The sequence below is a fragment of the Bubalus kerabau genome, chromosome 4 (genome assembly GCF_029407905.1).
Source record: "Bubalus kerabau isolate K-KA32 ecotype Philippines breed swamp buffalo chromosome 4, PCC_UOA_SB_1v2, whole genome shotgun sequence".
Classification (NCBI taxonomy): Eukaryota; Metazoa; Chordata; class Mammalia; order Artiodactyla; family Bovidae; genus Bubalus; species Bubalus kerabau.
In genome coordinates, this window is record NC_073627.1 from 172353487 (window position 1) to 172474191 (window position 120705).

At 46.1% G+C, this 120705-nt stretch overlaps 6 protein-coding genes, 1 long non-coding RNA gene and 1 pseudogene across 22 annotated transcripts; 3 read left to right on the top strand and 5 right to left on the bottom strand.

Annotated features, from left to right (window-relative positions):
• Positions 1 to 730: 730 nt before the first annotated feature.
• On the bottom strand, positions 731 to 38279 carry WDR31 (WD repeat domain 31). Of its 11 annotated transcripts, none has more exons than XM_055579385.1 (13): positions 38168 to 38279; positions 31377 to 31493; positions 27004 to 27131; positions 21833 to 21976; positions 21276 to 21408; positions 18052 to 18126; positions 16995 to 17139; positions 16788 to 16888; positions 15581 to 15648; positions 14486 to 14627; positions 12943 to 13105; positions 8379 to 8458; positions 5156 to 6406 (listed from the first exon to the last, which is right to left on the bottom strand). In XM_055579385.1, the coding sequence occupies exons 4-13, from the start codon at positions 21946 to 21948 to the stop codon at positions 6272 to 6274; spliced, it is 1158 nt and encodes a 385-aa protein (XP_055435360.1). In that variant the 5' UTR covers positions 21949 to 21976; positions 27004 to 27131; positions 31377 to 31493; positions 38168 to 38279; the 3' UTR covers positions 5156 to 6271. The 11 variants fall into 11 exon arrangements, with proteins under 11 accessions (XP_055435368.1, XP_055435367.1, XP_055435360.1 ...); XM_055579384.1 differs by lacking the exon at positions 38168 to 38279 and adding an exon at positions 32959 to 33424; XM_055579392.1 differs by lacking the exons at positions 5156 to 6406; positions 31377 to 31493; positions 38168 to 38279 and adding exons at positions 734 to 2948; positions 31190 to 31345.
• Positions 15308 to 25781, top strand: LOC129650675 (uncharacterized). Its single transcript, XR_008713924.1, has 3 exons — positions 15308 to 15519; positions 21871 to 22033; positions 24748 to 25781. It is a non-coding gene; the product is annotated as an uncharacterized LOC129650675 (long non-coding RNA).
• Positions 38280 to 41400: 3121 nt separating the features above from the next.
• On the top strand, positions 41401 to 67576 carry BSPRY (B-box and SPRY domain containing). Of its 2 annotated transcripts, XM_055579395.1 has the most exons (7): positions 41401 to 41618; positions 45272 to 45370; positions 53614 to 53844; positions 55204 to 55229; positions 62859 to 62983; positions 64492 to 64706; positions 67455 to 67576. In XM_055579395.1, the coding sequence occupies exons 1-7, from the start codon at positions 41412 to 41414 to the stop codon at positions 67524 to 67526; spliced, it is 975 nt and encodes a 324-aa protein (XP_055435370.1). In that variant the 5' UTR covers positions 41401 to 41411; the 3' UTR covers positions 67527 to 67576. The 2 variants fall into 2 exon arrangements, with proteins under 2 accessions (XP_055435370.1, XP_055435369.1); XM_055579394.1 differs by lacking the exon at positions 67455 to 67576 and having other exon boundaries at positions 64492 to 65073.
• A 190-nt stretch (positions 67577 to 67766) lies between these two features.
• Positions 67767 to 70466, bottom strand: HDHD3 (haloacid dehalogenase like hydrolase domain containing 3). Its single transcript, XM_055579396.1, has 2 exons — positions 70312 to 70466; positions 67767 to 68799 (listed from the first exon to the last, which is right to left on the bottom strand). Exon 2 carries the CDS (start codon positions 68635 to 68637, stop codon positions 67882 to 67884), a length of 756 nt encoding a protein of 251 aa, XP_055435371.1. The 5' UTR covers positions 68638 to 68799; positions 70312 to 70466; the 3' UTR covers positions 67767 to 67881.
• Positions 70467 to 78440: 7974 nt separating this feature from the next.
• ALAD (aminolevulinate dehydratase) lies at positions 78441 to 88369 on the bottom strand. Its single transcript, XM_055579397.1, has 12 exons — positions 88236 to 88369; positions 82989 to 83176; positions 81866 to 81916; positions 81319 to 81415; positions 80770 to 80905; positions 80580 to 80663; positions 80389 to 80477; positions 80126 to 80181; positions 79952 to 80039; positions 79780 to 79866; positions 79240 to 79369; positions 78441 to 78593 (listed from the first exon to the last, which is right to left on the bottom strand). The coding sequence occupies exons 2-12, from the start codon at positions 83099 to 83101 to the stop codon at positions 78535 to 78537; spliced, it is 990 nt and encodes a 329-aa protein (XP_055435372.1). The 5' UTR covers positions 83102 to 83176; positions 88236 to 88369; the 3' UTR covers positions 78441 to 78534.
• A 2301-nt stretch (positions 88370 to 90670) lies between these two features.
• Positions 90671 to 91747, bottom strand: LOC129650682 (40S ribosomal protein S21-like; annotated as a pseudogene).
• A 142-nt stretch (positions 91748 to 91889) lies between these two features.
• POLE3 (DNA polymerase epsilon 3, accessory subunit) lies at positions 91890 to 94629 on the bottom strand. Its single transcript, XM_055579403.1, has 4 exons — positions 94390 to 94629; positions 94204 to 94289; positions 93748 to 93866; positions 91890 to 93464 (listed from the first exon to the last, which is right to left on the bottom strand). Exons 1-4 carry the CDS (start codon positions 94453 to 94455, stop codon positions 93292 to 93294), a joined length of 444 nt encoding a protein of 147 aa, XP_055435378.1. The 5' UTR covers positions 94456 to 94629; the 3' UTR covers positions 91890 to 93291.
• C4H9orf43 (chromosome 4 C9orf43 homolog) lies at positions 94548 to 112348 on the top strand. Of its 5 annotated transcripts, none has more exons than XM_055579402.1 (14): positions 94548 to 94643; positions 98691 to 98843; positions 98947 to 99094; positions 101265 to 101316; positions 102951 to 103042; positions 105041 to 105107; positions 106240 to 106370; positions 107051 to 107201; positions 107594 to 107654; positions 107924 to 107982; positions 108220 to 108307; positions 110376 to 110455; positions 111699 to 111765; positions 111980 to 112348. In XM_055579402.1, exons 2-14 carry the CDS (start codon positions 98693 to 98695, stop codon positions 112168 to 112170), a joined length of 1338 nt encoding a protein of 445 aa, XP_055435377.1. In that variant the 5' UTR covers positions 94548 to 94643; positions 98691 to 98692; the 3' UTR covers positions 112171 to 112348. The 5 variants fall into 5 exon arrangements, with proteins under 5 accessions (XP_055435377.1, XP_055435376.1, XP_055435373.1 ...); XM_055579401.1 differs by having other exon boundaries at positions 94634 to 94770; XM_055579398.1 differs by lacking the exon at positions 94548 to 94643 and adding an exon at positions 94894 to 95587.
• The last annotated feature ends 8357 nt before the right edge of the window (positions 112349 to 120705 follow it).

Sequence of the window (120705 nt, forward strand, 5' to 3'; positions counted from 1 at the left end):
CTATCCCCAGGCAGACACAGGACAACAGGTCTCCTGCCCATGCTGCCTGGATTGTATTCGGAAACTCAAAACTGTAATCGGACAGTTCTTCCTCCGGCTGGGCTGTGAAGCATCTCATTCTCCAAACCCCCAGACCTTCTGCCACATTGGGCTGGCAGTAATGGTCCCCCGAAGCTCCTTGGTATGAGGTGGGCCAGGCACAGCCAGGTAAGACCTCACACTTACTCTGGAGTCTTTCCTCATGTGACCCCTGCCAGGAAGGAAGACAGTGGCAGAGTTGCAAGAGGTTGTTTATAAAAGGAAGGGACAGGGGAGTTTCCAGGAAGGTCTCAAAAGCCTTCTCCAAATGCCCAGAGAGAGATGGCCAAAGTCCATCTCTGCTCTTGGAGTGCTCAGCGGGCAGCACCAGGCAAAGGGACCCTCTCACGGGGCTGTCAGTCAAAATCAGGAAGCCGGGCCCCACCCTCCGTGGTGGGTCCACAGGGCCTCATGGTCTGCACGCTTTTCTGTGACACTTTCTCATCGGCGCTTGCCTCTACATCTGTTTCCCTTCTCTCATGGGAATTTACTCTTTAACTTTTATTGTAATACATGTGCAATATGGAAAAATTAGGTGACTCAGATGAATAATAATACGATACTCAGGAGCGATGCTAGGCACTATTTGAGGGGCTCTACCTGAACCTGTGACATTTCTGATGACGCTCTGTGAGCAGGTGTTACCATCATATAATCTCCATTTCACAGGTGACGGCACGGAGACACAGGTAGGTCCCTGGCCCCAGGTCCGTGAGGCTAAGAGGGGGCTGACTGGGATCCGAATCAGGCATTGTGGTGCTGGGGTCCACACCCTAAACCCAGGCCACATCCCCAAATCCTACACACAGAAGTGACCACCAAGACATTTGGGTATATAGCCTTTTAGTATTTTAAATATACAATTTTTTTCATAAATTATTATAAAATAGGTGCTTACCTTGTAGCTCAGTTGGTAAAGAACCTGCCTGCAATGCAGAAGACCCAGGTTTGATTCCTGGGTCAGGAAGATCCCCTGGAGAAGTGGCAACCCACTCCAGTATTCTTGCCTGGAGAAACACAAACCCATGGACAGAGGAGCCTGGCAGGCCACAGTTGATGGGGTCACAAGAGTCAGACACGACTTAGCAACCACAGCACTACCATTATAAAATGTCTGCTCCATGCACTGCTGTGTAGTCTTTCTACTTATCTTTCCACATCACGACACGTTCTACAACGTTCTCTTCAAAATGAAAATAGTCTTTTTTTTATCATAAAAGTGTCAGAAGAATTAAATTTATGTGTTTGCTTGTAGTGTATGCATGAAACGTCTCTGGAAGGGTTCTGCAGATGCTGGAACACTGGTTACCTCTTGAGGCAGCCAGATGGAAGGCAGATGTGGATGAGGAGGAGACTGCTGTGTAACCTCTTGTACTCTTGATTATGACTATATAAATGTGTTATTGATTTCAAAAATAATTAAACTTTAAAAATGAAACCAATTCATCCTCATTATAAAAAAATACAGGCATAAAGTAGAAAATAAATTCATCTTTAAGCTCAATACGCAGAGATAACACCGTTAATATTTTTGCTCAATTTCTTCCAGACCTTCATCTATGAGTATAGACATATATGCAGATATGTTTTTACCAAAATAGGATGAGGCTGTATGGGGCTGTTTTGTCACCTGTGTTTTTCACTTAGGGTGAATCATGGACAATGTTCCATGCAGCCTCATTTTAAATGTCAGCAAGGTTATCAGTCATATAAAGGAGGCCAGTTTCCAAAGGAATATTTCTGGATAGACTGAGTTCAGCACCTAGATATGCAGTGCTAGTTGATACCAGGGTTATTTTATTAGGAGACTCAGGCGAAATTATGGTTGTGAAAGTGGTTTGTAAAGTATAGAGCATATAAGATTCTGTTTTAAATTCTGGCCTCTTAACTGGCCGTGTCAGGAAGAATGGTAGAATCAAAACCAGTTGGTCCAGCTTCTTTCTAATGTTGGCTCACAGAGCTGACACCTCCCTATTGCGGTCTTCATTTACACACTCATTTACTTATTTATATTTTGAGTCTTAGTTGTGGCATGTGGGATCTAGTTCCCTCATCAGGAATCAAACCTGCATTGGGAGTGCAGTCTTAGCCACTGGACCACCAGGTAAGTCCCTGCACTCATCTTTAAAGCTGAGAGTTTTAAGGAAAGTTTAAGAGCACAAAGTGTTAGCAAGGATATGGAACTGAAACTCTGCTAAATGTCTTACAGCTGGTGGGAATGTGAACTGGGACAAACTTTTTAGAAAAGAGGTGGTATCTACTAAAGCTGATCATGTAAGATAACCTATGGTTCAGAAAGGCCTCCCCTGCTTATACAGTGAACACAAATGCAAGCAGATTTCATCACATGACTTATTAATAGAATGTTCACAGCAGCACTATTTATAAGCATCCCAAACTAGAAACTTCCCATATGCCCATCAGTAGTTAAGTGGATAAATTATAATATTGTCACACAATACAATACTATCCAACAATATGAATCTATGTCGCAAACATGTTGAAACAAAGAAACTTGGCTCAAGATTAGAACACAAACTGTTTCACTTAGCTCTACTGCTATGTAACAAACTGTTCCCAAACTTAGCGTCTTAAAACAACTGGTTGTTCTTCATGATTGAGTGGCTAGTTGTCCAGTTTCTCTTCTGATGTCATCAGTGGCTGCATTCGGCTGTGGGTCTGGCAGGGCTGGAAGGTCCAAGGAGACCTTGTTCATCTGTGTAGTGGTTCTGGCTTCTTTTCCACAGGGCCTCAGTCACCTCTCCAGTGTGGAGGCCTCAGAGCAACAAGAGGGTTCCAAGAGGGTAAAAGTGAAGCTGCAAGCTCTAAGGCTGAACCTCAGACTTGCATAGCATTTGTTCCTCTGCATTCTGTCGGTCAGCCAAGTCAAAGGCCATCACAGATACAAGGGGTGGAAAAAACAGACTCCATCAATAGACTACCATTGATAATGATAATAGATTACCATTATTGCCAAATTCAGAATAGTATTGCCAAATTCAGACTTAAATTGAAGAAGGTAAGGAAAACCACTAGACCATTCAAGTATGACCTAAATCAAATCCCTTTTGATTATACAGAAGTGACAAACAGATTCAAGGGATTAGATCAGATGGACAGAGCGCCTGAAGAACTACGGACGGAGGTTCGTGACATTGTACAGGAGGCAGGGATCAAGACCATCCTCAAGGAAAAGAAATGAAAAAGGCAAAATGGTTGTCTGAGGAGGCCTTACAAATAGCTATGAAGAGAAGAGAAGTGAAAGGCAAAGGAGAAAAGGAAAGCTATACCCATTTGAATGAAGAGTTCCAAAGAATAGCAAGGAGAGATAAGAAAGCCTTCCTCAGTGATCAATGCAAAGAAATAGAGGAAAACAACAGAATGGGAAAGACTAGAGATCTCTTCAAGAAAATTAGAGATACCAAGGGAACATTTCATGCAAAGATGGGCTCGATAAAGGACAGAAATGGTATGGACCTAACAGAAGCAGAAGATATTAAGAAGAGGTGGCAAGAATACACAGAAGAACTATACAAAAAAGATCTTCATGACTCATATAACCATGATGGAATGATCACTGGACTAGAGTCAGACATCCTGCCATGCAAAGTCAAGTGGAGGTAATAGAATTCCAGTTATTTCAAATCCTAAAAGATGATGCTGTGAAAGTGTTGCACTCAATATGCCAGCAAATTTGGAAAACTCAGCAGTGGCCACAGGACTGGAAAAGGTCAGTTTTCATTCCAATCCCAAAGAAAGGCAATGCCAAAGAATGCTCAAACTACCGCACAATTGCACTCATCTCAAGCGCTAGCAAAATAATGCTCAAAATTCTCCAAGCCATGCTTCAACAGTATGTGAATCCAGATGTTCAAGCTGGATTTAGAAAAGGCAGAGGAACCAGATATCAAATTGCTAACATCCGTTGGATCATCAAAAAAGCAAGAGAGTTCCAGAAAAACACATACTTCTGCTTTATTGACTATGCCAAAGCCTTTAAGTGTGTGGATCACAACCAACTGGAAAATTCTTAAAGAGATGGGAATACCAGACCACCTGACCTGCCTCCTGAGAAATCTGTATGCAGGTCAGGAAGCAACAGTTAGAACTGGACATGGAACAACACACTAGTTCCAAATAGGGAAAGGAGTACATCAAGGCTGTATATTGTCATCCTGCTTATTTAACTTATATGCAGAGTACATCATGAGAAATGCTGGGCTGAATGAAGCACAAGCTGGAATCAAGATTGCTGGGAGAAATATCAATAACCTCAGATATACAGATGACATCACACTTAGGGAAGAAAGCAAAGAAGAATTAAAGAGCCTCTTGATGAAAGAGGACAGTGAAAAAGTTGGCTTAAAGCTCAACATTCAGAAAACTAAGATCATGGCATCTGGTCCCATCACTTCATGGCAAATAGATGGGGAAACAGTGGAAACAGTGTCAGACTTTATTTTTGGGGCTCCAAAATCACTGCAGATGGTGACTGCAGTCATGAAATTAAAAGACGCTTGCTCCTTGGAAGAAGTTATGACCAATCTAGACAGCATATTAAAAAGCAGAGACGTTACTTTGCCAACAAAGGTCCGTCTAGTCAAAGCTATGGTTTTTCCAGTAGTCATTTATGGATTTGAGAGTTGGACTATAAAGAAAGCTGAGTGCAGAAAAATTGATGCTTTTGGACTGTGGTGTTGGAGAAGATTCTTGAGAGTCTCTTGGACAGCAAGGAGATCCAACCAGTCCATCCTAAAGGAAATAATTCCTGAATATTCATTGGAAGGACTGATGCTGAAGCTGAAACTGCAGTACTTTGGCCACCTGATGTGAAGAACTGACTCATTTGAAAAGGCCCTGATGCTGGGAAAGACTAAAGGCGAGAAGGGAAGGGGAGTTCTATAGTCCCCTCTTCTTGAGTTCTATACTTGCAATCCCTGTATCAAAACAAAGGTCCTTATAGACTGAAAACAATCTCAATACCAATGTTGAAAACACACATCTGAAGGCACATTTCTGCTGCTGTCCTGAAAGATCAGATATTATTATTTCTGTTTCGGTGACTGTAAACTCAGAATTCTTCAGGAACCTTCTTTAATAATCATTGTTCAGGAAGTCAGTGATAATCAGGACTTGTCCGATACTGCGAGGATACCAAAGATGTTCACTGCATCACAATACTTGCAGGTAGAAATGCTGCTATTTTAAAGAAAACACCCTTTTCCAGGTTATTTTTAACCTTTTAGAAAAAATAAAGGTCCTCATAAGATAGTTTAAGCCACTAAAAAAAACCAAATAAATATTTTAAAAAGAAGGTCATAAATAATCACTATGCATTTTCCTTAAATATTAGTATATAAATATTTTCAACTTATATAAGTAAATATATGAATTAAAAAAAATTTGCAATATAATTAGCCAGATTCCAAGGGCTTAAATACTTTCATAGAAAAAGGCTGTACTTTTCTGGTGGTCCAGTGGTTAAGACTCCACAGTTCAACTGCAGGGGACATGGGTTTGATCCCTGGTGAGGGAACTAAGATCCCGAATGCCATGTGTGTGGTATGGCCAAAAAAGAAAAAAAAAGTCAACTGTCTTTGGAAGGTTCCCTTATGTGGTTTTAGAGGAATAGACTCTAAAATGAGATGTTCGATGAACAAATGAATGCATCAGGGCATATAAGACTGAAAAATCCTATAAAAACATGTGCATTTATGAATCTATTTTCTACTTAAAATGCACAGATAAAGAATTTTTACATCAAGCAGGTGTAGACTGTAGGGAAACGATTTAATTGGTAATAGAACTGGGCTTGTCAGAGCCCTTTAATTTTCTCACAGGCTGCTGCTGCTGCTGCTAAGTCACTTCAGTCGTGTCCAGCTCTGTGCAACCCCATGGACTGCAGCCTACCAGGGTCCTCCATCCATGGGATTTTCCAGGCAAGAGTACTGGAGTGGGGTGCCATTGCCTTCTCCGAATTTTCTCACATACATTCCCTCTAATTCGTCTTCCCTGAGACCCCCTCCCAACCCACTCCCTTAGACCCTCTGTCTTCTTCCTAGAAAAAAAGGCTCAGTTGTAGCACTACTAGTTTAAGACTCGCTAGGACTTTCCCCGGAGAAGGCAACGGCACCCCGCTCCAGTACTCTTGCCTGGAGAATCCCAGGGACGGGGGAGCCTGGTGGGCTGCCATCTATGGGGTCGCACAGAGTGGGACACGACTGAAGCGACTTAGCAGCAGCAGCAGCAGGACTTTCCCGGAGACACCTACTACTCCCAGGCCCTTTGTCAGGAGGATCTCCTTGGAGCCAAAAAGTTGATAACTGGTCTAGAAAAGATACAAACAATGTCACGGTCTAAGAATTTCTAAAGTGGACTTTGTGACATCATGCAGAGGCTAAGGGGTGAGGCAAAGGGCTCCTCCCCACGTGTGTAACCTCGGGCAGAGGACTGCATGTCCCCAGGCCTCAGTTTTCTCATCTGTGACAGGGGACTAGCAGAACCACAGTGGGAATATGTGTGTTCAGCCATCTGTTGGTGCTTGGTGAGGCCTCTTCCTCTCTCACCATGTCCTTCTAGGCTCAAAAATCTGTAACTTAAGGGATCACAGGGAAGCTGAACAATGACTGAAGGGTTAGAAATCACCATCTAAGGAGAATGGGTGAAGAAGTGGTGAATGTGTCATATGGGAAGGACAGCATTTAGTCTGGGCAAAGAGGGCAGTGAGGAGCTGGGGCGGCCAACTGTGAGCATCCAGCAGCTTGCTTGGCATTTAACATGGTCCAATTCTCAGAACAGCCCTGTGAGGAAAGTAGGGTTATGAACTCCATCTTCTAAGTGAGGAAACTGAGGTTTTTTAACTTTCCCAAGATCATCCAGTTGAATGGGGAAATGGAGAGTCCAACATGGGTCTGATGCTTTGCATCAGCTTAAGATACTCCTCTCCGATGGCTGGAGACAGCATGGGGGAGCTGGCCCCAAAGAGGAGCAAGAGGGGGACATGGAAGATGGCTGTCAGGGACAGGTATCAGGGTCAGGCAGGGGCCAGAGAGGACTCTTTGGGACTCGTCAGAAAGTGACTTTCCAAGCCTCAGCTGCCTTATGTGTGGGCTTGCCTGGAGGCAGGAGTGAGTCTACTTTCCCTGGAGGAAAGCAGGCTTGTGAGCACCAGGCTCAGGACTGATCTCCTGGGGACCACCCAGACAGACGGGAGCACTCTGCTCCTCTTCACCGAGGTGGGGCTCAGTGGCTGGCACAGTTGAGTCCATCTTTCTACTTCTTTCTACATGTTCCATTGTCATGGCAGGCACTCCCTTTGCCTCACTCTGGCCATCTCCCAGGAAGGGTTATATAAAACTAAGTAAAGATACTAAAATACACAAATGAAATTCTTCTTAGCCTTAATCTCTTGGTTCCCGTATCCGTGGAATGGGTCTGATGATCCGTCTAACTCCGGGCGGGCAGGGTGGCTGTCAGCCTCTTTGCCCGCCATCGCAGGCTTCCTGCTCATGCAGCGCTTGCCTGGGCGGCTTTTGCTTCCTGGCCCTAACTTTGACTCTTCACACTGGGAAGGGGCTGTGATTAGAGCTTAATCTCATGTCTGCAATCCATTTCTTCCATGGAGCTGCACTAACCTTTCCCATCTAGATAATTGTGAGGCAACCACAACAGTTTCTCTCTCCGCTACACTCTTTTCTTTCGTGGAGACATGGAAAAGGTCAGTTCAGTAGACTCAGACCTGTGTTCTGACTCTCACAGACAGAGGCCTATCACTCTTACACCCACAGGTCATCATTCTGAGCTATAAACCTTTTTCTTTTTTTAAGAGAGATACACATTCCATGAACATAATGCAGTCCATCTCAGAAGGTAAGATGGCCTTGGGAGAAACACTCCACAGATACAAGAGTGTGGGCCATCTCAAAAGGCGAGAGGCTCCTAAACTCACTTTTCTTAAAGAGTAGTCCCCAAAGCCCCCAAGTAAAAATTGTACTTGGATTTAATTTCAATTGAGAACCATATTTGAGTCCGTATTTCTAATCTCTGCACCTGATTTTGACTTAAATTGACTTCTAACACTGACATATCTTCCAAGGGAACCTAAGCAAAGAACATCAGCTCCACATCACCCTCCCCTCAAGAGAACATGAAAAAACACAAAGTCACACTGAGAAAGAAGGGGCCACAGTTTGCTCTTGTCCACTGAAGGTCTCTTGGCCTCAGAATGCTGCCACTTCCCGCAGTTCCAGCCCTTGGCTGCGGTCCACCCTGAGTAAGTGAATTCCTCTGCTGAAACTCACACACAATAAGGAGATGGTGTCGGCCACCGCCAGGGAAGTCAAAGGTCCTGATCCATCCAGAGACAAGGTGAAAAGGCAGGCTGGGGAGGAAGGGGGAGCCGGCATGTTAGACCAAGGGTGCCACATCATGAAAGGCGGCGTCTTTGTAAGAAACCTACAGAAATAAAACACGTGCTATGTATACGCATCTAATCCAGGTAAGAGAGGCATCCAGTGCCTCAGAGAAGCGTTCAGTGGGGAAGTCAACCCCAGGTTGTCAGCACAGGACGTATTCCACCTGGAAGTACACTGGACAACTGGGGCCTCACTGCAAGGCCATGTTAAAATGCTGCCCTCAGGTGCTTGCCCAGAGAACAAAGCGCAGAGCAAAAGGTAAGGATACCAATCTTCAGCTGCAGCGCCCCAGGGACTTGCTTTGTCCTTTCAGGACAAAGGCTGACAGGGCACCTGCAGGGCAGTTTGGGGCTGCTGACCCACTCTCCTCCGTCAGCATCTTGCAGGCTGCTCTTCTAAGAGCACAAGTGCACGCCTGGCGGGCAGAGCAGCGCTTTCACACCTGGTCCTCCCTGGTCTCGGTTTCGATCCCTGAATCCACAACAGCTGCTCCTCCCACACGCCCAGGGCCCAGGTCAGGGTACCTGATGCACTCACTGTGGAAGCTGCTAGACGTGACCCCACACGTCTGAGGGGGGCGACCCTATCCTCCCCTGCTAGGAGCTGAGTTTCTGGGAGATGATTGTCGAAGGGATTTGGCTTGAGGGTCTCTAAATGAACATTAGCCCTGTGTCTGCCAAAAGCCAGTGTCTAGGACAGAATAGTATGGAGACAGTGGGGTGCTGGTAAACTGGCTTTTTGGAAAGAAAAAAAAAACCTTCATTCACAGCATTTGCCAATTTTTATGATGTTAAATACTCCTGCCATGACCATATTAAATATTCCTGAATATTTAACAGTCAGTGAGTAGAAGCTGGCTCCGGCACACCAGCACATCGAGGAAACGGTGGCGAGCTGGCTCCCCAAAGCGTGTCTTTCTCTAGTGCTTTGCGTGACCTTACTACGATCCCAAACCTCAGCTGCAGAGTCAAGAGAGGCCAGAGTCTTTCTGAGACTATCCTGACCCCATACGTCACCCCCACCAAACTGAGGCTCTCGTTTTAGCCCTTGAAAATGAATCTTAAAGTGGAAATTCTTGTTCTCTTTTCCAGACATTTTGAGCATCACAACTTAAAACATGATGAGGAACTTCAGGTAGAAAGAATGAAGGAACCAAATATATTTGAGCTTTTAGGAAGGTGTCTGTACATGATACCAGGGGTTACGTGGTGACAGCTTCTAGCCAGTTGGACAGGGAGTCTGATCTCTTAATGTCATCTCTTAACCACTATGGTGGTGGACAGTGGCAGGACATGAGTGACTCTGTATATGCTGAGCAATGGAAGAAAGAGTTTTAAAGAAACCTGTAGGACATCATGTATCTTTGAGAAGCAGAAGGGAATGGCAAAACACTTCAGTATTCTTGCCTTGAGTACCCCATGAACAGTATGAAAAGGCAAAATGATAGGATACTGAAAGAGGAACTCCCCAGCTTGGTAGGTGCCCAATATGCTACTGGAGATGAGTGGGGAAATAACTCCAGAAGAATGAAGGCATGGAGCCAAAGCAAAAACAATACCCAGCTGTGGATGGGACTGGTGATAGAAGCAAGGTCCAATGCTGTAAAGAGCAATATTGCATAGGAACCTGGAATGTCAGGTCCATGAATCAAGGCAAATTGGAAGTGGTCAAACAAGAGATGGCAAGAGTGAATGTCGACATTCTAGGAATCAGCGAACTAAAATGGACTGGAATGGGTGAATTTAACTCAGATGACCATTATATCTACTACTGTGGGCAGGAATCCCTTAGAAGAAATGGAGCAGCCATCATGGTCAACAGAAGAGTCCAAAATGCAGTATTTGGATGCAATCTCAAAAACGACAGAATGATCTCTGTTCATTTCCAAGGCAAACCATTCACTATCACAGTAATCCAAGCCTACGCTCCAACCAGTAATGCTGAAGAAGCTGAAGTTGAACGGTTCTATGATGACCTACAAGATCTTTTAGAACTAACACCCAAAAAAGATGTCCTTTTCATTATAGGGGACTGGAATGCAAAAGTAGGAAGTCAAGAAACACCTGGAGTAACAGGCAAATTTGGCCTTGGAATATGGAATGAAGCAGGGCAAAGGCTAATAGAGTTTTGCCAAGAGAATGGTCATAGCAAACTCCCTCTTCCAACAACACAAGAAGACTCTACACATGGACATCACCAGATGGTCAATACCGAAATCACATTGATTATATTCTTTGCAGCCAAAGATGGAGAAGCTCTATACAGTCAGCAAAAACAAGACTGGGAGCTGACTGTGGCTCAGATCATGAACTCCTTGTTGCCAAATTCAGACTGAAATTGAAGAAAGTAGGGAAAACCACTAGACCATTCAGGTATGGCCTAAATCAAATCCCTTATGATTATACAGTGGAAGTGAGAAATAGATTTAAAGGGTCTAGATCTGATAGATAGAGTGCCTGATGAACTATGGACTGAGGTTCGTGACATTGTACAGGAGACAGGGATCAAGACCATCCCCATGGAAAAGAAATGCAAAAAAGCAAAATGGCTGTCTGGGGAGGCCTTACAAATAGCCGTGAAAAGAAGAGAAATGAAAAGCAAAGGAGAAAAAAAAAGATATAAGCATCTGAATGCAGAGTTCCAAAGAATAGCAAAGAGAGATAAGAAAGCCTTCCTCAGCGATCAATGCAAAGCAATAGAGGAAAACAACAGAATGGGAAAGACTAGAGATCTCTTCAAAAAAGTTAGAGATACCAAGGGAACATTTCATGCAAAGATGGGCTCGATAAAGGACAGAAATGATATGGACCTAACAGAGCAGAAGATATTAAGAAGAGGTGGCAAGAATACACAGAACTGTACAAAAAAGATCTTCACGATGAAGATAATCACGATGCTGTGATCACTGACCTAGAGCCAGACATCCTGGAATGTGAAGTCAAGTGGGCCTTAGAAAGCATTACTATGAACAAAGCTAGTGGAGTTGATGCAATTCCAGTTGAGCTATTTCAAATCCTGAAAGATGATGCTGTGAAAGTGCTGCACATTTGTGAAAGTGCCAGCAAATTTGGAAAACTCAGCAGTGGCCACAGGACTGGAAAAGGTCAATTTTCATTCCAATCCCAAAGAAAGATAATGCCAAAGAATGCTCAAACTACCGCACAATTGCACTCATCTCACACGCTAGTAAAGTAATGCTCAAAATTCCCCAAGCCAGGCTTCAGCAATACATGAACCGTGAACTTCCAGATGTTCAAGCTGGTTTTAGAAAAGGCAGAGGAACCACAGATCAAATTGCCAACATCCGCTGGATCATGGAAAAAGCAAGAGAGTTCCAGAAAAACATCTATTTCTGCTTTATTGACTATGCCAAAGCCTTTGACTATGTGGATCACAATAAACTGTGGACAGTAATTCTGAAAGAGATGGGAATACCAGACCACCTGACCTGCCTCTTGAGAAACCTATATGCAGGTCAGGAAGCAACAGTTAGAACTGGACATGGAACAACAGACTGGTTCCAAATAGGAAAAGGAGTACATCAAGGCTGTATATTGTCACCCTGTTTAACTTATATGCAGAGTACATCATGAGAAATGCTGGGCTGGAAGAAGCACAAGCTGGAATCAAGATTGTCGGGAGAAATATCAATAACCTCAGATATGCAGATGACACCACCCTTATGGCAGAATGTGAAGAGGAACTCAAAAGCCTCTTGATGAAAGTGAAAGAGGAGAGTGAAAAAGTTGGCTTAAAGCTCAACATTCAGAAAACGAAGATCATGGCAATCAGTCCCATCACTTCATGGAAAATAGATGGGGAAACAGTGTCAGACTTTATTTTTGGGGCTCCAAAATCACTGCAGGTGGTGACTACAACCATGAAATTAAAAGATGCTTACTCCTTGGAAGGAAAGTTATGACCAACCAACATGATAGCATATTCAAAAGTAGAGACATTACTTTACCAACAAAGGTCCATCTAGTCAAGGCTATGGTTTTCCAGTGGTCATGTATGGATGTGAGAGTTGGACTGTGAAGAAAGCTGAGTGCTGAAGAATTGATGCTTTTGAACTGTGGTGTTGGAGAAGACTCTTGAGAGTCCCTTGGACTGCAAGGAGATCCAACCAGTCCATGCTACAGGAGATCAGTCCTGGGTGTTCATTGGAAGGACTGATGCTAAAGCTGAAACTCCAGTACTTTGGCCACCTCATGCAAAGAGTTGACTCATTGGAAAAGACTCTGATGCTGGGAGGGGTTGGGGGCAGGAGGAGAAGGGGACGACAGAGGATGAGATGGCTTGATGGCATCACCGACTCGATGGACATGAGTTTGAGTGGACTCCAGGAGTTGGTGATGGACAGGGAGGCCTGGTGTGCTGCGATTCATGGGTCACAGAGCGACTGAGCGACTGAACTGAAGTGAACTGAGCTGAGAGGCAGGCTCCTTACCTCCAGTGTCTTGATTCCAGATCTTCACCTTGCAGTCATGTGATGAGGTAGCAATTGCAGGCATCGAGGCTAAAGCTCTGGGTAGAAAGATACAGGACGCAACAGTCTGGAAATGTCCCCTGTACTCACAGATTCTGCTCCGTGTCTGCCTTAGGTCCCACAGCTGCAAAGTAATGACAGGGGCTGGCTTGCATACATATTTCCCAGCTTCAGACATGCTTCATTCTCTAGTTTCCTCTCCCAAGCCTCTCATGATGCCCCTACTCCCTCAACCTACCTCCTCACAGACACCCTTATCTTCATCCCTCCCATCCATCCATCTAGTCAGGCAGTGACTATGTGTCAAACAAGCTAGGTTAAAGATGGTTTAACCTGAGGTTGTTGCCTTTTTCATTATCATCATGGCAGCACAGTGGAAGGACAGAAGGGGGTGGCCTATTTTCTACAACAGGTCAAGAGTGGCCTTATACCAGCCTCCTGGCATCTGTGGGTCCCATGGAGACACCACAGTTAGGGACAGCTTCTCATAAGTATATACAGGTTCAAACCTTCTGATTTAATACCAAGACACTGACTCTTGGTATAGGAAGACTAGAGTCTATAACAAGGGAGACGACAGTCCTGCCAGTCCACTCCTGTTGATACTAATCAGACTACACTTAATGTTCACAGACAAGAGCACATGGATTGTGTCCAAAAAAATAATGAAATCTCTGGACACTGAGTCGCTGTCCAAGGAATAATTGTAGGAGCTGGAAATGCAAATGCTTAGCTTGGAGAAGAAATGCTACATCAGAAGCCTGGGATTCAACACTTTAACCTACCACTTATGAGAAGTGTGGTCTTGTACAAGAGATTTCAACTTGCCATGCCTCTATTTCTCCATCTGTAAAATGGGAACTATAATAATACTGAACTAGCAAGATTGTTTTAAGGATTAAATGAGATAATGCACATGATATGCTCAGCCCAGTGCCTTGCACATAATAAATGTCCAATAAAATGGGAATTGTAGTTGTCCTGTTTGGATACTAGATAAATCTTTTAACTAATATTTTACTGTGAGAAATCCAAGGTACTCTGGAGGAGCCAAGGCAATCTATCCTGAAATTAACTGCAAGGAAAGGTACAGGGGTTCAGGATGCAGTGGGCCCTTGACCAACACTAGAGCCCCAAACTTCCTAAAGAACTTGAATTCCTTTACTGTGACCACATGTAAAATGGGAACACACTTGATTCTTCGATCAGTTCATCCCTTTTCTAAATTCTACTGGGATCAGGGACATTAGCAGGTGGTTCTGTGTCTAACGCCTTCCTGTCTTGACTCCCATCACATTTCTCTTTTCTATGACCGATGCAGAGAGCTTAGGCAATGGAGTTTTCTTGAAAGAAGCATGCAGAATGCCAAGGATTGTGTATAGTATGCACTTGGAATAGGCCTGAGACTGTAGTAGAGCCTGCCTGTATAGCTCAGGACAGGCAGGAGGCAAGAGGAAGTCATTTCTCATCAGCACCCCGACACCTGGACCCCGCAGTCTCTCACCGTCGCTTCACAGCCTTCCCCTTCAAAGCCGCTGCTGCAGGAGACACACTTGTGCCCATCCTCACTGACCTCGCAGTACGTCTGGATGTGCTGCTGGGTGGGAAATGTATGAGCTACCTGCAGCCCCCGACGGTCCCACAGTCTGAAAGAAATTACGGCAGCGAATGAGTTTGCAGTAAATGTGCTGAAGTGCACCTGTAATTGCCTGTAAACGCCGAAGTCTTGGCTCTTTGCGGGCTTTGGCAAGTCAGAACAGAGCGCTGGGATTTACCTAAAAACAGCAACAGGAACCAGATCAATCTCAGGGATGGTAAAGCTGTCAGGAAATAACCAAACTGAATGACATCTGAGTTCTTTCTATTTTGAGATCTAATTAATGGGAATATAGACCAAGCATCTTAATTGTTCAAGTTAATTTGTTAATTTGATCTCTTGGGGTACTACTTTCAACAGACGAGAGAGAATATTTCTGTGCCTGTGATTTAACAAAAATTTTCAAAGATACATATCATGATGGAGAGAAGCAGGCATCATTCCAGAGTCAGACACAGAAGATTTATAGGACTTGGCCAACTGATTCATGGGGTCAACTCGGGACCGTTTTGTTTTACCTCTTGTCTCAATTTTACTTCTTTATCTTCTTCCTACCATTTTCTAAGAAGAATCTCTTGAGATCCAATGTTTCTGGTCATGCTTTCTAGTCTAAGAAGGATTTACTTCATTTGACTTCCCTGATGGTGATTCTGAGGGCTGGGTGATTGAGAACACCTGGAGCCCAGTAAGGGCCACTTTAAGGGGTGGGACAAGCAAGCAACTGACCCTGAGTTTAATCTGAACACGTTCCCACAGTCAGGGCTGGCAGAATCAGCTGCTTCTAAAAACCAGCCAGAACAAGCTGACCTCCTGCCATTTAACCTCTATCCAGGTGATCCGCGGGGCCAGATCAGAGAGACACCAGCACTGGCAAAGTGCAGAGGAGGGGAAGGCCCTGGGCAAGGCACAGCAACGCGGAGAAGCAGAGCAGGACGAGCCAGGTAAGCGCGGGAGCCACAGACCTCCACCAGAAACACCTGCACTGCTGCTCAGTAAGCCCACCTGATGGTTTTATCCTCGGAGGTCTGGAGTATGTACGGTTCTCGGGGGACCCAGCACAAGTGAGTGACCTGGAAAAAGCAAAAGTTTCAAAACTTCTCCACACCATGCCATTTCTCCGCTGTAATTTCTGTAAATGTCACTAAAGAGCAGCCCTGTCATTACTTCTCAAGGATGCTGAGCCTAGCACATCTGACTTAAGAGGGATTTTATGTGGTGCAGAGGCCCACCGGTCATGCTCAAGCTGCAGCTCCTAAGTTATCAGCAGCAACAGAAGCACCTGGACCAGGCGTGAGCCTCGAAATGCACGCAGCACTCTCAGAGTGTCTGAAACCCAAACACCGCTGGCCGAGTGGCAGCTAAGGAGAGCGGCCTCTGCTTTCAAGTGGGACTGATGAAACCCTAACTTGAGGCCTCCTCGGGTTCAGGAAGCGTGTCCGTGTTTCCCTTTATCCCTGCAGCCCCCTGCTGGATAGGCATGAAACAGTTTTCAAAACAACCCGAGGTAACACGGTTTTCACTTCTTCCAGCAACCTGTACAAATGCGGAGGGCACAGGGCGAGCACATCTTGCCACTGGCAGTTGTCTTCAAAACTCGAAAAGATCACGTGACTAATGTCCGAAAACCACTAAAGGACACTGCCATGTCGGGTGATATAGTTCTCCCCATTTTATAAATGAAGACACCGAGACTTCTAGTAACTTTCTTGGGTTAATACAGCTAAAAAGTGATGTATCCATGCTTTAAACCCAGGTATGACTAACCTCATAGGCAGTAGAGTTGACATCAGTCTGCTACTGGCAAACACTGGTCTTCATAAGCAAATCAAATTATACAAATAGCAAAAGATCATGCTTATTTCTCTGCATAATGTTACATATACTGAACACATGATAAGCATAAACTGTGAGCTTCTGGAGGCCAGGAACCAAGCCCTGGGCCACTAATCCTGCTTCTAGCACAGTGCCTGGCCCACAGAAGATATGGAATAACTATGTTTTGAAGGCATAAGTGAAGACACCATTTAAAACTCCAATATAAACTAGTGGAGTTGTTCTCTGGAGCAGAAGACCTTAGTTAGGCGTGAGCAGTAATTAGGACCCAAGACTCTAAGGCCTGGTCATGCAGTCTCCATGTCTCTCTCCTAGGCTCTTCCTCACCCCAGGCTCCCTTCTGTTGCCCTCCTCTGGACCAAGTTTGAGTTCGTACCAGGTTCCTGGAGACTGAAGCTCTCTCTGCACACTGTCCAGTCCCCACATCCCACAAGAGCAGGGTGTTGTCACGGGAGCCGGTACACAGTTGTGATGAATCTTAGGGAACAATGGCAAGAAGATGGTCCATGAGACGGACTTGGGACAGGGCTTTTCAGAAAAGTACCACAGTATTGGTGTTGGGAAGACGTTGGTTTAACCTCACCTGGACTCACTGTCAGTCCAGTGACCACCATGGTGTGGCCAGAAAACTGCTGTCTCGGCTGTGAGGAGCTCTGCAAGTCCCACATCATGACCATCTTATCGCGAGAGGCGCTGAAGAACTGGCTTGATTTGTAAATACACGCTATCTGCTCAAAAAAAAAAAAAAAAAAAAAAAGACAGCTCTAGTGTGCTTGTTTGGACGTTAAAAATGGAAAAAGCCTGGAGATAAAAGTGCTAGAACCTGGTGTTTGCTCTCAGGCTGGTTCAAAATGCACTGTATCTGGCAGGTCTGTGCTCTGTGGCTGTCGCTGATACTGTCTCATTACGGTGGAGTTTGCTTCTCAATTTTTGGTTCATGTAGGTGGACCTCAGGGGAGTTACATAATCTGACATTCTCCATCATTTTTGCTGGAATCTCAGCCTACTCTGTCATGCTCTTTAACAATTAATTATTTAACTGTTTCTGGCTTTTAAAAAATTTCCCCAACTAGACTAAAAGTTTCCTCAGTATGGAGAGTTTGTCATTTTCTTACCTAAACACTTAGTAAGGCTTCGATACATGACCCTGGTGAGTTAGGACAGGGCAGGGGGAGTTAATCTCAGCTGTTCTCTATTTACTACTTGTGCTGTGCTATGTGCTAAATCGATCAGTCGTGTCCAACTCTTTGCAACACTATGGACCGTAGCCCACCAGGCTCCTCTGTCCCTGGGATTCTCCAGGCAAGAATACTGGAGTAGGTTGCCATGCCCTCTTCCAGGGGATCTTCCCAACCCAGGGATCAAACTCATGTCTCTTACATCTCCTGCACTGGCAGGTGGGTTAGCGCTAGCTGGGAAGGGCTTAATGATGAAACAAAAACTGTGTCTACTATACCTGTAACTATAGCTGAGTGAATGGTTTGCTCTGGTGTGAGTGGGGCTTCACACGGTGACGTCAAATGAAACCTCTGCATTTTTCCTTAACACTGAAATATTCAACCACTCTTACTACCGAGAGCTACAGGTGTTCCTTTATTCAATTCCAAATTTCCTCGTGATGCTAATCGTATGACAATTACCTTGGTGATTTCTCGCTCATGTCCTTTGAACCTTTTCACCACATTTCCAGTTCTCCAGTTATAGGCCACAGCTGTCTGCAGAGAGTCAGTAGAATATTTCAGTTTAATTGATTTTTTTTGTTTAGCTGAAACTACAAGCCTTTATCTTGTTCTCTACCTAATTTCTCCATTTCTACCAAGGTTTTATTGTAGTGTCGCTCCTCATGCTCCCCAAGTTTGAGCTCTCTGTCTCTTCCAGAGCCACTGGGCCACTCCACGGAAGCGTCTGGGCCTTAATTATGGGTTTGGGATAACACTCCCCAGGGGCATCTGGTTTAGGTTGAGGTTCTGGGTGTAGATGCTGAAGGAAAATCTACATGGGATTCGATTTTTTTTCCCTACTTAAAAAAAATTTACCATCTTAATCATTTTTAGATGTACAATTTAGTAGTGTTAAAAGTATATTCAGGGAATTCCCTGGTGGTCCAGGGGTTATGATTCTGCACTTCCAGTGCAGGGGGCATGGGTTTGATCCCTGGCTATTTCAAATCCTAAAAGATGATGCTGTGAAAGTGCTGCATTCAATATGCCAGCAAATTTGGAAAACTCAGCAGTGGCCACAGGACTGGAAAAGGTCAATTTTCATTCCAATCCCAAAGAAAGGCAATGCCAAGGAATGCTCAAACTACTGCACAATTGTACTCATGTCACACGCTAGCAAAGTAATGCTCAAAATTCTCCAAGCCAAGCTTCAACAGTATGTGAACTGTGAACTTCCAGATGTTCAAGCTGGTTTTAGAAAAGGCAGAGGAACTAGAGATCAAATTGCCAACATCCACTGGAACACTGAAAAATCAAGAAGAGTTCCAGAAAAACATCTACTTCTGCTTTATTGACTATGCCAAAGCCTTTGACTGTGTGGATCACAACAAACTGTAAAAATTCTTAAAGACATGGGAATACCAGACCACCTGACCAGCCTCCTGAGAAATCTGTATGCAGGTCAGGAAGCAACAGTTAGAACTGGACATGAACAACAAACTGGTTCCAAATCGGGAAAGGAGTATGTCAAGGCTATATATTGTCACCCTGCTTTTTTAACTTATATGCAGAGTACATCATGAGAAATGCTGGGCTGGAGGAAGCACAAGCTGGAATCAAGATTGCCAGGAGAAATATCAACAACCTCAGATATGCAGATGACACCACCCTTATGGCAGAAAGCAAAGAGGAACTGAAGAGCCTCTTGATGAAAGTGAAAGAGGAGAGTGAAAAAGTTGACTTAAAATTCAACATTCAGAAGACTAAGATCATGGCATCTGGTCCCATCACTTCATGGCAAATAGATGGGGAAACAGTGTCAGACTTTATTTTTGGGGCTCCAAAATCACTGCAGATGGTGACTGCAGCCATGAAATTCAAAGACACTTGCTCCTTGGAAGAAAAGTTATGACCAACCTAGATAGCATATTCAAAAGTAGAGACATTACTTTGCCAACAAAGGTCTGTATAGTCAAAGCTATGGTTTTTCTAGTAGTCATGTATGCATGTGAGAGTTGGACTATAAAGAAAGCTGAGCACCAAAGAACTGATGCTTTTGAACTGTGGTGTTGGAGAAGACTCTTGAGAGTCCCTTGGACTGCAGGGAGATCCACCCAGTCCATCCTAAAGGAGATCAGTCCTGAACACTCATTGGAAGTGCTGATGTTGAAGCTGAAACTCCAATACTTTGGCCACCTGATGCAAAGAACTGACTCATTTGAAAAGACCCTGATGCTGGGAAAGATTGAAGGTGGGAGAAGGGGACGACAGAAGATGAGATGGTTGGATGGCATCACCGACCCAATGGACATGAGTTTGGGTAACTCCAGGAGTTGGTGATGGACAGGGAGGCCTGGCGTGCTGCAGTCCATGGGGTTGCAAAGAGTCGGACACAACTGAGTGACTGGACTGAACTGAACTGGCGAACTAAGATCTCACACGCCATGTGGCATGGCCAAAAAAATAAAAGTATATTTACACTGTTGTGAAACAGATTGTGTACTTTTTTAATATTTATTTATTCATTTGGCTGCGACATGTCTTGGTCGAGGCGTGTGAGATCTTCAATCCTCACTGCAGCACACAGGAGCCTTAGTCGCAGCGCGTGGGGTCTAGTTCACAGGCCAGGGCTCGCACCCGGGCCCTGCGTTATGAGCATAGAGTCTTAGCCGCTGGGTCACTAGGGAAGTCCCCATACTTTGTTTTTTAATTTCAAAAAATCTCATCCATAATCCCATCTGCCAGAGAGAATCATTATGAAAATTGTCTTCCCATCCTTTTTCCAGGAATACATTTTAGTATTTTGTTGTATTTATCCCCTAAACAGGATTCAGAAGCATTCTCTGGCCTACTCTCTGTAGTTCAGTACTATGACCTAGTTAAATCCCAGTTTCCCAACCTGCAAAACAGAGAGGCTAATCCTTGCACTGTCTACCCCTCACAGGTGAGGATCATAGAAATATAATTTCATATGTCTAGATGTTAAAACAAAATGCTGCCAATTAAATGATATTATTATCAATTTCTAGATGCATCCTGATTTCAGAGGTGTTAAAATATGGAAACATGCACATCTTAGAATCAGTGAAATACGGTATGAAAATGGAATCTGAAGATTCTAAATGGCTATTGAAGATTAGAGGCATTATTTGTTATGAAAGAATCAGCATTTCTGCTACCAAGAGCCTAGGTCTGAGTGCTATGACAGATCCAAATACGAGGGAGATATAGCAACCAGATTTACACTGAAAATGGGAGCAGTCTCGAAGTATTGGTAGATATTTTGGCAAAAGAGATGCATAAAAGAGACTAGAACTTTCCTTTTGCTGATAAATAACTCCTGTGTGCATGCAGATGTAAAAATGGATAGGCTGGAGTAATACTTGTCATTTATAAAAAGCATGTGGGTGGTCTTACAGAGTGCTGAGGGTATTCCCATTTAATCCTCACAACTATCCTGGGTGGTTGGCATTACTACCCGCATTTAATAGGTAAGGAGCCTGAAGCTCAAGAAAATGAAAAGACTTGCCCAAAGTAACAGGAAGCGGCAGACTAGGAATTTAAACCCAGTCTTTTTAACTCTAAAGCGCATATTTTTACACTATTCAACCCTGCTGCCGGAAATGAAAAGCCAGCACTTCCTTTCCAAACATCTGCCTTTCTCTGCAATAAGCTGGTTCCCTGGGAAGCACTGCAAATCCCACCTTATCTTTTCCTCCGGAAACACAGAGGTCTGAGTTCAGAGCAGCAACAACAGAGACGGTATCCACATGAGCTGGGCTATACTCTTGAAAGGCTTTAGTTTGAATCTTCTCTTCGATAAATCCATCAGGCCTGCTAAAGAGAGGATGGAAAATGAGCCCCACAGTGTAGGGTGCACAGTGGAGCAAGGGGAAGAGAGTGTGGACCACAAGGCCAGGCTGAGGAGAAAGACAGAAAGGGAGTAGAGAAAGGAGACACACCGATGTCACCAGGATGGCATGATTAACTCTGTAAATGCTCAGGAGTGCATGACTGGGGTCTGATAAGGGAAGAAACCCAGAGTCTTTGCTTGCTCTAGAGATGATTCCCAAAGATGTGGGACCCCTCGCCATGGGGCTGTAGGCACTAGCAACTAAGATGTTTCTTATCCAAAAGGAAACAGACCAAACTGACTGTTCAGGGAGGGCATCAACGATGGCTCCGGGCCTTCTCTTTCTATAGGAAAGAATTGTCATGGGGCACAAAACGGGGGATCCCACCCGAGGGCAGACTGCTATACCTGTATTTGTAAGTGCTGTGTTTGAATTTGCTCTGCAGTTTCCCCATCACTGCACAGAACCTGCACGAGACCTTCTGGGGAAGAGCTCGTTTCAGATGGCACCTGAGTAGCAGCATCCCTTGGGGCTGCTGGAAGTTGTGTTCCCTGTTTGGTAAAAGGAAGAATACACACTGTTAACTCTGGGAGGCACAAGAACGACAGGTATTATGGTTATGCTAAAACCTTTTTTTTTTTTAAAAAAAAAAAAAGACTAACTGTAGGCATTTGGTTTTCCTCCTTTCCCTGCCTCACACTCTTATAGCCCTGGGAAGGCAACATCCCACCATACAGCATTTGCAGATAAACAAAAACAAAACTAACTTTAAAAATATTAAGATGCTCCCCAGTAAGTCAAATATAGAATCACTATGTGATCCAACAATTCTACTCCTGGGTATATAGTCCAAAGAATCAAAAACAGGTGTTCAATCCAAAATTTAAACATGTATGTTCAGAGCAGCACTGTTCACAACAGTCAAAAGCTAACAACAACCCAAGTGTCCATCAATGGATGAATAAACAAAATGTGGTTTATGCATACCGTGGAACATTTTTCAGCCATTAAAAGGAATGAAGTACTGGGAATTCCCTGGTGGTCCACTGGTTAGGATTTAGCGCTTTCACTTATTGAGATCCCATAAGTTTTGAGGCAAGGCCAAAAAAAAACCCAATCTATACCAGTAAGCTTCTTGCGAAACAGCTTTAGTTATTCTAAAAGTCCATAACCTTCCTAGCCTGTGGGACTGCTATTAAATACTTTCCAGGGTCATGAGGTTATTCTGTAATAAGAATGAGGCGTGGGAGACAGTGACACTAAATGAGACAGTACAGGTAATGACCTGACCGGCAGGTCTCACAGTGTGATCTCAGGACTGCTGGGGGTTCCTGAGACCCTTGCAGGGGGTCTGTGAAATCCTTCTCCCAACTACGTCTCCATGCGAGTCCTGACTTTCTGCTCACACTACAATGCAAACAACATACTGCAATAGACTGAATGCAGAAGCAGACATGAGAATCCAACTTTCTTCTGTTTAAGCCAAACAGTAAAGAGATTTGCAAAAATGTAAAACAATACCGTTCTCTTCCAATCAAACATTTTTGTGTGTTTTCAAAAGTATATTTATTTTTCATAAAATTATTTATGTTTACATGCAATAAGGTTTATTATTTTTAAAAGAGTTAATATGTAAATATTTTTTAATATCTCGGTTTTAATGTCAAGATCAGAATATGTGGCCAGTGTGGACGTCTGATGGGACTGAAGGCACATGACTAGGACATAGTCTCAGCTACTCTGGGTAACGTTCATCTGCTACTCAATTAGCTGTCCCCTGAGATGGCAGAGGGACAGAGGTGGGAGTGGGAGTGAGAGTGGCAGAGGTGGGAGTACCAAGTCGCCATCTCTTCCAGGGCTCTGCTTGAAGAAATTCTAGGAGATGAGTTTCTTATGGGAATGATGAGCCTACCTAGTTCTAGGAAGAATAGTCTATAATGAGAAATAGCAGCTAAAACTCACCAAGTATTCTCCATGCATGATCCTAGTTTCTGGACCAGGGATCAAACCCAGGCTCCCTGTAGTGGAAGCTTAGAGTCTTAACCATTGGACCACCAGGGAAGTCCCATATCATTCATTACCTTTAAAAAAACCCCACAGTTTTCCACTCTATGGAGGTCCCTCAAAAAAATAAAAATAGAGTTGCCATGTGATCCTGCAATTCCATTCCTGGGCATATATATGAAGAAAACCATAATTTGAAAATATAGGTGTACCCTAATGTTCATGGCAGCACTATTTATTTATAATGGCCAAGATAAAAACAACCTAAATGCCCACTGACATATGAATGCATAAAGAAGATGTAGTACATATACACACAATGGAATATTACTCAGCCATAAAAATGAATGAAATAATGCCATCTGCATCAGTGTGAATGCAACTAGAGATGATCACACTTAGTGAAGTAAGTCAGAAAGAGGAAGTGATCCCATATGTTGTCACTTATACACAGAATCTAAAATATGACACAAATGAGCCTACCTACAAAACAGAAATAGACTGACAGACACAGAGAACAGACTTGGGGCTGCCAAGGGGGCGAGGGGGAGCAATGGACTGGGAGTTCGGGACTAGCAGGTGCAAACGATGATATACAGAATGGATGAACAACAAGGTCCTGCTGTATCACACAGGGAACTACAGTCGACATTCTGTGATAAACCAGAATGAAAAAGAATACGTGCATATACATGTATAACAATCGATTTACTGTACAGCAGAAATAAACACAACATTGTAAATCAACTATACTTGAACAAAATAGATGAAAACAAAAACAAAACACTTAAAAACAACAAAAAACCCACCACAGCCTTCCAGAAGAATTTCAGCCTACATTTGAAAGCTGCCAGAACTGACATCCTGAAAAGAACAGGTAACCAGTGAGAAATAGACTATTTCCTGCCATATCAGGAAACAAAGGATGTCACAGTCATCAGGAGTTGCAGCCACAGACTACGGTGAGCTGGTGAATCCTGAGGAAATTCAGGATATGAAAAGTATCCTGCAGATCAAAGGCATGATTGCAGTGAGCCCAGACTCTTGCATCTTCCCATACATAGAAAAGTGCTAAACTCCCTAACTTGATGCATCTGGTTTTCTTTTTTTTGTTGTTTGTTTGTGTGTGCGGTTTTCTTTAATTAACAATAATTTTTTGATGTTCAGACTACCTGCCCTTTATTGCAAAACTCCTATATATCTGAGCTCACCCCCTCGCCTCCTTGGAATAGTTCTCTTGGGATTACTTGAGATGTCGCCTCCCGAGCATGAAGTCCTAAAAATTCCTACCGAATAAAACGTAACTCTCAACTTTTAGGTGGTGAATATTCTTTAAGTTGACAAGGGACAGAAGCAAATGCAGTGGAAAGAACACGGTGAGTGGCATCAAGAGCTCTGGGCCCTGGTGCCAGGCTTTCCTCGTCTCACGTGTGTCATGTGTCATAGAGCTCCTCCATCCTCCACACTGTGCCTCAGCCTCCCCTCTAATGCATAAACACGGACACCAGACTCCAAGATTACGAGCAGACTGTATGCTCCATAAGACGAGGGACTCTCATATCCTTCTCTGTACTTCAAGCGGCTTGCACGATGTGACAAACACATGTGTTGTGAAACCACAAACCTAAGGGCTCTGGATGTGAGAGTTGGACTGTGAAGAAAGCTGAGTGCCGAAGAATTGATGCTTTTGAACTGTGGTGTTGGAGAAGACTCTTGAGAGTCCCTTGGACTGCAAGGAGATCCAACCAGTCCATCCTAAAGGAGATCAGTCCTGGGTGTTCATTGGAAGGACTGATGTTGAAGCTGAAACTCCAATCCTTTGGCCACCTGATGTGAAGAGCTGACTCGTTTGAAAAGACCCTGATGCTGGGAAAGACTGAGGGCAGGAGGAGAAGGGGACGACAGAGGATGAGATGGTTGGATGGCATCATCGACTCAACGAACATGGGTTTGGGTAAACTCTGGGAGTTGGTGTTGGACAGGGAGGCCTGGTGTGCTGTGGTTAATGGGGTCACAAAGAGCTGGACACGACTGAGCGACTGAACTGAACTGAAGGGCTCTTCTAGTTCAGATGATGTAGGGTTCTCTGTAACAAGCACAAGTGTTGCCGGATAGACCAGAGGGTTCCCAGAGGAAGAGAACCAGATGGAACTTCTTTGACATAAGAGAACCATTATAGGCCTAGACATTTTGTGATCTAAGCCTGGCCAGAGGCTTGCTCTTGACCACATGAAGTGAAGTCACTCCGTCGTGTCCGATTCTTTGCAACCCCATGGACTGTAGCCTCCCAGACTCCTCGATCCATGGGATTTTCTAGGCAAGAATACTGGAGTGGGTTGCCATTTCCTTCTCCAGGGAGATGATAAATCAATTGTAAAAATTCCCAGTTCTTTGGCTTCCCTGGTGGCTCAGGTGTAAGGAATTCCCCTGCCAGTGCAGGGAACACAGGTTTGATCCTTGGTCCAGGAAGATCCCACATGCCACAAAGCAGCTAAGCCTGTGCATCACAACTACTGAGCCTGTGCTTTAGAGCCTGGGAGCCATGACTATTGAAGCCCGATAGAGCCTGTGCTCTGCAACAAGAGAAGCGACTGCAATGAGAAACCCACACACCACAAGCAGAGAAAGCCCGTGCAGCAACAAAGACCCATCAGAGCTGAAATACTAGATAATGTCTAAAATTTTTAAAAAAGGACTCCCAGTTCTGTTTCGAAGGTACAGGATAGCAAGAGGCACGTTCTTGAGCTATAGTGCAGGATCCAAACCCCCTCAAACACTCAATCACAAGACTGCTGCTGCTGCTAAGTCTCTTCAGTTGTGTCCGACTCTGTGCGACCCCATGGACTGTAGCCCACCAGGCTCCCCCATCCATGGGGTTTTCCAGGCAAGAGTACTGGAGTGGGGTGCCATTGCCTTCTCTGAACCACAAGACTATCTAGTACTTAAGGAATGATGATGCTGACCTCTGCTGACCCTGGTGACTTAATCAACTAAAGCTGTGACTCTGACAACCTGTGTCCCAAATTTATGCTGAACTCTCCTCTACTCAAGCCCCTTATGAATATGCATACACCACCTGAGCCCTTTCATATATATGCGTGCACTCTTATCTTAAAACTTCTCCAGTTTTGCTGTTCCGAGAGACACAGTTTAGGCAAGTATCCATGTTCTCCCAACTTGCTGCAAGTTGTAAATCCTTTCTTCTGCTCTTTGGCTTGGCTGTGTATTTTTGGTCTTGACACTCAGCAAGAGGGGAACCTAGTTTTTCAGTTACCACAAATTTGTCCCCAGGAAAAATTCCAGGATAGTTTTCAAAAAGCTTGCAGTGTTGTACTGCTGTAGTTAGATAAGAGATTGCAGGGCTTCCTATTTGCCAACCTAACCCATTTTTTAACACTGCCATCAAACTAAGGACAGATGCCACCCACAGATCTAGGTCACTGATGCTATAAATGGATTGACTCTGCTTAAAACTGATTGGATTTTTAGCTGGTATCTTCTGAGAGCCATACTTCCTATCTGAAGCATATTCATGGGACAATCTACGGAAAAGAAAATCTTTAGAATTACTTACGCCCAAACCAGTGGGATCTTCTTGGTGAACTGCCGTATTTGTAAAGTTGTAAACTTTGTAAACTTGGTAAGCTGCTGCTTTGTAAAGCTATCCTTTGGAAAATAGTTCAGGCAGCCACTTCTTAATCTCTGTAATTAGTGAAAAGACAATTAATCTCTTCTCTAACCATGTTTGTACTGAAAGGAGATTTACAAGGTAAATAAGAAACTGTTAAAGAGATTGTTAAGTGTCATTTCCCCTCACAAAGATTTATCTTGCAAAATTCAAAGATTTTATAACTTGCACATTTCCAATACTTAGGGAAACTATACCATAATGTTAATTATACAACTATTTTTAAATATGCAAAACAGGATATATTTAAACTCATCATTAAATATTTTTATTTTACTCATAGTAATATTTTCATTTATCAAAAATCTTCAGGAGTGACTGCTTACTTCCAAGCTTACTGTTTTTGTGAGAAAGTCAAATTCTCCTGTTTAAAATAATACTTTAAGTATGAATTTTTAAAATATTACTTTAAGTAGAAACAGTTTCTCAAAATCATCACATATAAACTCTTTATTTAAAGATCTTCAGAATATGAGCAGAAACATCATTTGCTCAAAATTCTAACTAGGTAGAGCTCTTGACTTCTAGCCCAGAATTTCCACTATAAACATCTACAAAGAAGAAACAGCTTTACAGCATTTTAACAACTAAATTTTAAGAATTCAGATAAACTCTAATTATTGATTGATCTTATTCTAATTACTAAGAGCAGCACAAAATAGTCAGAATAATATTTCATTAGGCGCATTAGCCTTGAAATGAGGCCTACGTCTGAATTATAGTTCTGCTTCGTTCAGTCTAGGGCAAGTTCCTGAACCTCTCTAAGTCTCAGTTTCCTATGTGTAAAATAGGATAATAACTCTATCATTCAGCTTCTGTGAAGATTAAAAATAGCACTTAGGGACATCTCTGGTGGTCCAATGACTAAGACTCCAAGCTCTCAATGCAGAGGGCCAGGATTCCACCCCTGGTCAGGGAACCAGATCTCACACACTGCAACTAAAGATCCCGTGTGCTAAAACTAAGACCCAGAGCAACCAAATAAATTTGCTGTTGCTCTTGGTTAGTAGCTAGGTTGGGTCCGACTCTTTGTGACCCCATGGACTTCAACCTGCTAGGCTCCTCTGTCCATGGGATTTTCCAGGCAAGAATACTAGAGTGGGTTGCCATCCTCCTCCAGGGGATCTTCCTGACCCAGGGACCAAACGCAAGTCTCCTGCATCACAGGGGGATTCTTTTCCACTGAGCCACCTGGGAAATCCAAACAAATATATAAATAAATATTTTTTAAAACAGCACAAAATATGCCAAGGACTTTTTTAAACGCTTTATATTTAACTCATTTAATCTATTCCACAAGCCTCTGAGATAGACGTTACTATCTTCATTTTGCAGATGAGAAAAGTCAGGCACAGAGATGTTAAATTACTTGCCCAAGTTTACACATAAGTTGCAAGTAAGTGTCCTAGCTGAAACCTGAGTATAGGCATTTGGGCTCCAGGGGCTTTGCTCCCTACCAGCTTACTACACTCCCTCTCTGCAAAAACTAGTGCATTTCAAACTCTTGGTTCGAGCTGCAGATTGTTAGTAACAAATGATGACTACCAGAATGGTTACTGGATTGACAGAGATAGCAATGCTAAAAGCGGCAATTTTCACTATTATTAATTCTACTCTTAATACACAGATATTAAACATACATTACAAATATACACAGAGAATATACACATGTGAAAGTGAGTCTGGAGTATATTAAACTGAAGCCAATTATGTCTCCTGACCAGAGTGACTGATCACACTAAGGCTAAGAATTCATTATGTTAGATATTATATGAAAGGAAAGGATGCTCCCACTCGCTCAGTTGTGTCTGACTCTTTGCATCCCCACTGACTGTAGCTCGCCAGGCTCCTCTGTCCATGGAATTTTCCAGTCAAGAATACTGGAGTGGGTTGCCATCCTTCTCTGGGGGAATCTTCCTGCCCCAGGGACTGAATCTGCGTCTCTTGTGCCTTCTGCATTGCAGGAGGATGCTTTACCACTGCACCACCCGGGAAGCCCAGATATGATATAGCAAGGCGATTTAAAACCTTGAGAACAAAATATATGTACTTGGATAATGTCCATGTTGCTGTAGACTAAGAAATGAAAACACTATTCAAGTTATCTGCCATAGTTTATATTGTGAACCTGCAGTATACTTGAGAGGAAGGAAAATGTCTTATTCATTTTTGTATTGGCGCTTTAAGCATGGCCTAGGAAAACAGATGCAAGGCAAATATCTCTTGAATGAATGAATGGAATACTAAGGTGGGAGAGTCTGCTTGGCAAGCTTTTTTTAAGGACCTAACAATATGTGCAGAGAAGGCAATGGCACCCCACTCCAGTACTCTTGCCTGGAAAATCCCATGCACAGAGGAGCCTGGTGGGCTGCAGTCCATGGGGTCGCTAAGAGTCGGACACGACTGAGTGACTTCACTTTCACTTTTCACTTTCATGCGTTGGAGAAGGAAATGGCAACCCACTCCAGTGTTCTTGCCTGGAGAATCCCAGGGACGGGGGAGTCTGGTGGGCCGCTGTCTCTGGGGTCGCGCAGAGTCAGACACGACTGAAGTGACTTAGCAGCAGCAGCAGCAGCAACAATATGTGCATACATGCTAAATTGCTTCAGGTGTGTTTGACTCTGCAACCCTGTGGACCATAGCCCACAAGGCTCCTCAATCCATGGGATTCTCCAGGCAAGAATACTGGAGTGGGTTGCTATGCCCTCCTCCAGAAGATCTTTCCAACCCAGGGATCAAAGGCATGTCTCTTATGTCTCCTGAATTGGCAAGCGGGTTCTTTACTACTAGTGCCACCTGGGAAGCCCCCAACAATATTCGGGTCGTTTACCACTGTCCAATAACAGATTTTCCAGGTAGCAGTTACTCTGACCCGTTCCACATAGAGGACTTGATTCCAGGTCAAATCAGGCCTAAATCTGAATCCTAGAACTCATTTCTGCCCCAAGCTACTCTCCAAAGGCCTTTAAGATCCTCAGTGGTCACTCTATTTTTAAATTTTTATCTTATTTAATTTTTTGGCCTCACTGTGGATCATGTGGGATCTTAGTACCCTCACCAGGGATCCAGCCTGTGCCCCCTGCAGTGGAAGCATGAAACCTTAACCACTGAATTGCCAGGAAAGCCCCTCAATGGTCACTCTAAGCATAATTCAGAGAATTCTCTTTTAACTTTCCAGTGCAACATTCCTTGGTACACTCCAGAATATTTCCACCTGTCACTTTCCATAAAGAAACTGGGACTGGAGACTCAGATGGTAAGGAATCTGCCTGCAATGCACAAGACCCGGGTTTGATCCCAGGGTCAGTTAGATCCCCTGGAGAAGGGAACGACAACACACTCCATCCAGTCTTCTTGCCTGGAGAATTCCACAGACAGAGGAGCTTGGGCGGCAGTCAACTGGGTCACAAAGAGTGACTAACACTTTCACTTTTTTCCATTTCCAAAGGTCACAAAGGGGTGAAGCTGGGGCACTGGATCTTATTCAGCTGGACTACTGGTCCACTGTTCATGTAAATGATGATTTCATATCCCCCTCCTTCTCCCCAAATCTCCTTCTGCACTTATCTAAACTACACTCTGGAAGACCAAGGAATCTAAAACCAAAGCTCAAACAGAAACAAAACCACAGGTAGAAGCAAGTAGGAAATGGTCCGATATGACCTTCTAATGGTACAGGTAGGGGAAAGAGCGTCTCAGAGAATAAGAGGGTCTTGCCCAAGATCATTTAGGGAATCAGCACTACGTCAGAACTCCCAAGGTTGCCCCAAATTGTGGGGACAAACTCTGTGCAGTTTTTCCTTTCAGATCACACAAATGCCCTGCGCCTCTTCTAAGCGTTTGGCCAAAGCTTATTTTTGATGAAGCTGAGGTGGGTGGGGGGTGGGGGGTGGGAATGGATGGAGGGGTGTTCACCCAAGACTGGATGTAAGGCCACCCAACCCAAGGCGGGCCCCGGGAACGCCCTCCCCGCTTTGGCCAGTCAGGCGGCTTCGGCTCGGAGAGCGCGAGGGTTCCCACTTCCCCTCCCATCAGCTGCGCCCTTTCCTCCCGCCTCGGGCTCCATACCCACCGGCGGGCCGGCCGGGCCGGGAGCTGAGGCCCAACTAGGACGCCGAACCCGACGGCGTCCACAGCCTCCAGGCTCCGCAGCCTCCGGCGCCTCCGCCCTTAGCAACGAAGTGCGCGTCGCTAGGTCTGGAGTCCTGCGAAAACCCTCCGGGCGCCCTCGCCAGCCACCGAACCCGGGTTCCGCTCACCTGACGTCTCTCGGGGGTTGAGCCGAGAACGCCCCGCCGCCTTCTTACTGCAACAGTGCATGGTCAAGGTTCCAGAAAATAGGATTAATGTGTTCAAGATCACCAATGCCAGAGAATCTGTATAAAACAAGGAAACCATGTATCACTGTAATAGCCACTGAGAAAGCACTTAATAAATGTCTTCTTTTTAACTATTCATTCAGATAGGGATGTTGCTTTATTTCTTAGGAGTTTTCCCTTATTCCGCTAAGGCAGAGATCCCTCCCTTGTACATTTCTCCAGGTCTCAGACACCCCCATTCCTTTCTTTCTTTCTTTCATCAAACCTTGACAGCCCAACACCATAGCAAGGAGACCCTGGAGTACTTCTTGAGATCCATTGGGAAGACGGTTCTAGAAACTAACAGCAGCTACAAGACAGTTTTTGTGGTTGCAGTTGAATTCCTTCTAGATTAGAGTCTTGTCATCTCTCTGTTCCTAGTACAGAGCACAGGATTTGCTAGCGGCTGGTTGAATGTGTGTTGAATGAATAAACAAATGAATAAACGGCAAGGACCCTAGTCAACATTTCTTTTGCACCCTAATAGGTGCCTCCTGCAGTGCTGATCTCCCAGCAAAACTGCCTTCAATGAAGACTCGTGGAGTTTCTGAAAGTTAGGTATCTGTAGGATCAGAAGTTGAGATGGTGAGGGAAATTTACCTTCATAGAGTGTCAGGGCTGGACATGGAGGTCTATCATTGGACCCAGAGAGGGAATCCCCTCCAAGCCTCTGCATCACAGTTTCTCTAGCCTCTGTTAATGCTCCCTCAGTGACGATACATTCATTACTTTATCAGTTAGTGGTCTGTTGTTAGGAGATTTCCTCCTGACAGGAGCTGGGATCTACCTTCTTGCCATTTACAACATTAATCTTAGTTCAGAGCCAAGGACTCTGCCTAGAAACTTCACCCCTGTTTCTCATAACAGCCTGGCAACTTTCAACCAGGAGAGACTGATTACTTTGCCTGGGATACTAGGTTAGGCTTAGCGCGGCTACAGAGTTGACTTACCAGGTCCCTCCCTGCCTGGTAATATGTTCCAGCTCTGAGTTTGCAGACCCCCTGGAAGCTGCCTTAGGCCGAAGGCACCAGAGATTCCCAAACTGGTATCTCTAGCCAGACTTCTCCTTCGATCTGCATATCCACCTGCTTCCTGCCTACTTCCACCTAGATGACATTTAATCCTTGACATGACTCACACTGGAAACTATCTTCCCCCCAAACCTGTTCTTCCTCTTTTCTGAGTACTGGGCACCACCATTCATCAATCACCTAAGCCAAAGGATCCAGGAGTCATTTGTAATTTCACCCTCTCCTCTGTGTTCCAGAACAATCCCCAAGACTTCTCAATTCTGACTCCTAAATATCCAAAAAATAAAAATCTCTCCGCTTCTCTATACCCACCACCCTGCTTTAGGCCAACATCATCCCAGTGTGATAGATTAAAAATGGCCACAAGTTCTTTGTAGCTTCTCCTATCAGAGCTGGCCTTGAACTTGTCTGGTGAGTTCATGCCTCAAATGCCAAGTAGTTTCTGCTCTCACCTTCTTGAAATATTGCCACCACAGGAAGAAGCCCAAGCTAGCCTGTTTAACACACACGGCCCAACCAATAGATAGCACCAAATGCCAGCTGTATGACTGAGACTATTTTAATTAAAAAAAATTTTTTTTCTGTGCACTGCACGGCATGTGGGATCTTAGTTATCTGACCAAGAACCGAACTTGTGCCCTCTACCTTGGCAATGCAAAGTCTTAGCCATTGAACCACCAGGGACATCCCTGAGTGAGGCTATTTTAGATCAACCAGAAAAACATCAGAAAAACAGCCCCGTTGGGCTCAGCCCAATTTGCCACCCCAAGAACTGTGAGCAAATAAACAGCTGTTTAAGCCACTAAGCTTTGGGATGGTTTATTATACACAAAAGATAACTAATATCCAAATTCCTTCATCAGGTTCTGTAAGGTTTGGAATATACTTTATCTTTGAATCTCAGCATCCACCTCTACCACCCATACTATATGCTTCAGTGGTTGAAGCCACTTGCAGCTCCCTGGCTTATTCAGCTGTCACTTGTGAATCCTTGCACAGGTGTTCCCTCTGTCCACAGTCCTTACATTGATCACCTGTCTCTGCCTCACTATCCTCAGCTTAAAGGCCATCTCCCTCTCTGCCCACAGTCTTCCCCACCATACCTCTCTTCCTCCAGCCTGAGTTAGCCATCTTTCCTTTGTGCTTGCAAAACCCCCACACTTTCCACCATCTAGCATGATTTTTCATTTTCTTGTCTTTCTCACTTGATTGGGAGTTCCATGTGGGCAGTGGCTGATAGATCCCACCTGGATCGATTGCTGTGTTAACACAGCGTCTAGCATAGTGCTGCAATAAAACATTCTACTATGATGGTAGTGTTCTGTATCTTCTCTCTACCATCTCCTAGTCCCCGGCCACTTGTGGTTATTGAGCACCTGAAATGTGGCTAGTTTAAGTGAAGAACTGATTTTTAAATTGTATTTAATTCTAACTGTGTGTGTGGTGGGGGTGCTTCTTCTGGGTGGGTCTGTTCATTAGAAAGCCAGACCCTGAGCTTTAAGATCTTGGTATTTAAGAGTAATTGTCAGGATTTTTTTCCTGCCCTGTTGTTTCTTAGAATCTGTTGGGCTGTGAAACACTTTTTTTTCTTTAGAGAAAAAGAAGGTATAGCGTTGACTATTTGCTGCTGCTACTGCTGCTAAGTCGTTTCAGTCGTGTCCGACTCTGTGCGACCCCATAGACGGCAGCCCACCAGGCTCCCCCGTCCCTGGGATTCTCCAGGCAAGAACACTGGAGTGGGTTGCCATTTCCTTCTCCAATGCATGAAAGTGAAAAGGGAAAGTGAAGTCGCTCAGTTGTGTCCGACCCTCAGGGACCTTCCAGGCTCCTCTGTCCATGGGACTTTCCAGGCAAGAGTACTGGAGTGGGGTGCCATTGCCTTCTCCGATGAGATAGGCACTAGACAAACTATTATTTTGAACCACTTTTTCTTTCCTGTGAATAACATTAAAATTTTTTTAAATTTTGTATTGAAGTAGAGTTGATTTTACAATTTAATTTTAACTTTAAATTTTAGTACCCATGGTACTATGTTTTTGTGGCTATAGTATTGGGGAGCTCAGTTATGCTCATGGAATATTTTTGCCTTGGTTGTATTTTTTTCCTTTTTTTCTTTTTAAACAGCCACTTCTGGTCATTATATTCACTTCTCACCTGCCAAATACTGATGCATTTAAGGATGGAGGTGATCCTTTATGGTGATTTTTCCCATGGTTGTATTTCTTTCTTTCTTTTTTTAATCACTGAGTATTTTTGAATAAAAAAATGAGAGTGGAAGTCAGTCATGGACAGCCAATTAGGACACAACATAGAATGCTGTGGGTGTAAGTAAGGCAAATTCACATACTGCCTTTTACCCCTGACCTTTTCGCCCCTTAGTGTAATGAAACCAGTGCCTCTAATTCTGCCTTATATACATATTGATATAAACCTAGTTCTTGGCTTTTTACTGCCTTAGCAGTATTCTCTCCTGCTTGTCTAGTTTGATACTGTCATTCCTCTGAAGTGGGCTGATCCTGAGAGCCTTCTGGAGACAAGCCCTGGTCTCACCCAGTCTCTTCTTGGATCTTGTCTGGCCAAAGTGGAGAAGACTCTCTCTGCTCAGCGGCCTAGGCTTCACCACACGGCAGCTATGTGGTCTGAGGCTGTCATTCAGCAGACGGCCTAGCCCCTCTTAAAGGTGACAGTTGAGACTGGTTATGCTGTGAATACATCACAGGAGAAAAGAAGCCACAGTGCTGAAAGACTTCTTGCCACTCCTGTAAACCATGCAAGCCCCAGTCAGATAATTTCCAGGCCTGACATCAGAGACAGGCAGGCAGACAAGGGCCACCACTAAAGAGCAGGCCTGAGGGGTAGTAAAGGCCGGGGATAGTCCTTTTCAACAGAATTTTCTCAAATGTTCACTACTAAAAAGTTAAAAAAAAAAAAAAGACCAAAACCAAACATCATAAACAAGTGAAAAGTCAGATTACAGAGCAGAATGTACAGATAATCCCAATTTTATAAAAATAAACACATTCCCACCTATGTCATATTGTAGGAGCTAATGAAAATTTTATCATGTGTGTGGGAATCTGTAAAATATACTTGTGGTGCCATTTCAGAATGTAAATTTGTTACAGGGAAGAACTGACTCCATATTGGATCTGTTTATTTTAGTTTAACCTTTGCTTCCTGTGGCTTTTGTTCACTAAAATTAAATTGTCCATACCTAATGGAAGGGCTTCCCTGGTGACTCAGATGGTAAAGAATCTGCCTGCAATGCAGGAGACCCAGGTTTGATCCCTGGGTTGGGAAGATCCCCTGGAGAAGGGAATGGCTACCCACTGCAGTATTCTTGCTTGGAGAATTCCATGGACAGAGGAGCCTGGTGGGTTACAGTCCATGGTGTCGAAAAGAGTTGGACACAACTGAGCGACTAACACATACACAATGGCCTGCTTCAGGAACCCTCCCCTCTGCCTGAATGTTAAACCAAAATGCCTTTGTTTAGGACCCTGTCCATTTGTGGATGGCTACAGGGAAGGAATACCAGACCACCTGACCTGCCTCTTGAGAAACCTGTATCCAGGTCAGGAAGCAACAGTTAGAACTGTACGTGGAACAACAGACTGGTTCCAAATAGGAAAAGGAGTACATCAAGGCTGTATATTGTCACCCTGCTTATTTAGCTTATATGCAGAGTACATCATGAGAAACGCTGGGCTGGAGGAAGCACAAGCTGGAATCAAGATTGCTGGGAGAAATATCAATAGCCTCAGATATGCAGATGACACTACCCTTATGGCAGAAAGTGAAGAAGAACTAAAGAGCATCTTGATGAAAGTGAAAGAAGAGAGTGAAAAAGTTGGCTTAAAGTTCAACATTCAGAAAACATGGCATCTGGTCTTATCATTTCATGGCAAATAGATGGGGAAACAGTGGAAACAGTGGCTGACTTTATTTTTCTGGGTTCCAAAATCACTGCAGATGGTGATTGCAGCCATGAAATTAAAAGACACTTGCTCCTTGGAAGAAAAGTTATGACCAACCTAGACAGCATATTAAAAAGCAGAGACATTACTTTGTCAACAAAGGTCCATCTAGTCAAGGCTATGGTTCTTCCAGTGGTCATGTATGGATGTGAGAGTTGGACTATAAAGAAAGCTGAGCGCTGAAGAATTGATGCTTTTGAACTGTGGTGTTGGAGAAGACTCTTGAGAGTCTGTTGGACTGCAAGGAGATCCAAACAGTCCATCCTAAAGGAGATCAGTCCTGGGTGTTCATTGGAAGGACTGATGTTGAAGCTGAACTCTAATACTTTGGCCACCTGATGCAAAGAGCTGACTCATTGGAAAAGACCCTGATGCTGGGAAAGATTGAGGGCAGGAGGAGAAGGGGACGACAGAGGATGAGATGGTTGGATGACATCACCGACTCGATGAATATGGGTTTGGGTGGATTCTGGGAGTTGGTGATGGACAGGCAGGCCTGGCGTGTTGCGGTTCATGGGGTCGCAAAGAGATGGACACGACTGAGCGACTGAACTGAACTGAACTGAACTGAACAGGAAGGAAGATATTAACACATCCCCTACCCTAGGCTAGCTATTCCAGGAGATATTTGTAAGACTAATGGTCTTTTTTTTACTTTACCTCCTCACCCTTACTCCCATCTGCAAAAGAACCTGGCATCCAGACCTCGAGATGATGGTTATTTTCATACATTATTCTGCCATCTTCTTGGTCTGCTGGCTTTCTGAATAAAGTCATATTCCTTGCTTCAACACCTCATCTGTAGACTTATTAGCCAGTCCTCCGTGAGCAGAGCGGTAATGTAGCCATGCGTTCCGGGAAACAAACTCACTCAGAAGGACAATGCAGTTTATTACACTGGCGGGCCCAAGGCAGAGTCTCCTTTTAGCCAAGGACCCCGACCAGTTTTTGTGAAAACCTTATATACTCTAAGTGTACATGTTCAAACCCACATCCCCAGATTCCCTGAAACTAGTCTGAACAAAGGAAAAGAAAGATACAATCAAAGTTAACCCATGATTCGTATGCCTTAAGCCTAGGTAGTTAACAGTGGACAATTATCAATAGGCCTGTGGTCATACCCCAATAAGCGTAATAGAATTTATGATTCTATTTGGTTACACAGATAATTGGTGTATTCTTTCAGGTGATGGAGAGTCTGGATACAAGCCCTGGGGCTCTTCCATCACGGGGTGGAGGGTGGAGGTGGTGTGGGGGGGTGGGGTCTGGTTTTCCAGTTGGTGTGTCGTTTCCATAAATACTGGGCATATAGCTCAAAGTCCACAATTCCGGCCCAAGATGGAGTCCTGCTTTCAAGATGGAGCCTGTTCTGTCTGTTTCCTCCTTCAGCAACAAGTTGTACAGTGTACAAGCAGTAACAAGTGTACAGTTCTTTGGCAAGGGCAGAGAGCAGAATTCATGGCATAAAAAGAAATTTTGCCCTTGCTCATCCCTCTGCCTGAAAAGTTTCTTCCCCAGATACTCTCACAGTTTGCTTGCTGTCTTTATCTAGGACACAGTTCCAGGTCTCCAAGAGACCTCCTCCTGCATCCTTTCTATATCAGCACCTCCATCAAGCCTTCTTTCCTGTGATCTGTGAGTCCTTTTCGTCCCTCTTACCACTTACCGACATTATATTACATACCCATTTGTTTTATTCGTCTGGGAGCGTAGACTTTGTTCTTCTTTACAGTCGTATCCTCTGTCTTAAGCACAGCCTGGCACATAGGAAGGTGCTCCATAAATCTGTTAAATGACTAAAATGTAACAAAGGTTACATTCTTCTCTGTCCCTAGCTCACCATGTCCTGCCTCTGCAAGCCCTAAAGTTCAAGTTCAGCACTCCCCTCCCCCATACTCCCACCAAGGCTCCAAATGTCACCTTAGAGGGGCAGCTTTCAAACTTTTTTGATCATGATTCTCAGAAAAATATATTCAATCTCCAGTGCTCACACCTGTACATGCATATGTCACTGAAACAACCTAAACACCCTTACTAGAAGCAATGTTTCCTACTTTCTCTCCCCCCTCTCTTCCTTTCTTTCTCTTCCTTTCTTTTTCACTTTCTTTCTTTGATGCTAGTCTCCGCCCCTTCTTGGTTGGAGACCACATACCAATAGGTCACCACAGCCTCAGGGTAGTGTTTCTAGGAGTGCTCAGAGGGCTCATTTGTATCTTAGTTTCAGACTTGTAAATGAGAATCTCCCTGGGAAGCCTGTCTGCTTAACCACTCCTCTTCCCTGACCACCTCAGGTGATTCTGTGGTCTGATAAAGCTTGAGAGCCACGACTTGGGGGATGAGTATCCTTAGGCTTCTTGGGAGAAGGCAATGGCACCCCACTCCAGTACTCTTGCCTGGAAAATCCCATGGACGGAGGAGCCTGGTGGGCTGCAGTCCATGGAGTCGTACAGAGTCGGACACGACTGAAGTGACTTAGCAGTCAGGCTTCTTGGGGACAAGTGTTGTTGGGCAGGGCCTCATATGCATTAAGGGAAGGGGTTGATCCTCCAGTTCCAGTCCAGCTTAGCCCCTGAGGGGTGGAACAGATGACCCCAATTTTATAAAAGTAAATCCATTCCCACCTAAGCCCCTTGCACTTTCTAGTCTCTCTGCCTGGGAGCTCTTCTGGGAAGTCTGTCTCTGTTTTCCCACCTACAGCCCTCCTAGGGCCACCATAGCTCTAGGGCCACACCCAACAAATGGGCCCCACTTTCCCTAAGGGCCTCAACCCCTTCTTCCTCCTGCTGTTCTCCCCAGTCTCTTTCCTTCAGACAAAATCACCTCCTTCTGTTTTCTTTGCTCTTACCATATGATTCAATAGTCCTCCCCTCCTTTAGCCCTTAGAATAACAACAAAAAATTCTAACCACCATGTCTATGGTAGCCCATTTCTGTCTCCGTCCCCAGAAGTATAATCCCAGAAATACTATGATGAGGCTTTCACCCTTCCACTGAGATGCACTACAAACTTCTTTTGATGCCAGCAATACTACACCCCTTTAGCCAAATAACCTCACAAAATTTACATTTTGAAAACTTGCTACAAGTGTATTTACAGATCCTCACATGCATAGTAAAACATTAACTCCTAGGGTATGCCATACACCCAAGCTAAGCACTCTGCAGATAATATCTCATTTAATTCTTGAAGCAGCCCTCAGGGATAGATAGTATTATCGCCCCCATTTTAGAGATGAGATAACTGAAGCACTAAATAATCTGACCAACTTTCCATAGCTGTAAACTGCAAGCTGTGCAGCTCTGGGGCTGGAGCCTCAGGGGCTGACAGAAAGGAAGGATTCTCTTTTCTTCATAAAGCTGTGGCTTAGAGGGGCCTCGGGGTCAAAGTGCCTGAGCCCCAGTGTGAAGCAGGATATAGTGATGTGCCTCTTTAGGATTTTGTTCTTACAAGTGTTCAGTTGCTGGACTCAGAATACCGTTTGTCACCCAAGGACTGCCCCTTCTGCCTTTGGCTGATTTCTCCCCCTCAGTCCCCTGACAGGACCTCCTAAAGTGGAATTTGGGGGTTGGGAAGTTGCCTGTACTCTGCCTGTGCGCCCAGGAAGATCGGTCTGTATCCCCTGCAGAGGGTTCAATTTGGCCTTAAATTCCTTTATCAAATCCTAAGGAAAAAAGCTCCAAGATAGCTCAGGTATTATTAGCAGTAGTTCCTTCTAGGGATGGATTTTTTCATCCAGGTGCTTATCTGCACATTCTATTTCCTTAAGTTAAGATGCATTACTTTTTTCAATACTAGTTAAACATTTTTTTTTTTCAAATTAAGAAAGCTTGGATATAACGACTTTGGGGAAATCAGCCTAACACAGATGGGCCTTGGTATGCAATTTAGAAAATATTAATCATATTGACCGCAAGTCCAACTGCTTGAGTTCCAGTCATATTGCTACCAAAATAATAACTGTGAGCCCTGGGCAAGATCCTTAACCTCCATAAAAATGGGGATCATAGTAGCACTTTGCTTGTACTATTAGCAGGCGCTTAGCAATTGCAACCACCGTCTGCACTTAAGATACTGTTTTGTGTTTTAACTCATTTAATCCTCAGCACAAGTCGGTGAGGTAGTTACCCACATAACCCCCGTTTTACAAGTGAGACCCTGGAAGGTCCTCAGCCAATAAACAGCTAAATGGGATTTGAGCTCAGACAGCCTGACACCAGAATCTAGTTTTAAGCTGCTGCTGCTGCTAAGTCGCTTCAGTCGTGTCCGACTCTGTGCGACCCCATAGACAGCAGCCCACCAGGCTCCCCCGTCCCTGGGATTCTCCAGGCACGAACACTGGAGTGGGTTGCCATTTCCTTCTCCAATGCATGAAAGTGAAAAGGGAAAGTGAAGTCCCTCAGTCGTGTCCGACTCCTGGTGACCCCATGGACTGCAGGGCACCAGGCTCCTCCATCCATGGGATTTTCCAGGCAAGAGTATTGGAGTGGGGTGCCATTGCCTTCTCCCAGCTTTAAGCTACTTGGTTAAAAGTAGCTTGCCTGTCAAAAAGAGTTGTTGGGGTATTACATGATGGGATGCTTGTAAAGCGCTCAGCAAAACTCTGGCACTTAGTAAGTGCTCAATTAACAGTACTGAACTTCCTACAGTCACGTTAATGTGTTTTATGTTTATTACAAAACAAACACGCGATAAAACACGATTCAGTAAAACATAAAGAAGATTGTTAAAGCGGGCGGGATCTGGTCCGGGTTGGGGCGGGGTGTGGGGCGGGCGCCCACCCGGCAACGGGAGCGGGGTGGGAGGAAGCGGCGCGGCCTGGGCGCGCCGGGTGCGCTGGGCGCTCTGCGGGGCCCGGGGGGCGGAGCCAGGGAAGCCCCGCCCAGCCGCCACCTGCGACAGGTGGAGCGCTCGGCACCCGGCGCTCGGCCATGTCCGCGGAGGGCGCTGGGCAGGGGCCGGGGCCGGGGCCGGAGCCGGGGTCCGAGCCAGGGCCGCTCTGCCCCGAACACGGCCAGGCTCTCAACTGGTTCTGCTGTTCCGAGCGACGGCTCGTGTGCGCCGCCTGCACGGGGCTGGGCGGCCGCTGCCGGGGGCACCGCATCCGCCGGGCCGAGAAGCGCGCGGAAGAGCTGCGGGTGAGCGGGCGTGGGCGCCGGCAGGCGGCGGGCTCCGGAAGAAGGGGGCGCCGTGTGGGGGGAGGCGCTGAGCCCCGGCAGGCGCCCGGCAGCGGGTCGGGGAGTCGTGGCTCCGCGAGAGGCACCGGCTGTAAAGCGAGGCGGTTGAGGGTGTGGCTTCTGGAGTCCAGCTGACCCGAGTTCGAGTCCCACCTCCATCAGGTCCTCCCTGTGAGTCTTGTAATCTCTGAGCCTCAGTGTCCTCATTTATAGTTTGGAGGCATTTGTTAAACGTGTTGCTCGGTGGGGCTGCCTTTGGGCAGTGAAGGGCTCCGCTGCTCTAGGTGCCCGGGACAAGGCGTTCCCCGGCCACCGCCCCTTTGGAAACTTGATAAAACTCGGTCTCTCCTTGTTTCCTAGCCCCTCGACTTAAAGCTCCTCCCCTCATCCTCCCTTCAGCCTTCCTGGTGAGGTGACTTCTCTTCCCTTTCAGGATTGGCCTGGACTGTACTTGAAGCCGGTTTCACTTAGGTAAACGGAGGGGGCGGGGAGGATGTCAGGAGGTTCCTACTGGAACCCTTCACTTAGGCTTTCTTTCTCACCTCCGCCTCCAGCTTGGCTTCCTGCCACCAACCTCCCCTGAGCTGCTGAGATTGGAGAGTCAAGTCACCATGGGGCTTACTATCTCCTTCCACCCCACCTTTGGTCCCTGGGGGTTTCTTTGCAATTTGATTAACCTGCTTGATTCTCCCAACCTCTCCCTGGAGGTCTGCGCAGCTGTGATGCCTGAGGACTCAGACTGGACTGTTACACACACACCTGACAGGGTGCTGGGCAGAGGGATTCAGTTATCCAACAGCACTTGAAAAGCTCCTGGTGGGTAACAAGTAGGACCACCAAGTTGGTGATGATGAAAATAAGCTTGGATAATGTGGTATAGTGAACTGGCACGATGGATAGAAACTTTGCAAGTTCCAAAGCGCTTAAATAGCCATCATCTCATCCCATCCAGACCTTTGAAGGTTTGGTCCTACCTATCTTTAATAGATGAGGGAGCTAGCTGAAGCCCAGAACAGGGGAATAACTTTCTCAGGGTTCCAAATGTTCAGGGGCTGGACCAGAGGAGTCGTTGACTAGGCCAGAGAAAAACCACCTCTTTGCGTCAGTGGTTGGAGGGAGGAAGTGATGCTAATGGGAGTGAGAACTTAATAAGACCTTTTTTAAAAAGTTGCCATCAGGGCTGAATCTGAGTGGTAGAAGGGGTTGAAGCCTGGACCAGAGGAGCAAGCCTGCTATTTGCTTTGGAATGGACTCTGCGCGGGGCAGGGGGCTTTCCCTGAGCCCTCCAAAGGCCCCTAGCATATTCATCTTATTTGCCTGGAGGGCATGTGTCTTGCCTTCTCTCCTTCCAATTTTTTAAAAAAAATTATTTTTAGCTGTGCTGGGTCTTTGTTGCTGCCCAGGTTTTTCTCTGTTGGTGGCAAGTGGGGGCTATTCTCTAGTTGTGGTGTGTGGGCCTCTCATGGCAGTGGCCGCCTCTGTTGCAAAGCACAGGCTTCAGGGCACATGGGCTCAGTAGTTGTGGCTTCTGGGCTCCAGAGCACAGGCTCAATGGCTGTGGCACACAGGCTTAGCTGCTCCGAGGCATGCAGGATCCTCTCGGACCAGGGATCAAACCGGAGTCTCTTGCACGGGCAGGCAGACTCTTCACCACTGAGCCACAGGGGAAGCCCCCTGCCTCCAATTTTGAGTAAACTGTGGGTTCTTTGCAGACTTTCCTGTCCCACTGGCCAATCAAAGAAATTTTGCCCCAGGGCAAGATTGTTACTAAACTGGACAAAAACAAGGCCAGCTCAGCAACCTCTCTGTTACCTTCTGGATACCTGCCCTGTAGCTTTTCAGAAGCTAGTCTCACTTCCCTCAGTCCTGTGGTGTGTGGTGGCCACAGCTTTCTTCCAGTCAAATCATTTCTTTAACTTGGTGTTTGGGCCAGTGAAGTGTAAGACTGAGTCCTGGTTGTGGAGGGAAGGATTTACAAGGACTGCCTGGAAAAGACAGTTGAGTGGCCCTTGGCAGATGGAACTGGGGCAAAGCTCTTAGGGGAAATGGTGGCAGAGCTGCTGCTTGGAAGTGCTCCAGCTGTTACCTGGAGAAGTGGAGTGGCAAAGCTGGGACCTGGCTGTCTCCACGGGCAAGTCACTTCTCTGTGGGCCTCCGTGTCTTCATTTCTAAAACTCTCTCCTGGTCTCAGGGCCAATGCTCACAGCTTTGGGAGCAGTGAACTGCTGAAACTCTTGTGGCCAAGGAAGTGGGTGTTCATTCATTCAACAAATACTGAATATTTATTCAGGGCCTTCTATGTATAGAAACTCTCTTCTAGGTAGTAGGACATAGAGAACAAGTTAAAGTCATGATGCTTATGTTCCTGTAGGGGACAACAGCTACCAAAGAAGTAAACAGACTCATGATATACAGTCAGGGAGTGATAAGTGCAAGGGAGAAAAAAAAGTAATGATATGAGGTGTGCGATGGTCAGGGAAGGCTTAAGGCTCCTTGGAGTCGAGGAACAAGACATAAATGGGAGACAGAAGGAGCAACAGGTGCAAAGGCACTGAGGTCGGGACAGGTTTAGTGTATTTATGGAACAGTAAGAAGGCCAGAGTAGGAGAAGAAATGGCAATCCACTCCAGTACTCTTGCCTTGAAAATCCCATGGACGGAGGAGCTTGGTGCAGGCTACTGTCCACAGGGTCGCAAAGAGTCGGGCACGACTGAGCGACTTCACTTCACTTCACTTTAAGAAGGCCGGACTAGTAGGAGGACATTGGACAGAAAGGCAGAGTCCCATCAGGTAGGGCCTTGTTGGTTACAGTCTCACTGTGGGTGCATTGGAAAGCCATGAGAGGGTTTTGAGCTGGGATGTGACTTGATCTGATTTCCTTACCAAAGGTGGCAATGGCTAACGAGGAAGCTGGGGAGGTGGTCAAGAATAAAGGCCCTGTTAGGAGACTCTATCAGCAGTTCCTGTGGGAGATCATGGTGATCTGGGTTGAACAGCAGAAGTAAAGGTGACCGTAAGTGGCCAGAAGAGAGAGAGAGAGACTTCAGAGAAGAGGCTGGTAGGACTCACTGATGGATTAGATGTGGGGTTGGAGAGTAACTCCTGGAGTTTTGGTCTGGGTAGCAAGATTGATGCTTGGAAGTACTGTTAATGAATGGGGATTCCTTGGGGAAGAGCAGCTTAGGAAGCCATGTTTTTGTGCTCAGTTGCAGGTGTGGACAGTTAGGGGGCTGGATATGAAGGAAGAGTGAGTGTATGTAAGAAAGTGCTTATGATGGGCCATGGGATTTGAGGATCAAGAGGGAAGCAAGGCCACAAAAAGGGATGATGGACAGTGAAAAGTGCTAAGACTAATGTACTGGTGACTCCATCTAAGCTGAAGGATTGTTGGAATGGAGATTCTAGAGTGTGTGATCTAGGATGGAGAGTGGTGGGGAGGATGTGGGATCCTTGAAGATTTTGGAAGTGGCATAGTTTTCAATAATGATGAGTTCCGAGATACGACCATGGGAATAGGTGGCTGAGGTGGGGTAAAAGGGAAAAAAAAAATCACTGGAATGGAGAGAATGGACCAACTGTGGATCCAAATACCATGGATGTCATCTGTGTTGCAGAACAAGATTGTGGACCAGTGTGAGAGGCTGCAGTTACAGAGTGCTACCATCACCAAATATGTGGCTGACGTCCTGCCAGGGAAGAACCAGAGAGCAGTGGTAGGTAATTTTCCCCCTTCCCCCTCTCCTCTGGCCCGCCTCCTAGGATAAGCTCTCAGCCTTAGGGGCTTGAACCAGTCTAGAGTTCCTTCCCAACCTCCTAGACCCATTGTGCTACTGACAAAGCTGGATGCTCAGGAAGGATGGTTTCCTCTTTCTTGGTTTTACGTCTGGGCAGAGTGGGTTGTTCCTAGAATGCATTTGATGCAAAGACTGATTTAAAAATAACTTTCTTCAGGTAAAAGATCAGATGAGTCTTCTATCATTTTAATTATTTTGTGCTCAGCCCCAGTATTATAAAATAACCAATGGCTTTTACATTGCACATTCTTTATGACAGTCTTAGGCAGTAGGTGGTAGTAACATCTCTGTTTACAGACGGAGAAATGGGTCCCGAAGAGGTTAACTGACTCACAGAGTCAGTTCTATAAGCTGGATCGTTTGACTCCCAGGTGATCCCTCTGCAGCACCTCACTAGTGCATGCCTGCCAAGTCGTGTCCAACTCGATGGACTGTAGCCCACCATGGTTCCTTTATCCATAAGACTCTCCAGGAAAGAATACTGGAGTGGATTGCCATGCCCCCCTCCAAGAGATCTTTCTGACCCAGGGATCGAACCTGTGTCTCTTGCATGTCCTGCATTGGCAGGTAAGTCCTTTACCTCTAGTGCCACCTGGGAGGCCCACAGCGCCTCACTGCCCACCCTTTATTCAGTTGATGCATTGCCGCTGCTGCCTCTTAGTCTCAAGTGTGCCCTTCAAGGGCAGGGGCTATGAGTTTCTTCCTGCACACCCCTGCCCTCCTTCCCCTAAAGTACATGGAGCAGACGTGGCACTATTTTAGTCAAAAAATAAATGATTTTGATCGCAAGGAATAGAGTCCAGTTGAACTACTGATAGCATAAGCAAAACAGAATTTCTTGGATTTTAGATACACGAGTCTTTCAGAACCTAAAGGGGATGAGAAGCAGGAACAAACAAGCCGCTAGAAGTCCAGGCAGCTCTTCTCTGTCCATCTCTGCTTCTCTTTGCATGATGTTTTCTCTTTTTCTTGTCTTAACTGCACTGGCTAGGACCTCAGCGCAGTGTCAAATAGAAGCTTTCATAGCAGGTGCTGATGTTGAGGGGAATACTTACAACATTTTTGCCATTTATTTGATTATTTAACAGACCTGTGTAAGCACCTGCCACACACCAAGCACAATTAGTCTATGTGCTAGACGTTCCACAGTGAACAAAACAGGAAAATTCTTGTTTTCGTGAAGCCTACATTCCAGTCAGGGGAGGGTGTGTGTGTGTGTGCGTGTGTGTGCATATTTAGTCATGTCTGACTCTTTGTGACCCTGTGGACTGTAGCCTGCTAGGTTCCTTTGTCCGTGGAATTTTCTAGGCAAGAATACTGGAATAGGTTGCCACTACCTACTCCAGAGGATCTTCCCGACCCAAGGACTGAACTCCTGCACTGGAAGGCAGGTTCTTTACCAGCTGAGCCACCAGTGGAGAGGGCTAATAACAAATAAAATATATGCTATGTCAAAAGGTGATAACCTCTATGGAGAAATAGAACGCAGGAAGGGGGTGGGTCATGTTGAGGATGGGGTTGTAATTACATATGCTGTGATCAGGAATCACCTCATTAAGGAGATTGATATTTGTACAAAATTTCCAAGAGGTAAGAGAATGGACTGTATATCCTGGGTAAGAGTGTTCCAAAAAGAGAAAAGGCAAGTGCAAAAACCCTGAGATGGGAGCGTACCTGACATGTTGGAGCAGAGTAAACAAGAAGACAAAAGAGATGAAGTCAGAGAGCAGTGCATGGAGCTAGGTAGAATCCTCACGGGTCACACAGAGACTTTGCTTTTTATCTGGGGAAGGCAGGAAGTTATCAGAAGTAAGATGATATGACTTAAGATTTAAAAGGAGTGGCTGCTGTGTTGAGAAGTGACCATAGGCAGCAAAGGTAAAAACAGGGAGACTGGTGAGGAAGTGTTGCATTAATCCAGGTGAGAGTTGAGAGGGGTTTGGACCTGAGTGAGTTGTGGTAGGAATGGTGAAATGCAGCATATATTAATATATACTTTCTGAGGGAAGAAAGAGCAGGATTTGCAGATGGATTGGATGTAGGCTTTGTGAGAGAAAGGGAGGAGGGATCAGGTTAACTTTTGTTTTTGATGTGAGCAACTGGAGGGATGGAGCAGCCATTTACTGAGGTGGGGAAGGATTGCGTGTAGAGTGATGGTTGGAGGAGACTAGAGTTCAGTTTTGTACGTGTTGGGTTGGAGATGACTATTAGGGATTCAAGTTAAGATGTTGAGTAGATGGCTGGGTACACAAGTTAGGAGAGGGCTGGGCCAGAGACATAAATGTATCAGTGTATAAGTGAGGGTGGGGCTTCCTGTGTAGCTCAGTTGGTAAAGAATCTGCCTGCAATGCTGGAGACCTGGTTCAATTCCTGGGTGGGGAAGATCCCCTGGAGAAGAAAATGGCAACCCACTCCAGTATTCTTGCCTGGAGAATCCCATGGACGGAGGAGCCTGGCGGGCTGCAGTCCATGGGGTCGCCAAGAGTCGGACACGACTTAGTGCACTGTCTTTTTTTTTTTTTTTTAAATAAGTGAGAGTATAAAGTGAAAGTCATGGGAAATGATGAGATCACTAAGTGAGTAAAATACAGATAGAAAAGAGCAGGGGTCTAAGGACTGAGCCCTAGAGCACTCTGACATCTAACCATTGAGTAGACGTCTGAGCCACCGGGGATTGAGTAGATAGGAACAAGCAAAGTAGACCAAGAAGGAAGCAATCGGTAAATAGGAATAAAACAGTTAATAAGAGTGTTGTGTCCCACAATAGGTTTCAAGGAGGTGGGTTCAGATTTTGCAGAGAGATCAAGTCAGGGGAGACATGAGAATGGACTCTTCAGTAACATGCTCCTCGGAGATCCTGACAAGAGGAGTTTGGTAGAGTATTGTGGTAAAAGTGTGATCAGAGTGAATTTCAGAGAGAGTAGAAAAAGAGCAGTTTGAGATAGTTGGCACAGATGACTCTTGAGAAATTTTGCTGTAGAAGGAAGCTGAGAAATGGGATGATAGTGGAGGGGGATATGCCATCAAGAGATGGATATGCTATCAACAAGCAAGCAAATGTTTGTTGCTTGGTTTTTAAGATGCGGGAAATGACTCTGTGTGTGTATGCTGATGGGAATTGCCCAGTAGAGAGGGGAAAATTAATGATGCAGGAAAAGGGGACAATTGGTTTAGCAGAGGGGGTGGGAGCTAGTAAATAAGTGGAAGTATTGGCCATAGGTAAAAGTACAGGCAGTTTATCCACAGAAATAGGGAAGACAGAGTGTATGAGCACAGGAGCAGGTAGATGGGTAGGTGATGTGCAGAGCTTGTTGCAGTTCTCTTCTGAGAGCTTCTGATTGCTTCTCTTTTCCCTTCTGATTGCATCTATTTTCCATTATTATTTCCTCTTTATGATTTTTTTCCTTCTGAATTTTTTTGGGGATTTACTCTGTAGTTTGTTAACTTCCCGAGTTGAACACAGCATATTGATTTTAGTCTTTTTTCATTTTCAAAGTGAGCATTTAAGCTATATATTTCCTTCTAGGTATTGATAGAGGGATATCCCACAATTTTGATGTAGTATTTTCAGTTTCATTCAGTTATAAGTATTTTTAAATCTTTACTATGACTTTTTTCTTGTGCTATGAGTTATTAGATTTTTAATTATTTTATTATTAATTATTTATACTTTAAAATGTTCAAATATATGTTTTTACCTTTTACATTAGTATCAGTATCTTAGTTCCCAGACTAGGGATCAAATTTGTGCCCCCTGCATTGGCATCTCAGAGCTTTAGCCACCAGACCTCCAGGGAAGTCCATAATTAAGCTTATTAATAAGTTCAGATCTTCTCTATATTTACTATTTTTTTGATTGCCAGATTTTTTTGATTACTGGCAAAGGGCATTTACATTTTCACACTATGCTGTGAATTTGCCTATTTTTCCTTATAATTTTGTCAATTCTTTTTATATTCTTGGTACTATTTATTAAGTGTATATATTTAAATTTGTTATATATTCCTGGTAAAACATCCCTTTTGTCACTTTTCAGTGACAGTACTCTTGCCTGGAAAATCCCATGGACAGAGGAGCCTGGTAGGCTGCAGTCCATGGGGTCGCTAAGAGTCGGACACGACTGAGCGACTTCACTTTCACTTTACACTTTCATGCATTGGAGAAGGAAATGGCAACCCACTCCAGTGTTCTTGCCTGGAGAATCCCAGGGACAGGGGAGCCCGGTGGGCTGCCGTCTCTGGAGTTGCACAGAGTTGGACACGACTGAAGTGACTTAGAAGCAGTAGCAGTGACATTTTATGAACAGGACTCCTTTTTGCCTTCAAGACTATTTTGTCTTTTACTCATTACTAGACCAACAAGTGTTTTCTGGATATATCAGTTTCTTTTCTTTTACTTTCAACTTCTTATGTTGTTTCAGGTGTGTTTTAGAAACTGGATTTTGTTTCCTTTTTTAAAAAGTCTAGGGCTTCCCTGGAGAAGGCAATGGCACCCCACTCCAGTACTCTTGCCTGGAAAGTCCCATGGACGGAGGCGCCTGGTAGGCTGCAGTCCATGGGGTCGCTAAGTCGGACACAACTGAGTGACTTCACTTTTACTTTTCGCTTTCATGCATTGGAGAAGGAAACGCAACCCACTCCAGTGTTCTTGCCTGGAGAATCCCAGGGATAGGGGAACCTGGTGGGCTGCCGTCTGTGGGGTCACACAGAGTCGGACACGACTGAAGTGACTTAGCAACAACAACAAGGGCTTCCCTGGTGGCTCAGTGGTAAAGAATTCTGCCTGTCAGTGCAGGAGACACAGGTTTGATCCCTTATCTGGGGAGATCCCACATGCCATGGGGCAATTAATCACCTGCGCTACACCTATTGCGCCTGTGCTCTAGAGCCCAGGAACTGCAACTATTGAGCCCATGCGCCACAGTTACTGAAGCCTGCGCCCCTAGAGCCCATGCTCTGCAGTGAAGGAAGCCCCTGCAATGAGAAGCGTGAACTGCACAGTGAGCCCTGCCTGCAGCATTGAGAGAAAAGCCCGCACAGCAACAAAGATGCAGCACAGTCATAAATAAATAAATAACATTTTAAAGAAAGGTTAAAAAAATACTTATAAAAAAAGTCCAACCTGATAATCCCTGCCTTTTAACTAGCGAGTTCAATCAGTTTATTGCTATTGAGATTACAGACATACTTAGATTTAGGGCTGTCATTTTATGTTTTCTGTGTATGCTTAGTCGTGTCTGACTCTTTGTGACCCGATGGACTGTAGCCTGCCAGGTTCCTCTGTCCATGGGATTCCCCAGGCAAGAATACTGGAGTTGGTTTCCATTTCCTACTCTGGGGATCTTCCTGACCCAGGGATTGAACCCACGTCTTTTGCATCTCCTGCATTGGCAGGTGGAGGTTACCACTAGCCACCTGGGAAGCCTGTTTTCTATGTAGTCCACTTTTACAATTTTTTTAAATTAATTTTTACTGGAGTATAGTTGATTTACAATGTTGTGTTAGTTTCTGCTATACAGCTAAGTGAATCAGTTGTACATATACATAAATCCACTCTTTTTAGATTCCATTCCCATACAGGTCATTATAGAGGACTGAGCAGAGTTCTCTGTGCTGTAGAGTAGGTTCTGATAGTTATCTGCTGTGTATACAGCAGTGTGTCTGTGTCAATGCCAGCCTCCCAGTTTATCCTTCCTCTGCTGTAGTCCACTTTTTCTGTGCTTTTTTCCCTTCCTTTCCTCCCTTCTTTTGAGTTAATCAACCCCTCCTCCCTTCTTTTTCCCTGTGCTAGCTTGAAAGTTGTATATTCTATTTATGGTCTCTTTTTGGTCCCCTTAAGAATTTTTTAATTAATTAGAAAAATTTTTTTTTTTTTTTTTACTATGCTGGGACTTTGTTGCTGCACACAGGTTTTCTCTAGTTGCTGTGTGCAGGGTTCATTTTAAAGCATATCTTTTAATAATTCCTATTCGTAAAAAGTTTTCCCTTTTTTTTTTTTTTAATCAGAGAGGTCTTTATTGTACTTTCGTTTTTGTGTGATGGTTTACATGAGTATACAATTCTAAAGTAAATCACAAGCCCCATTCAGAGCAGCCAGTTGAGTCCTCAGCTTTTGATTACGCTGGTCTTCAGTTTCCTTTCTACTTTTGGACTCCAAGGGATTTCCTTTTCTAAGCTGCCAGAAGTAGCTTCACTTTAAAAGGATGCTTTGGTCTATTTTTCCAGCATTTCAGTGTTTTGGTCTGTGTGTGTGTGTTAATCACCCAGTCATGTCTGACTCTTTTCAACCCTGTGGACTGTAGCCCACCAGGCTTCTCTGTCCATGGGAGTCTCCAGGCAAGATTGAATACTGGAGTGGGTTGCCATGCCCTCCTCTGGGGATCTTCCCAAGCCAGGGACCAAACCCAGGTTTCCCACATTGCAGGTTCTTTACCGTCTGAACCACCAGGGAAGCCCGTGTTTTGGTCTAGGAGGGATTTTAGTTTCTTCAGGCATATCTTTGGAAAGCAAATTTTTTCCCCCCCTGGGAATGACTCAAGAAGCATGTTGAAATTGACTGCAGCCTTCTTGTCAGGGAATATCTAGTGCATCTTGGGTCTGTTCTTAATCCTGTTCATACAGTACAAACGGGACTGCAGAGACCCACCCATGGGAAAGGCATTGAGGTGGGCTAGAGAGAGGAGCAAGAGCTAATGATACTAAATATGTATGTGCCAGGCTTTGTTCTTCTTATATATATTGTCTCACTTGACCCTCAAAGTAGCCTTATGAGGTTGGTACTATTAGTATCTTCATTTGATAGATTAGAAAACTGAGGCCCAGGGAAGATAAGGAGCAACGTTCCATAGTTAGTAAATAGAACAGCTAATATTTAAACCTAGGTGCTGTCTCTACAGCCTCATTTCCTAACCACTGTGTTATGTTGCCTCCAAAGGACACTGGACTTGGAATCTGAACCCCTGGGTTCACTCAGCCATTCACTCAGGCCACCTCTCTTCTCCTTGGGGCACATTGTGGGTCTCAGTCTATTTTGAAAAACAGGCCTAACTGTCCCCTGCATTGTACAAGGCAGGTCTTTAGGGGCAGGAAATAAGGAGAGCCACTGATGAGCCCCAACTTTCTGGCATGAGGGAAATAGTTTAACCCTCAGTTGTCTGGCAAGAGTGCAGGAGCTTCAGACAACAGTGCCATTGGGGAGGATGGGTTATCAGGTGGCATTGATGGAGGGGAAGAGTGTTGGACTGAGAGTCGGGAGAACTGGGTTTTAGCCCCTGCTTTGCTACTGACTTGGCATGTGAGCACCACCAAGAGATTTTTGACTTAAGTTGGAAAGAACTTTTCCTGTCAGTCATTCAGTAAATATTTGAGCACCTGGTCCTTTCCAGGCACTGTGCTATTTGCTAGGGGACACATGCTAAATTCATTGACTTAGAATTTATTTCAGCCCTCTTGTGTGGCAGATTAAGAATTCTACCATGGAAGCAATTGGAATGGACGGATTTGGGAAGTAATGAGCTTTTTGTCCTCAGACATGGTCCAAATAGATGCTTCCCTCATAGCTCAATTGATAAAAAATCTGCCTGCAGTGCAGGAGACCTGGGTTTGATTCCTGGGTGGGAAAGATCCCCTGGAGAAGGAAATGGCAACCCACTCCAGTATTCTTAACTGGAGAATCCCATGGACAAAGGAGCCTAGGAATCCATGGCTTTGCAAGAGTTGGACATGACTTAGCGACTAAACCACCACCATGGTCCAAATAGGAACTGGACTACTGTTTGTGTGCATTCTGTTGATGATAGACTTTTTAGGCCTTTCTGCTCTGTATTTCTATGATTCTCTGACCTGGTCTCTTGAACTTGGGGATCCTAACTGTGAAATAAGCAAGCAATTCCAGCTGGATCTTTGAGTCCTGCCCAGCACTTACATTCTGTCATCTTAGCTCCATGAGTTGTGGCCTGGATGTCTGGATCTCAGCATTCTTTTCCCTGAACCACATTTGGGAAAATCTTAGGGCTTGGGTGTTTTAAGCACTATTACTACCCTTACTGTACCCATGTCAGACATGGCTAATCAATCTCAGCACTTCTTCTGGCTGACCCCCAACCCTCCTAATCTTGCCTGAGGCTATGCCAGGACCCAACTCCTTGTTTAATTCCGGGTCAGAGCACGGCCAGCGCAGCTCGGGAACTGGTCATCCAGCGGCTGGGTCTGGTGAGGAGTTTGTGCGAGAGCGAGGAGCAGAGGTTGCTGGAACAGGTGCATGGCGAAGAGGAGCGGGCCCACCAGAGTATCCTGACGCAGCGAGTACACTGGGCCGAGGCGCTGAAGAAGCTGGACACCATCCGCGGCAGCCTGGTGGACATGCTCACTCATCTGGATGACCTCCAGTTGATTGTAAGTTAGGCGGGGGTGAGGACACCACAAGTTGACCAGATTCCGCCAAAGTCTGAAAATGAGAGTGTTTTATTGGTAGGAGGTGGGTGGAAAATGATAATTTGGAACCAGGATGAGACAGGACAATATTACTGTATGGGGATTTTTTTTTTTTCAACTGGTAACTGTTCTTTCAGTAGTAAGCAAATATTTACTAAGAGCCTAATGTATGCTAAACATTGTGTTATCTATGTGTGTTGTTAGTCGCTCAGCTGTGTCTGATTCTATGCAACCCTATGGACTGTAGCCCACCAGGCTCCTTTGTCCATGGAATTCTCCAGGCAAGAATACAGGAGTTGGTTGCCATTTCCTTCTTCAGGGGATCTTCCTAACCCAGGGATCAAACCCGGGTCTCCTGCATTGCAGGAGGACTCTACCATTTGAGCCATCTGGAAAGCCCTAAGAGTGGAGGTACAGGATATGGCTGTCAGCAACTCACAGCCTTGTAGAAGAGGCGAATATATAAACTGATAATTAAGACACGGAGGGATATGTGCTATGGTAGGGGGCATTGCTGGGAGCTGGGGCCCCTGCAGTCCTGGCTTGAGGGGGGTGGTAGTCAGGGAAGCCTTCCTGAATGAAGCGACTTAAAAGCTGATGTCTCAAAGACAAGAGTCATAGCTTTGTAAAAGGAAGTGGGGAGAGGGAGAGAGTCCAGAAGCTTGCAGAGAGAACACTGCACTGACAAGAGGTCCGCTGCAAATACAGAGCTCATCCTCACTCCCACCACCCGGAAATCACAATCTAATATGTTGGTTCATATTCTTTCAGTGTATTTTATATAGACATGCTGGTACCTGCAGTTTTAAGGTGACAGTGTGACATCTCAGTAGATGCGCCAAGCAGAGAAATGAGAATGTGGAACAACATTGTTGTGTTCAAGTTGCCCCTCTTGTGCAGTCATGGTTTCTGCGACTGTCCCAGATCGCGCATTCATTTTGTCACACAGCTTTCATGTGCCGAGCACATTCTGTGCCAAACGCTGGGAGGGTCACAACAGAAAATTCAACGAGTGCCGTCCATTGAGCTGATGGGTGATGAAATGCTGGGTAAATAGGTGATTGTCCGGAAGTGTAGTCTGAGGGAAACCTAGGTTGCCACGGGGCTCAGGGCACAGAGGGATTCATTTTGAGTGCATGATGGGAGAGGTCTGTGAAGAAGGACCCATAAAACTTGTGCAGGGTCTTAAAGAAGGAGTGGATGTTTTTATTCTAGAATTTCTCTCCACGTGGAGCCCTCCATGCGAGTTAATTATAGTCAAGTCTTGACGACCTGCTGGGTTTCTGATGCCAAGCCTGACTTTGTTTTCTTTTCTCACAGCAGAAGGAGCAGGAGATTTTTGAGAGGTGAGTATGGCCCTGGTATTTGCTTGTGCAGTCACGGAAACCATGGCCTTTGACCTCTCTGAAGTCTACCAAGTCCATTGCTGTCAGGCCCCACTGCTCCCGGGAGGAAGCTCAGGGTGGGCAGCTGAGTGGGTTCCCTGAAGCCAGGCTTGAGGCTTGTCATGGGCTTTCTTAAACATTATCCTATTAAAAAAATGTACAGTCAACTGGCTGGGAGGGTTTCACCACCTCCATCTACAGATTAGAATGCTGAGGCTCAAAGAGGGGAAGGGACTTGCCTAAGCCCCTGAGCTGGGGCTTGGACCCACAGCTGACACCTGACCCAGTTCTGTCTTCTCTACTTCATTCCCCCTTTCTGTAATGAAAGAATCTGAAATCTAAGTCTGCGTTACCAGGAAAATTCTATTTTTATTATGCAGTAATAAAAGAATTTCACCAGGCCCTACCTGAGTTCTGAAAAGTCTTGAAAGGTTCTGAGACCCAAGAGCCGGAGGAAGTGGCCAAGACGTGATAATTTTCCAGGCAAAGAAATTAAATTCTTACCCTGTGTGTGTGAGATTTCAGAGCTCACAGACACAATGTGTGCTTGGGGAGCGCAGTCCATTCTTCTTTATTTTTATAAAGATAGCAGTATAGATATCAATAGAAACATATGTACATGGGAGAAAAATAATTTTCACCAGTAGAAAACAATTTAAAATGAAAAATGTCTCTATCACTTCTTCCCAATTCTGTTTCTGAGTGGTGATCAGCTTTAACAGTTACATGTGTTGTCTTGTAGGCTTTCCCGTGTTTAGTTACAAAAGAGTGTGGGGGATTTTTCCCCTCTTAAAATTTTGTTTTGAAAACACAGATGGGATCACCTCATATTTGTTTATAACTTATCAGGCTATCTATCCTGGTACATTTAGATTTACTTCACTTTTTGGGAAGTCTGTGAAGTATTCCGCAGTATGGATGTTCCTAAATTTAGATTACTGTCTCCTTATGATCTTTTCCACACTTCTCCTAGTCTCTCTCTCCCTTTTTTTTTTCTTTCTTTAATTTATTTACTTGGCTGTTCTGGGTCTTAGTTGCAGCATGCAAACTTGGTTGCGGCATGTGGGATCTAGTTCCCTGACCAGGGATTGAACCTGGGCCCTCTGCATTGGGAGCTCGAAATCTTAACCACTGGACCACCAGGGAAGTCCCTCTCCTAATCTTTTTCTCTTTTATCTTCATCATCTTCCTCTAATACAGTCTGTCCTCAATATCAAGCTGATCTGATTTCTTTAAAAATTCTTTATTTTTGGTTTTGAAATATTTCATAGGTATAGAAAAGTTGCTAAAGTAGTATAATAAACTTAGAAATGCTAATTGATATGTTAGCCACATTTGCTCTCTGTTTCTGGTGTCTCTTTCTTCCTGTCTATCTAGTGTATATATACAGAAAAACTTGTTTTTTCTGATCTATTTGAGAGTTAGTTGCAGATAGCATGAGTTTTTATCTTATTACCTACTTCAAAGTGAATCTCCAAAAAACAGACATTCTCTTACATACCACAGTATAATTATTAAATTCAGGAAATCCCATGTCCACATAACGCTATTATCTAATATATATAGTCTGTATTCAAATGTTGCCAATTGTACTAAAAATGTTCTTAATAATTGTCTTTGGAATCCCAATCCCCTCCATACCCAATCCATCTGATCTCTTAATCTGTAATTTTTCCTTCACCCTTTTCCCCCCTAAACACGTTTTCAGAGTCTAGGACAGTTTTATAGAATATCCCTCAATTTGAGTTTATCTAATGTTACCTCATGATTAGGTTCAGGTTGTACATTTCAGGCAAGAGAATCTCATACGTGATGTCCTCAGTCTGTCTGTCATACCAGGGGGCACTGATGTCATTTTGTCCCATTATCAGAGATGTTACCTTTTTTAATTGAAGTATAATTGACATCTAGCATTATATTAGTTTGTTTAAATTGAAGTATAGTTGATGTATAATATATAAGTGTACAAAATACTGGCTCACAATTTTTAAAGGTTGTACTCCATTTGTAGTGTTATAAAATATTGACTATAATATTTCCTATGTTGTACAATGTAGGCTTGTTGCTTCTTTTATACATAATAGTTTGTACTTCCTAATCCCCTACCCCTATCTTCCCTCCTTCCTTCTCTCTATTCGTAACCACTAGTTCTCTACATCTGTGTTCTCTATTTCTCTATGTTTCTTTTTTTGTTATAGCCATTAGTTTGTTGTATTTTTTTAGATTCCACATATAAGTGGTATACAGTATTTTTCTTTCTCTAGCTGACTTACTTCGCTTGGCAGAATTCCCTCCAAATCCACTCATATTGTTGCAGATGGCAAAACTTCTTTCTTTTTTACACTGAGTAATATTGCGTTGAATATATATGTATATATATACATCTTTATCCATTCATCTGTCGATGGACATTTAGGTATCTTATATATCTTGGCAGTTATATGTAATGCTGCTGTGAACATTGGAGTGCATGTGTCTTTTTGAATTATGTTTTTTTGTGTGTGTGTGTATGTATATATATGGGGCTTCCCTTATAGCTCAGCTGGTAAAGAATCTGCACGTAATGCAGGAGACCTGGGTTCGATCCTTGGGTTGGGAAGATCCCTTGGAGAAGAGAACGGCTACCCATTCCAGTATTCTGGCCTGGAGAAGCTTACATACCTTGGCAGTTATAAATAATGCCACTGTGAACATCGGGGTGCATGTGTCTTTTAGGGTGTGTGTATGTATGTATAGACCCGGTAATACAGTTGCTGGGTCATATAGTAGTACTGTTTTCAGTTGGGTTTTTTTTTTCTTTTTGAGAAACCTCCATATTCCACAGTGGCTGTACCAGTTTACACTCCCACTACAGTATATGAGAATCTGTTTTCCCCACATCCTCACCATTTGTTATTTGTGTTCTTTTTGATGACAGTCATTCTGACCGCTGGGAGTGATAGCTTACTGTGGTCCTGGCTAGCATTTCCCCGACGATTAGTGACGCTGAGCATTTTTTCAGGTGCCTGTTGGCTATCTGTATGTCCTCTTTGGAAAAATGTGTATTCAGGTCTTCTGCCCATTTTTGTTTTTGTTTATTCTCTGGGAGGACAGGGTTTGGCTGCACCATGTGGCTTGCGGGATCTTAGTTCCCCCACCAGGGATTGAATCCCAGTCCCCTGCAGTGGAAGTGTGGAATAACCACTGCACTTCCAGGGAATTCCCTTTCTCCCCATTTTTAATTGAGTTTTTGTTTTTTCAATGTTGAGTTGTTTACATATTTGGCTATTAACCCCTTACTGGTCATATAATCTGCAAGTATTTTCTCCCAATTAGGTTGTCCTTTCATTTTGTTGATAGTTTCCTTTGCTGTGCAAAAGCTTTTAAGTTTAATTAAGCCCCATTTGTTTTTTTTGTTTTTACTTCCTTTGCTTTAGGAGACAGGTCCAAAAAAATATTGCTACATGGAACTTCTCTGAGAGTCCAGTGGTTAAGACTCCATGCTTCCAGCACAGGGTTCACAGGTTTGATCCCTTGTTGGGGAACTAATATCCCACATGCTACACAATGTGGCCAAAAAACAAACAGACAAAAAAATGCTATAATTTATGTCAAAGAGTGTTCTTATGTTTTCTTCTGGGTGTTTTTTGGTTTCTAGTCTTCCATTTAGGTCTTTAATCCATTTTGAACTTATTTTAGTATATGGTGTTAGAGAATGTTCTAATTTCATTCTTTTACATGTAGCTGTCCAGTTTTCCCAGCACCGCTATTGAAGAGACTGTATTTTCTCTGTTATATCTTCTTGCTTCCTTCATCGTAGATCATTGTTGTTGTGCGTAGTCGCTCAGTCGTGTCTGACTCTTTGCGACACCATGGACTGTAGCCTGCCAGGCACCTCTGTCCATGGGGATTCTCCAGGCAAGAATAGTGGAGTTGGTTGCCATGCCCTCCTCCAGGGGATCTTCCCAACCCAGGGATGAAACCCAGGTCTCCTGCATTGCAGGCAGATTCTTTACCATCGGATCCTCCAGGGAAGCCCAGGGCCTTGTAGGTCAAGATAAGGAAACAATTATTTTGACTGCTATTACTATTGTTGGGAATGTGAAAAACAGTAGAGTCTTAGCAAATCATCTGATCAACCCCTTAATCAAGGGGAAAGACTGAGCCAGAGAGGGATAGATATTTGCCTAAGATCACAGCCAGTCAGCAACACTGCCAGGACTAGAACCCAAACCTCCAGATCCTCTGGTCAGTACTTCCTTCCACTGCTTAGATGTACTTGGATTTTCCAAGAATCTGATTTTGGTGAACCTCTACAGCTCAGGGCAAAGACAGGATAGAGCAGCCTGGTCCTACTCATCTTAAAACCTCCCAGAGCCCCGGATGATAACACCCACCTGGGTGGAGGGCCAGTGACAGGTTCCTGACTCAGTGCACAGAAAACAAATTTCTCATCGTAGATTAGCTGACCATAAATATGTGGGTTTATTTCTAGGCTTTCTATTCTGTTCCATTGATCCATGTGTCTGTCTCTGTCTTGATTACTGTAGCTTTGTAGTATAGTCTGAAGTCAGGGAGCATGAGTCCTCCAGCCTTGTTCTTTCTCATGATTGTTTGGCTATTTGAGGTCTTTTGTGTTTCCATACAAATTTTAAAGTTATTTGTCTAGTTCTGTGAAAAATGCCTTTGGTATTTTGATAGGGATTACACTGAATTTATAGATTGCTTTGGGTAGTATGGTAATTTTAACTATTAATTCCTCCAATCCAATAACATGGTGTATCTTTCCAACTGTTGGTATCATCTTCAATTTCTCTCATCAGTGTCTTATATTTTCTGTGTATAGGCCTTTTACCTCCTTATGTAGGTTTACTCTTAAGAATTTTATTCTTTTTATGTGATGGCAAATGGGACTATGCCCTTAATTTCTCTTTCTGATAGTTCACTGTCAAGTGTATAGAAATGTAACAGATTTCTATATGTCAATTTTGTATCCTGCAACTTTACTGAATCCATTGATGAGCTCTAGTAGTTTTCTGGTGGCATCTTTAGGGTTTTCAATGTATAGTATCATGTCATCTGCAAACAGTGACAGTTTCACTTCTCCTTTCTAATTTGGAGTCCTTTACTGTTAATTTTTTCTCTTGTCTGATTGCTGTGTCTAGGACTTTGTTTATTCATTCACTTATTTAGTATCAACATAGACTCATAGATTCTTGTTTTATTCAGTGCATTGTAATCTATTACTATTATTATTAATTTTGATCTTCAAACTGTCCCAGATTTGGCCAGTAGGAGCCCCTTCAAGCCAGATCCTGTGTCCTTCTGACAACGCTTCATCATTCTTGGAGCACTTTCTTGCTTTCTGACACAAGAAGATATCCTAGGCACAGCTGCTGCTTTTCCTGCCCCAGCCCTGGAATCAGCTGATTCTCCAGGGAGTCTTGGTTCCTTTTAGTGGTGAAGAGTATTTAAAAACCAAGATTTAGGCTTTAGGTGTGTTCCCTGCTACTGATGCATTGCTTCCAAGCCTTCTCAGTGGACAGCAGGCAGAGATGGGGAGTATGTGTGCACATAACTTTTTTATTCCTGAGTTTGTATCACAACTTCTAATTCCGGTCAAACACCACAGGGTTTTTCCTATGCCTTTCCGTATTCTGTCTTTATGTAGTTCTTCTTTCACAGTGAGAACCGTAGCTCCCAGCAACAGCAATATATCTATTCATTTGTTCGGTCCTACAATACACGAACAGTTGTTTGAGTTGCAAAACCCATAGTATGGTAGACAAACCCATTAGGAGAGTTCAGGGTTTGTTTGTAGTGCTTTGTGCTTCTAGACTGAGGGTGTGTACTCTCAAAGTAGAGTTGGCCCTCCGTTTCCATGGGCTCCCCACCTATAGATTCAACCAACCAAGGGTTTGAGTGTTTTTGAATCTGCAGATGGGAAACTGCAGATACAGAGAGCTGACTGCAAAGGATTTGAATGCCCCATGGATTTTAGTACCCCTGGGCGTCCTGGGACCAATCCCCCTAGGACATGGAGGGACGATTATACCGTTTTCAAAGCCTGTTTGTCGGCCCCTAAGGTTGTTTCCACGTCTGTGGCTGAGCTTGGCCCTGGTCTGCCATGACAGAAGGCCATGCTGCACAGACCGGGTGTTCTGGTCCTGGCCCTGGTGCGTGCCAGCCCCATTTCATTCCCCTCATTTGGGGTCATGAGTTTTCTCTTCCATGGCATGAGGCAGCTAGACCAGCCGATTCTCTAGACTCTAGTGTCTGTAACTGGCCTCAGATTTGCTCTGATGATGACTCAGCACTGCTGACACCACCTTCTCCTCTTTCCTCCTCATCTGGTGGCTGGGACTTCTCCAGAGTCAGGCTCAGTGCCTTGAGAAGACAGCAACAGAGCCTTTCTTGTCCCAACCACAAAGAGTCTTTGTAACTAGAGCCTGCTCTCAGCTTTCCTAGGGCTCTGTTCACCTCGCTCCTCTCAAGCCAGGACAATCAGTGTCAGTCTTAAAAAAAAAAAGAGCTGGCATCCATGAGGAGATGTGCTTACCCTCTAGCCTCCTCCTCTGATTGTGGACAGAGCCACGAGATCTGGGGAGGAGAGCGTGTGTTCTCGCTTCTTTGCTGCCTGAGCTCAAAGCTACCTTCAGGATTAGAGGCAGAGGGAAGGTTCTTTCTCAGAAGCCAAATCAGAGGTCTGCTAGGCCCTAAGGTGAATCCTCACTCTGAAGGGCCTCACAGCCCTTCAGACTTCACTTCAGGTCAAGGGTAAGACAATGGTGCCTGGACCCCAGTCTGGGTTTTTTTGTTTCTGCAGAGTAGCAAGACTTAAATCCAGGTTCTTCTTTTTAGCTGAGTGCTTTCTCTGAATCTCGGTTCCTTCCTGTCCAATGAAATAACAACTGCCTCCCAAGTTAGAGCAAAGATCCTGAGATTCTACATAGAAACAGCAAGCCTAGAGCCCGGCTGCTAAATACATGACAATACTCCCCTCCTAGGCATCTTGTGTTCCCAAATCTCTTCCAGCAAAACCCAGTCCCTGCTGTGAGCTGAAAAGACGTGGCTATTGGGAGCAAAGTGCTATGATTACTTTATGGTTGGGGTGATAACCGATCGTTTCTTCTTATGTGACTCCTGAGGGGTGTTTGATTTAAGAGCAGAGGAATGGCTGTACCTTCTGACCATACCAATAGGTTTTGCTGCAGTAGATTTTGAAGGAAAGCGAGATTTTTCTCTATGCACGCTGGTGGAGAAGAAAGACCGTGGTACAAGAGGCTTAGATCCTCCTTGTAGCTTTCGTCCTCCTCCCAGCTAACTCATGAGAGACACCGGTGACTTGCTTTCCCCACAGAACACATTGACACCAAGTATTTCCTTCCCTATAAACCATGTGCCTTGCTGGAATTAAGGCTCCAAGGCATAGAGGAAATGCCCACTTTCTCTTCTGGCTCCAGCCCCTTCTCTTTGGGGGCTCCTATGTGGGCCCTGGCCATTCTTGCTGTCACCCTCATGGGAAGAGGATTTTACTTCCATCCCCCTCCTGTATTGATCCAGATGCGTTTCCAGAACCTCCCTAAATCTCTTTTTTTTTTCCTGCACAAGGACCGAGGAAGCAGAGGGCATTTTGGATCCCAAGGAGTCGGAAAAGTTAAACTTTAATGAGAAGTGCACTCGGAGTCCATTACTGACCCAACTCTGGGCAACAGCCATTCTCGGATCCCTCTCAGGTTAGGAACTGCTGGAGCCAGGCTCCTGTCTGGGTGGGCTTTGCTGCTGCGTCACACTGGGGACTGGTGTGTCTGGCATCGTAGGTTGAGCAACCAGTAATGCTGGATGCCGGCTTGTCAATGGAGCCTAAGTTCTGGACAGGGTTGGGGCAGCTGGGCCAGGTCCTCTCTGTTTCCAGACCAGCCTGCTCTGTAGTTGGGTCTGGGATAAATCCTGTTCCCAGAAATCATGTCCTCCTCATGTTCTGCCCTACTGCAACAGCTCAGTACTATTTCTTGGAAACCTAGTTTCTCTTTAAGGAGCCGCAAGAGTTACAGGTTTGGTCCCTGGGTCAGGAAGATCCCCTCAAGGAAGGCATGGCAACCCACTCCAGTATTCTTGCCTGGAGAATTCCATGGACAGAGAAGCCTGGTGAGCTACAGTCCGTAGGGTCGCAAAGAATCGGAACACGACTGAAGCAATTTGGCACATGCAATTGATGTGGCCAGTTGGAGAGCATCTGGAGCAAGAATTGAGCTTCCTGGATTAGTCTCACTCACTCGACATTGACTCAGGCCAGCGGTGGGTCTAGCCTTGTGCTGTATACTCGGGCCGCAGAAGTGGACGTGACGTGGATTCCTGCCTCTTGGAATTCCCCCACTGGGCGGGTTCTCAAAGCAGGTCTCCCCCAAACTAAATGGAAGCTTCCACACTGCCTGTTGTAGTATTTTCACAATTCACAGAAAGGCTAAGTTAAGGGATTGAATTCTTCTCAATTCTAACCCTCCCTCCCCGCACATTCTCCTTAAAATGTTAGTACAAGCTACAGCTTCTAGATTCTGGAATCCAGTGGTGCCTGATTTGCCTGCAGTCCCATTTACTTAGTTGTTGGAAACTGCATACCTGATGCTTTCAAGCTTTCAGGAACCATGTCACTAGGACAAGTCTGATCTGGATACTGCGTATGCCCAACTAGAGTGCACTACAATCAGTGAATGAAAGTTGATCAGTTGTGTTTGACTCTTTGCAACCCCATGGACTTTTACCCTGCCAGGCTCCCCTGTCCATGGAATTCTCCAGGCCAGAATACTAGAGTAGCGATTCCCTTCTCCAGGGGAATCTTCCCAACCCAGGTCTCCCGCATTGCAGGCAGATTCTTTACCATCTGAGCCACCAGGGAAGCCCAATCAGTGCCAATGCTAAATGTAGGAACAATATGCTGGGTCTTCATTTGGCCCCTGCCACTAACTTGGTATGTGACCTTGGGCAATTCGCTTCTCCTCTCTGGGCCTTATTTCTATCGCTGTTAACGCTTGGTAATTTACAGGTATCATCTCATTTGATCCTCACATCCACCCTGTGATAAGTCCTGTTCTGATCCCCACTTTTATAGATGAGAAATCTGAGGCTCAGAGAGAGTAAATGGCTTTACCTCCCAGTGAGTGGTGAGGAAGCCCTTTGCTACCTGGCAGGACCAGGTCAGGGCTGAGGGTGGGCCTTGGGCAACTCATAGAATTCTTTCTGGCAGGCACAGAGGACGTGCGTATGGATGAGAGGACGGTCAGCCCATTCTTGCAACTGTCAGATGATCGGAGGACCCTGACCTTCAATGCCAAGAAGTCCAAGGCCTGTGCAGATGGCCCAGAGCGCTTTGACCACTGGCCCAATGCCCTGGCCGACATGTCTTTCCAGGCTGGGCTGCACGCCTGGACGGTAAACGTCCAGAACAGTTGTGCGTACAAGGTGGGTGTGGCCTTAGGCCAGCTGCCCCGCAAGGGTTCTGGCAGTGACTCTCGTCTGGGCTGCAATGCCTTCTCCTGGGTCTTCTCCCGCTACGGCCAGGAGTTCTGTTTCTCACACGACGGGCAGCACGAGCCCCTGGTGCTGCTGCGTTGCCCAGCTCAGCTGGGGGTGCTGCTGGACTTGCAGGCACAGGAGCTACTGTTCTATGAGCCTGCCTCGGGGACTGTGCTCCACATCCACCATGCGTCTTTCCCTGGGCCCCTCTTCCCGGTCTTTGCTGTGGCTGACCAGACCATTTCCATTGTCCACTGACCTGCAGCTACTGGGAGGCCAGGTGTCCCTCCCCACCACCCTTTCAGGCCACGTTTCTACCCAGTGTCTTCTTCCCAAATGCTGCCCGTGCCGCATGAGCAGCTTTAGTGGGGAATATGGGTCCAATCATTAAATGCTGGTTATCTGGGGGAATCCACTACTCCCTGAGGCTTGGTTTCCCAAATCCACCATCCATCTGCTCCTCTGAGGGTGTCTCATTTGCCCCTTTATCACTGGCATCCAGCATGGTGCCTGGTGCAGAGTGAGCATGTGATAAACGTGATCAGTGAGTGGACATATGGACTGATGGATGGATGGATCGGTGGATGTATGGAGGGACAAGTGACCGGATGCATGTTGTAGGCTCTTCTGGAAAACTCCTACCCCCAGGAAACCCCGTCCTCTGGCAGAAAATCTTATGGCTGAAGCTCTTTCATTCCCTCTATTCAGTGTTTCTCCATCCTTTTCATGAAATGGCACAGAGAAAATATTTTTCTAGCACACAAGGACAACCTGGAAGGGATTTAGAACTCCTGCCAGGTTGCTGTTGGCCAGAGGACTCTGGCCTCTGTCCTCCCCCAGGTTTTACCTAGATACTCGGGAGACTCAGGGGATCCTGTCTCCAGGTAGCCTGCCTGCAACACACCCATCGGGAACACTGCCTGACTAGGCAGAGCTCCAGCCAGTGCCCACCTGTGGTCACAGGGACGAACTTCTTTCCCAACTGTAGCTGTACATGCCATCACCTAATGCCTTCTCTAATATAGTGAGACCAGGGTGAGGCCTTCAAACCAGAAAGAGTCAAGGGAATAAGAGGGCCAGCCTTAGAGAACATGTACATTATTAAAGACTTTAAAACACTGAAAAATTTATTCTGTGTTCTTTGTTGGTAATTGGCCAAATCCCCCAGGTGCCAGCTCAGATCTAGTGTTGTGTTTGCTGGGAAATAAATGTCTTCACCCCCTAACCACGTTCCCAGATACAAGCAGGAGCTCAGCACACACAGCTGAAAGGGCCTGGGACAGGGTTCTGGGCCCTGCATTGCTGAGACCATGGTCAAGTGCCTTCCTATCCTCTGAGGAGGTCACTGAGAACAGTGGTCCTCCCATTTTGTTTCACCTGCGAACACCGTCCCAAGGCAGTCTTACCTACAACTTACCTGTAAGGCTCTTGGGCTCAAAGATGGAGGACAGGGCCTTCCCCACTCTGAAGTTCATTCAATAATTTACTAAACACTGGGTGGGTCAAATCAACTTTTTCAGTTGACATGACTTCTGAGGCCCTTGCAGCTCTGAAACCACAGCTCATGACCTTTGAGTCCTCACTGCTTGACAACTGGAAATTAATGTTTAGTCACCTGGCCTTGGCACTAAGCCCAAAGAAGACAGATCCACAAGAGGTTTGGCCAAGTCTAAGAAGAGCTTCCTGTTTTTGCCTGAGCACAGACTCTGCTTAAAACCTAGGTCAAAGCCATTTCTTCTATGCGGCACCTAAAGGTCTTCATGCTATTCTCCCCTCCCCCAGCTACCAATCTACCTTCCCACAGCAGCCTTGGGTCCACAGTTCATGCGCCTGCTCCCAAGAGTGCCCCTCTTATCTGTCTGCCCATCTGTGGGCCACTCCCAGTTCAGGGTCAACTCCAGAGCTCTCCCCAGCTATTGGCACGAGGACATATCCTGTGTATGTGCCTGTCTGTGCCTTTTACCTGTAGTACCCCTGGACTTGGCACTAGACAGGGCACAGGTGTCCAGTAAACACCAAGTAGAGAGAGGCATGAAGGGGGAAAGACAGGAAGAGACATGGAATTTCTCCAATGATCCCCCCCCCACCCTTCCCTGCACTCCTGCCAGTTGAGCTCCAGTCCCTGTTCCCTGTGCTTTCCCACCCTGCCACTATCCCTGTGACCAGGGTGCCCTTCAACACTGCCATCCTTAGGACATCTTCTCTATTCTCCCTGGATCTCCACGGCATCATGTCTCATGTGACACAGATCATTTTCTACTAGAAGTCAGGCCAATGGGCTCTGGAGTCAGACCAGCCTAAAGAGAACCCCAGCTCCTGCAGGTACTAGCTGTGACTCAGGCAGGCTACCTAACCCACAAATCCATCTCCTCATCTGTAAGGTGGAAGTCACACTTGCAAGGCCCACTAGTTATGTATACATACATAAGGCCCTGGCAGAGTATTTAACACACTGCAGGCCTACATCAGCTGCAATTGTTGTGTTCCTTGTCTAAAACTTCCTTCAGGGAATTCTCTGAAGACCCGGGGTTCGATCCGTAGTCAAGGAACGAAGTAAGATCCCACAAGCCACATGGCACAGTTAAGAATTTTTTTTAAATTGTTTGCCCTTCAGACTATGCAGTCCTAGAGGGCAGCATCCTCACAGCTCAGCTTAGTGTCCTGGTTACCTAACTAAGCTCCTCTGATCTCTAGGCTTCCCAGGGGGAGAATCACAGAGACTTCATGAATGGAAGAAGGACCCCAGGACCTCTGCTTCAACCCTAGCAATTTCTCGCTTTTCCTGTTTTGCATGTTGGGGTTCCACATAAGTACTCCCATGACAAAAGGCCCTGCTGCTAAAAGAAAGTTTGAAAGTGCTGGTTCTGAAGCTATTTGGGCCCTCATGAATCTTGTTGGAGGTGAGGGGGACTCGCGGTGGAAAAGGGACACGGGTGTGATGAATGAATTCTCTCAGAGACCAGGAGCTGGTTGGTGGGGCAGGGCTGAAAGGCACACTCAAGGCTTTGTAGTCAGAACGTGTTATTGAGGCTGCAGGGGGAGGGGCAAAGGCCAGATCTTGGGAAGAAAAGGGCTCCCTGTCTCCAGTGTTTGTTGGCCCCAGCCACTTCCCTCACCAGACTCAATGCCTTGCCAGGGATCCCTCCAGGTAGTCAAGGGCAGGCAGGAGATGGGACAGTGAGGGGAGAAAGTGTTCCTGGGGTACAGAATCCTTTACCGCAGGGTCCAAAGGCTCGGGGCCAGCCACCAGGAAGCTGTGCATGCCTACAGCCCGTGCTCCCTTGTAATCACATTGGTAACTGTCCCCAATATGGGCTCCCACCGCTGGTTCCACCTTAGCAAGGTGCAAGGCCTCATGGAAAATACGGGGGTCGGGCTTGGGCCAGCCGGCAGCCTCAGAGGTCAGCACAAAGTCGAAGTGTTCCCGCAGGCCAACACCTTCCAGGATGTCCTCTAGTCGTCGGTCAAAGTTGGAGACCACTGCCAGCTTCAGGCCTCGTTTTCGGCACCCCCTAAGGGTGGCCTCAGCCCCCTCCAACACCTGCCAGGTGCTAGGACTGCTGAAGTCCTTGTACAGCTGCTCAGCGATGGGGGCCACAGCCTGGGCATCCCGAACACCAGCCTGGTGGAAGGTCTGCTGGACCAAATCCAGCCACCACTGGCGGGAGGTGAGGCCGTGGCTCAGGCCATAGTTGGGGAAGCTCTGGCTCTGAGCCTTGTACGCCTGCTTGAAGGCCTGTCCCAGGGCTGTGGCTTCCACCTCCAGCCCATGGGCCCGGGCCTTAGTGGCATATTCCACTCCCACGGGGTGGCGGAGCCTGAGCAGCGTGTCCTTCACGTCCCACGTCAGCAGTCGTAACTGTAGCCGATGTGCCATGGGTCTGCAGGAGGGTGGCCAGTCCACCCTAGGTCAGCCCCTTCCTCAGGTCCCAGGTTGAGCTAGACAAGACCACCCTCACCCAACCTGATGGTCTTCTCTTTCCAGGCTTCGTGGGTTAGATCTGCTGGCACTTAGGTAATGGCTTCACAGCAGAAAATCCTGGAATGAGAGGGCAAGTGAGGTGGAAGTTCAGGCTTTGGAGTCAGAGACAGAATAGGTTCAAATTCTGATGCTGCCAACTCACTGTGAGAGCCGGAGTGTCTCTGATGCTGTCTCCTCATGTGTAAGGAGAGCAGAGTGACTCAACCTCACATGACTACTGCACCAAATAAGATTTCTCTGTTCCTTCCACCTATTATGTGCTATATGCTAGGAAAGGGACAGACTTGTAGCCCTCGTGACATTCACAGGCATTAAAGAACAGGGGATACAGCTATCAGACAAAGAAGGAAGGCAGCAGGTACCATGAGGATATCAATCCAGAAACCTGATTTAGACTTTGTTTGTGGGGAAATTCCTAAGCAAGTGTAGTTTCACTGGCAATTTGAGAAGGCCGAATCAGCAAATGTGCTGTGTTGTGCATAGTCGTTCAGTTGTGTCCAACTCTTTGAGACCCCATGGACTGTAGCCTGCCAGGCTCCTCTGTCCATGGGGATTCTCCAGGCAAGAATAGTGGAGTGGGTTACCATGCCCTCCTCCAGGGGATCTTCCCAACCCAGGGATGAAACCCAGGTCTCCTGCATTGCAGGCAGATTCTTTACCATCGGAGCCTCCAGGGAAGCCCAGGGCCTTGTAGGTCAAGATAAGGTAACAATTATTTTGACTGCTATTACTATTGTTGGGAATGTGAAAAACAGTAGAGTCTTAGCAAACCATCTGATCAACCCCTTAGTCAAGGGGAAAGACTGAGCCAGAGAGGGATAGATACTTGCCTAAGGTCGCAGCCAGTCAGCAGCACTGCCAGGACTAGAATCCAAACCTCCAGATCCTCTGGTCAGTACTTCCTTCCACTGCTTAGACGTACTTGGAGTATTCAAGAATCTGATTTTGGTGAACCTCTACAGCTCAGGGCAAAGACAGGATAGAGCAGCCTGGTCCTGCCCGTCTTAAAACCTCCCTGAGCCCCAGATATAACGCCTGCCTGGGTGGAGAGCCAGTGACAGGTTCCTGACTCAGTGCACAGAAAACAAATTTCTCAGCCTAAAATCTATAGGCTGGAGGCAGCTTCTTGCCCAGAGCCGATTCCAGACACCCAACCTGTTCAGTAGAAACCTAAGGGGCCAGAGTTCAAAGTGCAGCTAAGTCGTTGCTGAGGGACAGACCAGGCTGGTGAATCTGGGGACAACCCTTAAAGGAAGTCTGGCAACGAAATTTCAGTCTGGAACTTAGGGAGACCCGTCCAAAGATACTCCCACGTGGCAGGTGGGTAGATGAAGGCCCAGAGAGGGTCGAGAACTCGTCCAGAGTCAGGCAGGGAACCACTGGCACAGCATTTTCCATTTCTGGAAGCCGGCGTTGGGGCTTCTGGCTGCCGGCCTAAATTGCTCACCTCCCTTCCCATTTCCAGGACTCGGTGGCGGCAAATTCCAGGTAGCCTGCCCTAGGGCGACCTATCTACGCCTGACGTATGCAGCGGAACCTGTGGCGCCAGTCCCCGGGCCCACGACCTACCTGCCTCACGGGGAAGTAGGTCAGGAAGGAAGCTGCAGCCGCACAGCCGCTAGGGAGAAGAGAGAAGCCGCAGACGCTCGGCGGCGCCCCTTTTCTGGCGAATCCTAGACCTCCTCCTGCTCCTCAGTCTCTCCCCATTCCGCCCCCTCTGCCTCCTCCGCCCCCTCCGCCCCCTCCGCCTCCTCGGCCCCTCCGCCTCCTACGCCCCGCCTCCTCCGCTTCCTCCTCCTCTCTTCTCCTCACCATGTCTCCCCGCCTCCTCCGCCTCCGCCGCCTGTCTCCGCCCGGCCTCCTCCGCTTCTTCCGGCCCTCTGCCCCCGCCTCACCGCCCCGCCCTCCCGCCTCTCTCCGCCCCACATCCTCTCCCTCCACCGCCTCTTCGCCCCGCCTCCTCCACTTCTCCCCGCCCCGCCTCCTCCTCTTCTTACGCCTCTCCGCCCCGCCCCTCCGCCTGTCCCCGCCCCTCCGCCTGTCCCCGCCCCTCCGCCTGTCCCCGCCCCTCCGCCTGTCCCCGCCCCTCCGCCTGTCCCCGCCCCTCCGCCTGTCCCCGCCCCTCCGCCTGTCCCCGCCCCTCCGCCTGTCCCCGCCACGTCCCTCCGCCTCTCCCCGCCCACACCGCTTCCCCTCTGCTGCTTCTCCGCTCGTTCCGGCGGCACCTTCACCTCACTGTATACGGCGCTCTAGTCACCAGCCCTCACCACCCTTCGCTGCCCTCCTCTTCCCTTCCATGACCTTCTCTGCCCCTTCGTAAGGCCCCACACCCTCTCGGTTCCAGGTCCCGCACCGCACCAATCAGCTTGATCGCTTTAGGCCCTCCCTGCGTGCTCCTGGCCTCCCCATCCTAGCCCAGTCGGCCTCACGGTCCCTCTCATTTACACTCTGTGCTCTCCCCGCTCATTCCGCTCCACCCCCACCCCCCCACCGAAGTTCCTTCTCCGCCTGCCTTGGTTTCGGAGCCCCCCTCCCCCCAGGTGCCCAGGCTGATTGGGAGGAGGGGATTTCTGTCCTGGTCTGGCCTGGAGAGTGCTGGGTAAACTTGGCCAAGGCGCTGCCCCTCTGTGGTCTTGAGTCCCCAATAGGTACTCGGAGAGAATTGCTTTCTGTTGAAAACTTGTCTTAACCCAAGACAATTTGCTGAGGGTAGAGTCCTCTGTAGAAACCTGATTTTTTTTTTCTTTGATGAAAAAAGAAGTCAAAATCTTAGGTGTCTGTGCACCGCAGTGATGCCTAATAGAAATACAGAGACAGTTTGGCAGGAAAGAGAAAGCATAGCTTTATTTCTTTGCCAGGCAGAGGGCATGCAGCAGGCTAATGCCTCAGATAATGTTTCCCCTTCCCTGGGGAAAAGGGAGAGGTCTTATAGTCTAGGCTTTGCTCACGGGTATGTGATACGGTTCAAGGCAGTGACAATCTTGCATTCTCTTGTCTGCAAAGTTTTAAAATGGCCATAACATTTGAGTCTGGTCGTCAAAGAGGTTATTGGCTGGTAACCTTTTTGAAATGAAGAATGCCAAGGGAGTTACAAGGGTGTGTAGGGGAAAAGAATGCCAGGTGCAGGATAGAATTCACAGATAGTCAGAGAGTGATTAAGGAATTAAATTTGTGAAGGAAGTCTAGTTGTGTGCACTAGAAACAGCTCGAGTAAAACTAGAACCACTGGACTCTTCCAGGCCTATTCTTGGGGGTTTTATAGCCGTTTACTCATTCCTTTATTTCCCTTGGTTGTTAGCAGTAAAAAAAAACCCCACTTTTCCATTTCTGTTTAACAAATTCCCCACTGCTAGTTCTTTTCTTCCATTTTGGTGGATGAAGGGAATCAGGCATTGTTCTCATCTGGCTGAGGATAAAATTTCAGTGTCATTCCACTTGACGAACATCAGCTGTTGGGCCCAGGAGCCTATCTATCTCCTACTTCAAAAGTAGTCATGCTCATCTCAAAAATCTTTGAAAATACAAAGCAACAGCCCAACCTCATTCATTCACCAACTGCTTATTGAGGGCACTAACTTTGTGCTGACCTTATCTGCTCTATGTCTGACACCCTGTTCTTCACTGAGGATATATACAATGAGAAACAAGACAGGGTTTCTGCCTTCAAGGAACAGGGGCAGGCAGAAAAAAATCAAGTAAATAAACAAGATCTCACAGGTGGTAAGAGCTAGGGAGGTAGAAAACAGTGGTTTCATGAACAGTGACAGGGGACTTCTTTGGATGTACCAGTTAGGCGGGGAGCAAAGATCTGAAGGGCAACCAAGCGAAGATTAAGGATAAGTACAGCTGAGCAAGAGCAATGGCCTCTCCATTGTCCAACCACTTCCCAGGGATTGCTGCAGTTTGGGTTTTTATGCTAATAGACCATTTTCTAGGAGCACACAAACATGCATGCGATTTTATTCCTTTCTTCCCTCCACTTCTTTTGTTTTTTGTTTTGTTTTCAAACAAAACATCCCTCTGTATTCCAAGGCTGCTCTGTTGATTGTATTCAGAACTGCCTCACCCTCACCGGTCTCAGGCCTGGGAGGAAATACAAAGTTCAGAGTCACAGACCTTGGCCGGCAAGGGAGAGCTTGACTCGGGTAAGTTTTTCAGCAGAGAAGGCAGCCTTGAGAGTCACAGGAAAGCCAATGATAAGTCCTGCCATTTTGAAATAAATTTTTTTTTTTAAATTACCCAGTTCAAAAATAGGTCCATGTCATTGATACAGTTGCCTCCCTAAGGCAGATGACAGGAATTCCTAGATGGTTTCATTCTTTCATCTCCCCTGTGTGGATTCTGGCCTAGTGATTGCTCCTGGAGACACCTGGCATGTCACAATACTGGCTGGTTTTTTTTTAAAGTTTTTTTTTGGTCACACCATGCAGCAGCATATGGGATCTAGTTCCCCAGCCAGGGATTGAATCCGGGACCCCTGTAGTGGAAGCCTGGAGTCTTATCGCTGGACTGCCAGGAGAGACCTTTATTTGGCTTTGCCAGGTCTTAGTTGTGGCACTCAAGATCTTTGCTGTGGCATGGGTGACCTTTAGTTGTGGCATGTAGGATATAGCTCCCTGACCAGGGATCAAACTTGGACTCCCTGTGTTGGGAGTGCAGAGTCTTAGCCAGTGGACCACCAGGGTAGTGGCCTCTATGGATATCCTTGAACACGTGTTTTGGTCACATGCATACATATTTCTGTTGGGTAAATCCCTAGATGTAGAATCACTAGGCCATAGGTATGTGTATGTCGTTTCAGTAGATGGGGCCAGTTTTCTGAAATGGTTGTACCAATCATGCTGGAGAGTTCCACTTGCTCCACATTCTCAAAAATTGGCAGTCTATGTTTTTTTAAATTTTTGGCATTTTGATGAATATACGGTGGTATCTCATTATGGTTTTAATTTGATTTTCTCTGTTAAGTAGTGAAGATAATACTTTTTCATGTATATTGGCCAAGTGTTCACTTACATGAATAACACATGAATATATTCTTGTTAGACATAATACATGAAGACAAAAATGTACTTGAAGCTAAGACAATACATAAAAGATAAAGTCCTACGCAATCTTGCTCCTCTACACCTTGCAATCCCTCCTCTAGTTTTGAGCACTGTGGGCTTGGAGTTAGGAGATATGGATCCAGCCTTGGTCTAACACCGGCTTGTGTGAACTTGGACAAGTCCCCTCTCTGAGTCTATCTCTCATCTATTGAATTAGTGTTTAACCTGATGGTCTCTAAGGACTTCTTTGATATTCTGGCCACTGTGTCTGTCATTACAAAAACTCCATGTGGTGGGGATGGCCATTTGTCCCCATATCCATCTCTCCATCTTCCTTAGTAATTGAATCTCCAAGTTTTAGCTGAGCACAGGGCTGCCCCACCAGACTCTTTTCCAGCCTTTCTTATACAACTAGGTGTAGCCATGGGACTAAGTTCAGACAAGGGCAAATGACGTGTGAAACGTTTGGGTTGTGCCCTTGTGAAGGTGTCATGCCCTCTACTTGCTCGTCTCCTCTTTCTGCTGACTGAAAGAGGGCCTGATGGTTGGAAATGGATCCACCAACTGTGATCATGAGATGGAAGCCAAGATGTGTTGATGACAGAACAAGGCAGGGGCCATGACCCCCCCCACACACACCATATAGCTGACCATATAGCCCAGACTACTCAGAAACACAATGCCATCTTAAGCTATCATTATTTTGGCTTTTGTTATAATTACTGAACATGAATCCTGACTTAATACAGAGTAACTGGGGAATGACTAAATCTGATGTCAAAGCAGACTTTTCTGAGGCCGTGACATTTAAACCAAGATCTTAACAATGAAAAAGGAGACAGCCGTTAAAAAAGTTTAGGTAAAAAGCATTCCAGGCAAAGGGGACAACCACAGGTGCAAAAGCTCTGAGATCCTACCAGCCTTACATCTCCATGCCACATCTCCCATGCCATTGTTCACAGGGACTAAACTGACGCTGGTCATGTGACCCAAGTAGGACCAGTAAGAGACCTTCAGAGATCTGCTATGTGAATACTGGGATAGAAAGGATTAAGGACCATCTTCCCTGGTGGCTCAGATGGTAAAGAATCTGCCTGCAGTGCAGGAGACCCAGGTTCGATCCCTGGATCAGGTAAGATCCCCTGGAGAAGGGCATGGCAATCCACTCCAGTATACTTGCCTGGAGACTTCCATGGACAGAGGAGCCTGGCAGGCTACAGTCCATGGGATCGCAGAGTCAGACATGACTGAGTGACTTTCATAGACAAGGACCTTGCTGCCGTCAAGTGGCAAAAACCCATATTAGAATAAAGGCAAGCTGAGAAAAACACAGATGAAAGATAGGCAGGGATACAGGCTTCCAGGAGAGACTGTATCTGTCACTTGCCACCAAGAGCACCCAGAACAAGGCAGAATATGGGGTGCTGCAAGTGACTGGCCCTAATGTGTGGAACTGGCAGAGTCCACACGGGGCAAGGTCAGGACTCCCCTTTCCCTAGTTGGGAAGTCGGTTGTAAAATGTCTGGTTTAAATGCTTGTTGTTTTGGGGGACCTCAACCGTATGCCCACTGAGGTAGTTTGAGGGACCTTAGTGAAATGAAAAGTGAGGATGAAGGAATGTGTTGGTTATTTGTGGTGGTCTGCGGGATGCCGCATTAAGGGACAAGCTACCATCCAAGCTGGCACGTCTTGAGAGGGAAATAAGAAAATCATATTGTGTTGAGAGGGGCCCTTAATGCTCACCAGATACCTGGAAATCTGAGAATAATAAGCCTGACTGCTTGTGAGAGCCGAGTTCTCAGCCCAAGGATAAAATTACGGTACCTCAGGTGCTAAGTCCTGACTCCAGAGGGCGCCACTCACATACACCACATGCCTGAAGGCAGCTCAGCCCCTGGATGTGCCGGTTACTAGAGCTACTAAGAGCATCAGTGTTAGAGCTATAATTTTGTTACTGTTTATTGGGAGGTGGTATGGCAGAGTGGGTAAGGGTAGAGGCCTTCGAGTTGGGCTATGTGATTTCAAATCCCAGCTCTGCTGTTGTTGGTGACTGGGCTTGTAGACCTACTTCTGCCACAAACTTATTGAGCCTCCTTGAGAGAGTCATATAAACATAAACAGACAGAGCTTCTTCACTGCAAACCCACGCTAAATTTAGGGACTCCCTTTCCAAGCTTTCTCACCTCAGTCAATGGCCTGCCTATCAGCCACCCAGGAGCTCAAGCCAAGTTGGCCCTTGACCTCTCACCTAAGTCCTAAATCTTCTCTTCTCCACCCCCACAGTCACCACTCAGTCTAGGCCACATATCTTATTTGTGTTTTGCCACAGTGCTGTCAAAATGCTTCTATAAACTGAAATTCCAACTAAAAATCTTAACTTTGTACTGTATTTTCCAAGTCTCCTGTAAACGTGTTATCATATTTTCATAATTTAGAAAATAAAAAAGATTTTTTAAAAACCCATTAAAAACCTTTTCTGTGTTCCAGCCCCCAGCCATCTAGCTCACTTTGGCCCCAGGATCCCTTCTGCTGGGAATGATTGTCCCTAAACATGTGTCAGCTTGGCTGCTTGCTTTCTAGGTCTAGGTTTAAATGTCAGACCTCAGGGAAGTGTTTTCTGATCCTTCATACCAGGTCATACCTGGTGACCTTCACAGCACCTGCCGCTACATTAGTGGTAACAGGCCTGCCTATTGATTCTCCTCAGGGAGCCCCATCATCCCTCTGCTCAATGTTAACTCCTGGGGGCTCGGGACACAGTTATTTGTTTTCTGAGAATGGTTTGTACCTAAAGAGCGTGTCTGCCTCCCATCTCCTTGTGCCTAGAACAGAGCTGGGCTCCCTCTCAGCTTGGCAATGATGAGCGTGGGATGGCCTTGAAGAACGTTCCCTTCCACACTAATCAGAAACGAGTTCAGGGCCAGGGAGCACAGAAATGAAGGTGGTGCAAGGTTCTGGCATGGTCCAAGCTCTGAGACCCGTCAGCGGCTCATCTCTCATGTTTTCAGTCTCAAGGTGATTCTTCACATCCCAAAAGCTGAGTACAGAATGAGGTGGCCACAGCTCTGGGGAAGAGCGCCAGGAGTCAGAGGGGAGCTGCCGCTAACTCAGGCATTTCTAAATTTTAAAATAGGTTGTACTGCTTTAACATCCAAAACAGTCTTGCTTTGGCTCTAGAGTTGGGATTCTCTGTAACTCTGCAGACAGGCAGGTGGACTTGCAAACTGGCCCCTCCTTAGCTGGGCCTGAACTTTCACTTGGGAGTGGGGAACATGACATCGCATCCCCTTAGAAGAACCAATAGAGACCTGTTTCTCAAGCCAGAAACCCATGAAGGCATCTCGTTCCCTGCCTCAATTCCCCAACAGGAAAGCACTGGCAAAGCCTGCTTATTTGGTCTTCAGAATGTATCCTGAGCACATTCCGCTACCTTTGCTCTCCACTGCCACCACCCTGGTCCAGGCCACTGGCATGGTTCCCTGGGATCTGCAGCAGCCTCCCAGCCAGGCTGGTTCTGGCTCGCCCCTCCATTTTTTTTCATAGCAGCAGAATGGGGGAAACTGGAACACACATAACGCCTGGTTAAGACCCTTCAGATGGCTTTCAATCAGATGCAAAACAGAAACTAAGCTTCCTATGAAGTGTGGGATCTACCTTTCCAACCTCCGGTGCTGTCATCCACCTTCTTTCTCATCTGGTTCCCATGATGGGGTTCCTGCTGTTGCAGGAACCTGCACACTCTGCCGTCATTCTCACAGCTTCTGACATCCGCTTCCCTCTTCTCTTGTTAAAGGCCTTTCCTTGCCCCTCAATCTCAGGAAGGGCTTCTCAAGCGAGGCCCATCATCTAATATTCTGTCTCAGACCCTTTCTTTCCCTGGAAGCACTATTACCATCTGTCACTGCCTTATTTGTCTGTTTTCTTCTTGGCATCTGTCACCCTGGTTCCCTTGTGTAGATTCCACGCAGAGACAAGCTGAAGTCTGTCCTGCTATGTATCCCCAGGACCTGGTATTGTGCGTGGGCACAAAGCAGACCTTCTCAAGAAATATCTCTGCAATAAAGAGCCTTTTTGGTGGTGCCATCGCCAACAGTCAGGAATTCTCTTTGCTTCTGAATTTCTATCCTTCGGCAGCGTTCCTGCTTGTTAATGAATTAATTCTTTTCTGCTTGTTACTGAGTAATTCTTCTCCAGGTTTATGGCTCAGAGAACAACAGCAGACCTCAGGCAGCCTGGCAACCACTGGCCTGTGTGGGGATCGCTTTCCAGTGGAATTGCAGCAAATGTCAACTCTAAACCCAGGGGGTCAATCTAGGCCTGTGTGCCCACCTCTGTTGCCAGAGGCCTCCAGCTTTCCAGAGCTTCTTAGGGTCCAAGAATCAACTGCCCTCTCTCCCTTAATGTTCCAAGCCCTTCTCCCAGACCCCACTGAGCTGATGCCATGAGTCCTGGTGGCTTTCCAGCTGAAGCAACCCCAGGAGAAGGAGCAGGGTTGGCAGAGGTGAGCTTCAGGACTGAGCCAGAGGAGGGGCTGGGAAGCCTGGGAGAGCCAGTGAGGATGTGGCTGCAAGTGGGAAGATTTGGCAGGCTGGCAGAAACCACCCAGGGCTTCCAGGCACCCGCCAGCACATAAGCAGGAAGAGGGCAGGAGTGCACAGTTCTAAAAGCATCGTTTACTTTGGTTTTCACTTCTCCAAGGCTCAGGAATGGAAAAGTTCTAGTTCTTGAATCTGGTACACTTTCTCCATCACTCCTTCAGCCACTGCAGTAGCTGAGGTGTGTAGTAGGTAATGATGACATCGGCACCTGTGTGGGGAAAGAAGCAGGCAGCGGGGCAGGGCATCAGCTCGGGAAATACCTTCTGGGACGTGAGGGCTGGGGTGGGAAGAAGGCTACTATGAAGAGGCACAGCCCCAGGGTGTCACCACCTAAGACCTGAGTCTAGTTCTGGTCAGTCCTAGCTCTATACACTGTGTGACCTTGGGGAAGGCATTTTCTCTTTCTGGGCCTCAGTGTGCCCATGTATAAAGTTGCACAGTGGGGGAAACAGGCAAGCTGTGAGTTCCCCCGCCACGCCGTGTACCTAACCAACAAAACCAGCTCTCATTTCTGAAATGACATGCATATGCCAATTACACGCAGCATCTCATTTAATCCCCTTGATGACCATGCACCATCTGTCTTATCCCCAGTCTACAGACAAGGACACTGAAGTTAGAGAAGTGACTTGCCCAAGGTCTCAAAATCAAAAAGTAACTGAGGGCTCTGCGTGGTTCATTGCTCACCTTCTGCCCCACAGTTTCATGTCCCTTCCCCAGCCTGTCTGTTTAGATCATTGGCGTTTCCAGACAGGTGACTCCAGGCTGCCCCCTAACTTTATTTCCCTATTTGGGCAAGGTGCCTATCAGTTCCCTGTGGCCCAGGTCAAAACCCCCAACTCCTGCATGCTCACCTGCTCTGCGGAAGGCAGTCATGACCTCTAGTACAGCAGCCTTGAGATCAAATGCCCCGGCCTGGGCCCCGTGCCACAGCATGGCGAACTCTCCAGAAACGTGGTACACAGCCAGGGGGAGCTCAGGGTGCTGTTGGGGAAGCAGTGGGGGACCGCAGGTTGCAGTGGCAGGGGGTGGTTGGGCCTCTGGGTGTCCCTTCCTCCCTGCCACAAGACCTGAGTCATTGCTGCTGGCAGCCTGGCCCACTCTTGAGTTGTTCAAAGGCTCCCCCGAGCCCTGGCACAGAGGCCCACAGTGTTTCCCTGGCAGGGATAGGATACAGGAGGTGGGGGAGCATTCCAGTTCCTGGGCAGATTGCTTCCAACTCTGAGATTCCCTCGATCAAAGGTCCCAGGAATCTGTGGACACACTCTCATCTCCCCAGCCCCAACTCTGGCCCTTGTTGCCCAGAAAAAGAAAATGCCTTCCCCAAGGTCACACGGTGTATGGAGCCAGGACTGACCTGATCTGGACTCAGGTGGCGACACCATTGTTCTCACCTTGTTCTTTACCTCCCGTACGATGTCCAGGTAGGGCGTTCCTGGCTTCACCATGAGCAAGTCTGCTCCCTCCCTAACATCCCGGTCCTAAGAGATGAGGTATGGTGTGGGCAGTGCCTGGGAGGCGAGGTGATGGGGGGTGGTGGGGGGAGGCTGGGTGGGGCTCACTCACCACCGCGCGGAGGGCCAGGCCTCGTGCTCCGGGTGGCAGCTGGTAGCAGCGGCGATCTCCAAAAGCCGGGCTCGACTGAGCCGCGTCCCTGGGAAGCAGAGACACCAGGTGGGCTCCAGCTTTGGGCTAGCAGGTCAGGGATTCAACAGCAGACCCTCACCCATCACTACTCACCGGAAAGGCCCATAGAAACAAGAAGCGAATTTGGCACTATAGCTCATCACTGATACCTACAGGGAGATAATAGGGGTCTCGGCTCAGCCAGCCCTTTTCACGTGTCCCAGGGTGAAGTGACAAGAAGAGGAAGGACCCAGGTCCAAAGAAGAGCCTGTGTCCTAGGCCCATTGGAGTTCTGGGCCTTGCTTCGTCCATGTGGGGAGCAGACACAGGGGCAGGTCTGGCTCAGGCTCTCTCACCTCCCCACACCCCTCCCCTACCCTGTTGCCGAATCCATGTGCCATCAGAGCTTCCTTGATGGCCTCCACGCGTCCGTCCATCATGTCCGACGGGGCCACCACCTGACATCCTGAAGGGCAGAGGGTGGCCTTCAGAACTCTGGGATCCTCCTCTATCCACCCTGCTGCCTCCCTGACCTGGGGGTGCTCATCCCTGCTAGGGGCTTACTCACCCGCCTTGGCATAGGCCAGAGCCACCTCTGCCAGCCGCTGTCGGCTCTCCTCAGCTTGGAATGACCCGTTCTCACTCAGAAGCCCTGCAGGACCAACAGCTGGGTTTGGGGGAACAGCTCAGGCCTCGGCACATCCCTACCTCAGCAGGATTGTGGGTGGCAACGGGGCTGGTGGGAGGCGGGAGCTCACCGCAGTGACCGTGGGAGGTATAGGGGCACAGGCACACGTCACAGGCCACCAGGAGGCTGGGGAAATTCTTGCGCAACAGACGGATGGCCTCGATAGCCGGGGAGTCCTCGGAGTCGGCTGCAGAGCCCCGCTCATCCTAGCGGCAGGGGAAGGACAATGCGGTGTGTCTGTTACATGAAGCCTTAGGGAGGCACGGTGGCCGGCCATCAGAGCAGGCCAGCCCACTCCTTCATCACCACCACCGCCCCTGGACCAGGAGGCCTGGGGAAGACTATTCCCACTTTGTACAGGAGACCTGACTTGCCCATTCAGAGCTGCAGCCCTGCTTAGCTTCCTGATGCCACATGGCTGCTGTTTCCAGGGCAGCGACTGTGTTCCTTCACTGGTGGCCCCAGGCCACCCATCAGACAGATGGGCAAGCTGAGGCCCCATGTAGCAGAGCCCGGGACCAGCACCAGGCTGGAGTGAGGGTGTGGTCATTGTGGAACCTCAGCTTATCCGTGCCCTCCCCCCCAACCCTTTCCTCTGACTCCTCCTCCGACTCATCACCTTGGGAACTCTGCTGGGGACACCGAAGATCAGGACACAGCACAGGCCCTCCTCCACCAGGGGTTTTAGCATCTCTTCCAGCCGGTTCACACCGTACCTGTGTGCAGAGGCTGAAGTGAGGCAGGGCCCAGGCAAGGGTCCCCCCACCCGTCTGGTCTGTGCCTCTGTTAAGAGTCAAGTTGCAGATGGCATTAGGAGGGCTCAAGTTTCACAGTACAGGGTGGGGCAGGAATGCACCCATCAGACAGATAGGCAAACCAAGGCCCCATGTGGCAGAGCTGTGGGATTCAGCTTGGAAGACTCCTTCAAGGTTCTGTTACTGAGCTCCCATCTGAACTTCAACTCTCCTCTGCTATGATGCCTTTGGTGATAGGCACCAGACTGCCTCTTTTGTTTTGGAGCAACTCTGCCCCCGAGAAAACCCTTCTGATGGGAAGTCAGCCTCTCCAGATCGTCTCCCTCCTGGGTCTGCATCAGCTTCCTGGCGCCTCCACCTGTGAAATCGCTCCCTCCATCACAACCCTGCCCTCCCCACCCCAGTTCCTACCTGGCCACTCCTGGGAGGCTGGCGATGGGCTGTTTGTCATCAGGAACATCCCTGCAAGAGCCGGGGATGGGCTATGGATTGGGAGCTGTGGGAAGGGCCAGCGGTGAGGGGGTGAGTGGGAGGGATGGTTGGGAAGCTGGGAAGGGATATGGAGGCAGAGGTGGTGGGAGGAGGATGGGATCCAGTGTCTGGTTCCCCTGCCTGGCCAAGCCCAGGGCCTGAAATAATAACAGGAACAAGAATAACAGTGACAACAAGCAACTGTGCTAGAAGAACAGTGCTCACAGGAAGGAATCAAGTGGCTAAGAACGTGGACTCTGAGTCAGAAGGTCCTTGGTTCTAGCCCAGTCACTTACTGCCTGGGTGACCTCGACCACATGATATTCTCTTTGATCCGTATCGTGGGTCGATTCATTCACTCATTCAACAAGTGTATGTATTTACATTGGGGATGCATTGCACAGCTTGTGGGCTCTTAGTTCTCCAACCGGGTGATGAACCTGGGCCCTCGGCAGTGAAAGCATGAAGTCCTAACTGTTGGACCTCCAGGGAATTCCCCATTCAACAAATATTTATTGAGTACTTATCATGTGTCAGGTACTGTTCTTGGGGCTGGTGATCCAACAGTGAACAAAACAGACAGAAATTCCTGCCCTTGTGGAGATGACATTCTAAGGGATCATATCCGTATTTTTCTCATCTGAATACTGTCAGGGTAGAATGAGGTAATATCTATAGGTGCTTAGCAATAGGTGCTTAGCACAGTAGTACCCGGGGTACACTAAGCCCTCAATAAGAGTCAGGTGCTATCATGAATGATGATGACCGCCACCTTTTACATGTACAACCTACAGAAGATCTCAACTTCTGTCTTATGGCATAAACTCAGGGTGACAGGCAAAGGTTATTTTTATTTTCCAACAAGGAGGACTGTATTCTTTTCAAGGTTTGTTTTTTTTCAAAGATGGTTGTCCTAAACCCATAGGTCACTTCCAATACCTTGAGCTCCAAGCTGACAGTTCACTTTACCCCTTACAACACAGACACCTGCTCTGTTCACACACACACACCCCCCTCAACCCACCCCCTGTGGATCAGAGACCTGGCTCATTGGGGAACTCACGTGACAAAGATGGGGTAGATGAGGTTGGAGGCGCTGAGGCTGGTGGCGGCTGTCTGCCAGTTCCGGAGCAGTGGGTGGAAGTAGCCGCTGTGCAGAACTGACTGAGGATGCATGGTGGGCACGGGGGGCACAGGAGAGTCAGCTGGTTGGAATTGAGGTCTCCCAGGGGGTCTGCCGTGTGCTCAGCTCTGGGGGCAATGGGAGGCACATGAGACATGGTCCTTGGTACCAGGAGGTGGTCACATTCCCCCAGGCTCTGACCCAGTGCTACTGGGGTTCATCAGTCCCTGCCAGTCTGCATCACGGTAAGGAGACACAAGATAGTGGGCCTTCAGAAACTTCCAGAGCAAGCTGAATCTAATAAAGTCTGGATTTGTATTTTACACAGTCTCTCTTTAAAAAAAAAACATGTCTCTAATAATTTATTTTCATTGTACTTTATCAAAGAATCAGTCTGGGGTGGACTGGACATGAATTCCTGAGAATCCTTGATCCAGCCACCACTTCAGCTCTGTCTATTCCATGAATGACATCCGTGGGCGTGGCAGCAATTTCAGAAAAGTACAGAGAAGCAGAAAGAGAAAAATGTCCTGTAATTCTGCCTCTAGGGAAAAGCACTGCTAACCCTTTGACCCGTGGACTTCTTATCACGTAGGACACATGTGAACTGGATTAAATGGCAGTGTCCGACAGACAGACAAACACCCCTGGGAGTGGCCACAGGTGTCCTTTCCAGCCAGAGAGCCTCATGTTGCTCCCCAAGCACCTGCCGCACTTGGCCACCTTCTGGTTCATCTTCTTTCCCTAGGAGGCTGTGCTCCTCTTTCCACAACTCCCCCACCCCCAAATCTGACCAGGCTCTCCACGAGACAGTCCCTCCTTCCCTGTCCCTCTGCGTCGTCTCCTCTCGCCCAGATCAGTCTCTCTTATATAACAGTTCTCTGTGGACCTATCTTATCTCGTCCCAGTAGGCAGAGCTTCTGCAGGGCAGGGTCCACACTTAGTTCATTTTTGCCTCCCCCACAGCACTCTGCCACGCAGTAAATATTTAATTGCACGAAGTACAAAGACAACACGCGCTCAATGCCAAATAAGAGGTGTAAGACAAAAAAATAAAAGAGGTGTAAGACAGAAGAAAGCTGCGGCATTAAGACGTATTTCTTGAGCACCTACTATGTGCCAGGCCACGGTGGGCACTCGCACACGTGGTTTCTCATTCAGCTGGCACTGCCGTAGTGGGAGGCTGGGCAGACTGAGTGCATCTCGGAGAGGCCGAGCCCACTGTGAACGAGCCAGGACTTTCCCAATGTGAGTCAGGAGGTCAGAAGCTTGTTGGAAGAAGATAGGACTCGCAGTTGGTTTTGCAGGATGAGTGGGTTCAGCTTGGTAGAGGGAAATGGGAGAACGTTCCCTCCGGAAGGGAAGGAAGGGGCCGGGGTGGGGAAGGAGGATGGGGTGTGGATGCCTGGGAGGACTGAAGAGGCAATTGAGGATGTGTGTTTGGAGGAGAGGAGCTAGGGGTGGGTGGGGGGTGTCCAGGATGAGGTCAGGGAAGATTTCTCAGCTGGGGTGGGGGAGGGGCTTGGTCAGAGCCTGGCTTTAGGGATCATTCTTGCAGCCTTAGTGGAGCCCAGCCAACTAGGAGTAGAGGAGGACAGAGGCTGTGGGGCTAAAGGGGTGAGAAGGAGGGGCCATCCTAAGGCGGCCAAGAGGCAGTCTCTTGGGGCGGATGCTCTAGCTCTAGCTTGCTTGACCCGGAGGACAGCAGAGCCAGTGACAGGCAGGAAGAGGGCGGTGGGGAGCCGAGCTTGCAGAGAGAGGAGGTGGAGAGCTGTGTTTCAGACACTTCCTTTTGGAAATGCCTAACAGCCAGCTGGGGGGAAAACAAAGAGCCACGAATCTCTCCTTGTATGAATGGGACCTAGGGGCCCAGAGAGGGGCAGGGACTTACCCAAAGCTGCACAGTCTCCAGGCCGGTTGTGGGAGGGTGGTCCTTCAGTACACTGATGATACCTTCCCCTCCCTCTGCCCCCCAGTTCTCCCAGGCCCCCTTGGCTTCCTCCCAGCTAGCTCTGGGGCCAGCTTTGTCTGATCCTCCTCCTTGGTGGGGTTGGGGTTATCGGGAGCCACACAGGTTCCACTTCACCGCCACACCCCTGGGGCCAGCCACATCATCTGACCCAGGGCAAGCCAGGCCTCCCCAAAGATGGCCCAACCCCCATATGAGCGATCGTTCAGAAGGTACGAAGTCCTGAGCACCGATTCTGTGCAAGATTTGCTCTCAGGTCTGCCAAGGATTAGCCCAGCTCAGACAGGTTAAGTCTCTTGCTCAAGACCACACAGCTAGTTAGTGACTGAGCCAGAATGTGAGTGAGTTTGTTGCAGACAATGACTACAGGGTTTAGCCTACTATACTCCATACTACTGATAAACACTTGATTCAGCAGAAGTCTCTCTGCCTTGAGGCTGGAGAGGTGCAGGATATCAGAGGAAAAAATACTGAGGGTGTGTCACGTGCTGGGCATTGCACTAGGTACACTATACACATATATTATCTCATGTAATTGCAGAAAATTGTCCTAATTTTTAGTGCTAAGAAGATGGAGGCTCAGAGAGGTGAAGTGACTTGCTCAACGTCATTCACATCACATTCCGAAGCTAGATTCTAACTTACTTTCCAGAGAACAACAACAACAATGGCAGCTGGCCCCAGGCTTCTGGAATTCAAGACTGCATTCCACTGGTCTCAAATCTGCATCTAATTTAGAAGGCTGCTGAAGGAACAAATGCCTTCAGAAGCAACAGGGCAGGCTGCCTAGGGCCGTGCAGTCCCAATTTACCCAGAGAAGACTGGGGGTTTTAGGGGTGGGGGGCAAGGGAGGAGGGTGAGAGTGGTAAGGGGCAGGCCTTACTAGGGCAGTTTCACTTTTATCTGCTTTTTTTTTTTTTAATTTTAGGTTTCAGAGAAAGTTGAGAAATGGGTATTAGTGCTGAAAACATTAAAAGAGTTGAAATCACCAATCCTGTTTAATCTCTCACATTCTGCTGTGGAAACAGGGTGCAGAAAGCGACAGGAGTTGTTTGACAGCCACGGCAAGTCATGTACCGCTCTGAGCTTGACCTGGCTTCCGCTCAAGTGCCCTGTTACCTGCCCACACACAGTCATCCTGTTACATACGAGCTTAATAAACAAACATTTGTGCAGCAGAACACCACCCCCTGAGTATCAGAGCCAAATCCAGATGGAAGTTTTGGTTTCCCAAAAGACCCTCAAAGACTGGAAGACTTGTCACAAACTTGGGAGAGGCCCTTCTCCTAAATTAAGGGAGCCTGTAAGCCACAGCTCAAATCCTGTGACACCACACCAAAGACAAGGGCAAGTCACCATGGGATTCAGAACACATTAGCTTGACTGGCAGGCTGTAGCAGGCAGTGCAGAAAGAACAACGTTTCAGGGTCAAACAGTCCCGGGTCTTGTCTGTGTGTGACTCTGGGCAAGGTTGCAGAATCTTCACTTCATAATCTATGAAATGAGAACGATACTATCTAACTTACAAAGCTGCAGAGAAGATCAGAGATAGTGAAGAGGTACGTGCCTGGCACAAGGGGCCTCACGGTACACATGTAGCCGCTGCTACTTTTACTATCATCAGGAGCAGAAGTGAGCCGACTAGACCTCCAGGAGGGTCCTCACAGCTGTGCCCTCTGCAGCCAGAAGGGAGAACATTCCCTCAAACCTGGATGGCTCACAGGGTCTTCCAGGATATCTGAAGTGGGGGGTTCCTGCCTTCCAGCAGTTTATATGGTACAGGAGAAACCATCACCATACTGATACTTCAGTAGAGGGTTGTGGGAGGGACTTGTCTCTATGGGAATCAAGGATGGATGGCTTCATGGAAGAGGGGACACTGAGGCATAAGTAAATTTCAGACTGATTGTGAAAATGTCTCCTTCCTTGGAAGGTAACCTCTCCCACCCGAGAGGAACCTAAGTTGGGCCCTAGAGAACCACCACCAGGAGGAGCTGAGAAGAGCTGCTGGGTCTGATGCCCCCGTGTTGTGTTCCTCTGAGGATTCCAGAGGCTACGGTCTTAGCACAAAGGGTTGCAAGCTGCTGCCAGGGAAGGCTGGCTCTGCCACTAGCAGGGGGAGGAGACAGTCAGGAGAGCCAGCTAGGTAAAAGGTGCCCAGGGCTGAGAAATCCAAAGCCCCAGAAGGGCCCAGTTGGTAGGCAGTTCTGCAAAGGATCCGCCTGGCTGCCTGTTTATTCAACCTGCATTTCCTGAATATCTAATCCAGCCTGCCCCAGGACTTGGAATGGGGATTAAAGAGGAGACCCAGGCCTTGACTTGACTTTGAAGAGCCCAGTCTCATCTGGGCTTAGCTATTTGGAGCTAAAAGGAGAATCTGCCAGTTCCAAACTCCTAGAACATACTGGTTAAGGGGGTTCCTTAAAGCATGCTGCTTACATTACTGAAATGATGGTAATCTGGGCTGACACTGGTCCAAGATTGTACAGAGGGTCAACGGGGCTAGAAGCCAGGTCTCCAGCAAAGAATTCTTCAGTGTCCACCATTACCCTTGGAACTTTAAGTATAGATTTCAAAGCAGCCTATCAACGGAGGTGGGCTCCTGGAGAGCTCTGCAAGAAGGGGGTAGGTGAGGGAAAAGGCAGAACAGTGACTGTGAACCTGGCTGAAGCTGGTAGCACGACGGTTAAGCGTCTGGGTTTTGGAGTCTGCGGATGTGGGTTCAAATTCTGATTCTCTCACTTTTCAGCTGTAAGACCTGTTTTCTCATCTGGTAAATAAGGACTTGAACCGACCTCAGTGGGCTGTTGTAAGATGGAATGGGCCAATGCAGATAACGTACAAGCAATCGTAGCACTGAGCGGCTGTTATTGTTTGCACCGCCCTCCTGCATCCTGCGAGGCACCTCCGGCTCTGAACTGAAGGAGAGAGCCCCGGTGGGGCTTTCCAACGGAAAGGACCCCAGAAGAGACTCGGAGCCCAGACGCGGGTCTCTAAGGGCAATGGCCACGCAGAGACCACCCCCGCCCCCAAACCCCGCTGCAGCTGAACAGTCTACCTCTAAGAGCCTCAAATAGGAGTCGCACGGTGACTCCGTCCCCAGCTGCACAGCCGGCGCTTGGGGCGTACAGCACAACCTGGGTCTGGGGACACAAGACTTTGGTGCCACAGCCCCTGTCTCCAAGTCCGCCATTTCCCCGAGGCCGGACCCTACTCACCTGCCTCCCTAAGGAGTCCGAGACACCACTCCCGCCACTGCTGTCGAGCGCTTTAGTCTCCAGGAGGCCACGTGGGGGCGGGGCGGCTCTTTCGGAAGCAGCACTCCCCCCACCCCGGCAGCCCGCCCCTGAAGAGCGCAGACCACGCCCCCTGCGGGCATTTTGCCTGAGGGTTGGTCCGCTCCGGCCGCGGCCCCGCCTACACGTCAGCAGGCCTGGCCAATCGGGTGTGCCGAAGGGCTGGCGGGCCCGCCCCTCCCTTCTCTGAGATTTGCGCATGTGCAGGGAAAGGGCCTAGGGAGCCCACTTGCGGGCCGGGGGCGGTGCTGTTTTGTGCTGCTTGTGGACCCGCTTCGAAGATGGTTTTGTTTAAAGGCCCTCTCTTCCCACTCTAGCGCATACTTGGCGCTGGTTGCTTGTTGAAAGAATAATTAGATGTCTAGGACATTAAAACAACACCATCGTGCCTAACACAATAACTAAGTCCACTTTTGCGTACTGAGCATTTCAAAGTTGTTGAGTTCAGCAGCAGGCTGCCCTCCAAGTTTTCAGAGAAAAGTTATTCCAGCGTTATTTTTCAGGGCTTACTCTGAGCCATCGTTTGGAAGATGTGATGTGAAAGACATGGGCACTTTGGAAAGGCTTCAAGTCTGATAGCATCAGACCTGTCTATCATGGGTACAAGGAGAGATTTGACCAAAAGTCTGAGGATGAGTGGGCAAGGTGCAGCAGATTATATTCAAGGGCAGGAGGGATCCGGTGAGTTTTATGGGGCTTGGGTGAACTTGTAGCATCAGATGAGGGAAATAAGGATCGGGATCAATACCGTAGCAAAGGAATTCCTTTGTAAAAGTGAGACAGGAATTATTGAACTGTTGACTTTGATCTGTGAAGGATGCCAGTGGGTTGTATTACACTTACTCTCAGGTTTTATTTATCAAAATCTGTACTCCAAACCTGTTTTATACCTCTTTATATTCAAAGTCTAAGAGACAGAGAGGCTTAAAGTTGGGAGAATATGATACTGCTTAGTTCTGATCTGTGTTCAAATAAGGAAGGTGGTGGTGGAAAGAAAGTAATGTTTTTTGTGCATTAAAGAGTCCAGGGACAGTACCATACGTTTTACATTCACTTATCTACATTTGATGACAACTATGTTATTATCTTCATTTTATAGATTGGGAAAACAATTGCCAAGAGATTAATTTGCCCCATGTCACCACTAGGATTTCTCAATACGTGTTTACCATACTCCTTCAACTCATAGAGGTGTGTTCAGTCACTCAGTTGTGTCTGACCCTTTGCGGCCCTGTAGACTATAGCCTGCCAGTCTCCTCTGTCCATGGAATTTTCCAGGCACGAGTACTGGAGTTGGTTGCCATTTCCTACTCTATGGGATCTTCCGATCCAGGGATCAAACTCGAATCTCTTGCATTGGCAGCAGGATTCTTTACCACTAGCACCACCTGGGAAGCCTCCTTCATAGAGGTAATCACAGGGTGGAAATTTTAATATATTTTCCCCCATGTCTTTTGCTGTTTAGTATAATCTATTTTTTCCATGTCTCATGTGGGATCTTATTTGCCCCCCAGAGATGAAACCTGTGCCCCCTGATTTGAGAGCTCAGTCTTAACCACTGGTCCACCAGGGAAGCCCCTTTATCTCTTATTCTTGGCTGACAGACCTGTTTCCACTTCCTGCAGCCTTTAAAATATAATTCTACCTTAATCTGTTACTCTTAACAGTACTCTTAAAAAGTACTGTGAATGCAACAATATAAATCTTAAATATAATGTTGAACAAAAGGAGTCAGACACAAGAGAACATATTGCATGATTTCGTTTATATGAAGCAGAAACCCAGGCAAAATCAATCTGTGCTGGGAGTCAGGATCGTGACTACTACTGGGTAGACAGGGAATAATGAGAAGGGAAATCAAAGACTTTTTTAGAGTGCTGGTCGTGTTGTTTATTGATCTCAGTGTGTTTCATGAATGTGTTGTTTGTGAAAATTTACAAAACTCTACTCTTATTTGTACTTTTTGTATGTATACTGTACTTACTAAATAAAAATAAAAACAAACAAAACCAAGACCCCACTAAACTATTTTTTATGAAATTTGTTAGAAATCAATATTACCTAAATTTTAAAAATTAAATTATATAATTAGAAATGAATATATTGACATAGAATGAGCAAACTGAAACTTGAAATTTAGTTTGAATTCTGCTCCAAAAACAAATACTTGACGACAGTGCCTCTGATGTCTCTCGGAAGCTACAGGGATTAGTCTTTAATTTCATCAGAGTACAAATGTTATGTTGTGTATGTATCCAGATTTTACATTTTTCTTAGTCTACTAGTATGAAAGAAAACTAATTATCTTAGACAAGATTATCAGTTTCATCGATTCTTTTTTTTTTTTTTTAGGTTTTCACTATTTATTTATAACAGATATTCCATGTCCCGGATCATCTCTAGTCAGAAGTTCTTTGAGATGATGTCGTCAGCCTTGGCCAGCTGGAGAATGGAGTCATCTGACTCGCCCATCCTGCGAATGGCCCTGCAGATAGAGGTTTTAAACTGGCTGTTGAACCTGCCTGTCACCTTGTCAACCTCAGTCACGTTCATCTGGATGGACGCATGGGTCCTTGGCGCCAATGATATGGTTCCACAGCACATACAGATCCACGAACTTTCAGGCGTTCTGCATGTTGAGTGAGTGTCTCGGGCCCTGTGCTGTCCCCCCTGCCCGGACACCAGCCCACCTAGTTTCACTGATTCTTTCAAAGAATCTCAGTGCTTCTTACAAAAATGATTTCTTTCCAATTCAGAATCTGTTAATTCAAAGGGAAATGAACGTGTGTACAGAAGAGAAAAAGATAAAAACAAGGCCTTATTGTGTATATGCCACTGTTTAAGAATCTTCTATTATATCTTAAAATTCTTTCAAGATAGGTATTATACTGCCAATTTAGAGATGAAAAAACTGCACTTTAGTGTATTAAAAAAAATAAAAAAACTTGTACAGTAACCAACTATGAAGGACTCAGTGTATGCTGTTTTCCCAGAGACGTAATACTGTCACCTTATAGCTGTTAGAGATATATCATCGATATAAACTGCAAGGGAGAAATAAGAAACAAATATACATTGAATAACTTTGTCTTTCATACAAATATAAATGTGAGAGCAGGAAAAAAAAAAAAGGGATGTTTCTGCTGTGGAGAAGGAAAAGCCACTGGGGTTGTGTTTGTATGAAAAATGCTTTGAAACAGCTATATAGATCAGAGGTAATATGGTGTTACAGTTGAAATCATGGAGCTAACAGCAGTTAGGTCCTTCATAGGGTTTAAGAGTTAATACTTGATAGCAGTTTGAACACTGCCAGACACATAGCAGGGATTCAATAAATGTTTGCATCTAGTATGTATAGGGTGCCCAGCAGAGCCATGGAAAGCTCTCACTGTGGTTGAAGAGCAGCACCCTTACCTGTTAACCACCAACATCTGCTGGTGGTCCAAGGTGATGCAAGAGCCCGTATTTACAAGGATCTGGCCCAATTCACACCACAAGAACTATATAGTACATAGTCCGTGGTCCTCCCCCAAAGCACACTTGTATCAACAAGACGGATGATAGAGGAGTCATCACTTTTAACAATAATGTTTTTTATTATACAAAGCATTATAATTTTCTCAATATTCTTCACTCAATTATCAACAAACTTTCCACTGTATTCATTTAACAAATCAACAGTGTCAAACTACACTTCACTACCTTTCAATCTCCAAGCACTCAACTTAAAGAGACCAACAAAAAAGTGCTTGGAGTACCAAATGGAAAGAGAAGAAAACCTGGAAAGGTCAACAGAGATACTTACAAGCAGTTAAAGGGGATGGGTTAGGGGAGGAATTAAATTCCTGAGCACCATCAGATTTCCCTCATGGGTCAAAGAGGTTTACAAAATCAGTTTTAAGACATGAGATTAGAACTAGGGAATCAGAGGAACCCATACTCTGGATACTGCAGGTCATCCAAGTTCCTGGGTTGGCAGAAGTTAAAAAAAGAGGGACCGAGAAAGTGGGAATGGGGAGCAGAGGAGAGGCAGGACAGAGACAGGTGGTGAGAAGCACAGAGGGAGAAAGTTGTGCCTAAAAGAAATAAAGTTCGGAACTTGTCATGAATTGGAAAAACGAAAAGCCATAGTCACAAATCTGGAAGATGGACTACGGGACACGAAAACCTGGAATTTTATACCTTCCAGGAGGTGATGACAAATCCTGAAGCTGTACAGCGGCAGGCAGTGAGGTGTATTTAACACTAAACCATCTGTTTTATAAGAGTAAGACATTGGCAACCTTGCTTAACTAATTCTACTCTGGATTTAAAAACAATATGTGCCTAGAAGGTAGCCTCCCAAGCAGGTTACACGCCTACAGGCAATATAGAAGGGCTCTAGGCCAAGTGGGTCTGTAGAAAACAAAATTCAATTAATGTTACTGTCAAGTGAAGAAACAGCAGGTTTCATTGTTCTCGTCAACCTTTTTAGTAGTTTCCTAAAGCTAAGCCATTCTGATCACTTGAAATAAGCTAGTATTACCAAATACTGTATAATCAAATAGGTTGACTGTGATCAAACCCCAATTTTTCCTGAGCCTTTACTGCCTCTGTGATTTGGGACACAGTTGGCAGCATGGAAGTTGTTATTACTTTTCTGGGGGGCAGGGAGGGAACTGGGGGTCAACAATTGCCTAACTATATGTGTATGTAAACAAAAGAGATCAAACTGACCAATTAAATTAGCCATTCAGAATCCCTCTTGCCAAAAAGTTATAACCTTGAGACTGATTAAGCAAAACAGGATTCTGCTACGCAGATGCTCTGAGTCTGGGAAGCACTGGCTTTGATGATAATCCTGATGATAATTCAGTTTTTATTTCAATCTTCTCAGGCTCTTCTGCCTAAGACTACTCTGCCCAGCCGGAAAAAGCTTCACACAAACATGTACCAGGTTTTCACGTGATTCCTTCCAAGGGGCATCTCCCCATTCTCCTCAGTTGTCCACTTCCTCCTCTTCATTCTGTTCTTCTTCCTCCAGCCTTTCCTCGTCTTCATCATTGTCCTCATCCCTGCTCTTGTCCTGCTCTTCTGAATCTGTTTTTTTGTCTTTGTCCTTCTTCTTCTGCTCTGAAGCTTCCTTCTTGCCTTTTTGCTCCCTCCTATAAGCTGTAAGGATAAAGAGGAGGTTAGGAAGCAAGGCTGAACCAGACAGACAGCAGCAGCTAACTCAACTGGGTAACTGGAAAAGCTGAGATACAAAAGGAAAAATAATCTGCCCAGCATCACCAAACAGATAATGAGGTGGTGCCTGCCATTTGAGTCGCATCCAGTACTTGCTACTGGACTTTTTAAAAAAGAAACTCAAGTTGATAAAATCTCAGGGCCTCAATGAGCAGTCATTTAGGATGAACATCGACTTGGATGTTCAAGAAGACGAAAACGCAGTTACCTTCCAGAGCTTCTTTTAACGGGGTTACGAACCGCTGAAACTCCATCTCCTCCATGGCTGACAGCACATCGCTGGCATTCAGTGTCTTGCGTTTCCCTTTCATCGCAAAGTTGTTGGCACTGAAAGAAGAAAGATTAAGGGCTGTCAGATGCGCTCTTGCCGCGTATGGTGTGGGTGGGAAAAGGAGCACCCAAAGGTGGAACAGGAAAGCCTGCATGGATATTTGTGACATGGTAAGTCCCACCCTTCCCTATACAAAAGGGTTAAAGTAATTGTCTTATTTTGTTTCAGAGATTTCAAGATCTAGAACGAGGGCTCGGAACCTCGCTCCATTGAGATAGAACATAATTATCGGGATTTGCGGAGTCCAGGTTACGAACTCCAAATCAGGTGGCTCTCTTTACGCCTCCTTAGGCTTTAGCCCAGCTAAGCTTCGGCTAAGTCTGCCCGCCTTACCAGGATGTGGCGTACAGCACGAAGACGCTGGCGGCGCGGGAGATGGCGCTCCGGGCCTCCTTGGAGATGTTGACACCGTCCGGGAGCTGTGAGAAAAGCGAGGGTGAGCAAAGCTACCGGCCCAGCACCTGTTTCCCACTGCCCGCTCATCCGCTCCTGGTCCGGCCGCCAGCTGGAGCTGCTTACCGCCTCCTTGATGATTCTGGTGATGACGGCATTGGGCAGGTTTAAGTCCTCGGGCCTCTCCGCCATGGTCGCGGCCGGGGACCGTGCCTGCGACCTCCTCTTCTGGCCGCCACGGCGTCCGGACTTCCCGCGTCGCCACGGTCTGACCCAGCGAGGCTTCCGTCCCACCCCACGTTGCCTACAACGTGTCCCACAGTGCCCCGCGCGCCAGAGCCGCCTTCCTCCCGCAGCCCCGCCTCCGCCTCCAGTGGCCGGTGCGTCCGAACTTCCCACGCTGCGATGGTTTTGGCCCGAGGGCCTTTCGTCCGGCCTCACAGGCACCTGGCGTCCCTTCCCAGGCTCGTTTCCCTGCTTCACCCCTCCATCACATCTAGAAATTAAGTATGGCTCACTGGGGCTTCCGTTCCTTCCCCATAGTGCTTTGCGCCGCTGCCTGGCGACGGAGCGGCCGGGCGCCTAGCGTGGGAGACGGAGGCGTGGACTGAGCCGGCGGGGCGGGGCTCCTTCGGACGAGAGGCGGGGCTCCTCGCCCACTGCTTAGCTCGTCTGGAGCTGCGACTTCCCGCGGGCCTTGGCGTGCTAATAACTTGGTTTCTGCTTTGGTTTCGAGGAATCGCGGCTGTCTGTTGCCGCATTCTCCCACTAATCTTTTTAGCCTTCTCAACTTTGTAATACTGGTATTAAGGATAGCTGTTACCTAAAGTTTTTTAATACAAACTACTTTGCCAGCATGGTGCTAAAGCTGGCAACATCGACACAGGCATGACTAGACCTCTGGGCTCAATTCGGGCTGGTTGGGTAACAAAAGGGCAACACCCAGCCGTTTGTAAGAGTAACGTAACATTACATAAGCATTCAAAAACAAACCCTGTTACAGTTGTATTTGTTTTTTGTTTCATTGAATTGTTCATCGTGCATCTTTCCTAGCCAAAAATATTTTTCATGGTTTTGCAGTGGCTTTTTAAGTTCTATCATTTTTCTATTACATATGTAGAAATTGTCCTCACGCTCACTGAGCAGAAATTGTTTCTTTTTTTTTCCCTTGAAACTTGCTATTTCAGGTCACTTTTAGTTTTCCTGTTTGTGTTAGAGAGATGAGCACAGAGAACTATTTGTCTGTTATAAGAAAAAGAGCAGCAAAAGCGGTGATAAATGGCAACTGAAACTGCTTCAGATACAGATGATAGAGTTTGGTGGGGTAAGTCTCCACTTGGATAGAATACACCTGGTTTAAAGATGTTAGGAAGTGCTCAGCTCCAGCCAGGTGCTCTGTGGTTGGAATTGGGCTTCTGTGTTGTTAGATATTTTGATCTTTAAGAGGAGCCGGAAATCTGGACATTATATGGACTATTTCCATTTTTAAGTAATGGCTCAAAGTGTAGGCGAAACAAAACAAGTCATAGTTCAGTTCAGTTGCTCAGTCGTGTCCGACTCTTTGCGACCCCATGAATCGCAGCATGCCAGGCCTCCCTGTCCATCACCAACTCCCAGAGTTCACTCAGACTCACGTCCATCGAGTCAGTGATGCCATCCAGCCATCTCATCCTCTGTCGTCCCCTTCTCCTCCTGCCCCCAATCCCTCCCAGCATCAGAGTCTTTTCCAATGAGCAACTCTTCGCATGAGGTGGCCAAAGTACTGGAGTTTCAGCTTTAGCATCATTCCTTCCAAAGAAATCCCAGGGCTGATCACCTTCACAATGGACTGGTTGGATCTCCTTGCAGTCCAAGAGTCTTCTCCAACACCACAGTTCAAAAGCATCAATTCTTCGGCGCTCAGCCTTCTTCACAACTCTTCAGTCCAACTCTCACATCCATACATGACCACAGGAAAAACCATAGCCTTGACTAGATGGACCTTTGTTGGCAAAGTAATGTCTCTGCTTTTCAATATGCTATCTAGGTTAGTCATAACTTTTCTTCCAAAGAGTAAGCGTCTTTTAATTTCATGGCTGCAGTCACCATCTGTAGTGATTTTGGAGTCCCCAAAAATAAAGTCTGACACTATTTCCACTGTTTCCCCATCTATTTCCCATGAAGTGATGGGACCGGATGCCATGATCTTCATTTTCTGAATGTTGAGCTTTAAGCCAACTTTTTCACTCTCCACTTTCACTTTCATCAAGAGGCTTTTTAGTTCCTCTTCACTTTCTGCCATAAGGGTGGTGTCATCTGCATATCTGAGGTTATTGATATTTCTCCCGACAGTCTTGATTCCAGCTTGTGTTTCTTCCAGTCCAGCGTTTCTCATGATGTACTCTGCATATAAGTTAAATAAGCAGGGTGACAATATACAGCCTTGACGTACTCCTTTTCCTATTTGGAACCAGTCTGTTGTTCCATGTCCAGTTCTAAGTGTTGCTTCCTGACCTGCATACAAATTTCTCAAGAGGCAGATCAGGTGGTCGGTATTCCCATCTCTTTCAGAATTTTCCACAGTTTATTGTGATCCACACAGTCAAAGGCTTTGGCATAGTCAATAAAGCAGAAATAGATGTTTTTCTGGAACTCTCTTGCTTTTTCCACGATCCAGCGGATGTTGGCAATTTGATCTCTGGTTCCTCTGCCTTTTCTAAAACCAGCTTGAACATCAGGAAGTTCACGGTTCACGTATTGCTGAAGCCTGGCTTGGAGAATTTTGAGCATTACTTTACTAGTGTGTGAGATGAGTGCAATTGTGCGGTAGTTAGAACATTCTTCGGCATTGCCTTTCTTTGGGATTGGAATGAAAACTGACCTTTTCCAGTCCTGTGGCCACTGGTCAGGTGCAATTCCAGGCTACTAGTTTGTTGTCTTTGGTTTAAATTATAAGCTGTTTAGAACAGAGACTTATTTTGTTCATTATTGTTCTCAGTGCTCATAACAGGTCCCCTCACATATTTGATAGTCAAATAATTGTTTTGAGTAAAAGAAAGAAGAAATGGACACTCTCCTTAAAAAAAGTGATTAAGGATCTGGTGGTAGTGATTGCCTAAAACATTTCTAGAGGGAGAAAGATAACATTTATTGAGTACCTGTTATATATCATACATAAAAGTACATTACCTCATTTAATGCTTCTGCAATCCTACTTAGGGATTTCCCTTTTCCTACTTTATATGAGGAAACAGGCTGAGAGAGGTGAATTCACTTGCCAAAGACCATAGAGCCAGTAAATAAAAAGCTAGTGGCTTCTGATCCAACTTCTGAGTCGACTGACTTGCTGTTTCAGCAAACCCATTCATTTCTGGTGGGCACTTTAGCTGCCTGTATGAGAACTGGAGCATATTGAAAAATGGACCATATTGAAAAATGAAGCATCTCTTCTAAAGATTTGAGCCATCTAAAGCACTTCTGTGACTTATCTGTCCTGTGATATGTTACCCACAGGGAATTGGTTCCAGAAGCCCCTGTGTATACAATTATTTGTGGATATTCAGGTCCTATGTACATTGGTTATAATTTGATAAGGCTTTTTGGAGATTGGGGCATCCTCTGCCTAATGGTTAATGAAAGGGGAAAGGAAAGGATGTTAATAATTATTTTGAACTGTTTGCCAGACCTGTTAATATCCATTAACTAATTGTAGTGACCCTGATCAGCCCTGGGATTTCTTTGGAAGGACTGATGCTAAAGCTGAAATTCCAGTACTTTGGCCACCTCATGTGAAGAGTTGACTCATTGGAAAAGACTCTGATGCTGGGAGGGATTGGGGGCAGGAGGAGGAGGGGACGACAGAGGATGAGATGCTGGATGGCATCACTGACTCGATGGACGTGAGTCTGGGTGAACTCTGGGAGTTGGTGATGGACAGGGAGGCCTGGCATGCTGCGATTCACGGGGTCGCAAAGAGTCGGACACGACTGAGCGACTGATCTGATCTGATCTGATCTGTGAAATAGGCTTTTCCTCATTTTGCAGCTAAGGAAACTGAAGCTCAGATTGGTTAAATCTCAGGTCACTCAGCTATTAATTAAATGGCCAATTGGGAGGCCTTCTGAAGTCAGTCTGAATCCAAATTCTTGTCACTCTATTCCATGCTGAGATTTTCATACTTTCATGGTACCCCATTCTTAACTATCCTGTAACCCCTGTTTATCAATATGATTCAATAAAAACATTTTATGCTTTGAGTCCAAATTAATACTTGGACTAGCTAATGTATGTGAAAGTGAAGTCGCTCAGTCATGTCTGACTCTTTGCGACCCCATGGATTGTAGCCTACCACAATCCATGGGGTAGTAATATTCCCTAATTATATGGTGGTGGTTTCTCCAGAGGGCTAGAAAGCTGCAAGACTGGCTTTTGTCCTAAACCATTTGTAGATATGGATTTGCCAGATAAAAGCCAGTGGGATGAAACCACCTGTGACCTGGCTGGCTGTCAGCATCCACAATGCTGGGCAACTATCCGCCGGATTGAGAGGGGCCACCCTCGACTTCTGGACTCCTCCTCCAAATCTTTTCTGGATGCTGAAGGTGAATTAGCCAGCCCTGTCTCCTCCCTTACAAGATCCTTGAATTGTTTCTATTTGGCTCCCTCATGCCATGTTGTATGTTTTCTTCTGGTCTGGTCTTTCAGACAAGCTCCCAGTGCTTACCATTGTAAACATCGCAGATTCCTGCTTCCCGGCCAAGGGAGTTATTTGTCGGCGTCACTTACCAGGATTTACCTTCACAAAGGCTCGTTCACTATTGAGTTCAAAGTTTGACTCCAAGTTTGAAGGCAGGTAAATAATCGTGGAATCTTCCTTAAACGGCTTAATACCTCAAAATTGTGGGTTAACTTTCTTTGCCTATGTACTGAACTTTGAGAAAGCCAGATTAAAAACAAAGCATTAATGAGAAATGCCCTGGAGGCCCAGGGGGTGGAACTTGGCACTTTCACTGCTGTGGCCTGGGGTTCAATCCCTGGTCAGGGAATTAAGATTCCACAAACCACGTGGGAAACCACGTGGGATAGCCAAAAAAACACCCACAAACAACCACCCACCCCAGCACCCCCGACCCACCACCCAACAAGACAAACAAACCCTTTAGCAGTTCACTTAAAGGAGTAATGAGTAGGCAGTGTGGGAAACAGAAAGTATTCTTGCTTGTCTTGTAGGAGTTGGTTAAAGAATAACTCTCCTTTCCCTCCTCCCTCTACTCCCTGGTGATCTCTAGTGTGTTTTTCTTTTCGCCTCTATGCATTTGCCTGTTCTAGGTACCTCATGTAAGTGGACTCATACAATATTTGTTCTTTTGTGTTTAGCGTATTTCACCTTAGATAATGTTTTCAAGCTTCATTGATGTTGTCACATGAATGAACCTCATGCCTTTTTAAGGCTGAAAAATGTTCCATTGTATGTCAGTGCCACATTAAAAAAATTATTTATTGATTTATTTGGCTGTGCTAGGTCTTCTTTGCTGGACGAGCTTTTCTCTAGTTGTGACAACTGGGGGCTGCTTTCTAGTTGCGGTATGTGAGCTTCTCGTTGCAGTGGTTTTTATTGTTGTGGAGTATGGGCTCTAGGGCGTATGGGCTTCGTTAGCTGTAGCTCCTGGGCCCTAGAGCCCAGGCTCAGTGGTTGTGGTGCATGGGCTTAGTTGCTCCTTGGCATGTGGAATCTTCCCGGATCAGAGATTGAATCTGGTTCTCCTGCATTGGCAAGTGGATTCTTTACCACTGAGCCACCAGGGAAGCCCCACATTTTGTTTATTGGTTTCCCTGGTAGCTCAGATGGTAAAGAATCTACCTGCAGTGAGGAAGACCTGGGATCAATCTTGGGGTTGGGGAGATCCCCTGGAGGAGAATGTGTGTTGGGGTCCTTTAATGGACCGGGACCTGGCGGTCTGGAGGCGGCAATAACAAAGTGAAAGAGAGAAAGAGGCTGATACTCCCTGGTTTACGCAGAAAACCAATAAAGTCCTTGACACAGGACTTGCATCTCTCATGAAGGCAAGGGGCGCCCTCTCGAGATGGGGTGAAGGCACAGGGCGCCTTCTCGAGAGAGTCTTAGAAGCCCGGCAGGAGAGTGAACAAGACAGGTCTCTGTGCTCCAAGGAATCAGCCGGAGAGAGAGAGAGAAAGAAAGAAAGAAAGATACAGGGACCCAAGCTCTGATGGAGCAAAGGTGCTTTAATGATTTTTCTGTGTGTGTATATAGGCTATAGTATAAGAAGTTTCTTTCGTCAATGATAAAGATCAGAAAACCAAGCGTATAACAACCGTTACCAAGGGAACAAGGAATTAATAATTGCCACAAGGTCAGAAGACCATCCATATCTCAAGAAAGGGGATCGAGACTAAGCAGTTTTGTCGTGAAGAGAATGTTTACTAAAGGAGACTCAAGCCTGTCTCACACAATGACCCTGGTTCCTGGGAGCAGCATTCTGCTCCGCTTGAAAAGAAACAAAGGACTTGTGAGAAACAGCACGTAGGAATCCTCCTGTTAAACATTCCCTGACAGACGTGGCAGTCCACCCCAGTGTTGTTGCCTGGAGAATCCCCACGGACAGAGGAGCCTGGTGGGCTACAGTCCGTGGGGTCACAGAGTTGGACACAACTGAGCGACTAAGCGCAGCGCAGCATGTTTTTTAACATCTCTGTCAAAATTACTGATTAAATTTTTACTGATGGTTATGTAACTGTTTGTAGTTGGAGAAAGGCGTAGGCTAGGAATTCAGTTTGATGCAACAAATAGTTATGAAGGTTTTGCAATGTGCAATGTCTAGAAGTTGTTCAAGGAAAAACAAACAAGCAAAACTTAAGAAGATGATAAGACCTGACATTCATTTGGTAGGTATTAAGTCCAAGGTTTTCTGTAGATAAGTAGGAGCTTTTCCTCATAGCACGAACTTTATCATCCCAGTAAGTCTTTTGTGACTCTGTTTCATGTTTGGAAACTCATTTTTTAGGAAGGATTTACCTGACAGAGACTTAATGAACCGTGCTGATAGATCTCCCAAAGTAAGTCACAGATTAAAAAAGGTATTTCCTCAGCATTTTCTCTTTACTACTGGGAATAAAATGTTGCCTTTATTTAACATTGAGGATGACTGTAATCCGAATAATGACGATGATAACTACCTACTACTGAGCCCTTACTATTAGCCCTTACTATTAGTCTAGTAGCCCTTACTACTAGACTCTGTGCTCATGTTTTTACATGTTATACTGTTTCTAGAAATCCCAGACCTAGTGATATTTATTTGTGGCAGTTTTCCATAGTTAAGAATTTTCTATCTCTCCTGTATACAGCGTGTTCAGCTACTGTCATCTCATAATACAGGGAAATTAGAATGCTGGAATGTCAGACCTAAAATGAGCCTCAAGATCGGCTATACTCATGATTTTAAAACTTTTTTAGCTATCACTTATGGTAAGAAATACATTTTACAATAAAATACCATGGGACAGTCTTCACCCTAACTGTAAGTTACACTATACTGTGAAAGTTTCTATCCTTTTCTCTTTCATTTTAAAACAGTGTAGGCTGTGATTCACAAAATTTGATTTTGTGACCTATGAATAAGTTACAACTGCAGTTTGAAAACTGTTTCTGTGGTCTGTCTCATTTATCTCACAGTTGAGGAAACTGAGGCCCAGATAGGAAGTGATTTTTTCAAAAGCACAGCTAGTTAAGAAAAGAGCTATATTTTAAGAAGAAAAAACCCTTCTGCTTGTCTACAGTAGAGATTTGCTATTCTTTGCAGTCCTCCTGGATGCCGTTTATTTTTTCCTATGAGATCCTTCACTTTTCAGTGTCACGTGGTGGAGAGTGTAAGAACCGAGGGAGGGTAGATGGGTTTGGATAGATGAGTGAACAAATCACTTACCTCTTTGGCCTCTTCAGAATGAGAGTGTTAGATTAAATTAGTTTTTAAATTAATTGTTTGTCTAGGATAATACATGTATATGGTTCTAAATTCAAAATGCATGTGCCCCAAATATCTCCTCTGTTCCCCCAAGTCGGTCAGTTTCTTTTCATGGGGACAACCTATTTTTAATAGTTTTTTTCCTGCATGACTCCTGCTAGGGGTACAGACTAGATGATTTATAAACTTTCCTTATTAATCTAGTGTCCTAAATAGCAAAATGTGAAAAAAAAATTATGACTTTAACTTTTATGTAGATGCTTGTAATTGTAGACAGGCTATAAAAGAGAAAAACTTGCTTCTGCTTCTTTCGGTTCTCTCCCTGCTCCCAGATTGTGTTGTTTTATCTGCAGGGGATCTTAGTTTTTGGAGTGCAGTGGGCAGAATAAGTAGTGTTCCCTTGGGTAAGCCCCAAGGTGTCCTTCTATGAGGTGGGGTTGGGAGTTGCTAAATGCCACCCTAATGTCACAGGGAGGCTGGTGAGACCATTCACTCATCAGTGCTCACTCTTGCAGAGTACCTTTCCTGATAGCTTGGTTTCTCGAAGGAATATTATGAAGCTATTTTTGGGATAAGAAATGTTTATTTTATTCTATTTTTTTTTAATCATCTTCTGAACCACCATACCTTTTTGGTTAGCATGATGATTCATTCCTTAGCCTGGTACTGAATACCATCAGGAGTGGTACCTTTAAGCCATACATAGGTTTTATATTTTTCTCTTAGCTATCAGTGCTGAATTTGAATGAGACAAAGCTTCCTTGTCCTCAAGATGTAGGAAATATGGATGTCATCTGGATCCCAGAGAAGCATGTGAGGTGAGTATCATGTTGAGAACTTGGGAGTCTTCAACTCTTGTGTTCTACAAATGCCTACTGTCTTCTGCCAGCCTTCTCTCTGTGAACTCCTTTTTAGCTACCTATTTGCATGAAGGAGGAGGTCAAGCAGAGCAGAAGGCCATGGCCTCTTGCATTTACCTCTTGAAGTGATGTGAAAGTTGCTCATTCATGTCCAACTCTTTGTGACCCCATGGACTGTAGAGTCCATGGAACTCTCCAGGCCAGAATACTGGAGTGGGTAGCCTTTCCCTTCTCCAGGGGATCTTCCCAACCCAGGGATAGAACCCAGGTCTCCCACATTGCAGGCAGATTCTTTACCAGCTGAACTACAAGGGAAGCCCAGGAATACTGGAGTGGGTGGCCTATCCCTTCTCCAGCGGCTCTTCCTGACCCAGGAATTGAACCAGGGTCTCCTGCATTAGGGTTAGGGTTAGGGTTGCATTGCAGGTGGATTCTTTACCAACTGAGCTACCAGGGAAGCCATAAATGCTGCCCTGGAATTCTTGTTAGTGCACTTTGAGATTCATGCTTTGGACTTTTCTACATCAAATTCTGCTGCTGCTGCTAAGTCACTTCAGTCGTGTCCAACTCTGTGCGACCCCATAGATGGCAGCCCACCAGGCTCCCCTGTCCCTGGGATTCTCCAGGCAAGAACACTAGAGTGGGTTGCCATTTCCTTCTCCAGTGCATGAAAGTGAAAAGTGAAAGGGAAGTCATTCAGTCGTGTCCAACCCTCAGCGACCCCATGGACTGCAGCCTTCCAGGCTCCTCCATCCATGGGATTTTCCAGGCTACTTGTCTGTAAATAGCATACAAGATAGGGCCCAATGTATTTGTGAGGTTTATTAAGAAACAGATGCCTTCTATCAGTTTTTATTGTTAGTCATCAGCAACTAGTAAAAGTTTTCAGTGAAGCACCCAAATCTTTGGTCTCAAGCCTAAGGACTAGAGCATTGATACAAAATGAATAGCATATAGAATTTGTGTACAAAGCAGCTATGATAAAGATCACTTGGTGAAGGTCCAAAGATTTGCTAATGTTGACAATCTTTGGAAGAAACGGATTTTTCTTTCATGACTGCTGAGGCTCTCAGATTCTTTTAGAGTGACTGTTTAGACATGTTGTTCAAGTCGCTAACTCATGTCTGACTCTTTGCAACCCCATGGACTGTAGCCTCCATGGAATTTTCCAGGCAAGAACACTGGAATGGGTTGCCATCTTCAGTTTAGAGATGATGAGACTTTATTTTCTTTTAAAAACATCCTGTGAATGCTTTTATATGTATGTATGTGTGTATTGTGTGTATGTGTGTGTGTGTGAATATATATGGCGTAAACAAAAAACCTCTAAGGGTTTCTTTCCTTTCATATAAAAGAAGCCCAGAGTTAGGTGGTCCATGGCTTGTATCTCAGCTCCATGAGGTAATCAGACACCAGAACACCTTCTGTTAATAGCTTTTTGGGCCATGGCTCCCACCTTCTGAGGTGCTTCATGGGGGTTTCAAAGTCTAAGTTGACTGATAGAGTTTAAGTCATCATATCTGTATTCCAGGTAAGAAGGAGAAGGAAGATGACAGAGCAAAAAATATTTGAGCACCTCTGGGCTAAGCAGTGGAATTCAGTCAAGAACTAAATACTTTGTCCCTATCCTCATGGAGTCTTATGGTGGTGGTAGGATTCAGACATTATAAACATTCCTGCACCTAAGTATATAATTATAATTTGGATTAATACTATAAAAGTAAATAACTGAATTGTTTGAGAGAATGGAGGGGAGCCTAATTTAGATGTGAGGGCAAGATGAGGGGGGTTTCTTGTTTTTAGCAGCCTCTGAACTGCAGGTACCTTTGAGTTCCTAACCAGCCATCTGTGAGTACTGAATGGAGGATAGAAATCTTCATGGTCATCATTCATAAATATGCTTTATGCTTCTGCTTAAGATGTCTGGGAATAAGTTGTGGTTATTCTTATTTCAAGCCCAGCTGAGGAGAAGCATATTATTTGCAGCCAGGATGGGAATATGAACAGAAAGAAATCTCCAGGGGTAAGTTTAAAGTGGCCAAATCTTCCTGATCTTCGTCTGTAAGAGTTTATTTTTGTTTGCCCCCTTCTCGCATTCTGTCTTTAAATGAACAACATCTGCAAAATAAAACCCATCTTAAGGAAGGCGTGTAATAACCAAACCATTTTCTGTGCAGAGAAATGAAGAACTAGGTCTTTTCCCTACCTCCTCCCTGTAGGAAGGTAAAAGAACACCTTGAAGAGAAGTTAGGAGCAACTGCTGGGCATTCAGAGGGAATTTTAGGTTGATTAGAAACTAATTTTCAGTGTGATGAAAGTGAAAAGTGAAGTCACTCAGTCTTGTCCAACTCTTTGCTATTCCATGGACTGTAGCCCACCAGGCTCCTCTGTCCATGGGATTTTCCAGGAAGAATACTGGAGTGGGTTGTCATTTCCTTCTCCAAGGGATCTTCCCAACCCAGGGATCAAACCCAGGTCTCCTGCATTGCAGGCAGATGCTTTAACCTCTGTACCACCAGGGAAGCCCTGGTGTGATGGGAATAGAATTTCAACAGACTAGAAGTTACAGTGGACCCATGCTTCTTTTTTTTTGGTGGTTGGTTGGTTTAGTCACTAAATCGTGTCTGACTCTTTGTGACCTCATGGACTGTTAGCTTGCTGGGCTCCTCTGCCCATGGAATTTCCCAGGCAAGAATACTAGAGTGGGTTGCCATTTCCTTCTCCAGGGACCTGTACTTCTAATGCTACTTCTACCAATTATTGGGTAAATGTAGCCTTGGATAAGTCACAAAGCCGGAAGTTTGCTACATCCAGGAGAAGAGTATCTTGGCCCATTTTGTTCGTTGCTGAATTCCTAGCCCTAGCCCTCTGCCTGGCACATAGTTGGCCAATAAATATTTGTTCAGAGCCTTTTGGAGGAAATAATGAAACAAGTCCATCAATCCCTGTGTGATCTGATTTCAACAATATGGTTGAAGAGCCAGATTGGTAAAGATGTGGCAGGTTGTAGTGTAGAGGGAGTGAGGACGCTGGAGTAGGTCTGGAAACAAGGAGTCTCCCACGCCAGCGTTGTGTTGGGAGGCTGGAGTGGTGGTGGGACAATGTGGCATCGAAGAGAGTGCTGCAGGGAGTTCTTTCTATTGTTCCTCTTCCAGAAACACAAGTTGGAACTTCCAGGGATAATTATACCGCCTCCCACCCCAGCACACTTGTATGAGCAACTAATTTCAGAATCCTTACCTTTATGGAACCAATTTGACATGTTGCCTCAGGATCTACTGAAGGAGTGAGTGTCCTGTAAGCTGTGGGAGAACCAGAGCATCCTCTTTTCTCTAGAAGCCAAGAAAGGTCTAAGCAGTGTGCTCTTTCTGGGGAGGGAGGGAAGAAAACCATCCCCCTACTTGGTCCCTGAATTTGTGGACTTACGCATATGCAATGATGACGATAATCACCACCATTTAAGTACTTACCACCTGCCAGGCCCTGTACTTAATAATTAGCACACTACCTATATTCTGTCATTTAAACCTTCACTGGGGGGTAGACACACTGTTCTTTTTATAGATGAGTTATGGGTTAAGCAGAAGACAGAATGGATATGTGGTTTGGAGCAAGACCACCTTTGAATTTTGTATTGAAATTCTTTGCCTTCGTGAATTTCCGCAATTTATTTAGCCTTATTAATCTTCATTTTCCTCATTTGCAAAATGAAGATCACAAACCTGCCCTTGGGGTGTGGTAAGGATTCAGTGGTGTAAAGCACATGAGCCCGACATATAGTAAACTTAATCCACTCTGCCATTATGGCCATAGTTGCATCTGGAAGCCGTTACTGAATGAGCATCTGTTGGTACATGCCTTTTAAGGCCCAGGGTGGACATGTCTGCAAATATAGGGCCCTTTTCTTCTCTTTCTCCCCAGCCAAGAAAAGCTATTGCTGACTGTCTCTGTGTCTGTCCCCTTCAGCCTCTTGCTGGATAAAGGGAAAACCATACTTTATCCAGAGATGCGGACACAGTTGGCCATGATGAAAAAGAAACCTCCCTTGGAAAAGAGCCGACCCAACAGTGCCATTTCTGCTAAGATGTATCTATCTGTACACCGTCTCACCCTACAAGTAAGAGCTAGGGACCCTCAGGGGAAGATGTCTGGGTGCAAGTCCAAACTCACCTGCCCTCAAGTCTGGAGGACTTAGCTTTCTAATTTCTTTCTCTTCTATTCTTCCACTCTGGATCCAGGTGCCACAGAAGGACTGGGCTGTGTGTGGGTGAAAGTGGATGTACAGGGAGAGGTTGGAGGAGAGCAGCATTCTCTATTTCTTCTGCACTTGGCTTCCCACACCTTTCCCCTCTCCCGAGCTCCTGGTATAATGTTGCACACACTGGGCTTCTCAAAAAAGTGCTCATGGACTCGACGGATAAAGGCATTTGGGGATACATTTTGGGAAAGAGAAAGACCTACAGTAGAGCTTTTTTCTTTTCTCTTCTTCTTCCTTTTTTTTTGCTCTAGAAACCAGCATTGCGATATCCTGAACATTTGAAGAAACACTATTCTAACCTGAAAACGGATGGTAGGTTTTCTGATGCTGCTAGGTCTCCAGGTACCATCCCCACTCTGCCCACATTTCTTACATTTGATCTTGGTCCCAACTCAGTGACGTTTGCAGCCACAATCATACAGGGTCACTTGTAGACCTTAGGAGACTGCAGTTTCAAAAAGCACCCCCTCCCAGCGTGGTCCTGACCAGCGGGGAGAGAGCCTCACTACACAGCAGGCGGCCCAGGGGGAGGGCGGGAGCTGTCTGGGAGAAGAGGGCTGAGCTGGCTGTCTGGTCACCAGGTCATAGGAAGCAGCAGCGGCAGCAACAGAGGAAGGCGAAGACAGCCACTAGGAAACAGGTAGAGTGACAGCGAAGGGACGCTTGGGACGCTTGAACGCTTCCACTTGGGGTTGGAGCAAGTGGGTGCAGCCTGGAACAGGAAGGGGTTATACAAGGGATGGGATTCTCCCTGTTTGCTGGTTGTAGATACAAAGTTCCTGTGTGGTTATACTAACAGCCTTCTTTTCAACCCTTTTGGAAAAGATTTCTTCACTTTCAAAAGTCCTAATTCACCTCCTCCTCATGTGGGTTTCAGGAGGCTAAAAGGAGATGCAAGAGTGAACCAGGGAGCCACAACACCTCGCACAAACATTCAGGTGCCGTGGTTTGTGACCCACGCTGTGGTAAGGAGAATATATGGGTTTGGGAGTGACAGAATCCCAGGACCTAGCTGAGGACAGGAGAAGCTGAACACATTTGGCATTTGAGGATCCAAGTTTGTCAGGCACTTGAATGCTCCTTGGAATGCTTTGGTTTGGCTGGTCTACCATGTACCAGCCTTCCTTCAAATATTTGCTCAGCAAGTGAGCTGGGCCAGATGTCTGCTTCACATGGGGATTTGAGAGATGGCCATGAGCATGAGTCAGAATCACTTACTCCTCAGGTCCTACTTTAGAAAAGGAAGCGGTTTGGGGATGAAGAGTTAGCCCGGGTTATTGAAGAGAAGAGCCTCAAGGGCCCACTGGCCCGTGAGACCGGGAAGAGCCAGGGCCCCTCACGAGAGCCCCAGGAGAGTTCTAAGGATGCAGAGTCAGCCACTTCTCAGCCACAGGTTGAAGTCTCAGGGGTCTTTCACGGTCCAGTCCTGTCCAGGAGGCAGGGGGCTAGTTCTTGACCGGCGGTCCCTTTCCTCTAGTGTTCATGCCAGGGATAAGAGACTCCCCCTTTTGGAGTTCTTATCATGTCTGAGCTGAAGGATATACTTACCTCGGTCCCTCTGACGTTTCTCAGTTTGAGTGCAGAATGAGAAGCAAGGAGAAAGAATCCCCCTAAACCGCGGCAGATTCTTCTGCCCTAAATAGACTGGACATCGTTGTCTGTGATGAGGAACTAACTGTTTAATCGTCAGAATTCACCCTCCAACCGTGGGGCACTGGGAAAGTGAGGGTGAGGTGTTTCCTGAGAAGGATGCTTTTCTTGGTTTATCTCCCAACTCATCCTGTTCTCTGATACTAAAAGTGTCTTCTAACCTGGAGATCGAAGAAGCCTCCTGACCTTCACATGGGAGGTAGACAGCACTGGGGCTGTGGCCCAGCGCGGAGGCACCTGCTCAAGGTTAGCCCGGCATCCAGGCTGTTGACAGCTCCCCTGAGTTTCATTCTGGTGCCTTGTTCCTCTTCCTGGTGCCTCCAGTAGGAGCAGCTTTGCTTGGGTGGGGCTTTTGAATTATGTTGTTAGAGCAGTGGCTTGTCCTCTCTGAGTTGAGAAAGGCCTCGTGGAAGAGGTGATTTTTGCACTGGATCCTGGATATTTGTGAGAATTTCCCGGATACGGAAGAGAATTCCTGGACCAGGGATGGGTTGGGTGAACGTGTCTTGGAGGAGCGTGGCTGCAGGGAGCACTGAGCAGTCTGCTGTGGCTGTGGGGTTGGGTATTTAAGGGAGAGAGGTGGATCAGGCTGACGACATGGCCTGCTGAGATGTTTGATCTTTATCCTCAGTGGTGGGCAGTGGTGATCTGCCTTGACGGCACCCGGAGATCAACTGAGGAGCTTTCAAAACCGTAACACCCGTGTTGCACCCTAGACCTATTAAAATCACACTCTATGGTGTTGGGTCCAGGCCTGGGTGGTTTTCAGAATGCCCCAGCGTGTAACTAAGGTGTGAATCAGTGCTGACAGGGAGCCAGCACAACTGTGGAGCAAGGGACTTCCTTGTTTGCCTGTCCCTTTTAGCCTCATACTGCTGGTGGTAGCTTGGAAGAATTGCTCATTTAAAGGAAGAGAAACAGAAGGGAAAGAATTAGTGCATTTTGTGACTAGTTGGGGGAAAGATCTGACACAAAAGAGTCATAGATCTAGAAATTGGGGGGTGGGAGGATGTTCATTTTCAGAAGTCAATATAGGTAACTTAGGGATGGCACAAGAAAGAAAGAACAGGATTCATAAACTGAACAGATAGACCTAGGAGTCCTTCTGCTACGCTGACATACAGGTGCTTGCCCCTTAGGTTTCTCTGAGGAATCCTGGATCTTTTAACACACAGTTTACCTTACTCACTAATTCTATGATAGATGTGGTCACAGTCCCAGGCGAACAAGAATCACGAATAGAACTTAAGAGGGCCTCATTCCCTTTGACCTGCCTCTAAGGTCCTGGCTGGGGAGTCACCTGTAGACTAGGGGTCAACTAGAAGCCCAGCAATGGGATGTGGAATACCAATAAGAGACTTGAATTGATCTTGTGGTCGCTAGGTCGCAAAACTCTACGAGGTCAGGAAAGCAACAAAAAGCAGCAGCAGCAGATGAAGACAGAAGGCCCCACCTTGAAACAGGTGAGAGTGTATGAGGTACATCCTGCTAGGGCCCTATTTCGGTTGGCTATGGTGTGCATGCTGACACTTTGGTCGTGTCCGACCCCGTGACGCTGTGGATTGTAGCCTGCCAGGCTCCTCTGTCCATGGGGATTCTCCAGGCAACAATACTAGAGTGGGTTGCCATGCCTTGCTCCAGGGGATCTTTCCGACGCAGACAGGGATTGAATCCACGTCTCTTAGGCCTCCTGCAGTGGCAGGAAGGTTCTTTGCCGCTAGTGCCACCCGGGAAGCCCTTAGTTGTCTACTATTGTATAACAAACCACCCAAAGTGGGACCACAGTGGTTTGTTATTTCTCATGATTCTGTGGGTTGATTGGATAATTTTCTGGTCTTGCCTAAGGTCACTCATGCAGCTGCATTCAGCTGGAGGCTGGGCTGGGGCTTTGGCCAAATTGTCTTTAGTTCTCTTTTATGAGGCCTCTCCACGTGTCTAGTCTGGGCTTCTTGACAGCCAAGAAGTAATCTCAGGAAGGCACTTTCCTAGGGATGGGCCTGGAACTGGAACCATGTCACTTCTACCACATTTTATTTGTTAAAAAAAAAAATCGCAAGTCCAGTTCAGATTCGAGAGGAGAGGAAATTGACTCTGTCTCATGATGATCACTTTTCACTTTCAAGCATTGGAGAAGGAAATGGCAACCCACTCCAGTGTTCTTGCCTGGAGAATCCCCGGGACGGCGGAGCCTGGTGGGCTGCCGTCTATGGGGTCGCACAGAGTCGGACACGACTGAATCGACTTAGCAGCAGCAGCAGCAGCAGCATAATGGTAAGAACAGCATGTGCTTATAGGAATGGGAAGAACTGCTGGCAGCTGCCCAGGTTTGATACCTGGGTTGGAAATATCCCTTGGAGGATCCCACTCTAGTATTCCTGCCTGGAGAATCCTATGGACAGAGAAGCCTGGTGGGCTACAGTCCATGGGATTGCAAACAGTGGGACATGACTGGGTGACTAATACATACACACGCCTTTGGAGGCAGTTTACCCTTAGTTAACTGCTGGGACTGGGGAAAACTGCATTCTGGCTTCACGTGGTCAGCGTGCAGGGCAAAAGAACCCATGACACAGCTTCTCTTTTCAGTGTCAGATGGTGGCATTTTGTCCTGTCTTAGACGTTAATTTCTCCAAGGAAAGCATCATTTAGAAAAACCCTTTGTTTCCTAAATTCTGACTCAAGTTTCTTTACACTTTTCAATTTCAGGATTCCACAGAGAGACCACAGACAAACGTTGCTAAGAAATCCCTGGACTCCTCCCGCAGTAAGAAGAGTAAGAGCCTAGGGTGGAGGAACCTTAGAAAGTGTCTTGAGGACAGGGGGAGCAGAACCCTGTTGATCAGGATGGTTCACTTCCCTGGAGGGCACAACCCTCACACCTCAGAAGAGTCCTCCAGGCTCCCCAGCCCTTCCTTTTCTGTCTTCCATTTTTCATAGTTAATTGGGAGAAGGCTACAGGTGCAGTTGATGGCTGGGTCTTTTTTTAGGTCCCGAATTATCCCAAATAGAATACACTAAGAAGGACATCAAGACTCAGATGGAGATTTTGCTGGAAGACCAAATGAAGTCCCCAAAGAGTGCTTCTAGCATTAGCTGGAACCCGGAGCTCAAACTGCTGAGGATTCTTCAGGCCACAGATGAAGAGGATGAGGAGACCCACCCCTCGGGCACAGAGTGAAGTGTCCGAGGTGTAGGCGGAAGGATGCTCGGGCTCCCAAGCACAGCGGCCTTGGACATGAGGGCAGGAAGGAGCGAGGACTTCGACTCCCTGGAGCCCTTGCCAGGGTCTGACCTTAGGGATTCTGTTTTCTTCATTTGCTTCTACTTGCTTCTGAAATAAATGAGAGAGAGAAAAAGCCCTTTCTAACTTAGATTGTTTCTGTCCCTTTAGGGCTCAGGGTAATTTTAATGATTAAACACAGCCGCTGCTTATCAATAGACACGTTTCTCTGTTTCTGGGTCACTTTTATCTCCTCGCTGAAACGCTGAAAGGTTTCTAGTTATAGGAAGATGAATTTGGGCTGTGGAAACCCCTAATGTGCTGCTTTTCCTTTTATTCTCTGGAAATTGTTTGTCTTGAGGATAACATCTGCATCTGTCAAATAACATTCATTGTTACGTGTCATATTCCTATTCATGTGGTAGGGGACTTGGACTGACATAAAAGAGTCCAAGGATCCAGTTCCCGAGTTACTGAGTCTGCAGGAAAATTTCAGTAATGCTTGTAAAGACTCAAAATTTCAGAGTCTCGGGGTCCCCTGTGCTTGGTTTTTGCAAGGATTTTTTTACAGTGTTTTTGTCCTTAAACTTTTTTAATACAGAAAATTTCCAAATTAAGTAAAAGAATTAGGTAAAATTATTGAAACTCTCAGGGACCCAGAGTCTTAGGTTTGAGTTATAAAAGCCTGGGCCCCACGCCCATGAGTTTCGGTAAGAGCAGGTGGGGCCCCAGTATTCTCAGCAGTTCTGCTCCCGAGCTCGAGCTTCCTCCCCATAATTAGGGGCTGGATGGAAGAAGAGAGATTCCATCTTTAAGCTGTACTCACCAGAGCTTAGTCTCTGCAACAGGCAGGGGCAGGATGAGAAAGGATGACATTCTGTTCTTCCTGGAAAGTAGCCCTCGGATGTAGAACTAGGGAGGGATGGAGCCCTGTGTCCTTGGGCTGCAGCAGTCTAGAGGAGACTCATCTCACTGAAGTAGGGGGAAAGGAGTAGGTGGGGAAAGGCTCTTCCCTTCACATACCATAGACTCTTGCAGTTCTCACCGAAGTTTTGTAGATGTAAGATAAGGGAGTTAGAGAATGCAAGGTTCAGAAAAAGAACTAGACTGGCACTTTACAGATCACCTTTAATGAGGCGAGAAGGGACAGCAGTCAGATTAGCGAGCTGCTGCACTAACCTAAGAAAAGAATAAGTATATATAGGCACGTATATGGAAAGTTACTGTCTTAAGGGGGTCTATTCTTCTCCAAGGTTGTTCGGAGTAGTTATCTCTTAAATGGCTGGGGCAAGGACTTTTGGAGATCGGCCAGAGGCTGGACCAGCTGGGAGCTGGGCGTAATCAACCTTAATATCCATTTTTCTTCTGGTGAGAGTGTTCTTTGTTTTGCATGGAATGGTAGGGAGGACCTGGAGGGGAGTTTTAACTCCAGGCTATTTTGAGCTGTGTGACTGTCCTTCAGTAGGTTTTCTTGAACAACTGTTTCTTCATTTGTTGTATGCTCTTAGAGCCATTTCCAGAGACTTAAACAAATCAAAATAATTTTCATTAGTTTTACTGGAGAGCTGTTTGTGGAGCTCGTTGTACTGTGAGGCCAGAAGTGGAACTCTAAACTGGGCCTGAGAAATTTTTTTTTATAAAGAGAAACTTACCCCTCATCAATTATTTGGTTACCCTAAATACAGTTCAGCCAAGAAAGGCAGATTAAATATTCAACTCCTTTTTTAACATTGTCTCAAAACAGACCAAATTAGAAAGCTGAAACTGCTGTCTATCAATTCTTCATCTTTTTCGAGACAACTCAAAATTATATGACCTCATTTGTGTTACTAGACTGAACTATTCTTAGCTGAATCTTCACAGTAAGAAGAAGCCAAGAGGCATTATGTGGACTGTTTTTCTGAAATTTTTTTCCTCAAATATATGTTGCTTTGCAGAGTGACTCCTGTGGGCTAACTTAAAAATTTATAAATCTTGCCACTTCTCCTTAGCCTACCTTCAGAACTGTCTTCCCGAGAAAACCCCATTTCCAGTGGTCAGTAGGGGGCTTGAGGTTGCACAAGGCTTAGCTTTAAATTACTCATTTTATCTGAAGACTCAGAGAAGGTCTAACTCTTTCAAAACAAATTCAACTACTTTGCTTACTTAGTAAAGCAACTCCCACATTAAAGTCCTGATGGTTAGTACAAAGTTACCTTTTGAATTGTGACATATTTTGAGAAAATAATTGTTATCTGAATACTGGCCTTTGCTTCTCTTTTCAAAGAGAGAAAAAAATTATTGTAGGCTGAAACTTGTTTCATCTTTGTTATGCCAATCCCTCAAATTTGGATAATCACAAAATGAATATAGAGAAGTATAGCCTACGGAGCACATTACAGTTTTCAAGGTGCTTCATATCCACTATTTTGATTGGTTCTCTGGCCAACTCTATAGATAGATGGAGATTGTCTCCGTTTTATGGTTTAGGAAACTGAAGCTCAGAATACAGGGCTGATGCTAGGCTATTTGAGGACCTTTGTGTGAGTTAGAGAAAGGGACCCTTCAAGACACTTTACAAACTATTTGCTAAATTATTTCAGTGGATAAACAAATCTGTGGTGATTACCATTTGAGCAACACCCCTAGAGTTGGCCAACCACCTGCGCAATAGTACCTGCTGGCCTTGCTGGCGAGGTTAAGTAATTTGCCAGACATCCAAGGCCGGCAAGTGAAGGGGGTTGGGCTTAGAACCCGAGTCCTTGCTCTTCAGTCCACTGTGTTCTGACGCCTCTCTGGTTCCCTCTCTTTATGCACAGATGACAATCTTAATCAGACAGGAAGGATGAGGCCATGTAGAAAAGAACTGACTGATGGCAAGGAGCCCTCCCGAAGCCTTTGCTTCAGCCTCTCCATGTTCTGAGAGAGGAGGAGCCAGGTAACTGTTGCTAACTGCCGTTTTCCTACCATCTGGGCTGCAGGCATCAGGAGAATCAAGGCCTAACAGCCAGGAGGCTCCAGGATCAGTTGGAGATCCACTTTATGTACTTAAGTAGGCTTCCCTGGTGGCTCAAATGGTAAAGAATCTGCCTGCTATGTGGGAGACCTGGGTTTGATCCCTGGGTTGAGAAGATCCCCTGGAGAAGGGAAAGGCTACCCACTCCAGTATTCTGGCCTGGAGAATTCCATGGACTGTATAGTCCAAGGGGTCGCAGAGTCAGACTGAGCAACTTTCACTTCAGACAAGAGGACCTGAGCCTGTTAGACTGTTGTCCTGGAGCTTTGAGTTCCTAAGAAACTAGATTCTGATTTCTTTTGTTCTTTTCTACGTTCTTTGTGATCTCTGCTAGGGATCGGCCACTTTGAGTCACCTTGGTTTTCTGAGCATACTTTCCAGTGATACTCGACTCAGTTTGACCTGTGTGTAGAAAGAGAGTCAGTGAAAGCATCTTCCGACATTCTCTGTCCATGCTCTCCTCCTTGTAGAACGATCTTTTGTTTTGCCATTGGTCCTGACATCTGGGGTAACAGACTCTGTTCTTCATTGATTTTGGGTTACAGAGTGCTTCCTTTGGAGTCAGGATTTCATTCATGGTGGCAATGACCTTTAAAATATCAGTTTATTAAAACACACCTAAAGGAGTTGTTTGCTGAATTAAGGACAGAAATGCATCTGGCTTTTAGACAGAAATGTTCAGAGGTTCTTTGGAATCCAGAAGAATTAGGGGGAAAAAATGTAAATTTTCAACTGCCATAAGGTACCAAGGTATGAAATTCATTTGCTCTCCTGTTTATACATTTAATTAAAAATATTAAGTACTTATTATATGTTAGAGAATCAACCCCTATATTATCTTGACAGAGAAAGGGAATGTTTTAGAGACTTGGAGAGTCCTCAGGAATAAAGCTAGAAATTTTACTGGATCAAATGGTAAAGTTGTTTTTGACCACTAGGTGGCGATATCACCTTATGAAAATGATACTCTTCTGCAGACTGGAGGCCTCCGGTTATTTCTGAGACCGTGTGTGTACAGTCAAAGAGACTTCTTTGTGAATATATGGAGGGAAAGCCATATTTTATCGTTTACATAGCGATCTGACTGAAACGTTCAAGGGGACTGGAAACTCCAGGAGGGATGGGACTGTGTCTGTTGTTGTCATGCTTATAGCCCTAGCTTATAGTTCATGTATCGGGCACTCAAATAAAGCTTTTGAACCATTTAGAGCATCATTGGAAGAACCATTTCAAGAGTGTGGAAAATCCTGGAACATGCACAGAGGCCTAGGATTTGGAGAAGTTGGGGGCTATTGGTGATCCTGATGGATTATCAGTTGAGCAGAGACTCAGGGAGGCAGCATTGGGAAGGTAGAAACATCAAAAGTGATCTGAGGCTATTCTAATTGCTTTGTGTTTCCCAAATTTCTCTTGATGAGAAAAAGAATTTCTCCCTTTATAATCTAGGGGGTTGTAAACCAACAAATTTGAATTTTTTGCTTGCTTCTATATGGCTTCAAATGATGGCTCTGTCTTGGAAAGGATCTCCAAAAATAATGTCCTCTTCTCTGCCTGTCATTCAGTGGTAAATGGCTTATTCTGTAATTTATTTATTGTTCATTCATTCAGTCCACAAATAGTCACTGAACAACTCTGATGTACAGAGCGCTCGTCTAGACTGTGTGACCATCTCTGACCTTCTCCTATCGTGGCTCCTTTGAGTTCAGTTAATCACAATCCTACCACCCGTAGCATCCACATCCGTGCTCCTCTCTGTTTCTTCTGCTCTCACCCTAGCCCTGGCCTCCATCTTCTTCCATCTCGGTCACTGCCTCGATCCCTAATCTTTACCACTCCCATCTGTCCAGTGTGCAGATATGGCTGTGTTACTCCTTTGCTGAAAACTCTCCCTTGCCCTCAGGGTCAAACCCAACCTCTTTTGCCTTATAAAATAGGCTGTGACCCGGCTACACCCTACTTGTCTCCCTCCTTCCCAATTCCCCCTAACTTTAACATTTTATTTTATTTATTTATTTTTGGCTGTGATGGGTCTGGCTTGCGGCATGCAGGCTTCCCTCTAGTTGTAGCATGACGGTTTGGAAGTCGTAGCACGTGGGCTCTGTCGCGGAGGCATGAAGGCTTCTCTAGCCGTGGCGCATGGACTTATTTGCCCTGTGGCATGTGGGATCTTAGTTCCCTGACCAGGGATAGAACCAGCGTCCCCTGGATTGGAAGGCAGATTCCTGAACACTGGACCACCAGGGAATTCCCTCCCCCTGACTGTCACCTTGTTCTATGTGCTCTAGCCATGGTTTTTCCTTTTGGTTCTTTTAATAAGCCCTGTTCTCTCTTACCTTCAGACTTTTTCTCCCCCCATACTTTTCCTTCAACCTATAAAATTCTTTCCGTCCTCCTTCTGCCTGGCAACTTTCTACTCATTCTTCAGATCTCAGCTTGTGTTGTTCTTTGGGGGAGCTTTTTCTGATCACTGTCACGGTGAGGTCCCACGCTTTCTCTTTTCCTCTCATAGCCTCTGTGAGGTTCACAGCCTGTCCATTGTCACCCTCCACAGCCAGATGATCAGTTCTGTGACTGGCATCTGTCTTCACCACGTGTCTTTAGTACCTGATTGAGTGCCTGGCACATTGTAAGTGCCCAGTAATATATGCCGAATGAATGAATGAGTGAAAAGAACACGGTGACATATGTCCTTCCTTTGGGGGAACATATAATGCAGCAGTGTGAGCTGAGAGGTGCAAAGAAGGAGCCATAGTGGTAAGAAGGAAGGGGTACCGTGGGTGCTGCCATCTGAGGCTGAGTCTTGGTAAATGGAGATGTTTGTGGAGGTGGCCTTTGAGTGGAGAGAAGTGAGAAAAGTTTGGAGGGTAGGCAAGGGGAGTAGTGTTCCCATCTGGCAAGAGTGGGAAGTAGGACTGGAGATAGCCTGTGCCCAGACAGTTCAGCCTGGAGAGAGTGGACTCTGGCTGATGGCACTGCTGGGTTTTGAACAGAGGAGCGATAGGACTAAATTAGGGCTTTAGATTCTAACATTTTAAAATGCTAAAGTTTAGAAATGGTTAATACAATGGCAGTGAAACATGAATTGTAGAGAGACCAGTGAGACCTATTAGGAGGCTATTATAGAACTCAAGATGCAAGGTGACCGGGGCCTGGATCATGTAGGTGGCAATAAGAAGGGAGACAAAGGGATGCTGTGCAGAAGAAGGACTAAGAAGATGCTGGAAAGTGGAAAGAAAAGAATGAGGGAGAGGGAAGAGTCAAAGGATTTTCAGCCTGATTCAGTGAGGGGCTGTCATTATTAGAAAGTGTGACGTTAAAAGCAAGAACCAGTTTAAGGAGAAAGAAAGGAATTTGTCCATCAGACCTTTACAATGGAGTTCTTGCTTTTCACTTACAGAAATTTTGTGCAGGGCCAAAAAATAAAACACAAGTGGGAGGGAGTGACAGAATATATGCAGCTGGTGGGGGTTGTTGTGGCTCTGCACTCAGAAAAATGCTTCCCAGAGGGAGTGTGAGATGGGGAAAGTGAATTTGCCGTTCCCCTTTTGATTTACAATACCGTGTGCATTTTATGGATGACTAAGGGCTTATTCGAGGGTAATTTTGACTATTCATAGTCTATACTTTATATGCTGATTAGATTTGAATTCTCTGGCAAGATTTGGCTCTTTAAAATGTGTGCCAGACACTAGGCTGAGCAGTAGCAGCTACTAAGAAGACCTATCTCAGTCACTGCATTACAGAATAGTTGGGTAGAAAGATGCAAAAGCAGACAATTAGGGCTACAGTCCAGGTGAGCCATTGATAGAAGGGGGTGGGTGCAAAGAGGAAGGGAAATTGCTGGTTAGAGAGAGCAGAGGTGGCCCGGGGCCCTGGTGTTGGAGAGAGATCAGGGAGTCATCATCAGAACAGGTAGCTGAGAGTGAAATAGGTGTGGATGAGAGCTCAGAGCAGGAGACTATTGAGGAAGGAGGGAGACTGAAGGGCACAGCTGGGTAGCATAGTCTCCCTTGGAGTCAGGAAAAGTCATAAAATAGAGGAATTTTCAGAGAAGTGAGAGGAGAGCTAAGGCAAGGGGATGAGGACTGAGATGAGGCAAATGATATTCACAGTAAGGAAGTCAATGGTGACCTCTGAGTGAACAGTTTCAGTAAGTGGTAGAAGCAGAAAAAGGGGTCCAAGAGTGAATGGTAAGAATCTGGAAGCAAAAGGAATACATGCCGCTGCTATCAATTACAGCTCCAGTGAAACCAACCTAGATATATCCCCTAGTTCCCTAGGAAATTCCTCTGGAGAATGTTTGGGATCCCTGCATGCCATGACCTCTGTCCCGGTATGATCTGTTACTGTCCACTGAAGACACATCCCATCACAATACACTGATCCCGAAAAAGGCTTTGGTCTACATAAACTTTATATTCAAGCTTGAGTGTAATCCAGCTGAGCCACAGATCTCGGCTGTGGTTGCTGCATTTTGCACTAAACATATCCATATTATTTTCTTCCATAAGTAGAATGCACATTCCCACATGACTGCAAATGTGAACTTGCTAATAGCTTCCCTGGAGTTTACTTCTTGCAATTACCTCATCAGAATTTAGACAAGGCACCATATAACGATTTATTCCAGGATAAATTCCAGACAGCTCTGGGTGTTTTTTTTTAGTTAATGGTTCCTTGTCCTACTTAGATTGTTCTTTTCAAGAGATTTAAATAATAAGAAAAAAACCTCTTTTTTTTTATGTACCCATGTAGTTGCCATTTCTGGTGTTCTCTTCATTCCTTTTGTAGATCAAGACTTCCATATGGTATTGTTGTCCTCCTTCCTTAAGACTTTAGCATCTCTTGTAGTACAGGTTTGTGGTTAAATTCAGTCAGCTTTTGTAAGTCTGAGAAAATTTTTTTTTCACCTTCATTTTAAAAAGAAATTTTTGCTGGGTAAAGAATTCTGGGTTGACAGTTGTTTTTCTTTAAAGTTGTTGCTTTACTGTCTTCTGGTACCTATTTCTAAGTCCAGTATCGTGCTTGTCTGTGTTCCTCTGTATATAATGTGTGTGTATGTGTTTTTTCTGGCTGCTTTCAAGATTTTTCTCTTTGTCAATGGTTTTAACACCACTTGCTTATGACGTGCTTCGACACAGGTTTCTTCCTGTTTCTTCTGCTTGCGGTTCACTGAGCTTCTTGGGTTTGTGGCTTTATGTGAGTATGTGTGTGTGCTCAGTCACTCAGTCATGTCCTACTTTTAGCGACCCCACCAGGCTCCTCGTCCATGGGATTTTCTAGGCAAGGATACTGGAGTGGGCTGCCGTTTCCTTCTCCAGGGGATCTTCCTGACCCAGGGATTGACCCCACATCTCCTGCATTGCCAGCTGGACTCTTCACCACTGCACCACCTGGGAAACCCATGTGCATTTGCAGTTTTCAACAAATTTGGGAAATTTCCAGCCATTATTGCTTCAAATGTAATTTTTATCTCCTATTGCTGGAAGTTGTCCTGC

Bases quoted from the DNA above. Each gene is read 5' to 3' on its own strand.
- WDR31 (XM_055579385.1), bottom strand. From the start codon at position 21,948: ATGCTGCTACTCAGGTGCCATCTGAAACGAGCTCTTCCCCAGAAGGTC. The intron at 13,106-14,485 runs GTGAGAGACTGC...ATTACTTTGCAG, and splicing joins GGGAAGGCTGTGAAGCGACG to CTGTGGGACCTAAGGCAGAC. The intron at 6,407-8,378 runs GTGAGTTTCAGC...TATCTTTTCTAG, and splicing joins ACACCATCTCCTTATTGTGT to ACCAGTTATCAACTTTTTGG.
- HDHD3 (XM_055579396.1), bottom strand. From the start codon at position 68,637: ATGGCACATCGGCTACAGTTACGACTGCTGACGTGGGACGTGAAGGAC.
- ALAD (XM_055579397.1), bottom strand. From the start codon at position 83,101: ATGCATCCTCAGTCAGTTCTGCACAGCGGCTACTTCCACCCACTGCTC. The intron at 81,416-81,865 runs GTAGGAACTGGG...CTCTGCACACAG, and splicing joins AGCCTCCCAGGAGTGGCCAG to GTACGGTGTGAACCGGCTGG. The intron at 78,594-79,239 runs GTGAGCATGCAG...TTCCCCACACAG, and splicing joins GACTGCCTTCCGCAGAGCAG to GTGCCGATGTCATCATTACC.
- BSPRY (XM_055579394.1), top strand. From the start codon at position 41,412: ATGTCCGCGGAGGGCGCTGGGCAGGGGCCGGGGCCGGGGCCGGAGCCG. The intron at 53,845-55,203 runs GTAAGTTAGGCG...CTTTTCTCACAG, and splicing joins TGGATGACCTCCAGTTGATT to CAGAAGGAGCAGGAGATTTT. The intron at 55,230-62,858 runs GTGAGTATGGCC...TTCCTGCACAAG, and splicing joins GAGCAGGAGATTTTTGAGAG to GACCGAGGAAGCAGAGGGCA.
- POLE3 (XM_055579403.1), bottom strand. From the start codon at position 94,455: ATGGCGGAGAGGCCCGAGGACTTAAACCTGCCCAATGCCGTCATCACC. The intron at 94,290-94,389 runs GTAAGCAGCTCC...CTTTTCTCACAG, and splicing joins CCAGAATCATCAAGGAGGCG to CTCCCGGACGGTGTCAACAT. The intron at 93,867-94,203 runs GTAAGGCGGGCA...TTCTTCTTTCAG, and splicing joins GTGCTGTACGCCACATCCTG to TGCCAACAACTTTGCGATGA.
- C4H9orf43 (XM_055579398.1), top strand. From the start codon at position 95,542: ATGGCAACTGAAACTGCTTCAGATACAGATGATAGAGTTTGGTGGG. The intron at 107,983-108,219 runs GTAGAGTGACAG...TGTGGGTTTCAG, and splicing joins AGACAGCCACTAGGAAACAG to GAGGCTAAAAGGAGATGCAA. The intron at 110,456-111,698 runs GTGAGAGTGTAT...TTTCAATTTCAG, and splicing joins AAGGCCCCACCTTGAAACAG to GATTCCACAGAGAGACCACA.